General features: G+C 38.1%; 6 protein-coding genes across 7 annotated transcripts in view; 3 read left to right on the top strand and 3 right to left on the bottom strand.

The window, feature by feature from the left end:
- The window catches only part of LOC131693077 (bromodomain-containing protein DDB_G0270170), a 505,027-nt gene extending 484,438 nt beyond the window's left edge, over positions 1-20,589 (bottom strand). Inside the window, exon 1 of the mRNA XM_058980586.1 lies at positions 19,380-20,589. The gene's annotated coding sequence lies outside the window, so the exon portion shown is untranslated. The remainder of the gene's footprint in view (positions 1-19,379) is intronic.
- Positions 20,590-30,635: 10,046 nt separating this feature from the next.
- On the top strand, positions 30,636-32,977 carry LOC131692635 (uncharacterized). The gene is made up of 5 exons (XM_058979790.1): positions 30,636-30,892; positions 30,958-31,210; positions 31,328-31,425; positions 31,481-31,606; positions 32,170-32,977. The coding sequence occupies exons 1-5, from the start codon at positions 30,743-30,745 to the stop codon at positions 32,908-32,910; spliced, it is 1,368 nt and encodes a 455-aa protein (XP_058835773.1). The 5' UTR covers positions 30,636-30,742; the 3' UTR covers positions 32,911-32,977.
- On the bottom strand, positions 32,978-34,984 carry LOC131688051 (sialin-like). The gene is made up of 6 exons (XM_058972196.1): positions 34,851-34,984; positions 34,630-34,795; positions 34,393-34,567; positions 34,218-34,337; positions 33,621-34,167; positions 32,978-33,561 (listed from the first exon to the last, which is right to left on the bottom strand). Exons 2-6 carry the CDS (start codon positions 34,656-34,658, stop codon positions 32,978-32,980), a joined length of 1,455 nt encoding a protein of 484 aa, XP_058828179.1. The 5' UTR covers positions 34,659-34,795; positions 34,851-34,984.
- Positions 34,985-44,051: 9,067 nt separating this feature from the next.
- Positions 44,052-46,445, top strand: LOC131690244 (vesicular glutamate transporter 2-like). Of its 2 annotated transcripts, XM_058975842.1 has the most exons (6): positions 44,052-44,160; positions 44,231-44,405; positions 44,477-44,596; positions 44,650-45,196; positions 45,253-45,846; positions 46,318-46,445. In XM_058975842.1, exons 1-5 carry the CDS (start codon positions 44,132-44,134, stop codon positions 45,834-45,836), a joined length of 1,455 nt encoding a protein of 484 aa, XP_058831825.1. In that variant the 5' UTR covers positions 44,052-44,131; the 3' UTR covers positions 45,837-45,846; positions 46,318-46,445. The 2 variants fall into 2 exon arrangements, with proteins under 2 accessions (XP_058831825.1, XP_058831826.1); XM_058975843.1 differs by lacking the exon at positions 44,052-44,160 and having other exon boundaries at positions 44,304-44,405; positions 44,463-44,596.
- A 31,385-nt stretch (positions 46,446-77,830) lies between these two features.
- On the top strand, positions 77,831-116,033 carry LOC131690723 (sialin). Its single transcript, XM_058976681.1, has 6 exons — positions 77,831-78,612; positions 100,101-100,275; positions 114,308-114,427; positions 114,645-115,191; positions 115,255-115,388; positions 115,457-116,033. The coding sequence occupies exons 1-6, from the start codon at positions 78,584-78,586 to the stop codon at positions 115,919-115,921; spliced, it is 1,470 nt and encodes a 489-aa protein (XP_058832664.1). The 5' UTR covers positions 77,831-78,583; the 3' UTR covers positions 115,922-116,033.
- An 11,876-nt stretch (positions 116,034-127,909) lies between these two features.
- On the bottom strand, positions 127,910-141,464 carry LOC131688050 (uncharacterized protein K02A2.6-like). Its single transcript, XM_058972194.1, has 3 exons — positions 141,317-141,464; positions 128,433-128,881; positions 127,910-128,380 (listed from the first exon to the last, which is right to left on the bottom strand). Exons 1-3 carry the CDS (start codon positions 141,462-141,464, stop codon positions 127,910-127,912), a joined length of 1,068 nt encoding a protein of 355 aa, XP_058828177.1.
- Positions 141,465-144,179: the final 2,715 nt, after the last annotated feature.

Genomic DNA, 144,179 nt, shown 5'->3' with positions numbered 1-144,179 from the left:
TGGCTGATGGCGGTTGGTTGCACCTGCTGATACACGTTTCAGTATAGCGTTTGTTTTCGGGTTACAAATGTCGAACGTGATCTACGGTCAACGATCGGCCGTGGAGGCAAACCTTGAACGGTTGGAGTTCGAAGGGAGTGAGTTTGGTACCAGTGGCAACCAGACCGTTTCCGAGTAATGACATTGATTATCGTGTTTCGCATAATTGTTTGAACTCTGTTTGTTGTTATGGGTTGGTTTGAACGATTATTACTTGATAACTTGGTTCGTAAGTTGGAATAGACGAAAATAGACACTTTAGTGTAGCGTTATTTTTTGTCTTCAACCAATCATTATTGCCAGAACGTAAATAAATTCCGGATTTTGAGATAGTTTTCGCTTAAAAACAATTCTAATTTTAAAGAGACTTTTAATCCATTTAAATTAACTAATTTTTGTATGTCTTCTAAATTATAAATTATAGATTGTATCATTGCTCAGCTCTGTTAAAGTTTCCGTACGTTACAGTTAACTGTAAAAGTAGTACTTAAAACTAAAAATCTGCTATTATAACTGAAACTAATTCTACCTTAAAAATCCCTTGATGAAAGCCTACACTATCTCGCCTTCTGTTTAAATAAATTTCGCAGCCAATACTCAGCGTACACAAAAATTGCAGCGTACGTTTTACTGAGAATCCTTTCTGGATTGGGCAGGAACATACGACGACTGAATTGGACACCAGAAACATCGATCAAGATCTATGTAATTCGCATTTTAGAGAATGTGGTTAATCTGACAGATTTTAAAGATTTTGGAAAAATTTAATAGAGAATCTGATGTTTTTTTTCGAGAGTTGTCCTGCTGGAGCTGTAGCGCTAGGTTCTCGGAAAAGCTCCCCGTCAGAATCACATACTACAATTTGCAGACGAGACAGGCAATGGCGCCCAATAAAACCCTTTAGGCTTTAGGCCAATTGTAGCGGACCGTGATTCTGAATGTGATACTCATTGTACCGTTCAGGTATGTGCGGGCGTAGCGACTCGCGATAGCGTGTATCATCGCGAAGGGCTCGAGCATTTGTACGTTAACGTGTTCGATCGCGTGTGCGTTTATATGTCGCGTGTGCTAACGAGTATGTAACTTCGCGTGTATAAATTCTATTCTATAACCGTGTGCCTTTCGCATATTCGCGTGTGTTCTAGAATGATTGCGCGCGGACCGTGAATCTGATAGTTTATTTTTTCGTGTAGGTTCAGATTCTAGAAGAGTTCTTCCATATCACTAGAGTTCCCAGTCATGTCGCAGTAGAATGTGTGGTCTAGTGGATAAGAGTTTTATTTTTTGATTCGTCCAACTGGATGTATGGACCTAAGTTGCTAGAATGAAGAGTAAAGATTTCCGGACGTGACCGATTCATGATCTCGCGCGTTTGCAGGTTCGCGTTTGAGACCGCGTTTGTATTAAAGCGTTCATATAATTACCGGAGTGTTTTCAAGTATGCGCGATCGCGGGCATAGGTGTGCGTGGATGATCGCGAAGGGCTTAAGCGTCCGTATGTCGACGTGTTTGTCGCGTGTGCTCGCGTTTTTGTGACTTCGCTTATATAAATTCGATTTTGAAACCCTGCGGCCATTCACATATTCGCGGACCGTCATTCATTTAGTTTTCGGTGTACGGATCACATTCTGACAGGCAGTGAGTTACCCCATATCACTAGAGTTCCCGGTCATGTCGCCATGGAACGTTTTGTCTAGTGGATATTGGAGGTATTTTTTCTTATCTTTTCAATTTCATTTATTTATTGATTAATATAAACCTAGACTGTTGGTGCCGAGGATAGATCCCAACTCATGATGGCGCGAGCGCCGGAGTTTGTAGGTTGACGCTTGAGATCGCGTTTGTAAGTTTATGAGTGCTGAGACGTTCACCTTATCACCGGGGAGTAATCATGTTTGCGAGTTCGTGCGCATAGGTTGCTTGAAAAAACGCGAGGGGCTCTAACGTTTGTACGCTGACGTGATTTTGTAACATATTTACGTGTGTTCCTGAATGGTCGCGCGAACCGTGAGTCTGATATCAAATTTTCGGTGTGCGGTTAAAACTCTGGCAGAGATTGGGATCCCTTATATCGATAGAGTTCTCGGTCATGTCGCCATGGGTATGAGCGTATTTTCTTAATTAGTCCAGCTGAAGGCATGATCCCAGGCTTCTAGGATCAAGGACAGACTTCCGGACGTGACCGATTCGTAATCGCCTGAGCGAGAGCATTTTTGTAGATTCCCGCTTGAGACCGTGTTTAAGAATGTGTAAGTGTTAAGACGTTCACTATTACCATCTTTGCTGACCCAGCAGAAGGCGGGTGTAGAATGGCAGTATAGGACTCGAAAAGAAGAAATAAAAGACGTTATAGATTAGACAGGTACAAGATACAGCTGAAGTTATGATCATCACATGAAATTAGTGCTTCTAACACTACTAATACTTGAATAGACAACCACCACTTATAGCACATCCTTTCTGAATTATCTATTTGTTACTGGCAGATTGTTGGTTATGGGCGGGTAAATAGAGGAAAGGTATTGAACAGAAAAAAGGCTTATATCAGCCCTTCCGGCCTCTTCGATACACCACTATCGAGGCGTATTGTAATCAACATCTTGAAGCGGGCTTCTTATATAAATCATATGCATTGGATCGGAGTCTCAAAGGTTGCAGGTTCGAATCCTGCCTCTGGGGGGAGATTTTTTATTCATATAATTGATTTCGCTTCACACACAGTCTCGAGTTGTTTTCCGTTGGATACCACCAAAATGTCTTTAATTAAACTATTGGCACTTTCGTTAAAAATCATGAATTATTTGTTTATGACAACAATTCGTATCGGCCGATTGTCATGCTGTTCTGTATCCCGCAATGGTTTGAAAAATGATCCTATTCCGCTTCGGCATTTATGATAAAGCTACTGGATTGCTGGTACATAATTTAGCTTCCGCTTGGGCCTTGCATTACGTTCAACAAAAATCAGAGACCCTGCTAGGAAAGAGCCAACGGCATCAGAGTTCCTGAATAGTAGGAGTACCCTCAAATCAATACATACAACGATCTGTTAGAGGAGCTGCATCATCTTGGACTTTCACCGATTTTCGTTGAATTTGTTGTTTAAATATCACGATTTAGGTACATATGGCTTCATCAGAGATCAGTGTAGGTCCTATTATATACGATTTTTATGTTAATGACTTCTAGCAATCTCTTGACAATTCCAACTTGCAGACGACAGGATGGTCTCTGCTACAAGGCCCAAAACTGTCGATCAGCAAGGACTATTGCAAGATACCATGGACAGTTTATCTATTTGTCTGTTTTGGATCGCAATCCTTCATGGAGAAAACTAAGCTAGTCATTTTTTAATAGGCGTGCGCTGGTGGCTGAGAAACAGCTGATGGCCGATAGTTCCTTTTTGGACAACTTTAACCTCTTGATTTATTGACCGGAATTAATTCGTGTGGACAACATGAACTAATTCTATAATTAGAATGAATTAGTTTCTACCTAAATACTATATATCTTACAATACACCAGCACTTGGAATAGTGCAGGGTCATATTTCGAAACACGGTCCTATCTTTCGTCAACCGGAAAAGAGTCAAACTCATCACCTCCAGCTGAGCAATGTTTTATAGCGAATGGCACCGTACCGCGTTGAGCTACCTGAAGACTACACCGTACTAACAAAAACAAAAGATTTCAACAAAGCCGGAGCAACTCCAAACACTTTCGTACGTCTATCATTCGGTTGCAAACAGCTTACCTCCCCCATCATTCCTATACACCTACTGCAGTTCTTACTCAATCGAGCAATTAACACACAATCGATCGTTAGCGATGAACTTCACAGCAAACTGCATGCTCGTCTTCCCGCAGAGCTTCTGTATGTGAGGCCACCTCTTTCGCAGAAGTAACTATCGTTTAAGATGAAAGCAACGGGTGAAACATTTTCCTCCACTGGTTATTTGTCACTATGTATTGTGCACCAGCGGGGCTTTTCGCAAGCTAATCACTCGCGTCAAGGCTGAGTTACACTACAGTGATTCTCAAAACAACACCTCATCTGATCACTGTAACTGCACCGAAAACGTTTCACAACTTTCGTTTTTCAATCTTTTTTCCCCGGGCAGATGCAGCGCTACCACGCAAGAGCATACACGTTGTATGTACTTCAGAACAACATCCGTCTTTACGAAGGCATAATTTATTGACTTGCCGATTCTCATTAGCATATTCCATGCGGAGGCTGGCCGCGAAGCGTCTTCAGCTTGGAGTTGCTTGGAGTGAGCGCCGGTGAGTAGGCTTATCCGTGCCTGGCCTCCCGTTTCCACTAACGTTAGCAACCACAGCAACAACAACAACAAACAACAGCTCAAATAACCACAATCCTCATTTTTACTTGCCCACCATGGCTCTTCATCAATTGAACCCAAAAAAACTACAGTTCACTTCACATAATGACGAAACTTGTTTTTTATCTTCCTGAACCTTCTTCACCGTGTTTCGGCCCAACTTCGGTTGCGTCGGTGAAGGCGAAAAAAAAAACCATCAGCAAAATCAAAACCGACCCACCTCGTAGGATAGAATCAACACAACCAATATCAAGTCTGATCAAACAGCACAGCACGCACTGATTTCTGCAGACCCAGCCGTATGTTTAAAGGAAATTTACACCTTCAGGGGTCACTTACTTCAAGTCAAAATATTTCTTTCGGTTCGCTCTCTGTCAGCCCGTTCGTTTCTTCTTCGTCAGCTTGATGGAGCCGGCCGATACGGTCACTGCGCGTATGGGAGTCACGTTACGTAAGCCATGTGACTTAAGGCTCCCGTCGCGTGTATCACAGAAGGAAAAAAACTGGATCAACACTGTGAGCTCCCCAACCGCACTTCTAGGTTATCTGAGAACTGCAGCTTAGAAGGCGTTCGGGTCACTCTACTAACGGTGGTGCCGGTCAGATTAAAAACTGATCAAAACGTCAAACGTTTTTTTATGGGTTTAATTTAGATATCCTTTTTCTGAAAATTATTATATTGGTTATAATGTTTGAGTAGCTCTCAAAATTTGAAATGGGAAATTCGCAATCACAGCGGAAATTTTATTTTTAGCTGATACATTCAATTTGCAAATTTTCAAAGCTACCACTGGTAATAAATTAGAATGGAAGTAGATAACCCAACATTTATTTTAACATTTAATAACATATTGGTGCGAGTAGGATAATAGCATTTGCCTTATACATTTAATCAACGCTGAGAATCGACTGTGGAATATGTTATAAAAGAAGAGTAAAGGACCGCTATGGATGTATGTCATTCTAAAAATACAATACGCACTTTCATTGCTAAACCAAACCAAACTTTAATTTCTAATATTATCATCAGCTTAATCAGAACTCCTTTTTTGCGGGACATCATGCAGGTTTAGAGGTTTGCTCAGAAACACAAATAGTGCTAGCTTGGTTCTATCACTATGTTAGTATCGGGTTATGATGAGACGAAGTCGAAACGCACATTCCATAATTAATTTAGTTATAGGTTTTGTGATCATCACGTGCAAATCTAGTTTTAAACAATTTCCTTAATTGTTAAAAAAAATAGCTTTTACTTAAATCACAACTGGTAGCAGTGTAACTAGTGTCTGCCGGAATTAATTTTTATAGTAAGACCCAGAGCCTGTGCTCTTTAAGAGTCAAGTACAGAGGAATGCGCTACACTGCGTAATAAGACTAGTTCTGGAGAAAATTTTCAATAGAACCTTAGTAACATTGCGAGCCTCTTTATCTTTGTATTATTACGACGTCAACACAAAACTTGGCACTAAATTTTCAGTACATATCGAAAGCTGACCATGGTGCTTCCCAAAGCCGTATTTAGGAATACAAAACTGATGGCCCCCAAATAGTTTGGTTTGCTTTATAATGTCTTTGGCTAATTTGTTAGTTTTTTGGCGAGTTTTTCAAATGAATGGAATTAGGGTGGTCCTTGTTTTTAGGCGGTGTGTACAGTATGTAAAATAATTAAAGACATCCTCGTTCTTTTTTCACAATTTAATAACACAAATGAGTTGAAGCAAGTTTGCTGAATAAACAAGGCTATCTATAATGGTTCATTTGTTATGATTTGTTTTAAGATTTAAGGTAGCGTGGCTCTTGAAAAATAGGGTTGCTTATATTATCTTTTGATGTATTAATTTCTGCAATGCATTGTTCTGGAGATTTTTGAACTTTTATTGGAGCACATTTTCACCGCAGCACTGATGTTTTAATCCCTTTAATTTGGACAGTTGCAAGTGATTTTTACAGGTTTTCTTCAAACCTATCTTCAAACACTGCAATTTGATTTTCAATCAATCAATGCCATCTGAAAGATCGACGATTGGTAGTTATAGAGGACAAAATTTATTTATTTTTTAAAAGAGCTATGTTTTTTAAACAAAATTTAATTAATTTTAATTAATATTAATATTCACGAAAGAAAAGATAACAATCCCAGGAGCGAATGTCATGATAACACACTTTGAAACTTTTTTCGAAGATGTAGAAATAAAACATTTATTATTTTTAAAAAAAATGTTAAAATTCATTTTCTCGAGTATTTTTTTTAAAATGTCATGTAGTGCCATCTACATAAGTTATAAAGTATAACTGTCTTCAGTACATACGTTAAAAATATCAAACGAACAACTTTGCCGAGGAAAGTTTTTTGATAGAACACCTCTGTCAAAAGATAGAACTAATCTAGATAAGTTTCTACTTATCTAGATCAAAACCTAAATTGTCAAAATAATTATCATTTTCATCTAAGATATTTTGCTAAAGACACCAATCCTCCACGATATATACCCAGGGCGCTAGAGGTTTTGAGCGTCGAAAGGAGCATTCTGCCCCACCATACGACGTCTGAATTTGATAAAAACATGAATAAAATTGAATTTTCTTATATTTTTCTTTCATTTCATTCCATTTCACATATGATTAAAAATCCTTGAAACATTTTTGAAATCGTAAATTGAAAATGTAAACTTCAAAAATAAGGTTCCATTTTTGGCACGATTCCGGTTTTGGCAACTGAAAAAAATAAAATTGTTGCCAAAAACGGAATCCTACTGTATAGTAGAATTTCGCGCTAAATCGTATTCAGAGTTGGTAGCACCCTCTCAGATTTAAATGAAACTTTCTGTTCTTCCAAAAATGATGAGACTGCACAGTGGTCCAGCAAGCGAAATTAGCGGGAAACAATTGTTAACGCATTCATCTTTAGGTTTAGAGATTTAGTGTCTTAGAAACATTTATTGTGCGTGACAAACTGCATCTTTTGGCTGAAACGGTTTTAGGGTGGCCCTTAAAATGTCTAAGTTGTGGACATTATTTCAAATTATAGTTCAGAGAGAATGATACTTTCTTCTGCAATATTGTAGAACAATCAATTCTGAGCAATTTTGTTGAAGATACTAACTTTGTATCTCAAACCGTTTTCATTTTATAGTGAGTTCCATATCATAACTTAGGCTGTCTCTCAAAAAAGCAGTTTTCTCCGTACAGTTTTTTAATATGATTTTTCTCACAAAAGTGTCATTCAGTGTACTTTTAGAGCATGATTAGAGGCAACTTATGCTGAAGAAAGAAAAATTTTTTTCTTGTCTGGTTCAAAAGTTATACCTAATTTTCAATTTAAAATACGCCCTTTTCAAATGTCGATATCTCAAAAGGGGGCAAACGAAAATTGATAATTTTGATTGCATTTGAAAGGCTGTGCTTTTGCCTACAATATATTGAAAAATTGGAGAACGCTTTTTTGTCTTTCTCAAATAAATCAAATTTAAGTAAAAGCATTTTTGCGTATAATCCTACAGCGCTCATATTAAAAAATATTTGTTTTACGCTGATTCTATGAATTCTTGTCAAGACTTTTCAAGGATCACATACATTTGCAGGCTTTTCATATTGCAAATAGGATGAGGACCCTATTTTGGGCTCACTCGTTAGGGTGACGCACTCTATCATTAAGTACTCGACCTATGTACAATAGTTGAAATGCATATAAATTATGATCAATGCGTTAGGGTCAATATATTTGCTTTATTCCTGAGAACCAGTATATTAAATAACTTGTATACGAGTGCAATAGAAACTAGAATCGCTTTCCTCTTACTTCCACCCTACCATACTACCAACAAACATAATGGAGCTATCGAAAATGCAAATTTACACTGAAGTTTTTAGGCGGTGTGTACAGTATGTAAAATAATTAAAGACATCCTCGTTCTTTTCTATTTAATCCCATTACCACTACTAGACTGCCACACTTTATTACGACGACTAACTTATTCAGTTTTTTATTTGTTGGCTGTGAAACAGTAAATCAAAAATGTTAAAAGAATGCTCATCGTACAATACAACAAACCTTTCCTATGACCAAAACTACTGAAACGATAAAGGGGTGTCTTCAATTTTTTACATACTGTATATAGGAATTGTTGCATTCGCTCAATTCTCTGTTTTTATCTTCGTCGATGAATCTTTGATCATTTGATGATTTAAAAACCACAATAAGCGCGTCTTTTAAAGATTACTGTTAGTGTGTGAAATCGTTACCAAACATCTTAGCTGCAATGAGTCGAACTCTCATCAGTTCCCCATTTGATAATCAAAATCATGCTTAGTTTATGGGTTTCAGTATTGCACTTGATGTACTCAATTAAGCGCTTTGCAGAGTGGTCTACCAAATCTACGAGAGTCGTTTTAAAGTACTTGAATGATTCTCTTATTTCATTTAAAAATATTAAAAACTATGTTGAATAATTTTTTGCATTTATATAACAGAAGGTTATCAGATTTTTTTTTACTTGAACAATACTGTTATATGAAGGTCAATTTTGTTTTTTGGTTTGAGGTTAGTAGATTGCAGATCTTGATACTGCTACCTGCTAAAACCGTTCCTGCAAATGAACGAAATCGATTGTAAATTTGTGTAGATTTTGGGAAATCTTGGCAATAATTGGAAGCAAATTATAGGTCGTCATTGGTGATCGGTAGTCTTTCTGCATTATGAAAAGCCTGCAAATGTATGTGATCCTTGAAAAAACTTTATAAGAATTCATAGAATCAGCGTAAAACAAATATTTTTTAATATGAGCGCTGTAGAATTATACGCAAAAATGCTTTTACTTAAATTTGATTTATTTGAGAAAGACAAAAAGCGTTCTCCAATTTTTCAATATATTGTAGGCAAAAGCACAGCCTTTCAAATGCAATCAAAATTATCAATTTTCGTTTGCCCCCTTTTGAGATATCGACATTTGAAAAGGGCGTATTTTTAAGTGAAAATTAAGTATAACTTTTGAACCAGACAAGATAAAATTTTTCTTTCTTCAGCAAAAGTTGCCTCTAATCATGCTCTAAAAGTATACTGAAGGAAACTTTTGTGAGAAAAATCATATTAAAAAACTGTACGGAGAAAACTGCTTTTTTGAGAGACACCCTAAGTTATGATATGGAACTCACTATAAAATGAAAACGGTTTGAGATACAAAGTTAGTATCTTCAACAAAATTGCTCAGAATTGATTGTTCTACAATATTGCAGAAGAAAGTATCATTCTCTCTGAACTATAATTTGAAATAATGTCCACAACTTAGACATTTTAAGGGCCACCCTAAAACCGTTTCAGCCAAAAGATGCAGTTTGTCACGCACAATAAATTTTTCTAAGACACCAAATCTCTAAACCTAAAGATGAATGCGTTAATAATTGTTTCCCGCTAATCTCGCTTCCTGGACCACTGTGGACTGTCTTTTGAAAAGGGTCAAACTTTTTTAACCAATATTTTTCAAATCGTTATAGTCCAAAAATGACAAATCCTACAAAAAATGTTGTAGGAGTGATTTTCACAAAATTAGTAAAATTTTTGAACAAAAATTTAAAAAAAAATTCTTCATCGACTACTACACTGAAAAAAATCGATTTTAAAAATTTAAAGTCGATTTACAAAAAAACCATCTTTGATTTGGATGAAATTTTAAGATAGGTCGGTATGTTTCATACCTACCGTCAAAAATTCAAGTTGGACACTTTTAAGATAAAAAGTTATTTAAACTTTAAACTTTTCTGAATTTATTTTTTAGCGTATTTTTATCGAAAACTAAAACAATGATACTTATAATCATCTCAGAATCCAATTTCCCAACTTCTAGTTGCCTGATACATGCAAAAACTATCAGTAACGAATTTGGTAGAAATTCATAACAAACTTGAATGAGGGCAAAGATAAGCCATTTAACATCATCGATATATGCGAGATTTAACTAAATACCACTTGGCCGTGTACTAAGAAGTAGCTTATCTATGTACCCGCCCAGGAAGTAGAGATTGATGGTGTAGTCTCCAACGGGGGCCTTAATTGCGAAGTATAGGGTTCGCTTGTTTCAGCCAGTGAAAATTCTCGTTCGCAAGCAATTGCGTTCAGGAAAAAATCAAAGAGTATTTAAAAACAACTTATTTTCCATCAGCCTCGTTTCGAGCCTTACGCCGAATCTGCTCTTCCAAACTTGGATCTTTTGGGCGGGGCTAGTCTACCTGTTCGCCTTTTTGTGCCGCGAGGCATGAACTTCCGTTGTTGCAAACAATTATGCAAACAATATAGCGACTTATTGTAGAAACAAGGCATGCTGTGGAAAATACATACATATAAATTATGTTGGGACAAAATGAAATATTATTTTAAGGAACGCTCCGATAATGCAAAAGAGCGCTACGCCACCGACAACGACTAATTTCTACGTTTCCTTGTACACTAAAGAACGAGAGTCTGTCCAACCCATTGTGGTAACATCTTCGAATGTGCCTATAAATTTCCGAAAGATGAAAATCAGTTTTCTCTCCTAAGCTTCCTCGTAATGGTATGAGAGTGTCCCTTGAAGGGTGCTGTTACAACACCGAAGTAAGTGGTTCCTGGTCTCGGAAATCTTAGAAACTAGCAGGAATTTCCACATGGGACATCAAAAACCCGAAGTGTCCTTATACTTCAGTCCCTACATTTTCCCCCAGGTTTTACACAATGCATTTGCATTACGATTAACCCATTATAACCCAGCTATGTTAAAACTTTTGATAATTTATAAAATACTTCGTGATCCTTCAAATTATACCGAATTAAGTATGGGAAAAATAAAATAACCTCTTTGAAACGTTTTGGTGCGCAAAAAACGCTGGGCTGATAGGGTATCAAAAAATCATTACAGGGAAATTTCGGCTAATATTCTTATATTTAACATAAAATCGAATAAAAACTTCAACCTGGTGAGATCATTAATTTAGCAGTTTTTTTAATGATTTTAACACTTCTCTCCTCTTTTGTGCCGTTTCGTCGCATGATTGGTTCGCTGCATCAAACCATCTTTCCCTCAATCTTTGCAATTATTTTAAGAAAAAGAACATTTACATAAAAAATATTCTGGCTAAAACAGGGCATGATTTGCAGTGTATTACGCATTTGTTAACCTTGAATGCACTGATTCAACGTTGAAATCAGCGAGAAAGTTGTGAATTCCCTCCGGGTCCTAAAGAGAAAATATTTTCGCCTTAGGAAAAAAAAGATGCCGGCTCAGCCTAGCGTATGAAATTTCATACCTTGAACTGCCAGCAGAATTTTCGCAATTGTTTCACCAATTTTTTCCATTTTTTCGCACTGAACTAAATCATTCACGCCTCTCATGGCCATTCGTTCTCAATCCGAAACAAGAATTAGTGAGTTAGAAGAGTATTTAATAATATATATTGTTCATATTTTGGTTTGAATTTTGTCCAACTTTGACATTCGAAAACACAATGGAATTTTATAAAAAAAAAATTATTGAGCATACACATTATAAATTATAGGGTATTAATTAACGTTCACAGAAGACCAGAAGTTTGAAAACGCCTTCATTGTATAACAAGTATGATCCAGAAATGTGTTGTTTTTGCGTATGAAATTTCATACACTAGGACATAATGGGTTAAAGGTGAGACGAAACGAGTACCCGACGCGAACTACCGTAAACAGTCTCCTACCCCGGGGTGGGCAGAGATTGTTTAGAATTATACGTGGAAGGGGCTTTTGAACGTCAGATCGCCCGAATTTTTTGCGACGCTGCAAATGCAAATGAAAAACGCGATTATTGGCACCGGTTTGTCGACTGATTAACGGACAGATCATCAGAGAAACAATGTTTCGCCTGGTGGCTAGGGCCTGCGTTGTGTATTCAATTCATCCTGTGATTGGAATAGACGGAACGTTCGTCATATGATGACAGCTATGCATCGCTTTTATGCTAATTATTGTGACAGTGGTGGTGAGTGCAATCATCCCACAAAATTGATGGTTGTATATTTACCTATAAACGACCATACCCACATCGTTACAGTTACAGGAGGCTCTCCTTTTGATGGAGAATGGAAAGCACTCATTGTATTTCCTGGGGAAAACATGAGAGTTTTTGAGTACTTTGAAAAATCTTAGCAGATAACCTTAGTTTGAATTTTTTCGCGGTGCTCTATTCCGGGTAATGAGAAGGCGAACATTTGGATTAGAATGATAATTAGAAGGTGGACATTTTTGCATTAGAAGTTTTTAAATATTTCTTCTCAGAGGACGCTCGAAAATTGGCAAATGTCGTGGAGCGATGGAAGTGTAGGAATCCCAAAGGTATCAACAAACCTTGGTCCAGGAGAATGGATGAGAGTCGTGACTTCATTCGGGTGATATCTCGGGTCATGTACAACCATTATATGTAGAAGCCTATTGAGCGCGGTCTCTACGCTGGCGGTGGCGATTATCGCGATATTAAACATGTTGTCTGGTCGTGCGCTAAGTATTCTAGTACAACACGGAAAACCGATTCATCACAATTTCAACTAAAAAATTAGTTGAGTTTTTGGTTTCGTCTAGTTAATATTTGGGCGAACTAAATTTTGGTTGAAAACAATAATCCAACGCTGTTGGTTTGATACTGTCAGTTTCAGTCTGGACACGAACGTTTCAGCCTAGCACAAAACTTTAAAAGCCTACCTGAGCTAAAGCTTGTTTTAGTCCAGACACAATTGCATATGCCGTTACACTACCTTTTCAGCCAAGACACAAACGACTGGAATTCAACTAATCACATTGTTGAATTTAACTGCTTCATCGTAAAATACAACATAGGATATTTCAAATGTTTTGTTTCACCGATCGACGGATGAATGTATGGAATTAAATTGTTGAAATACACCGTATGCCAGTAATTCACACGTAAATATAATATAGAGTTATGTTTCTCATAATGTTATCTTTATATAAACCGCACTCATAAATGAGACGAAATAGCCAAAGGTACTTAAGGATTGTTGGTAATTGATTGATGATTTCAATTTTAGATGAAAGGTATAATTTTTTTCTATTTAGTCAGCCAGCACTACAAAAAAACTTCATACTTATTCCACATCTAGTTTGGAATCTCAAAAGATGAAAAATAAATATCATATCATATTTGTTAATAATTGAAATTTTACTATATAATCGACTAAATCTGAAATAGAATGATTTTGACAATTTTCGACAATACTTTCAACTTTCAGTATACATGTATTGAAAAAAATGTCCCTTTATTGAAATGTTTTTAAAGAAAAGCTAGGTAAAACCAAAATGAGGTCAGTTGAATTTCTGTTTTTTGTGTACTGGTTCAGGTAGTTACGTCCAGGCTAAAACAAGCTTTCCAAGCTGATACAACTACCTACTGGCATAACTGTTATGCCCATCGTGTATGAACATAGTTGCTGTCGCTACCTTGATGTATTTCAGTAAGGTGTGCATCTTGGCTACTTTGCTGTCATTTCGTATGAAATGCGTCTTGAATCAAAATCAATAATATTTTCAATAACTATTATTTGAGAATTTCGCAAAATTAAGAGAAAATTTAGTTTCGTTTTTCATTTTTCTGTTGAAATCAACTAATTAGGAAAGCAAGAATTTGTTTTGTTATTTTTTTCATCGAATGGTTTTCAGTGCAGATCTCCGTTAAACGAATCCCTTCGGCTTCGTTTCAGTCCTTTTTTCTTCAAAAGTGCCCAACTTGAATTTTTGACGGTAGGTAGGGAACATAATCACCTATCTTGGAACAAAATTTCATCCAAATCAAAGATGGGTTTTTTTTTGTAAAGCGACTTTAGATTTTTAAAATTGATTTTTTCAGTGTAGAAGTCGATGAAGAATTTTTTCAATATTTTTATTCAAAAATTTGACTAATTTTGTGAAAATCACTTCTACTACATTTTTTGTAGGATTTGTCATTTTTGGACTATAGCCATTTGAAAAAAATTGGTAAAAAAAAGTTTGACCCTTTTCAAAAAGCATTCTAGATCATTTTTGGAAAAAACAAAGTATGCAAAGTGGCTTTTTGTGACAAAGTTCTCAAGTATAGAAAGTTTCATAAAAATGCCAATATTTGTTCGAGTTGGCGCGAAATTCGTCTATAGAGCTTTGACAGCTTGGAGTTTTCCAATGAAACTAAGAAGATTATCGTTTTATGTCTAAAACGAACAGCTTTTAATTGGCGGACTTCGGGGGATCTGAAAGATACGACTATTTTTAGGAGGAATGAATATTATCCAAAACCCGGGAGATAATCGAATAAGAGTCATTTGAGTAAATTCGCGCTTTCGTTACCATTAACCGGGTTGTGTTTTTGAAGTTGTTAGCGTTGTGGCACGTGGAATGTATCCATCATTTTTGTGTCTCATTTGCCGGTGTATATCTTATTCTAATTTTAACTATTATGCTATGCATAAAAGGAGTTGTTAAAAAGTCAGAGATTCGCCAACGTAGACATTAAAAATGATGCAGCAATTTCAGGATCGAAATGATTTTGTACAAACTCTTTAGTCCTGAAATAGGATAATAATTTTGATAGATAAATATTTATTCGCGCTAATACTTTCAGTTTTGATGTCACCGTGATCGTGTCTTGCACACATCCCTTCAAATTCTATTCAAACGCGTCTATTCAATATTTCTGCAATTCATAATTTCACCGTTGCTTTTGGTTACGAAAAAATAGGCAAATTGTCCGTTTCGTCCAATAGGAACACAACTCAAATTTATCATTTGTGACAATCTAGTGGCAATTAATAGCAGTGCAAAGATTTACCCCATACGCGTTTTGAAATTCATTCGAAAACTCGTGTTAAAATTCTTTACTTTAGAAAGCTACTTAGTCCAATGGATTGCAGTGATGTTTAGATAATGCCAAAATAGAAATGGCTAAGAGCAAAGACAAGTTTTTCTGTTCTAGGAAGACAAGTGATACAATCCCAAGACAGTAGAATACGCTTAGCAGTATTTTTCGAATTTTATTCGCATATGTTACGGACGATACAAATTACAGATTTTTGTGGAAAAGAACCGATTGGTATAGTCTTTGTGGAAGCAGAAGAAAGAAGTTTGAAAAACGCATTTTTTTCTATAGCTATTAACTATTCATAGCCATTCCACGGGGCGGTGTTTTCAACGCAAAAATATATTCGCTCGCCGGTCGAATAGTCCGTCCAATCACGGCGTAGACAGTGATTACATTCACAAAATCTGTTTTGATTCGTTTTTATGATGATAGTCCATTCTACGGAACTAGTAGCACCATTCTTGTGAATATTTTTGATCAGATGGTACAAAAATGTAGTTATTTGGTAAACAATTACAGTACAAAATTTAGAAATAGGGCCGCTCTATTGAAACATTTAGAAAATTTTTACTTCAAAATACGTTCAACGATCATGCCGTAATTGCAAAAATGTAGAAAAAACTAGCTTTTTTGGTTGTCTCTCACGAGGAATGAGTTTAACGACTATTTTGAACTTTTCATATTCCCCATTTAATGATTGAAGCCTGAACAGGGTTATTAATGACCAAATTTGCAAAGATTATATAGTGATTATAATTGCTTTGGTATTCGTTGGCAAGGAATTGTTGAGGTATAGTCTTCTTTAGTGTTCATATCAGTCTGATATGAGCACTGAAGGGGACTGTACGCCGTAGTCAAAAAGTAGTATTTAGGTACATTTTTACTATTGTAATAGTGGAATTAAACGGAAGACATCTGTTTTAAGTTGATTAATTGTATCCGCATATTATTATTCGCCATTAACAATGTACTAACAGAATTACCACGTCGTAATCTGACTTCATAGTTACACTCCGTTGTTTGAGAAATATTCATGTCTTAGACACAAATGAGGAAGGACGGTGTAGGGCCTATTAAACGCATATTTACCATTTGAAACTCGTTGTCCACGTCTGAAAGAAATTCTTCGTTGATTGCGCTCTGTTAATTACAAGTTTTTAAATATTTCAGTAGATATCAAACTTCGTTCATAGATGGGCGCATATTGATACTTTAAAAGTCAATCACCGAAGAGCTTGTTAACCGACACAACGCGAACAAAATTTGGAAACATTTATTTGAGCTGCAAGCGTTCATAAGGTACTAACCCTCGTTTTCTATTCTTTACAGAAACTGAAAAACGGGACATCAGGTCGTACTGGAGTTACTTGGAAGGTCCAGTTTATGCAATATTTATTCCCGAAAGGGTATAATTGGATTAAACTAATTTGTGAATGAAAGTTGAATTTTTGTGTTTTGAATTCATCTCGTCAGTAACTAGCACCAACTTAGGCCAAGTTAGACGATATATATAAACTAGTACCCTAAATATAACTGTTGATGCTAGTTACTGAGGTAAAGTTTGATTATTATTGGCAACAAAAAAACAAAAGAAAGAAATAAATCTTTTTTTCAAATAACACTACACATGGAAGACTTTAAACATTAAAAAAGCAAAAAAGTCAGTTTGAAAAAAAATGCGAACTAGCCCTTTTTCGATGCAAGCCATCCATTTGTAATCAATTTTGACGAATGGTTATTTGAATTTTTATTTAATTTTTATAAACCACTACAATACCGCTCGTTTTGTTGTGTTTTGCTTCGGAACGAGATAGATGAAATTGAAAGTGCGTGTTTCAAGGGTTTGTTTGACAATTTCATTTGACCATTTGTGTGTTTGTGTACGTATGTATTTGTGTGGCTTGTATATTTGTGTCACATAATTTTCTCGGAGATTGCTGAATCGATTTGCGCAAACTTAGTTTCAAAAGAACAGCATATCGCTACCATAAGCTGGTATTGAATTTTTGTTGATCGGACATCCGATTCCGGAGTTACGGGTTGAAGAGTGCGGTCACACAGTAAATTCTCATATAAAATGGTACCACTATGATGTCCAAATCAAGTAATTCAAACTCAATTTGGTGAAATATTACTTGGATTTGCGGGTCCAGATCACTAATGAGTAAATAAAATGGCCACCCATGACGGTTCTTGATGCCCTTCGCCGTGTTCATAAGTTAATATCAAACCTATTTCTTAGCAGATTCTTAAGCGATTCTGTTCAACTTGTTTTTAAATGAAAGATACAATACTCCCATTGACTGCTATTGAAACCTGAAACATTTAGTAAAAAAGTTCTGATGTCAGATTCTAGATTAAAACCGACAAACTTCTATTCGGTAAAAAAACATCTCTTTACTACCCGTACCATGACGACACACTGGTGAAGTAGTAAAATGGCATATATAACCTTCACGCTAGTGATGAGTGAGATAATATCGTTTGACAGGAGTGACATTAACCTTCTTAGCCAAGTCACTCCCAACGATATATCCCATTCCCCTATAAACTGAAACGGTCGGTACGGTTGTTCTCGTTTCTTCCTCATTCAAGATTCAAAACGATTCGTTAGTTAAATTATTCATTAAATGAATAAGTTAATTGCCGAATAGTTTTGAAACACCTTTTATCCCAACTCTGCACAGTAGGCTTGGCCGTTTTGATATTTGCGACATATTACACATAATATGCTTCAAATATTATTGTTGATAAGAAAAACACTAAAGAATAACTGCGGTGTTTTCCAGGATGCTTTTCAATACTGGCTGTGTAAGGGTTAGAATAGAATAGAATAGAAAAAATAAAATTGTTGAAACAAAACAAAATTTGTTAGATCGAACTTAACTGATTGTTAAAAACCAACAGAATATTTGTTTGATTTCAATTAAATTTGAGTTGTTCTCTCGTTTGGTTAATATTAAGGATTTTTGTTTGTTTCTTCGAACTTCGGTGTTCGGTTAAACTTATTATGATTTTGTTGTTTCAAACGAAATATTTGATGAAATTATTGAAAACCCAACAAATGAAGTTGTTGGTAATTTCAAGCAACAGCATTGATTGAATCATGTTTATCACTATATTTTTTTTTTCCTTTTTTTTCCTTTTTTATTTCGACTATGTTAGTCACATTTTCTTTTTTACGTTTTAATGACATTCAATTAGCTAGAGATTACTGGGTAGGGAAAGTTATGAAACTTAGAGCCATAGTACTCAAGTGAGAGCAAGGATGTGAAGTAAAAAGATCGGAAAACTAGATGTGGCAGGGTCATTAGAACAGGCTTAATACCGTGCGGGCTTAATTTTTGCCTTCTGATAATGAGGGTCGAGCTTAGGCAGAATAACTACGAATCACCCGAGTTCACTATCATGTGTCCTTGATAAAGGTAGACGTATCTATCTTTACCGTGACAACCACCATCACCCTGAAGATGATGCCCGACTGCATCGAAACGTCAGACAAATATTAGAATGCGTTCCACTTATTAAAAAATATTTCAAATATCCTAACATAATATTGAGTGATAACTTTTGAGAGCTAAACCAGCTTTGCATTTATTTATTTATTTGTATCTCTGTCGTAGCGTAGAATAAACCAACCTTAATGAATTTAAACGGAATCACCACTTTGAAGCCGCGGTAAAAAGTGTTACGGACCAAATGTAACGAAATGATACGTTACGACACGGTAATCAAAAAGGTGCTAATTGTGGTGGCTTATTACCAGAATCTGCGACGTTCAAAAAGGGATTTTATTCTTAACGAAATAAACAAAACGAAACGGGACTCCAACGCCAATGAAGTTGCTCTCATCCGTTGCCCTAAATCCAAATGCGTTGCCAAATTCATAACAGACCAGCTTAAGCTACAACACAATCTTGTATGGATTGATTCGAAACAGCGTGTTTATATATCTTCTCGGTTAACTCACTCAGGATAGAATTTCGATAAGAAACTCAAACTTTCAGAAAAACGATACACGTACTGTCGTTAATGAGAGTTCATCAACTAGCATTCCAATTCTTGGATCCGAAAACGGGAAGTATATTTTCGCTTTGATTTTAATTGTGTACCTATTATCTTAGCACAAATTCCTTAAATAGATAGATGCTCTGACCTGTTTTATTTGTAGTTGCTGGCAACCCGGATAGACGATTGCATCATGAATCTAGAAGGCTACTGCTGCTTAAAAAAGTGCTGATACTGCGCCAAAGCATAAATTTAACCGTCCCACAATCACTTATCTGCTGGTCGGCGTGCTTGCTGTTTATCACCAGTAGTGCGGTCTTCAATTAAATTGTTTTGCTACTACTTATTCTTCACCACAGTGAGGGACACCGGTTGCTTCTGTTGTTCGATACCGGTTACACGCTAATAAGGCACCGGTTACTTTTCGCTATTCATTACTGTTGCGGAAGTGAGGCTGGAACGGGTTCCTGCGGTTCAATACTAGCGATATTTCCCGAAAATGGTTCGACACTGACCGTCGATCACACTAGTAAAGATCACTGGTCGACGACGATGAAACGTGGGACCTGTTTCACAGGAAGAATTCAGAAGATGAAATGAAGCTGTTCAGGATTACCAGCCGTGCGATAAGCTCGAAGAGCGAGCTATAAGAAGCCAACGCGGGAGTCGATAAAAGGTTTTTTCAACCTTCAATTAAATCCTTTTAACGTGTATTTTCGCCTTCAAACGTTGTTCTATTTTATATAAAACCATACTTGAGTAGTACGTGATCACAACGCTCTTCTAAACTTACAATGATTCGAAGAATGCATTTATCACTTGGGTTAATTTTGATAATTGGTAAGTTAGGGTTTTCCAAATCACTAACATTTCACTTAGGATTCGTCATGAACTCGCCGACGCAGTAGCTTCACTAGCGAAAATTGATTTTTCGTTTTAACAATTCGCACTTTAAAAAAAAAAAACACTTGCCCTCAGGCTTCACTTTATTCCAATTTTTGAATTGTGGCCAACTGAAAACCTCAAGAAGGTGTGCCAAGTATCTCCGATAACAATAAGTATTTGTAACTGATTTACGGACAATGTAAGATCTCATCCAATGAGATAAAATAAGCAGCACATTTTATTAATCACAACAACTCTTCACGATTTTGGTTGTGGTCCGGTCAAGATAATCCTTGTACTAAACCGCAACGTTTGATTGTTAACGCATACATTCAAATTAGCTGGTATCACGAAAATACACTGTGGACACTGTTACACAACTTACTTCAGACGCGCGGAAACGGAGCGCAGTTCGAACGTGAACCACTCGCTCAAAAGTCACCAGACGGACTGTCAGGTTTCGCTTTCGCTTGCAATCTTCTGCTCTCGAGCGTGGTGCGGTATCCACGGGAACGACACGGCAACCGACCCGTCGTTGTAGCAGCTCCATGAGTGTAAGCGGAACCGCCCAGGTGGCGGATTTTGTGCGGCTCTTCTGGCGTCTGTCAGCAAGCCGAATCATGTTTTTGCGGGGAAACAGCATCATTGCTTATTCTCTTGTTGTGAACGGCGCTCCGTGGTGAGCAGTGAGCATAAAGCATTTTCTTCTCTCATGCAACATTCTATTATTCGCGTCGTGTTTATTTACCTCCCACTGCTTGGTGCGCTTGATCACAGCATGATGGGTTGGAGATTTCTATGCTTCTATTTATACTGTATGGAACGCTTTGCTCTAGTCAATCCGTGGTGTATTAGGGCAGATGTACCAACACCCGCTGAGAATTGGTCAGGATTGTCAGATCTATATCGCTCAGAACATGGGTTGATGTAAGACAAGTTTATCGATATCTTTTTGTCACGACTACGACTTACCTGTCAATATAAGGGCCCCTTTCACAGGTAGCTGTGGGATATACAGATAATACAGATAACCAAGTAATCCACCTAGTTGTGAAAGAATAGCTTTCTCATATAATTTATATTCATAATATACGCGTGTTCCCTGTTCTGTCAAAAAATGTTAGTTTAGCCTTTACATTCCATATGAGAAGAAGGGCCGTTTCGCCGTTTTATTTTCTTTAATTATAAATCGATCTATAAACAATTTTAACTAATTTTCACCTCAATCTTGTAGTATTTTATCGCATAATGCCACAATAGCGAAAACGCAGTTTGTACATTTGCGATTTAAGCCCTAACGAAAAATCTATGTCGATATGTGGCGTGAATTGTCTTTTCATCATATTCCTGGTACAATGGATTGAGGTGGAGGTAAGGTAAGAAAAATAACGACGCAGAGAGCATAGACAATGCAAGAGTATTTTTCACTCCCAAGGGGCCGAAGTATTGTTCGAGAGAGCACCTCTGCGATTGAGCTCCTTTTATTGTTATTTTTACCGGTTTTTAAAAGGTTATAAAGAGCACGCATCTTGTAATTGTCAGCAGTTACACCAAATTATTTGAAATTGAATTATTACGCAACCGCAAAATGGTGCTACATCCAGACGGTCAAACGATCAAAGTCGATGTACTTATGATCAGATAACGGGACGAGCTCGTCGGGTACGAGCCAATTTTCCAGCTCATGTGTAATACTGTCAGAGCAGAGAATTACATCTAACACCTCTTCTCTGCCAGATTGTGCAAATGTTGGATGGTTTCCTAATCAAGCCTATGCAGATTTGATTTTAACTAGCTTTCTGACATATAAGTTTCCGTTATAGACATACTATCTTGAGGTAATGGAAGTTTTTCTTTCCTGCACGAGGCTGGTTGAATTCATAGATACTGTACGCTGCAAATGTCCACTGTATCAGAGATTGGCTTAACATGGCCTTACCCTTGCCATGACACTCCGTGCGCTACTGGCATATTTTAATCCTACCAACCATTCAGTCCTTGACTTGAGGACCACTGTTGTCACACACCTTCTACGACATGGGAGCAGAAACCCAGTGGATTACTTCTTGACAGATATACCTCAACCCAAAGATGTCATACGGTCTCTAGGCTTGTTTTGTTCGGAAAAATAATAAACTTTTATCAATTTCCTAGTTGACCACAGCTACATCTGTTATTAGTCGCCTCTTGCGACATGGGAACAGAAACCCAGTGGGTGAATTCTTAGCTGAAATACTTCGAGAGATTTTAGCACGCCGGATACGACGGAAAACAAAATATCTCTAGTTGCGGGAAAATTTTCAAATTATTTGTATTATGAAAAAATTATATCTAATTAATGTTCAAACTCTAATTTTCCTTAAAGAAGATGGGATGTTTCTTCGAAACGATGTACTATGGGAAGGCATGTGGCCAAATAGGGATATGTCGTTAGGTTTGGACCATTGTTAAGTTTCTTTCTGAAACTATGGTTCTAAAATTCGTACAGCTTTCTTTGAGCATCTTGGTGGGATGCTGAAAAAAAAATAAAAATAGAAGAATGCTTTTCCTTTTATTTCCACCAGCTATTTATTAAATTGAACATATACGAATTTCGTCGACGTCTTGCCGACTTCTTCAGTGTTTGTACAGTTCAGTACTGCACAAACACTGAAGAAGTCGGCAAGACGTTGACGAAATACGCATATGTTCAATTTAATAAATAGCTGGTGGAATTATAAGGAAAAGCATCTCTTCTTTTATTTTTATTTTCGTACAACTTGTTTTATTTATTTACTTTATTTAAGCCATTTTTTTAATTTCATTTGTAATACTCATTTATTTCAAGTTATACATTTTATGGTCTTTATTCGTTTTGTTTTGTTTATGAAACTTGACTGGTTTTAAAGACATGATCATTCCATTTCAATTATTTATTCAATTCAGCATTTTTTGTATTCATTTTAGTTAGTTTGGTTCATTTTATCTATTTTGTTCGTTTCATTCTTTAGATTCATTCTGATCAAGTATTTTTTTCATATCTCTCACTCAACTTATTTTATGCAATGTGTTCATTTAATGCATTCTAATAGTGACGGCGCCGGTGGTTGAGTGGTAAGCATGACCGCCGCTCATTCCAGTTGGTCTGGGTTTAATCCCAGCCGAAATTTTTCTGAGGTGAAAAAATCTGAGGTCACGTAAATATCCTCCTCCCGTGATATTTGTGGAATGCGTTGTAGTATATACGACCTCTAGAAAAAGCAAGTATCGGACTAACATTCCTTCCGTGATCTACGTTCGGGCTTGGCCGGCGCCGGTATTGATCAATAAAACAATTTAGGATTACCAGGAGTTGCACATTGAAAGATGTTTCGCTGCTCCCAATTATTCACTGATTCCCTGTGCAACTTCAGCTAGTCCAGATCGATAACGGAGTAGCAGCCAGCGGTGGTCGCACAAGCTCTGGCTAAAGCTCAAGTATTTCATTCATATCTCTCATTCAACTTATTATGTCCAATGTGTTCATTTATTGCATTCTAATAATTTTATAACTTATTAAATGTCGTTTTATTTTCATTTATAAATTTTCATTATTTTATTCATATTATTTTGTTTATTTTTTCTTCATTTTATTAATTCTATTCATTCTGTGTATTATATTCATTTTATTTATTTTATTGATTTTGTTAATTTTACCCATACTATTATTTTATTTATTTTATTGATTTTTACTATAAAGGCTCATTTGCAACACTCCATGGCAGCGCTAGGTAGATTAAGTCAGTTTTTGATAGAAAATAACGCTATTCCACGAAAAATCAAAATATCTAAAAACCCTACGTACTACGCTTGCTATTGCTATATAAAGAAGCGAAAAACGTCTGTTTTGAGCCCTAGATTAAAAATGACGAGAGATAAATTTCCGGCTGTGGATCCTTTAAAAAAAAATCTTAAATTTAAAAAATCTTATCTTAAAAAATCTTGCGATAAAAATATTTTTTGTGCTTCGAAACTAGTATTATAAATCCCATTTTATAAGATCTCGACTGACCTCTCAATTGTGTCAACAATTATTTAAAAAAAATGCCTATGTTTTTCGTGTTCCGCAGTAGTGTAACCTCTTACATGGAGTTCAGTGACGCTGCCCCATTTGAAAATGATTGTTTTCTGTTTCAAACGGTGGGATGATTATTCCGGTATTAATAAACCTATTGCATTATGTGGGGGAATGACGTGGAGAAGGAGAACAAAACATTATTTCTTCGTTTTGTAATAACTTTCTTTGCACGGGTTCTAGGAGTGTTTCCGGAAAAAAGACATAGCTAAATAGTATGTATTGAATATATATTGTTTGTAATTTGAATGATATGTATTTAGAATTGGTGAACAAGTTAACATCTCGGTTAAATGCAATATTTCTGTTAATTCGGAACAACGCAGTCACCAATTTCGGTCCAACATCATCACGCATTCATTATAATTAGCACTATCTCCGTCAATTTATCATGCATCCATTCATAGTGTTCCATTATTACCTGCGAAAGATTTATGAAGCTAATCTCGTTCAATTTTATGTTTGTGTGAAGCATAAACATCGCACATCACGCGGCGGCCGCTTACTTCCGCACGCTCAGCATAACAACAATTTCTCTCAACCCACTCTCTTTCTATACAAACGTATGACGTGCGTGTTGACTCGGTCGCGAAGCAGGCGGAAAAACAATCTCCCCTCCGCAACGATACTTCGCCATTATTGGTGAGAGTGGGTTCGGTTAATGTGTAGCGCAACATGTCGCATACTGCTTTTCAGCAACAGCTGCACAAGCGCACGCAAGTATCACTGGGCAGCGTTGATTGAATGCCAGTATGGAATGAATTCGAAAGACTTGTACGCGATGTTAGATGTTAGGGGATGGGAAATATGTAGATTTTTTGAGATTACGAACTCTGTTTCCGATCGGTGTCATTATTTGTACAACAGTTTCAGATTATTATACTGAAACTTTGTTAAGCAAATAAACTTAGGTGTATTCAAGTAATCATACTGGTGCATTGCATTCTATTGGCTTGATAGAACGGTAGACGCCGTAGTGCATATTAATTAATAACCTTATCAAATGAAGGGATTTATTGAAGCAACATTTATGGTCGTTTGTGCAGCATGATTTAGATTTCAGTTTAGATTAGATTAAAATTTACATTATAACTTTACAACTATAGTGGTTATCAGAATTATATTTTTGAATGAAATAAAACGCCTAGCATTTTGTATGGAAAAATAAAGCCGGTTCACATCTTTGAATCGAAACAATCAATATCAAATCGAATTTGGGATGTTAAGATTACTAAGCCGCATCAAACTTGTTGACTTTATACATACACTCCGGAAATAATTGACGTCACATTTACTATACAGCGTTTAATTGCAACTGGTTCTATGAATCTATTTAGTGTAAAACCAGTGATGCTGTAAAACAAATACATAATTGTTCCCCGACGAGATCCAAGAGGTAATAAATTAATTACATATCACATCGATAATAAGTATGTGTAAAACATGCGTTTATGAAGGGTGCTCAGGTGACATGTATTTTCCTGATGCGTTTATCAACATTGGTCAGGGATGTAATGTTTTTCTTTTGCTAACGCGGGCTCCTATAATTAATTTAATAACTAAATTGATCTCTGAGTAGGTAAGTATTGCCCGTTTAGCAACTGTACCGGAAGATAAAAATCTTTTCCGCCTACAGAGATTTTAGAAAAGGTAGTACAAGCATGCTTACCATTGATGTGCTCTAATATTTTACGCGTATAAGTTTTATGTAAATTATAGTATTTGGCAGGCACGTAGCCAGAAAATTGCCCAAGTAATATTTAAATCATGCTACAAATACGAAAAGGATTTCTTACGTTTGAGCGTTGTCTCGGCCTTATTCCAACTTTACTACACTGCCCATGCATATTGATCCACTATTGAAAACAGAAAGCCGAGAAATTCTACTATTCAAGACTTACATGTTTTTGGATTTTTTTGATATTTTCTAGCAAGTAGTAGATACGTGCGCCAGTGTATTTTTGATGGGCGGCGGGGTCAGTGAAATTTTTGACCGGTAGCGGTGTTGATGGTGTGACGCCATGTGAGTGAAGTTTTTTTATGATTTTAGTTCATAATACGGGGATACACTCCTTTGTATTGAATTGAGCGACTACAAGAGCCGAGAATGAAAGATGTTTATTATTTTGGGAGGTTAGTAACGATTTTCGTAATTTTTACAAACTTAAGCATAATTTTTTTTAGTTAGGCTGACTATTGGATTTTTTATGCGGAGTAACGTGACAACTTGAACTGAATCATAAAAGCGCAAGCGATCGGCAGTATCTTATGGTTTCGTGAATGATTTAGCGAACACAAATTGTGGCTCTGTAATGTATTTTTAGAGCTCAGTGCAGTTTTCGCTTTCTTTCCTGTAAAGTCCGGTATCAAGTAAATAACAATAGTTCTAATAGTTCTAATAGTTTTCTACTGCTTCAACTCAACAAAAATTAAAATTTTATCAGTCATGTAGTTAAAAAATATTTATTTTGTTCAATGTATTCAGCACATTTTATTAAAAACATTTAAGACGAATTTCGCTCCAACTCGAACAAATGTTGGCAGGACCCTCTCAGATTTTAATGAAACTTTCTGTACATGAAGACTTTGTAGCAGAAAGCCACTTTGCATACTTTGTTTTTCCAAAAATGATTTACACTGTCTCTTGAAAAGGGTCAAACTGTTTTTACCATTTTTTTTTCAAATGGCTATAGTCTAAAAATGGCAAATCCTACAAAAAATTCCAGTCTTCCAGTCTTCCCATCTTCCAGTTTGCCAGTCTTCCAGTCTTCCAGTTTTCCAGTCTTCCAGTCTTCCAGTCTTCCAGTCTACCAGTCTTCCAGTCTTCCAGTTTTTTTAAGTCTTCCAGTCTTCCAGTCTTCCAGTCTTCCAGTCTTCCAGTCTTCCAGTCTTCCAGTCTTCCAGTCTTCCAGTCTTCCAGTCTTCCAGTCTTCCAGTCTTCCAGTCTTCCAGTCTTCCAGTCTTCCAGTCTTCCAGTCTTCCAGTCTTCCAGTCTTCCAGTCTTCCAGTCTTCCAGTCTTCCAGTCTTCCAGTCTTCCAGTCTTCCAGTCTTCCAGTCTTCCAGTCTTCCAGTCTTCCAGTCTTCCAGTCTTCCAGTCTTCCAGTCTTCCAGTCTTCCAGTCTTCCAGTCTTCCAGTCTTCCAGTCTTCCAGTCTTCCAGTCTTCCAGTCTTCCAGTCTTCCAGTCTTCCAGTCTTCCAGTCTTCCAGTCTTCCAGTCTTCCAGTCTTCCAGTCTTCCAGTCTTCCAGTCTTCCAGTCTTCCAGTCTTCCAGTCTTCCAGTCTTCCAGTCTTCCAGTCTTCCAGTCTTCCAGTCTTCCAGTCTTCCAGTCTTCCAGTCTTCCAGTCTTCCAGTCTTCCAGTCTTCCAGTCTTCCAGTCTTCCAGTCTTCCAGTCTTCCAGTCTTCCAGTCTTCCAGTCTTCCAGTCTGCCAGTCTTCCAGTCTGCCAGTCTTCCAGTCTTCCAGTCTTCCAGTCTTCCAGTCTTCCAGTCTTCCAGTCTTCCGGTCTTCCAGTCTTCCAGTCTTCCAGTCCTCCAGTCCTCCAGTCCTCCAGTCCTCGAGTCCTCCAGTCTTCCAGTCTTCCATTGACATTACTCACACCTCGTGTAAGGACCCTTTTACTCTAAAACGAGGCGTTATGTCATTACTGAGCAGTTTCAATGATCGTGTAAGAAGAGTAATGGCGTAATTTCCATACAATTCTAGGAATGTCATTACTTAGGCGGTGGTCAGCTATTTTCGTCCGCGTCCTTCATCACTTATTTTTATAAAGTGATTTTATTTTTTTATTTTGATTATATAGGTTTTATAACCTTAGGGTCATTTGCCTCTTTTTGAGTTAGAGAAATATCTTTTAGGAAGACCGTATGTGCGGGGTTGGGAATCGAACCCATGTGAACTGCGTATAAGGCAATCGATTTACCAACTACGCTATGCCCGCCCCCTTATAAAGTGATTGATCAGCAGTGCTATATTTGAAAATGAACCACCTCGGTTATGCAAGTAACTTTTTGATGTTTTTTAATGCAAATAAAAATCACGCTGCTGCTTGTCTTCATTTCGTTATATTCTGAATTGACAGTATTTTTTCGTATGTTATTTCAAATGTTCTTTGATTGAATGGCATTGTAAGGGAGCACGTATCTGCTGGTTTATGCCTATCGAGCTGACATTTCTTTTGAATGAGCATTCTAATTTCTTTGTTTGTTTAGTATTATTTCGATCAACTAGGAAACTAATCCACTGGGTAATGCGCGTGGGGAATACGCATGGTCTTGTGTTAGTGGATGATGACTTTTGAATTGTGTATGAGGATTGAGAATTAACAATTTGTCATATCTGCATGAAGAATAAACGGTTTATTGTGATATTTATCCGATTATTTTTAGTCCATTAAATCATCAATAAATTATATTAACCCTAAAAAAGCAAGGGGTCTTAGAGGCCCAGCTAGTTACAGTTCTCTAGTTTCAATGAACTTGTAATTTCAAATACAAGTAATCGAGCGTTTTCGGGCTTTCGATTCCCTCACTGATAAACGACTTTTGTTATCATTGGGTCTTAGGAGTGATGCTTCTTGAAGTCACAATTTTAGCTTACCTTTTTGAGGATTAATAGTTCTCATTATATTGAGTACTTGCATATATGCTTTGGAGTAGTACATGCACTATATTATTGTCATCACATTTATTTTATTCCGTTTAAAATGTGCCTTAAATAATATAATAACGGGCGCGAATAATTATAACATAAGAATCAATTTTCCGCGGAGAAAGAAACCAATACTTAATTGTCTTTAATAATAAAAACAAATTTTATACACGATGAATAATGCGTATATATTACGAAACCTTTAAATTTATTGATAAATCGACAAATGTGAAAGTAGTCGATTTTCATTATATTGTATTATTTTTGGAATGTCGTGTTTCACAGAAATGAAGGACCAAGGAATAATAATGACGTTTACCTGCCATTTGATGCAATTAAGCATAAACTACACTCCCAAATGTCGGTTATCCGGAGTTGATTTTTTTTAAACCAAGCATTTCAAAATTAATTCAACAAACGATAAATCTATCATAAACTCTCGGCAGCCGGCTGCCCAGAGCAATAAACACGTGATAACATTATTGAGAGTTGCATAGATCATATAACTCAGCATAGTGAATGCAGACTTGTGTAACTCTACCCCTTCCTACTAACAAAAACTCCTTCCCGTGGTAAATGTGGAGAAGCAGAGGTGTACACGGTTTCCATAATAACTTTTGCTACATTAACATTCCTTCCCTTCCCCGATGACTGTAAGGACGTGGCCGGCACCGTTATTGGCATTTCAAAGCATAGAACTCTCGAAACGTGCACATTAAGAATGGATAGCTACTCCCACCCCTCATTCGTTGATTCTCTGTGCAATTTTGCTTGTTCTGGTCAATCACGGAGTAGCAATCACGAATTGCACGATCATCATGATCATACTCCTGCTCATGCTCATGCTGAGACTCACGCTCATGCTCAATTCTAGGAATGTCATTACTTAATGTAATGACACTTTAGTTGCACGTGTAAGGGCCCCTTTTCATTCACTTTCTCATGCATTCAAAAATTAATAGATTTTTTTAATTGATTAATAAATATTTAATTTTATAGATTCTCAAACAAACGATGTTCTGACGAAGAATGATAATTTATTTCCCCTAAAAAAGGCTATAACAAATAGCCGAACCGTCGGGCAGTACACCACAGCCATTCTTTTTTTTTATTTCGATTATAGAGGTTTTAACCTTAAGGTCATTCGCCTCTTCGGGTTAGAAAAATCTCTTATGAAAAATTTCTAACCCTATGTGCGGGGTCGGGACTCGAACCCAGGTGCGCTGCGTACAAGGCAATCGATTTACCAACTACGCTACGCCCACCCCAGCCATTCTTATTTTTAGACAGTAAAAGCTTAAAATCCACCAAAAATTAATAATTCAATTAATTATTTATTGCATCAATTGATTAATAACGTTCATTAATAATTTCATTGTTATACGACAAATTGTTTGGAAGTATTTGCCAATTCTACTTGATTTTTTCACTGGTTTAAGAAGGAAGAATTTTATGAATTCTATTCAATAATTTAATAAACAGACTTTCTGTGCAATGTGAAATCAGACAAGTGACTGTCCATGAATTTTTAAGAATATTGCGATTGTAGTTTCATTTTTTAAACTTCTGAAAATATTCAAAACAAACCGTAAAATCTAGACAAAAATCCTATTCCTTCCTTAAAATGCTACTACTTCGAGTTAGACCCCTGCAAGTAAATAAATAGTGCTGCCCTTTTAATACTCACATAAAATTTAATGGTTTTAATTAAACAGTGCGGATTCATCAAAACCAAACAAAGCAACCTTTGACTGAATCCGAAGTGTTTAGAGAGAAACTTCAAACCGGGGCGTGTACGGAAGCGGCTCATTAGTGATCAGGTTATGTAAGCTGGGCGGTGCAAGAAATCCACACGGACGGAGCTTGACACGCGATCAGTCAATCATGGCCCTGGCTGGTCTGGATCTGGATTTCGAACCAGAACGCACCGAAGAGTCGCCACCAAAGCCGATCAACATGCGAAAGCTTCGGATGCTCGAGAAACGGAAGGCCCGGAAAGAGGCCGCTGAAGAAAGGAAGAGGAAAGTGGTTAGGGTGTGTATGCTTTTGTGGTTCAAGCTGTACCGGGTACAGATTGTTATCGAGGAAAGTATTTACAGGATCAACTGATAAGAGAGCAGAAATATACGCTGGGAACGGAAAAACGTGCGTTCGCGAATTGGGAGCAGATGTGTTCGGATGTACGATTTCAGGATATATGGGAGGAAATGCTACAAGTCAAGCAGAATGTGCAAATGCTTTTCGACCGAAAGAATGCATACATTGACCGGCTGTTTAATGATCGCTTCGAAATTGAAGATATTTATTCGAAGAATTTGCAGCGACTGAAACGATTGATCAGATGTTATTCAGGTAAACAGCCGTATAGGGTGGTTCGGAGCAGTTATAATTTTTTATAGAATTGTAATTAAGATTACATGTATTTGAGAGTGAAATTTTGTATTTTTCTACGCGATCCGTATTTTTTAGAAATACATCAGTACTTCAATGAAAGTTTGTCGGCTCAATATCAAGAAGAATGCAAACATCGGTTAACAGAGTTCCGGCGTGAGACTGTTTCGAAAGAGGTATTGCTAACAGTTTAATCATTTCCTCGCTGGTTCTAATCTGTTTTTCTTTTAGGGTCACGGCAACGAGTGCACTGAACAAATGGAAGGCGCTTTGATTTCACTCGAAGAGGCAATGGCGCAGGGGCTGGTAGATGATCGGGTAGATTTCATCAAAAAGAATGATGACACCATCAATGCAGTAAGTATATTACTTATTATATTTTTTTTATTCGATTATAGAGGTTTTAACCTTAAGGTCATTCGCCTCTTCGGGTTAGAAAAATCTCTTATGGAAAATTTCTAACCCTATGTGCGGGGTCGGGACTCGAACCCAGGTGCACTGCGTACAATTGATTTACCAACTACGCTACACACACCCCTGTCTTATATTATATTATATTATATTATATTATATTATATTATATTATATTATATTATATTATATTATATTATATTATATTATATTATATTATATTATATTATATTATATTATATTATATAATATTATATTATATTATATTATATTATATTATATTATATTATATTATATTATATTATATTATATTATATTATATTATATTATATTATATTATATTATATTATATTATATTATATTATATTATATTATATTATATTATATTATATTATATTATATTATATTATATTATGTTATATTATATTATATTATATTATATTATATTATATTATATTATATTATATTATATCATATTATATTACATTATTTCCACTTATATTTTTAAGCACATCGAGAAACGTGATAAACTTCGGGACAGGAAAGTTAACCAGCTGGGACAATTGCATGGTGAAATTAAATCGGTTGTGAACGACTATTTCGCCACTATTCTACATCCGGAGAAAGAAAAGGCCTATTACGAAATGTTCGATAGGGACCAAACTTCCAGGAAAGTTATTGCCGATAATCGAGTAAAAATCAAAGAACTGAACTCAACTATAAAACGGTTGAACAAGAAGTTAGTGGATGTGGAAATCGCTGGAACGAGGAAGGTTATCACCAAACGATTCGCCAAACGCAATACTGAGCAGGATCTGGATACTTTGAAGCGAAAGTTGATAAAAATGGACGAAGATCAAATGGAACGGATGAAAGAGCTGTCATATGATGCATTCCATGTTTATAAATACGTTAACGAGCTGGCGGAAAGAGGGAGGTTAATTCTAAGCTTGGCACAAAACTGTACAAAATTTGAGACGGCTGACGACGTGAAGTATTTCAAGAAACGGATAGATCAAGGACCCGGCAGTACTGATTGTCCATCTGAGTTTGAGTTTTTCTTCGACAAAATTAATCGCGCCAAGGCAATAAATGTGCTGAAGTTGGCAGAAAGAGACCAGTTGCTTCAGACCAACCGCGAATTGCAGCGAAAATTTCAAGAATATTGCAAACTGAACAGCCCCAAAGCAGACATGTCCGGTTTTAAATTGATCGTTAAAGGTATAGAATCAAGTGAGGGCCAGAAATAATGGTATGTATTTAACGAATCATGACAGTTAAATGTTTGGTTGGAAATGAAACAAATTTTGAATTTTATTATGTCACTTTGTATATTTCGGACATAACTGTCCCGTCATTTTGGTTCATTGATTGTTTACTTTGTTCGCTTACCTCTACGGACCACGGTTGCAACTGACCAGATCCCCACACCCAGTAGATCAATGTGCCGATCACATAAATTCCAGCCGTTATATAGAACACCAATCTCCACTCGTTCTCGCTATTATTGGTCGTTATGTATCCACTAACAATGGGACTAATCACTCCAGCGATCGTCGCAAACCCATTAGCTATTCCCATCAGCACTCCGGCACTTTTAGGTGACAGATCAAGTGGGTTCACCAGGTAACCATTCCAGGCAACACCTCCCATTCCAACGGCTATCGTCACACAAATGATAGTTGGAATGGGGCTTAAAACCCACGCCCCAACCATCATGCAGACAAGTTGGGCAAGAAAGCCTCCACAGGTGAAATATTTGCGAACTTGAGTCGTCGTAAGATGGCCTCGAATCTGTAACCAATCGGCCAGATAGCCAGCGTAACTCAACAGGATACCCATCAGTAGATACGGCAGAGCAGAAATAAATCCGGATGCTTGCAGGTCAAAACCAAGCACGGCTGAAACGATAGTCGGGATTAGGGATAGTTGATTTCCCGAATTGTTTAAAATACTGTACTTTTCAAGAATGTTGGTAATCCTGTGAGAAGAGTGTAATAACCCCAATCCTCCGTGAAACTAGCGATCGACATGGATATAACTGCCTTTGAGGTTAGCATCTTCTTCCATGGATGCCGCGTATTCTCCGGTTCACCTTCGCTTCTTTTTAGTGTCTGAACAATAAATGCTTTTTCCCTAGCGGATATGTGCTCATCATCTTCCGGAGATCTTCTCACAATGAAGAGCCACGCAATATACCAAACGCAAGCAACCAGCCCGAAGAAGTAGAACACACTTTCCCAACCGGAGGCGTTGACCAATAACCCACTGACGGGCATCGTTACAACAGTCCCGGCAAACGCACCCGTGCTTGCTATCGACGCCATCCGCGAGCGTTCACTGGGAGGTGCCCAGCGGGACCAGATGGCATGACTGCAGGGAAAGGTTACACCTTCAAAAAATCCCTCAAGAACTCGAACCGCTATCAAATATCCTACTCCTGCCTGAGCTGCTATCGGAGTCAACAGGGTTAACAATGCCGTTGCCCCGATTCCCACTCCGAAAACCTATAAGGAACTAGAGGTTTGATTGAACGATCAATAAATAAGATACTTACATTTGTGCCACCGAATTTATTCGACATATAACCTCCCAGCACCTGGGTAAACACATATCCGTAGAAGAACGAACTCAATACGTAACCCTGTATACTTGAGCTCCAATCGAAGTTTTGTTCCTGGAAAATATTAACATTGGAATTCAGTCGACCAATTGTCACAACATTTGTTTACATATCCTAAAGTTCTATTCTCAGACATAACTTCCCGAAGTTCGGTCATGGCAACGATGGCCACGCTCAGATTTACTCGCATCGAGTAGACATTGAAGAAGCCAAAAAAGGCCATAAACACCACTACGTAGCGCCGCCGCTTCCAGAACATCCATAGCGGAGCTTCGATACCGTCGCTGCAAACGAAATCTAACAATTTAGTCTGACAACTGATAAACAATAAACCTGGCAATCATACCTCAGCTTACTACACTCGGACGCATCCATGTTATCTTGTTGTAATTTACTGCAGAACACAGCCAGATACAGCACACATCTCGGGTAAAGGGTAGACGGACGTGCTACGAACGCCACCACACAGCTTCAACGAATAAACTTGGCTGGACCACTACAGGTGCACAGTGCTACAGGTTAGTTTACTAATTGTTATCTATTGAATGTTACGTATTATCAGCTTACCGGGAGAAGATTTGAACCGATGACAAAATTTTGTCAGCTCGGTGCAGCCAGCCGGAGAATCTTGTGCTATCTGACTATAATTGAATGTTGTTACAGCGTGAAATGTCTAGCTTTAACAGCTACCGTACAATGGGTGGATTGACGGCGAGGGGTGCACATTTTATGGTCGTTTATCTTTCGAGTAGGTGCGGATCCCGATCAAATGAAACTGCCAGAATTATAACCGAATGAACTAATCGCAACAAGTTTTGCTATGAACAAAATCCCGTGGACTTGTGGACGGTGAGCTTCAGTCTACAATTTTTATGTTTAGAGATTTGTAGAGTGAAGTTCCATGATTATAACTTATTTATTTATTTCGTCTTCGGCATATGCCGTATAGATTACTCTTAATACTATTGTTAATGCCAATAATAAAAAAAATATTGCTAACTTATAATTAGATTTAGTGGTATGGATGTCATAAACTAAAGCAGTTTCGTTGAATTTGCTACAGCATTTGTCCACCGGATTATTCTGGCCATAAGCTGTACGGTGTCTAGGAATCCACAGAGGGGAAAGATTCCTTATACTACGAGGAAGAACAAACAAATTAATCATAGAAAGAATGTTGCGACAACATTGTTCGACGGCGCTGTATGGCGCCCATACTTGTACAGCATACTCTAAGATGCTCAGGATTAGTGCGCAGTATTTTGATTTCAGTGCGTAGAAATCCACAAAATCAACTCTGTTCCGTTTCAGAAAGAGAGAACGGAGACAAAGAGTCGTTTTTGCGGTGGTATGATCACCGATACGAAGTTTTCTGCCGAATAACACTCCCAAGTCACGGAGAGAATCCACCCCTTTCGATGGCACACGATCGAAGGGTATATCTGCATGCCGTTTAGTAAGCACCATTCCTCTATATTGTCCACATCATCTTGAAGCACAGCAGAGTCGAGTCCTGAGGAATTGAACGAAAGATTTTCATATCATCAGCGTAGAGTAGTTTTACAGACTTGATGTGGGTGCAAAGATCGTTGATGAATAAGAGAAAGATAAGTGGCCCTAGGTGACTTCCTGGAGGCACACCGGTTGGCGTTTCGAACGTGCTTAACGTGTGGTACCGATTCTAATGAAAGCGGATCGCTCGGAGAGGTAGAAATGCAGTCATCTAGTTACCCATCCAGGAAACCTTAATCGCTCCAGATTCAAAACAGCAATGTTACGGTGGGGCATCTTGTCGAATGCTTTCGCGAAATCAAAATATATTGCGTCCACTTGTTGATGCTTCTCGACAGCTGGAACCAGAAAATTTGTGCACGGTATCATGTTTGAAGTGGCATAACGTCAAGACTGTCGAGGGATTATTTCGAAGGCTGTGTTGGACTTGGTTCAGATGTTAACCGAATGCACTGTTACGGGTTGTTTCATATTGCAGTTCTATTTGACGAAGAATAGTTTTGTTGCCGTCGGTCCTACGACGTTAATATCGCTTTCGTTGTTTCCGGAGTAATCAAAATCGCCACTACCATCAGAACGCTTATCAAATCTACCGTATCTCAATCAGTTCAAACACGTCCGCGTCGTTGACGAAGGCCAAATCAAGGGTCCGTCCATTAACACTACTAAGGGAGCTGATTTGATTCAAACCACCAGCAACCAGTGCTTTTGTGATATATGTAACACTGGAGATCGTCATCGAAAATCCACTGAGGATGACGGAGATTGTAATCGCCTACAAGTACATTGTACTGTCGGTTGGTATTCTTTAGAACAGTGGTTTTCAACCTATTCTATGTTCCCCTTTCCGAATATTGATCCTTATGATGTACCCCTTTCTGAAAATTGTTTACCATCATTACTCTCACAAAAAATGATTTTCAATTGAATAAAAATAATAATTTTCCAATTAGAAATCTGATACTGTTCCACTCTCAGTAATCAGCTCAATTCTTGACGCACTGAAACAATATATAAAGACAAAATTCAGACGGCAATGTTAGGATAACAAGTTAAAATGTACCCCGCATAATTCACCCCCTATAATAGTCTAATTTACCCCTTGGGGGTGAATTCGCCCCCGGTTGAAAATCACTGCTTTAGAATATTGTGGACCGCTGAGGAGTGAAAGTTGTACATGTCAAGATCGTCAACATATAATGATCGGCCTAGCAGTGAAACGCCTGCGACAACTTGTTCCAAATTTTCACATCTCGGCAACTATAGTACAGTTACAGTTAGATTTTTTTTATCGCTATAAGAACACCACCTCCGTGGCTTAAATGATTGGTAGAAGAATTGCGATCGCATCGGTAGATTGAGCCAGGTTTCAGTGAGAACGATAATATCGTAGTCGCCGGAAGTGAGGGCAAGCAAGAAGGCTTGCGTTTTAGTTCTTATTCCGGGAATGTTCTGGTAGTAGACGGAGAGGAAATCATGTTCTGTATGCGACGGTGTGCTGTGAACCAAAAGATTGCCAGAGAGCGGATTATCATTTACAGCAACATACTTGCCTAAGGAGATAGTTCCAGGGCCAGGGCGAGTGAGATGGTCGCTGGCTGGTAGCGCGACTGCGTCGTAGCGCACGAAAGGTTTCCGTAGTTCTGTATAACGTGCGTCCCGATGATGGCAGCGCAGCGTGAGTTTGTAGATGTAGTCTCGACGATGGCATGGATTTTATGCTTCGTTCAAGAAACGACGGAATGCACGAACGTACTGTACCCGATGGCACGCTAGAAACCGAGTGGTTTTCAGAAAGCGAACTGTCATGTAAAGCAAAATCATCGTCTAAGAAGGGAGTTCGGAAGAGCCTCTCACGACCTTCGAACGCAGGGCTAGGATGACTGAGCTGGTCGCTGGCTGGTATAACTTGATGTCCCGCTGACGGTGGTCCCTAGAATCTGGCGCGAGCTTCTGACAGCGGATAGTTGTTAAGGGATACCCTGACGACTGAGAGATTGAATTATTTTTGCTTTCAATATTCAACTATATTCGTGGGCGAATGAAGAACAGCGAGTCTAGTTATGTAAGATATGCAAATTAGGTTGGATGGAACTATCCAAGTCAGTCTTGGATCACATTTCGAGCAATACCAGATGTTGGTTCAAGCTGTTCTCAACTCCCATTCGACAGTTTTCACGTCGCCACTCGCGTTATGGCTTGGTAATGTCAAACTGTTGTAAAATGGAGCCAATTAAGGTTGTCTGACGTATTCTTGATGGTTACATCAAAAGCGTTTTTGCATTAGAATCGGCAGACAGCCTTTATTGCAGTGATTTTCAACCTTTTTCGCTACATGTACCCCTGTCCGAATATTGGTCCTTATCATGCACCCCTTTGGTAAAAATTGCTAACCACCTTGTCAGAAAAGAAAAAATGATTTTCACTTGAATTAACGCCATAGTATTTCAAACTCTGTTCCTGAACTCTCTCAGGTAGTATTTTTATTCTTGACTCACTGAATCAATATGTAAAGGTTTGCTACAGGAATGTCAAATTAACATGTTAAAATTTACCCCGCATAATTCACCCCCTACATTAGTCTAATTCACCCCTGGGAGTGAATTCACCCACGGTTGAAAATCACTAAGTTAAATACCTTCACCCGTTACTCAAAATAATGATAATAGAAAAAAATGTGGATTTGCCTGATCCATATAACCATATCATAATAACTACCGATATTGACTAGTACAGGGATAATGAAATCTGATGAATGTGAAACAGCACATTTTTTGCCATTTTTTTGTTAACGACCTATTGAGTCAATTTTTAAACAGTTGTTGCGGTATTAAATTAGCGGGGGGTCTGGAAAGTGAAATATATTTTTTTTTCAATGTAAAGAGCCACCGTGACCATGCTATGGATGGACCTTCGTGTCCCTTCGGTAAGGCCAATAAGCAGAAGCCGTGAACGTCACAAAGCTAAAGCTTAACCATTGTGCAGCTGCCCAACAGCTGTTGTGGCAGTCGGTCTCGGAGTCGCTTTAGGATCAACTATGGTGTGCAGCATCCGAAGGCGGGAGATCCCTGTCAGGTACGCGGGTGGAAGTCCAATCACTTCCACATCGAAGCTTTCACCGCGGCCCTGGGACTGGAGGCCAACACCGACTGTCTAAGCGGGGATGCGCAGGTAACCGTCCTATCACGCTCGTGCGACGCCACTATGCCGAGGAAAACCCTGCTAAGAAACGGTAGACGCCCGGTATACTGGTGGAGTGCCAAGTTTGCAGATCTACGATCAGCCTGCCTCAGAGCTAGACGTAGGATGCAAAGAGCCCGCACCGAGGATGCAAGAGAGAACCGCCGTGATGTGTTTCGAGCTGCGAAATTGGCCCTTAACAAGGCCATTAAAAGCAGCAAGAGAGCGTGTTTCGACAACCTGTGTGAGAGTGCCAACGCGAATCCGTGGGGTGACGCCTACAGGATTGTGATGCCCAAGACCAAAGGCGGCTCTCCACCCCCAGAACAGTATCCGGACCGGTTGGCGACGATTATCGAAGTACTCTTCCCGTCTCGAGCCACAAGCCCCTGGCCACCTGCACCACGAGACAAAGCTCCAGGGCCGGATGGAGTTCCAAACAGCGCTCTCAAGGCAGCGATCATAGCGAACCCGAACATGTTCAGGCTAGCTATGCAGAGATGCCTTGACGAGTGCCGTTTCCCCGATAGATGGAAAAGGCAGAAATTGGTGCTGTTGCCGAAGCACGGGAAGCCGCCAGGCGACCCATCGGCGCACAGACCAATCTGTCTGATCGACACGACTGGCAAATTGCTTGATAGGATTATCCTCAACAGGCTAACCCTGTACGCAGCAGGTACGGACGGCCTGTCAAGCAATCAGTTTGGCTTTCGGAAGGGTAAGTCCACAGTGGACGCTATCAACTCAGTGATAAATACTGCCGAGATAGCAATCCAACGAAAAAGGCGAGGCATTGGATATTGTGCATTAGTGACACTTGACGTGAAGAACGCATTCAACAGCGCAAGCTGAGATGCCATCGCGCTCTCGTTACACCGGCTTAGCCTACCGGTGGGTCTGTACCAGATCCTGGAAAGCTACTTCCAGAACCGCGTACTGCTATACGAGACCGATGCCGGTCAGAAAAGGGTTCCGATTACCGCCGGAGTCCCGCAGGGCTCGATCTTAGGCCCGGTGTTATGGAACCTCATGTATGACAGGGTTCTGAGACTGAAGTTCCCTTCTGGGGTTAAGATCGTCGGCTTGGCCGACGACGTAACCTTGGAGGTTTGTGGGGAGTCAGGTAGAACTAACCGCAAAACACGCGATCAACACGGTGGAGGAATGGATGAGCGCGAGAGGTCTGGAGCTCGCTCAGCATAAGACGGTGGTAGTTATCGTCAACAACCGCAAGTCGGCACAACATGCAGTTATCCATGTGGGAGAGGTCGTGATCACCTCACAGCGGAGTCTGAAGTCTTTCGGAGTCATTATAGACGACAAGCTGACCTTCGGCAGCCACGTCGACTATACATGCAAGATAGCTTCGACTGCTGTTGCGGCATTATCGAGGATGATGTCCAACAGCTCAAATGTGTGCGCCAGTAGACGTAGGTTACTGGCAGGCGTTGCCGTATCTGTCCTCAGGTACGGCGGCCTGTCATGGTCAAGAACACTGAGGGTAACCAGTTACCTACAGAAACTGGAGAGCACTTAACGCGTGATGTGCCTCAGAGTGATATCTGCCTACCGCACGATATCACACGATGTATCCTGCGTGATAGCGAGCATGATGCCAGTCGGGCTGGTCATCCGGGAAGATGAGGAGTGCTTTGAGCTACGTGGAAATAGGGGAGCCCGCGAGCGCACCAGGATGGCTTCGGTCGCCCGATGGCAGCGTGAGTGGGATAACTCCTAGAAAGGTAGGTGGACCCACCGACTGATACCTAACATATCGAGCTGGATGGGCAGACCCCATGGGGAAGTTCACTTCCATCTAACACAATTCCTGTCAGGCCATGGCTGCTTCCGACAGTACCACCGCAGGTTCGGGTACGCGGAGGTCCCCGTCTGCTCTGACTGTCCAGGTGTCGACGAAACTGCCGAGCACATACTGTTTGTATGTCCTCGCTTCGACGTCGAAAGAAGAGCAATGCTTGACGTCTGTGGCTGGGACACAACCCCTGATATCCTTATTCAGCGGATGTGTCAATCGGTGGAGAAGTGGAACGCAGTTTCGACTGCAACCACCCGGATTGTCTGTAGGCTACAGGGAATTTGGCGCACCGAGCAACAGACGACGGGCACGACTAACTAGTGATTGGTTAGTTGGAGCGAAAAAGGCCCAGCGCAGAAAAGTGAGTGAATGGTCTGTTCATGCTGAGACAGGTTTGGCGCAGTGACTGGCAACCGCGCAAGGGGTAAACCCAACCACCCCGAAGCAAGGCAGAAGAGCGAGTGTATAGGCGTACATGTGGACTGCCTCATGCCAAGATGGGAGGGTCGTAGCGTAGAATGTTGGGACTTAGCTATTGATACCTCGTGGCGTGGCAGAGGAGTGAAGGGTGAGCATCCAAGTCACATGGTATGTTAGAGGTGAGCACAAAAGTAAACCTCGCAAGGTACGAAAAAGGTGAGCACACAAGTAAGCCTCGCATGGCGTGATAGAGGTGAGCACAAAAGTATGCCTCATGTGGTGTGTTTGAGAGTGAATTAGTACACCCCGTAAGGTAGCTTGGCATCTACTAATAGCACGTGTACTGGGTTAGTGCGTGAATTTCATTCTCCATTAAAAAAAGCCTTCCCACAAACGCTATACTAACGAAGAGTGCATACTTGAACACAACATTTGTACGTGGTGATTGCAGTGGTGGATCCAGGGGGAGAATCCTAGAGGTATGGATCCCCTCCGAAATATTTTACTTGTTGAGAAATTTTAAATCAATTTCAACTTTATATTAGTTTCAAACTCAAATTCATTCCAAACCAAATTTGACCAACAAAACTGATATTCATTAAGGGGGGCGTCTGGTGTAAAGTGCTCAAACCGAAGGGTATTTTAGTTGACGATTTTGAAGGCAAGGTAACAATGGGTCTTTTTTTGTAATATTAAGATTTATTTATACATTCAGTGCGTACGAAAAAAAAATATTTTCAATCACGCGGAGCCACACATACGATCGTTCCAAGAATAAACGTCCAACCAATTCCACGTAGAGGAGCGTCGGGGCGAACACGATAACTCTCGATAAAATTGTCTGATACGGGAAATTCAATAAGTTTTGTAACGCTTAGACTTGTAGTTACTCGATGAACCAATAAAAATAGAAAAAAGTTCGAGTTTCGGAAAATGGTTTCAGGAAAACCGTAAAATATCATATTTTACTGCAAAATTCGTTCACTTTTCTTCAAAATAATAGGGAGAAAAAAAATTATTCAGTTTTCTGTGGTTCATCGACAGGCTGTGTATTCTCATAAAAAAATCAAGTCAATTCGTTGATTAGTTTTTGAGTTATCGTGTTCACCAATTTGAAAAAGGAGGTTTCGAGAAAAGACGCTATTAAAAGGTGTCCCACAGCAAAATGCATCACGGAAGAAACGCTGTAGAAAACAACCCATGGGTATTTTCTCTTGAAAATTTGGAAAGAAGTAGTTTCGAATGTATTGTTCACACTGCATTTTTATCGCTGTCAGTTTTTCGAAAATTGTTGCGTATAGGTTGAAATCTGCGTGTGGTACAGCAAATACGCGCTAGGAATGCATGGCAATTTAAAACAAAAGAAGTTCAGCATGGCCACCGAGATTGCGGGATACTATTCTGGAGGTTCAATACTAACAATTAAGCGGATAAAAAAGAAGTCGATTTGTTTTGCCCACTATACCAAACGCCCCCGCCCCCCTTAAGATCAGTTCAGCAATTGTTCGTATAAATATAATATAACATTAATGCACATACAAATAGACACATGCACAAACGAGAGAAATTTCGCTGCCGGGGAACTCTCAATCGAAGTAGGGTAGTTCACCGCCGGATAATATCCGAGTAGATCTCGATAATGCTGAATAGCTCAATGAAGTGGGTATCGGTGTTGGGACAAATTCCTGCATCGGGGAACTATCAATCGGAGTAGGGTGAGTTCACCGTTGGGGGCTATCTGAGTAAATCGTGATAAGGCCGGAAGCCGGACTCACGGAAACAGGAGCTAAATGGCTCATGGATTCAGTATCTAAACGGCTCACGGATACCAGAGCTAAAAAGGTTACGTAATAGATGGAGAGAAGAAGCAAGATAAGAGTCGAGAGATGTATTAAAGCTCAAAGCTCGAGCCATTTCATGCACCAAGTGAGGCTCCGAGATAGAGTAAAAGAAAGAGGTGCGACGAAAGCATTACGAGCCCCCTCCCTCCTTAACGAAGCAATAATGTAGTTCTAAGGAGGAGTGGGGGGTGCGAAAAAAAGCAAGGAGTATTTTTAGAGGTTAGGCACCAAAGTAAGTCGTGAGTCCCACACAGTACCAATACACCAATATGCTACAGGCCAGGCTTTTGAAGCTTTTTAAACCTTACTATAAAAAACCCGCACAAATTTACTCACACATACAAACATTGTACCAATTCGTTGAGCTGAGTAGATTCGTGTATAATTCGTGCATATTCTAATCCCGAAAAAGTTTTCAAAGTTTTCGCGAATCCTATTCACTTCTTTTCTAAGATATGGAAAGCGGCCCCAATTCTTCCAGCTACCAAGGACACCACATTTTATTAACTACGGAGAATTTGCTAAAAGTAACATCTCTTTCTGCTTCAAAATAGTAATTAGACTCTATGATTAGACTTGCATCGTAAATTTAGTAAACGGATGTTTATTTCCGAGCATCTGCTTTGAGAACACTAATTTTTTCCTAAATTGTCTATGAGACAAAACAACAGGAGCTCAAATTTTGCCTTCCATGATATGGTTCAAATTCGACAATCAATGATTATTATTAATTTTCAACAAAACAGACTACAATATGCTTCCACTCCACCAAAGATAGGTAGCCGTTTCAAACCAACTCACTAATCAGCTTTACCTACAACAGATATCATTTTACTTGTACGTTTCAAATTGTTGCCCATTCCAAAATTCCTCGACACAGACTTTCCCATCAGAGGCGGTGCACCAAGACAAACGTTATACAATGCAGTATTGAACAAGTCGCCAGATTTGCGTATGGAAAACTCGTTTAGATAACGGCAATTCGCGGGTTCCCGTGCGCAGTTGAGCGTGGGAGATTCCCGAGTTTGGTTCGATTTCGTGCGCGGTTCGGTGCCAGTCAAACGACTCGCTTTGCAATCATGGACGCCGCTAAGAGCAGTCAATTAAGGTGGCACATTTTAGATTATAGTACATTTCGTCAAATAAGCTAACTATGACGCATCTTCCAAATCCTCTAGTGATGGAATCGACGCTCCCGTGTGGATGTTCTGGAAGCGGCGTCGGTACATTGTGGTGTTGATGGCATTTCTAGGCTTTCTGAATCTCTACACAATGCGAGTGAACTTGAGTGTGGCCATTGTAGCCATGACGGAAAATCGAACTGTGCTGCAGGATGACGGAAGCGTGGTACATGTACGTATTGAACTCGTCAGATGAATCGAGACTGAAGCATAAAAAACGAACGTATAGTTTTCTGGTTATAGGAACAATATTTCGATTGGAGTTCAAGTGAACAGGGATACGTGTTGAGCTCGTTTTTCTATGGATACATGATAACTCAGATTCCAGGAGGGTATCTCTCCAACAGGCTAGGCGGTAATAACGTGAGTAACATAAACTTTTTTAATATTCTTTGAACTACAACTTCTATTTATAGGTGTATGGAGCGGGAATAGGATTGACAGCCATTCTAACCCTACTGACACCATTGGCAGCTCACGGAGGCGTCGGGTGGTTGATCGGCGTTCGGGTTTTGGAAGGAATGTTCCAGGGTGTTGCCTTTCCTTGTATGCACGCCGTTTGGGCTAAATGGGCTCCACCGAATGAACGATCACGCATGGTAATGTTTTCGTTTGCTGGTGTATTTGTTGGTACGATTCTCGCAATGCCAGTAAGTGGCATTCTTGCCGAATCTTGGACTTGGGAAAGCGTATTCTACGTCTTTGGTGGCGTTGGGATTATTTGGTGTATCGCGTGGTTTCTTATCGTGAAGCGTTCTCCAGAGCGAGATCGTTTTATCACACTCTCTGAGAAGGAATTTATTCTGAAGAGTCTTGGACAAGTTGAAGGAGAAACAGAAAAGATCCAACATCCTTGGAAAGCTATCTTTACGTCTAAGGCTGTAATTGCGACAGCCGTCGCAAATTTCTGCGAAAACTATGGTTTCTATTTCCTACTCACGCAGCTTCCAACGTTTTTAAAAGGTTCTTTCGTGTTCAGAAGATCCATATATAATATTCTAATTCTCTTTAATTTGCAGACACCATGCACTTCGAAGTCCATACGACCGGCTTCGTAGCTGCGCTTCCATATATGGCGATGGGACTCAGCCTAAGTATCGCAGGATACCTGGCAGATTGGTTCCAAATCAAGGGAATTTTGACTACTACACAAGTTCGACGAAATTTCAACTGTGCTGCCTTTGTAGTTCAAACTATCTTCATGATTTTGGGAGTACTCATACTGGAACCGATCCCTACCATCAGTTGCATTACAGTAGCAGTGGCGATGGGAGCATTCGCGTGGTGCGGCTACGCTGTCAACCATCTGGACCTATCCCCTAAAAGTGCCGGGGTGCTGATGGGAATTTCGAATTCGATAGGCACCATAGCGGGAATCGTTTCGCCAATCGTTACCGGTTACATAACGGTCAACAAAACCGATGACCAGTGGAGGTTGGTGTTCTACATTGCCGCCGGAATCTACATGATTGGATTCGTGGTGTACTGGTTTTGGGCCTCCGGGGAACTGCAACCATGGTCCATTGAAATGCAGATAATTGCTGAGAAGAAAAGGAATGCTAATCAAATGAGCTTTGATAATAAACTTGAAATCGATGAATAGAACCCAAGAGGTAATTGTATACTCATTTAATTTCCGATGCTTTTTAGGGTGAAATTGCTTACCAGATTGTGTGAATATACATAATGTGATCAAATTTTAGTCCCACCGGTGAGTGTAACTAAACATATTAATGGACTTTAATCACCGACGAACCGATATGACAGATAACAGAGGCATTCGAAAAGTGTTCCATACAAAACAACGATTGTTTTGAAATGAAGCGATCACTACTGTCAAACTACGACAGATCGTTCCGCCATGTTGAATCTGTGCAGGTTTCTCGATAAGTATATTGATAATACAGAAGGTGTGCAATTCCCTCAGCTGCGTATGTAGTGTTAATATGAATCAAAAAAATATTCAGAACTCATTGAAAATGCATGTATTCTGTTACTTTTTTGCTTGTAGCGGACAGTTTTGATTAATAGTACATACATAGGATAATAAAAAGCTGGAATAAAAGAAAGTTTTTTCGTTCTAGCATACCTGGTACAACGTCGATACACCATAGCTTTTGCTTACTGTTGTGTTATCGATGAAGACTACCACGCGAACCAATATACAGATGGCGCTAGTGTAACAATGTATTTTAATTTAAACAGTTGAGACAATATCTGACGCATTTTTTGTTCCATGTTGCACGTCGGTTCGTCGGTGCTTTAATCACTTTTGTCCATAATGTATATTTAGAGGTTTAATATGCAAAGTTTAATCAGTATGTAATCACAGATAAATGGTTGTATTCGGACAAAAAACTTGGACTCGTCCCTTTATTATTTCTCTTTATCCGTTATGTGTCCAACAAAAAAAAACTCTAACAGGCCGACGAAGGTACCCGGGTACACACAAATGGAAATGCTCATAACTATGGTTTTCTTCAACCGATTTGAACACTTTTAAATGTTTTGGATTTCAAGAATTCGTCCACTGAACCGGATGAATGAATCTGGTTCTTGATAATCCGAATATTCCGGAGTAATGTTCCAGTACTAAGGTAAAATTTAATAATGTTATTGGGTCTGTACCAAGTTCACTTCCGGAAGCATTCTATCTAGCAAGTTATTCGTTTGATAGTACAGCTGTGATGAATGATGGCAGGTAGAAAAAGAACACAATTTTAGTAAGGATCTGAATATGAGAAAAAACCAAAAAAGCATAACTAAATCTAGATATTTATAGTTTTTAAAAATCTGTAGATGATGAACAAATAGGTGAAATCGAGAACATCTCGAATCAAAACATTGGGTGATCTTCCTCGGACCCGAAGGAACTCGTTTCGCTGAAATTTTGCACAACCAGATGACATATACGATGTCGCGATAACCATCCCCACAAGCGCAAAGACCGCTTTTCACGATCCCAATACGCTGGAGATACACATCCAACCCATTGAAGCTAGCTGGTCTTTCATGAATATCACTTTCAGTTAACGTGCTAAAGTGAAATTCCGTAAAATAGGGGGAACATTGTTCACTTTTTAAACAGTTTTTCGATAAACTAAAGACTTCAAGTATATGAAACAGTTTACATTTTTGAAACAAGTACTGCTACCTATAGATTCAAAATATTAAAGTTTTTGGGTATAGGGTAAGGTGGAGCAAATACGACCGTGTGGGTAAATCGGACCCCCCTCTGTTATCAAAGATCGGAAGCACTACGCAAACATATAGCATTGTTGTCGTGTAGAGCATCGAAAACAATCGTAATGGTAGCATAGCAGCTTTTATTAGTCTACATTGAGATACTCAAACGACAACAAGTGTGTTTTTATGATTTTGGATTTGACAGTATCTAGTGTTCGCAGTACCGATCCATTGTAGTCAGAACCGGTTCTACGGTACCGAAACCTTCAATATCGGTAATACCGGTAAAATACCGGTACTCGAAGATTTTTTCTCATAATAGTGAGAAACGCGTAAAACTATTGTGGCTAAAAAACCACGTTGAACCTCACATTTCGTTGAATTTTTTTTATCCTGCTCCTTTGTGCCATAGAGTTCTCTTTTGGGATCATTTATTCTGTTATGCGACTTTCTCCGTTTTCTATAGCTGCTACAACAAATCAAAGCTGGAAGGTTAGAAAAACGCAAGCAAATTTCATTCAGTGACAAATTATATCGAATTGATTTGTTGTGAATTTGTGTTTCGCGTATACCCCAACCGAATACAATACAGCACAACCTATTCCCAAAAGGCTTTAAATAGCAGCACGGTTCGGCGAGCTCCTCTCTTTTGCAATAATTCTAAAAAGTGTTTTTCAAAATATTCCTTTATACATTGGCTTATCGATGGTTGCTGCCTTTTCCGCTTGTCAGCTAATAACGATGTAATTCCACTCTATGCGGTTCATACACCTGCCAATTCCAAAATGGCGAGCTAGTAAATCGGTGTTCGTTCTTTTATAGAGAAACACATAACAGCAAATAAAATAAAGACGTAACTTGCCCCACACAATGAAAACGGAAATTATTTAAGGCGTTACTTTTAAAAAATTTTGCTATTAAACATTCAGCTATCCGTAAATTATTTTCCATTAAACAGTGAAACAAATAATAATTTTTCGTTTCGTTCTTTATAGTACAACGATCCGTTGTAATACAGAATAAGGCTGGAATTCCCCATCAATGCTTTTGTATAGTACTGAAAATACCGGTACTTATCTTTATTCAGTACCGGTATTTCGGTAACAAAAATGGGTCGGTATTCCCGGGATTTTTGGTACCGGTATTACAGGTACCACAACCCTAACAGCACTGCAATCAAAAATGACGCGGTGGGGCAAATCCGACCTCTAAATAGTGGAGCACGCACATACATACACAAACATACACACATACATATACATAAACACTTTAGGTAATATCTGTACTAAATCAATCAAAAACATAGGCTTTTTCGTAAGACGCTTACGTTTCGAAATTTTTCAAAGGTATGAAAAAAATAATATATAGAAAGTTGCGCAGATGCATAACCTTTAATTTGGTAAATATAATGATTTTATCCGATGTAAAATGAGCTTTTTACAGCCAAAACCACTTACTAGGTGGGGTTACCCCACCTTACCCTATTTTTTCGTTCGACTATAAGAAATAAAATTATTATTTTCTAAATTTTCATTCGTTGTTTTCGCGGTGCGCATCAAAATATGTGTATCGAAATGAGTGATACCGCTCGAAATGTTGTGTAAGTTGCATATCTGCCGGCATTTTCATGGCTCGTTTTTGTGACGTTTCGAAAAAGAACAAAATTGCCAAGAAGGATGCAGCTGAATTTTATCGAACCTTTTTAAGAAAAATAATTAAATAGTTAACAACAATAATTAACAACAATGATCTCGGAAATTAAATAGTTAACAACAATAATCTCGGATTTTTTAAATGAATTATTGGACAAAAATAATTACAGTTTCCAAAAAAGTGATCAGTTCAGTTTAAGTTGATTGATTTTATTAATATACAAGGAATTGTTTGAACAGATTAAAACGCATGAAAGTTGTATCGTTTTCAATTTGAATTTGTGTTCATAAAAGGTACATTAAATGTCGAAATAATTATTGTTGATAGATGCTGAACATGTTTAGTTTGTTTTTTTTTTGTTTCTAAGATTATGTTAGAGTGAATCAGAGTCGATTTTTTCAGCAGATTTTTCAGCTCTCTGCAAAATCTCTTAAATCTTGACGATTGAATTTGTTATGGGCCACCTGATAAACTCAAACTACAGGAAGTTAATTATTCCGTCATTATTCCCATCCCCGCATTGCCTTTGCGGAAATTTCCCCGTTGGATTTCGACGCGAGTGACATACAGATATTGATACTCAAAATCAGACACAAGACGGTGAGAAGTGAAAATCCTTTTCCCAGCATTACAGGCCGTCGTCCCTATGCGGCGCCTTTCTTTCAACGTCTCTAACAAAACCGAAAGAATAGTGCAACAAAAATAACCCAGTTTGAAGAAAAAGGCGTGAGTTTTTCAGCACTTTCGAGAATTCGTATTTCGAAGAAAGCGAACGGGTGGAACAAGCAAACATTTGGGATATGGTTCTTTATTTCTCACTCGCAAATATGTTTGGGTTTGCTTCTAGGGTCTATACGTGGACTCAGGGTCACCGATGGATCATGGGCGATCTACAGTCAGTGCCGCCAGCACCATAACGGGAGCAGCAGTGACGGATGTGTCAGGTTCTGTATCAGCTTTGGTGGATATTCATTACCGGTGAGTTCGTTCTAGTATTATTTATAATATTGTATATTGTTATATCATTCTACTGAATTGGAATAGGATTTATCTTGATTCATCCGCTAAAACTAATTAACCGATTTCGCCAATTTTTCTCTCATTTTTTGTGAACGAGCAAAGGCGCTATAACCTAGGCTTATTAGTCAGGACAGGACTAAACACCTCTGTCCCATCCCAGGACCAAACCCTTTTGGATAAGTCACTCCCAACGATTTATCAAACCCCTATCAAATTGAAACGGTCGGTACGGTTGTCCACGTTTATTCCTAATTCAAGGTTCAAAATAATTCGTTGATTAAATTCTTCAATTAATGAATAATTTGGTTGCCGTATAATTTTGAATCATCTTCATTTTGTACGTTGCATAGTTTGCCTGGCCGCTTTAATTATTGTGTTACATACCATATGTGCCATAAATATTAATATTGACAAGAAAAATTTTAGGCGAACGTCTGCAATTAATACGATGATCGGAGTCGTAGCCCTCTTTAGTAATGCTGAAGAGGGGCGCTCTACCCTTCATGTATATTCTCCCCACAGACAGTAGGAATACTGTTCTGCAATCCCTCTGCAAGAATGGTTCCCTCAAAGAGCTTAAAGACTTTGAAAATGTCAATCCCGTGCTCCAGCGGATCGAAACGGAGCCCGCGTTTGTTATCTCAACTTTATGTGCGGGTACGTGGACACGGTAATTGTAGCAAAGGATTTTGTCTCCAGCAATATAATTTGCTTGTTTTGGACTGAAAACCATAACTCTGAGCTGGCGGACTTTACAAATTTCGGTCACGGAAGAACATCTTTTTTCAGGCCCATCGAAGTTTTCAGCGAAATTAGCGCTTTTTTTCTGGACGGAAAAAGTTCGCAAAAGATTCGACCTAGTTCAATGAGCAGAGCTTTAAACGGAGAATAAGTTTTTGACGACGAATATTGTTCGACATCTGTTTCACGATCAGGTGGGTTTTTTTTCGAAAGAGGTGATTCATGCACTGGTCTCGAGCCTCTAGTCTGTATCGCTGGTTAACCCACGAAATATTTACAATACTCCCTCTTGTACAGTAGCTTTGTCAACTGTACGATGGCATGCGGATTCAGTCACATGAAGAACCTCGTTCTTCTACAGGAGTATCTCAAGGGCCCTGCGATGGAATATGTACGTTGCCGACTATTACTACCGAAATCGGTTCTGTAGGAAATTCAGACACTTCGCATGCTCTACGGTAAGTCTGAGCAGCAGATTGAGGTATTGCTGACAAAAGTCAGAAAAATAGACGCGCCCAAAACCTGAACGCCTTGAAGCCGTGATAACCGGCTTCCCAGAAAAAATGGGGCAAACAGTAGAAATCCGTCAGGACTCCAGCAGCTGTCAAAATTAACAAAATGGCGCTACCATAATTCAGCTAAACTCCTGCTAGTTATGACAGGACGATTCGCCTCACCGGTTCTCTTTTGTTTATCGTTGTTTAATTTTTGACATATTTACATTTTTAATATCATATTCCCCAAAAAAAATATTAAAACCAATGAAAAAAATATGGAGAAATATACATTTTGTTTTAAACAAGGTAGGTAATATGGATTTCATGCCTCCAATTACTAAAAACATGTTTTATTATAAATATACATAAAACAAAAAATACAAGTAAAACCAGAAGCGGTACAAAACCGGTTCTGCTGATGCGTGCTTGGCAGAAATCTGGCCGAAAAAACTGTTAATAACCGTAAGGCGAAAAATTCTGCCAGAAACGGTTGGGGAAAATTCTCATAGGCACACTCGAGTGGGTTTCTTCACTGAAAGATAAGTATTGGTACATTCATGATTCGTTGGTTGGCTCACAGTCTCTGTACAACTAACAAATTAACCATTGCAAAAAAAACCTTAAACCTCACAAATTTTACAAATGCTGGTTCTTATGTCTACATAAGACTTAGCAAATTTGGATTGCATTAAAATTAGCTTAGTACTATCAATTCCAAGAAATTTAACCGCAACACTGCTTACCAATTCTAAGATCACTAAAAGTAATTGACAAACATTCACCTATTAGTTCTTTCATATCTTGCGTGTTTTTTGAGAAGGGCCAATAAGCATGCTTTCGAAATTCACTTTGAGAGAAAATTCCGGACAAACCGTAATTCGTTAACTGGATGGTAACATTTTATGAAAGAGAAGTTTTCTCTTTCGGCTGCTGCTGTGATTTATAATCGGCGATTAATGGTTTGTCCGGAATTTCCTATCAAAGTGAATTTTGGCAGTATGCTTATTGGTTCTTCCAAAAACCCGCGAGTTGTATAATTTCCTAGAGTAGGGAAACAGCACAATTTAATTGAAAAGCGTTTCAGAACACATTTATACAAAAACATGACTCCCAATATATTTCAAATACTTACGAAAAATCTCTAAGTTCAAAATGTAAACAAAAGAACCGCCACCTGTCACATTTAATACATGTCGTCACTGTGCAGCGATCAATTTGATTCACTAGTGTTCAAACGACAAAAACTTGAAAAAGGGGTATCAGTAGTTTTAATACATCTGCACACATCTGTAACTTTTGCCAGTTCAAGGAGGTCAAATTAAAAAGCAGTCCAGTTAAAAAGAGTTCAACCCGCGAATCGCAAGTGTACTTGTTTTGTTTATTTTCTTAAATAATTAAAAACAAGACACCTGAAATGCGACAACCCCAGCGGTTATATTCAAAAGAATTTAATGCCATTTCGGAAATTGTGCAGAAATAATGGACTTGGCGAACGCGATCATTAAACTGACATTACTGCATTACTAACGTCTCGTGTAAGGGTAACTATTGGAATGGATAAGAATAACTACACAAAAGTATTTCCGAACATTTACCTTTGGCTGCCTTCGTTTGAATTGATATAGAATGACAGATAATTTAAAATTTCAAATAGAACATGCCGTCTTTTTGTTATTATTGTCTCTGCCTTTTATAGTCACTTTACTGAAACCTACGAATAATTTTACAGGTGCGTCTGTCTTATTACAACTTCGTGTCTATCTACTAGTTATTAAATAGCATTCCATGGGAAATCTAAATACGTATCAGTCGCAACAGGTAAACTGTGAGCAGTTGCAAATGCCAAAAATTTTAAATTTCTTGGCGATGACACCGAAAAACTACTGGTGTTGCTGTCTGGTGACAAAAAAGCCAAGATTCGACAAAGATGAGCAGCGATATCTGGTTCAGAAACTTCTTTCGGATGTGCAAAAGTTAGGCAGGAGAAGCCGTCAAAATCCAAGCCAACGTCGTTCGGGTTAGATTATATGGTCACCCGCTATCCAGTTACCTGAAAGCATTGTTTCCAAATTTCATACCAACTACAACCAACATTGAAATGGCAATAGTTGAGAGCGCTAGTGGTGTTGCAAAAGAATTAGGTTATGTTGACTCTGACAGCGATACCTCGGAGAACAATACTGTTGATTGTACCGAAAAAGTTGGTTGCTCATCCGATGCTCTTATTGGTAAGTTTTACAATAAGTCAATAATACTTTTCAAGACAACAATTCGATACAATTGTGTGCAGCAAATATTTGGATGATTGATGTTTTTAGAACGATTCCGATCATAACTATCAAATAAATGGACTGATTTCCTTCTTACATTTCTTTACTATTTATTTTTGATTAGGGTGCTCTATGATTTTAACACAATATGATTAGAGCACGATACGAGCACGTAAATTAATAAACAGAAACATTAGATTTTTAAAATTGTTAATTCAGCGATTACTTACACGAGCAACCAACAAGTATAAACCTTGACAAAACAAAGTGCATCAATGAAGGCAAGTAACAAACGCTTGAAGGACACGTACTAGCAAGCTATAAACCGAGTTTTAGTCTAACGGATCTACTAAATGCGAAGGCATTCGACGAACCAAGTAAACATGTTTTTACTGAACTTCAGGGATTTCCGAGTCGTTTCACTTTTAAGAAATTTTCGGAGAACAGTCGGAAGAGCGACTTTGTTTTATTAAACTTTTAATGTGGGAGCTTTGGCCCGAGGGATTAAAGAATCGCTCGGTAATCGACCGCACTTCGAACAACTCTCATGGGCAACGCCAAAGAAAAAGGCCTCTAACTCTAGGAAACTAATGGACAGCGGCATATCCTGAGAGCTTTTAGAACCTGATAAAGTGCAATACGTTACAGGTATTAGTGTTTTTATTGACTTCGAACAATATTCAGTTCAATTTTTTTCTGCATTTCAGGGCAGCTAGCTAACTGAGCATCGTATCTACTGCGGATATCCCCCAGCTGGTGTGAGAAGGCGAACGGGTGAATGCGGTCTCCTAATGGCGCATGTTGTAGCTTACTACAGAGGAAATAATTAATATGAACTCACAATCAACAACTTTAATACCTGCTAAGCGAGTGCAACGAATGCGCAAATTGTTAAATTTCATGAAATTAAATTAGTTATGGAATTTGTGTTTCGACTTCGTCTGTTCAGAATCCGACACTAACCTGGTTAAGAGACTGACGGATTGACGCTAACTCGAAAAAAAAACCGATACACAATTTGTGTCCCTGAGCAAAGCACTAGTCAAGCGTGATGTTCCGCAAGAAAAGAAGCTTATTTCAAGCTGATGAGAAGTAATGAAATCGAAATACACCCAAGTTTTTTAACGTTTTTTTATTGCGCGGTTTTTTACGAGGTTTTTTTACGCGGATTTTCCAATTACCGCGTTTTTATACGCGGATTTTCCAATTAACGCGGTTTTTTACGCGGAATGCAAAAGACGTAGACTTTTTTCTGAAAAAAATTTCTAAGTCCTTTTAAATGCAAAGAACTTCGGCAGTTTTTATTTTGCGCGGAGTTCGCCATTAACACGGTTTTTGCAAAAAATAAATCCTTTTGAATACAAAAGACTTAGAAGATTTTCGGAAAGATGGAAGAGACGGGTCTGGAAGATTCCTTATGGCCCGTACCCCAACAATATGGGTATTTTCGGAATGGTCTTGAAGAGTAGGTGCCAGAAATTGATTTTTGACGCCATTTTCAAATCATTGATGGTGACTTCCGGTTTAGCGAAATTCGCTATAACCCATTCAATGTGGATGTTTTCGGAATGGACTTGAAGGGTAGGTGCCAGAAATTTATTTTTGGCGTCATTTTGAAATCCAAGATGGCGACTTCCGGTTCAGTGAAATTCGCTATAACCCAATCAATATGGGTATTTTCGGAATGGACTTGAAGAGTAGGTGCCAGAAATTGATTTTTGACGCCATATTGAAATCAAAGATGGCGACTTCCGGTTTAGCGAAATTCGCTATAACTCAATCAATATGGGTGTTTTCGGAATGGTCTTGAAGAGTAGGCGTCAGAAGTTGATTTTGGACGCCATTTTCAAATCAAAGATGGCGACTTCCGATTTAGCGAAATTCGCTATAACTCAATCAATATGGGTATTTTCGGTATGAACTTCAAGAGTAGGTGCCAGAAATTGATGATTTGACGCCATTTTGAAATCAAAGATGGCGACTTCCGGTTTAGTGAAATGAGCTATAACCCAATCAATATGGGTATTTTCGGAATGGTCTTGAAGAGTAGGTGCCAGAAATTGACTTTTGACGCCATTTTAAAATCATAGATGGTGATTTCCGGTTTAGCGATATTCGCTATAACCCATTCAATGTGGGTGTTTTCGGAATGGACTTGAAGAGAAGGTGCCAGAAATTGATTTTTGACGCCATATTCAAATCAAAGATGGCGACTTCCGGTTTAGCGAAATTCGCTATAACCCAATCAATATGGGTATTTTCGGAATGGTCTTGAAGAGTAGGTACTAGAAATTGATTTTTGACGCGATTTTGAAATAAAAAATGGCGACTTCCGGTTTAGCGAAATTCGCTATAACCCAATTAATATGGGTATTTTCGGAATGGTATTGACAAGTAGGTGCTAGAAATCTATGTTTGACGCCATTTTAAAATCCAAGATGGCGACATCCGGTTTAGCGGAAATTCCCCATGCAATATGGGTATTGTCGGAATGGTCTTGAAGAGTAGGTACCATAAATTTATGTATGGCGCCATTTTGAAATCCAAAGTAACGACTTCCGGTTTAGCGAAATTCGCTATAACCCAATCAATATGAGTGTTTTTGGAATGATCTTAACGAGCAGGTTTCAAAAATTGATTTTTGACGCCATTTTCAAATCCAAGATGGCGATTTCCGATTTCGCAAAATTCGCTATAACCCAATCAATATTGGTATTTTTGGAAGTTGAAGTTGTAGTACAAATAGTTTTAATTAAACAGTTGAATTTACTTAATTTTAAGCAATATGTTTAATTTGAATAAATTCAAACCCCCAACTCACACCACATACGTCTCTTTCTTCCCTCTCTTCCATTCTCACCGCACTTTCCTGGATGAACACAGAAAAATATTTTGCATTTTGCTGGTTTATGATTAGATCTTATATTTGAGGGTGATTTAGATGATTGCCCAAATTTTTCATGTGAGAATTTCGGTAAACCGGAAGTCGCCATCTAGAATTTTAAAATGATGGCAAACATCGACATTTGTCTGCTACTCGTCAAAACCATTCCGAAAATACTCATGTTGATTGAGTTGTAGAGAATCTCGCGAAACCGGAAGCCGCCATTTGGGATTTGAAAATTGCGCCAAAAATCAATTTTCATGGAAAACCTTGCGGGGAAGGTGCAGAATTATTTATTTCTGGCACCTACTCGTCAAGACCATTCCGAAAATACCCATATTAAGACCATTCCGAAAATTCCCATATTGTTGGGGTGCGTGTCTTCCAGACCCGTCTCTTCCATCTTTCCGAAAATCTTCTAAGTCTTTTGCATTCAAAAGGACTTAGAATATTTTTTGCAAAAATTGTGTTAATTACGAAATCCGCGCAAGAAAAAACTTCCAAAAATATTCTAGGTCTTTTTTGCGCGGATTTTCGAATCAACGCGATTTTTTTACGCGGATTTTCCAATTAACGTGGTTTTTTACGCGGATTTTCCAATCAACGCGGTTTTTTTTACGCAGATTTTCCAATTAACGCGGTTTTTTACGCGGTACGTATCCCCCGCGTAAAAAACCTGGGTGTATAGTGCATCTTGCATTGGCCTTCTAAGCCAAACCAAATGTTTCGATTTAATTAGTTCTCATTGGGTTTGCTTAGGAACACAAATCACAAATAGTCCGTCAACTAAGTTAGTGTCGAATTCTGATGAGACGAAGTCGAAACGCAAATTCCATAGCTAATTTAGTTATAGGTTTTGTGCTCTTCACGGGCAAAAGTGGTTTTGAACAATTTTATCCTTAATGGAAAAAAATAGTTTTTTACCAAAATTGTTCTCCACTAAGGAAAAATATAGCATAGTTCATGAAATTGCTTTTTATTGTTTATTTTGGATTTTGAGTTTCTTCCTTTGAATTAAAATAAAATTGTTTTGAGCTTCGTGTTTCATTTATTCATTTTAATGAAAATATGACCAAGGTGAAACGATTCGTTTTTGGTGTATAACAAAATATATCAACATAATAACGACAGTTATTTAATTTTGTATATCACAAGATGTTACGATTTTGTTTGATATCTAATAGATTGAGATAAAAATGTAGATATTTAGTTTGGAACATTTTTAGTTAGATTTTTTGTCATTTTAATATTTAACAGCTTCTGCTTTATAATAGAGTTTGTTAGCGCATATTTTCGTAACAAATTAACTAAGCCTGTTATAATTTTACTTATAATTTCCAAAAGCAGTGTTCAGATAAGTCGCTAGTTTTCTAGTAGCTTCTTTTCATGATTCGAATTAAGATTGTCAAATGGATCGAGTTCTTCCTTCGCTGTAATAAAAAGTTTTTTTTATATGAATTAGATGAAGGCGAAAATGAGCACAATTTTTCTACATGCATACCAACGAAGCTTTTAATCTCATACACGCTCGACCAAGTAAACCAACCCAAATTCCACGATTTGCATTAATACAGCCCTTAACATAAAATCGCTGGCAACAAGAACAAAGCCTCTCATATTGAATTTGTTTCTTTTCACAGAGTATTTTATGGCATTATTAAAATATTTTTCGAAATTTGGTGCTACGACAAATCGTCGGTTTTATCCCCTTGTACAAAAGTAACAATTCCAAATTGAAATCACTTAAAGCAAACCTGGACTAATATTTATCAACATTACATCTTATACTATCTCTGCTGCATTTTAAAATTGAATTGTGTACATGGTAGTAATTGCAACAACCTGTAAAACATACAAACAATTTGTAATTCAATTAGTTTAAAACAGTAACATCTCCAAAACCGAACATTTACGACAACATTCCATCAATTTTATCTCTCCTGGTATTACATCTGCACAGGCTAAACCGAAACATCGACGCCGAAGGCTCTATCTTCACCCTAACCTAACTCAAGCTAACATGCAACTCGTCATACGGTTACTGACGGATAATTTCCCGGGTGCTATCACGCGACTCTGCACCGAACAGTACCCGAACAGGTGAACAGGTTTTCTGGTTTTCTATTGGTTGAAAGTAAAAGTTTACCCTTTCCGATTCAATCACGTTGAGACTTGATTAACTCAAACATGCGTTTGTGGATGCAGTCGTTGCATCAGAAAGTAATTGTGAACTTGAAATGATCCAAGGTCTCCGGACAGACGGTTGGAAATGAGTGGCGACAGCAAAACGTTCACTTCCATCACTTCGACGATGTAATTCCGCAGACACAGGAGATCGGTGGTTGCATCAAAATATGCGCATTGCAAATGACCTATTATCGCAGTTTACTTTTTTGTGTGCAGACATGCTAGACTCTATTACCAACCTGGTGTGGCTACAGTTTTAGATTTGTCATTGCCGTCTTGGTTAGCATTAAATCGTTCAAGTTAATTATTTTTAAATTTACCATGGATCAGTTGATTGCATGTTTGAGGTAGGAAAAGGTTAAGTAAATGCCTCCGGTTTAGGTTTAACTTTTTCCTGCATTTGGAAGTGTGCGATTAGAAAAAATGGACAGCGATGCAAACATTATCTTTCGGATTTAGTTGTAGCAAGGTTCAGTGGTAGTATCATAAGCCGAAGGCACAAATCTCCGATCAACATGGGGAACGTGCCATTTGAGCCAGACGCTACTGATTCCTGATCATAAGCCGTATACTTCGAACGAAATTTTAGAATCAGAAAAATCGGCAAACTAGCCCTGAAATTGTCCTGCTATACACATTTCTTTTTACTAAAAATCAGTTCGATTTCGTATTACTCCGATCTACAATTGTGTTAAAATAAACTTTCATGCTGTTTGGAAAGGTCATTGAATTGCACCCTATCGTGTAGTTGAATAACTGTTCTACGTCAACTAGTCCGGTGAAGGTGTAGTAATTTTTTTATCTATTTGCCAAGCAAATTCTAAAATTTTATTACAAATATTCCCGACAGACACCATATCAGCAACGAATCTCTCAGTAAGATACATATATCACATCAGTTCGACAACTTGACGGCGTTATGCAGGAATTTGTTTGTAAACAGTTGCCGTGACAATTCAGTAGAAAATTGTTAGCTCATTGTTTATGGCATCTATGATTGTAAGTAATAAAGTAACAAGCGCGTGACTTGAGCTGTTCGAGGTTTTACGAACCCCTACAGCGAGAGAGGACTCGGTGGTTAGTATAAAGATAACGTCTCAGAGATGAGCATGCTCTTGTGTCGAACTTTGATTATGACCTTCAAGTGAGATAATGGCTGGCTCATATCGGTAATGCGATAACGAATGTGTATGATAATTAGTTTTGAAGTTGAACCGTTAGTTCCGCAAATGTGTTTCATTTCCTTGATAAACAAGCAGACCAGCAACCACCCGATTTCTCTTTAAGTTGTTTTCTCGTTTTTATAATCTCTTCGAGCTACCCCACCTAGTCCGGAACAAAGAATTTAATAAAATATTTGCGTCAGTCTAATGAGCTTTGCAATGTCACGCGATACGTAAATGTTCCTTGAATACGAAAACAACACGCGACAACCTCGTTGTCAACCTATCACATGTTTATTGAAATTGAAATAGTCAAATCACGATGGACGAGTCAATTAGTGGAATCACGGCATTTCTTTTTCGTCTTCTTTTCTACCTATGAAAAACACGACCTAAATCGATGGGTTTCCGCGGAAGACATACATAATTTTTAATCAAAACATTGCTGTTGAATGATATTTTCCAATTTCCATCATGCCTGAGACGAGAATCGATGGACGTTCCTTCTCTATCAAGGTCAAATGAATGAAACCTGTTTGAAATTGGCTGGGAGAATGAAGAGTCTTCACTTGTATTAATTATGTACGATTCACTGAATTATACAGGATGAAATGCAATAACTTTATCAAAATCAGTACAAAGCCGTACATATATCGAAAACCTTGTGCTACTCTAAGTCTCCTGAACGTGACATATACGAGCGTATAAATGATAGTGTTACGTTTTTGTGTAATATACACGAGAAGTCACATTGATATATAGTTTTCATCACGATTGACTGTCTAATTAAATGAATTTTATATTACCGTCCCCTTAAAAGATCACGCGAACAAGGTTCTAGTTTGGAAACAAATGATTAACTCTGCCACTTTTCAACCTATTTTTTTCACCAAATTTTTATTAAAACAAAGACACTTCTTAATAAAATAATCGAATATTTTTCATATTTTTCATGAAAAATTGCAAAAGAAAACCATTCATATTGTTGTCCCAAAACCGCATAGTGTTTTTAACAAAAGAACATAACATAGCATACCGTTGGAAAGATGATTTCTCCTTCTTTCCAGAACACTCAAAAATGGGAAACGGTTGAAAAATTACCGCGCAGAAAATTTTTTAGTGCAGAAAGCCCTGAAAATAGTTATTCTGCCATAATTCAAGATTTTAAGAGAATTATATTATTGTGACCAAACGTGGTTTTATATTGTATTTGACCGGACCTACAACCTTTAATAGATCACTTGAAAAGTATATATTTTTTTATTTTTTTATATGCTTTATCAATATTTAAAAACATTTACCTGGATAATTAGCTGAATGAATATTATTGTAACGATATTCAACTAAATATAACATGGATTTTTGAATGAATATTTTTTCTGCACCATGAGTTGCATCAGGTTCCGTTTCAGCCGCCAAAAAAGAGCTTCGATTATTTTTAACTCTGATTGTGCCAATTTGGATTTATCATGTAACTGGCCCCAAGTTGGTTCTTGTTACTGATGAGATGTATTCGAAAAAAAAAAGATGGGTGGGTAATGTCTAGGACATAACCGGAGTGTCGTGACTACTCGTTTGACTTGTAATTCAAATCAAATGATACTCAATGAAATATGTGCGAATGTTTCAAGTTATTCTTTATAATAATTATGGTGGTTCTGGAAAGAACCTTTGTTGTTGGTGTCTGCGTTGATAGGGGATGCGCTGGATTCTAAGCTCGTTGAGACATTCATTCATGAAATGAACAAATTTCATATTTTCTGGCTTTGAAATATCAATGTTAAAATCTCTCAACCATCGGAATCTTTTTCCTAGTGTACAGAAATGAACACGCTTAGCGAAAAACTAGGGGCGGGTAATGTCCGGGACATAACCGCGATGATCATATTCTTAAAATCTGCTTGTATCTCTTTCAAATGGCTAAATTTTACGCATTAAGTTCGATTCACCGGGTTCAGCGAAATTTTCCTGGAGATCCCGTTCGTTAGTATATTCAGTAAACCACTTTTATTACCGAGTTCTCCGCATTGAATACTGGTCAATAATTTCATATAATGATTTCAACAAGCAGACAATGTACATGTATGACAGGTGGTAGTGTTCTGAAGTGGTTTTAGTAGAGGTAACAACATAAAATCATGTATTGGACATTTTACAATGATTCTTCTTAACCCTGCAAAACCACGGAGTTGGCAGCAGAGGGTTAAGTTGTTTGGAAGAGATGACAGTTAATATATGATAACTAAAAATATAAAATTGTTCTATAAATTGCAAAGTTATTGCCGCGTTGACCTTGTCATTTCATTCATATAGGAACAATCATTGAAATTATGTCAATTTATGCTTTGCAAGATTTGAAATAACTTCGAAGTGTGGTCACGACACCCCTGTTATGTCATATACATTACCAACCCATCTTTTCATCATTCGTTTTGGTGTAGCTTTCGCTTAGTGGCAGAGTTGCCACATTCACTGATTTTCTTGGAAGGATTTGCAAAAACCTTCGGGTTTGTAGATTAGAAAAACATTTTCTTATGATTCACTGGTAAAAGTACAGAATTACCAAGCGCAAACTTAATACTAGTTAATAAAAGAAACTTTCTAATTAAATTCTTTTTCCATTTTGCATTCGTCCTAATAAGGACGGTTTGTAGATAACTATGTTGATACAAGAAGAGAATCTTTTGAAACAATTCAAACCTTTCCGACGATTGTTTTTACTGCATACATACATATGATCTTTCCCCTTTCGCAGCTCACACCGAATGAGTACGCTTTGCAGCCTTCGATGTTTTGGTGGCATTTTCTTCTCTCCGGTGGTAGCCGATTTGATTGGTCGTCCGATGCAGCTTATCACGACCACGCACGTCTGTTATGCACTGCGTCTTACACACGTCTGGCTAAGAGAAAAGCTGTGACACCCCTATTTATAGGTTTTATCATTAATGTTGATTCTCATTTAAAGTAGTTTTTTGAACTATTTAAACATATTTTATATAGCAAACAACGTATCGGTAGCAAGCATTGAACGTTTTCCTTCCGATTTATGAAACAAGATTTGCAATCCGTTTAGTAGAAGAAAAGTTATTAAGGTTCAAAATGTACGTAACGCTTTCGCTAATATGCACTACTATCGCTTTCTCGCTCGTTCTCGTGGCGTGTATTAGCCTTTCCTTTCCGTCCGGCTTCTAATGGCATAACCAAAACTAATATGCCGGCTTTCCCTCACCAACTGCTCTCGTCAAGCAACCCAATACGAATAATCATAGGAACAAACATGTAGGGAACCTATATATAAACTTTTCATTATTTTATTGTTCGGTTGCTGCACTATATTGACGGCTCTGTGCGGGATGGGCTGAAAATTTTCACTTTTCCGAGTCGTTTTCGAAAGATTTTTGAAAACACTATTTTTCCGTTGATAATGAATGTCCTACATATTCCAAAATTTAATACAACATTGGTACAAATATTTCAAAATCGTTCAAAATCTTACATCATTTTTCTTCCGAAATTTTGAAAAGGGGCCTCTATATTGAAAGGTAAGTCGTTAGTCACGACAAAAAAATCAACTTTATTTTAGTTTATGTTGTGCACCTTATGCACAAATTGATTCTATTAATTTTTTTTCTTTTTTGAGAGCAAATTTTGCATAGTGCCAGGTATTTGGTTCCCAAGCCAAAAACAAGGTTCAATGCCGGTTTTCTTGTCAGCAATCCAGAGCTTCTGTACCTCCATTCTGAGACATCACCCGAGATTAACCAGTTTATTTAGGCATTCTTTCAAGTTGTGTGACAGTGTAGATTTATCGCCCAACTGGTCCTAAGTTAGGTGCTAATTACTGCCAGAGAAGAGAAGGGCCACTCGAATTGAAAACTTCTCACAATTCATTTTAAAATCACTAGCGACACGTGGTGTCGAAGTCCTGCAAAGTACATTGTTAATCAACACATTAGTTTATAATTATAGGACGTTGCTGGTATAAAATATTTAGCAAAATTATCTCCGATAATGCGACAATTATCTCCGATAATGCGATATTCTTTCATATAAAAACTTATGCAATAAACAACCCAAATTTCAAATATTGACCGCATTTTTGGGTCACAAACTGATATTTTACTTTAAGTATCATCCTATCATTTACCGCTGAAGAGCGGATTTTGGCGCGTTCCAGCTTTTAATACTATATTAACTGAACTGTTAACTTTGATGTATTTGTTATGTTTGTAAGCTAACTTAATGTTAACTTAAATGTTATCTTTTATGCCTGCAAGCTTAGGCATTACATTTACAAAATTGAAATTTTTGACTTCAAAGTCGATTATTAGCATACAGAACAATTAAGATTTTTACTTAATATCTTTGAAAATGTGTTAGCCTGTTCTTTCTTTTGAGAATCACCTCGTTTGGGTGTTGAAAATAAACGACAAGGGTTAGGATATAAGTGTTTTTGTCTTTATAAATTAGTTTATAATTAACACTAGAATAACTTTAATTTCTATCGAAAATGTTCAACTTTTCTTTAATTTATATCAAATATGGATTGAAATCTATCAGTATTGTTAAGATTGGGCAGGAGATCTCTTATCTGTCTCACTGACAATTTCAAAATGGCCGACATCGTTATGTATCTAGTTGGGATAGGCTGGTATGGCAGTGATCGGGTCTTTTTCGTTCAAATTTTAACACAAGTATTATTAACTTATTTGTTCGAATATGGATGTTTGTTCTTTGTGTTAATGTTTAGCCAAAAAACTTACTGCGACTGTGACTACGTTTACAAAATCCAATTCGGTCGATTCAATTTTGGCCATTTTTCGAGAGCAAATGGAGAAATTTCGCGAATAGCGTGTTCAACGTTGGTAGGGGAAGACGGGGTAAAACGCACCCCATAAGGAAATATGATCATAACTCAGCTATAGAACATCAATTGGGAGAATTTAATTAATGATATCGTTTACCCAACATTTTCCTCTGTAATCACAATCATAACACTTTGAAATTTAAAAAAAAAACATGAAAAATATTAAATTCTGTAAAATCATTCAAAATTTCCTTTTGAAAAATAAGCGGGGCAAAATGCACCTGTGTGGGGGTAAAATGGACCACAACAACGGGGCATAATGCACTACAACAACGGGGCAGGATGCACCACAACAACGCACAGTGGCATCTGTTCATACAAAGTTGTGACAAAATTATAAAAAGTGGTCTATGTGGCTAAAACTTAGGGTTTTAACTAATTTTGGGTCGCTGAATCCATTTTTGCTATCAGTTTTGAAATTCCATATTTCATATTTCATTTTTTCGACTACTTTTATATAAACCCATTTGAATGCGTTGGTCGTTAAAGGGTTAATATAAATATTAATCATAGTAGCCAATCTCATCGGATAGCAGAAATGGTTGACAGAACTAGTAAAAATCACTAATTTTCCAGTAATAGTATGTTGTTTAGGCAATTAATTTGTAAGGAGATTTATGAGCTACAGGGCGTCTCCATATGGGTATTTTCAAAAACATAGATATACCAACTTCGGCGCAAAAATGCGCAAGATGAGCCCTATATATCTTGAAACTAAATTTTGAGTCAGATTCATGATAAGTGATCTATGGGAGACCATCTCAAAAATTGGAAGACGTATAAAGATAAATTACTGATATGAACTTTTTAATTGGATTTTTTTGATGCAGAACAGACGTAAATCAGCTTTGCATAAAAATCTCCCATCAATATTTTAGCATATTCATTCTTCTTTTCAATGATCCTAAAATTGCTCCAATCGGCTGTGTAGTTCTTGAGATATCGCTATTTGAAACACTAAGGTACTAAAAATTCTAATGAATTGAATTGAACAGAAATCCTTGACATCACTTGCTTCAACGACATGTTAAAAATTCATTTTTCATCCGATTGTAGTAAAATTTTGAAATATCTGAATTCAAACTGAGAGAAAAATAAAATAAATATTTACAAAAGAATTACAAGAAATTGATTTTTGGGGTTTTGTCACTTATCGTGCCACTGTGCAACGGGGCAGAATGCTCGGTGAACAAGCAAATAGTTTTGTTTTCTGACGGGCTTTCACAAAAGTGGGCCATTAAATAGCCTTAGGTTATGCAAGTAGTAGGTTTTCAGAATGATTTTTCTATTTTCGATTAAAAAATCAGCCAAATCAAAGAGTTGGACATTTTGCCCCGATGGAGCAGAGGTATAAATTTAGCACAAAGAGAATTATTTTAGTTTTTTATATATAGTGCGACAGAGTAATGAGCTACGGTATAAATAGAACTGAATTGCACTGATATAATAGTAAAACAGCAATTATAGGAGCTGAAATTCTTACTGCACGAGCCAGAACAATTACATGAGAAGAGCACGTTATTGTTTATTGTTTATTTCTCGAGCTGCTAATGATGTGCGGTTATCAAACTTTGGCAGTGTTTGTTTACTATGGCGGACTTCCGACTGGTGTTACCATTTTCTAGAAATTTTCAGCAGTTTTCGATATAAACAAGGGGTGCATTTTTCCCCGGGGTGCGTTTTACCCCATCTTCCCCTGCCTAGTGCATCAGTTGTTTGAGGTTTGATAATGTAGTCGAGAGAGCACCATAAAAATCCATGGACATCAAATCGTAAGAACGAGGTAGCCAACCGACATTGCCCATTGCCCTTACAAATGAATAGATTATCATTTATTACTTATTCTTGAACACACCAGGCAACCCGACGAGCATGGAGGATTTGTTACTGTTTCATCAGGTAAAGCCAAGGGAGGTATATGTCCTCTCGAAGCTATGCGAGGTACTGCGCACCCTCAAAGTGTGTCCCAGTTTCAGACATTCGGCGGATGTAACATTCCCGACAGCAACGTTTTTCTTCTGCCCACCAGTCAACTGAGAAAGAACGTTCCTGTTTCATCAGATGGCTGCCGACATCAACAACTTAAGATATACTACCAGAATGTTAAAGGACTGCGTACAAAAATTGACGAATTCATCGCTGTTTCAGATGGTGAACATGATGTTATTGTTCTTACTGAAACGTGGCTGAACGATGAAATCAATTCGCTTCAACTGTTCGGTCCAATGTATACAGTTCATCGCAACGATCTTGACACGACCAGTGCTAGACAAAAAAACGGGGTGGAGATGTGCTCATCACTGTGTCCAATCGATTGTCGTCCGAACGAAAAACCGGTATTGTCTGCAATCTCGAACGACTTTGGGTAAACATACGTGTACGTGGTACTAGAATATGTGTGGGTGTTGTTTATCTTTCTGCCGACTCAGCCGACGCCATAAGCGTTATTCAGAAGCACCTTGACTCCGCACTCCACATCGCAAGCTCTCTTGACCCCCAGGCTGTTCGTTTACTATTTGGAGACTACAATCAACCTGGCCTTGTTTGGAGAGACACTCACTTAGGGTTTGCTGCCCCCGACCCTTCTGAATCGACCTTCTCGAGGTCTAACGTAGCCTTACTGGACGGGATGTCTTTGTTAAACATACAACAAATGTCAACTGTTACTATGCATCCTAATCGAACACTGGATCTTCTGTTTGTTAACGAGGAAGTTTCACCAATCTGCACTGTTTTGGAAGCACACGAACCACTAGTTGGCATTGATTCACATCATCCTCCGCTACTAGTTTCGTAGACATGTCTACCGCAGGTTCGATTTGACGCATTGACTGAAGACAGAGAGTTTAACTTTTCGAAACCTGACTTCACTGGGCTTCTAGCTCATTGCAGACAATTGACTGGAAGTCCATGTTAAATCATGCAACTGATATTGCATATTCTGAGGCAAATTTTCGAAATTCTTCTGGCGAGACTGAAAGCTATAAATAATAATATAATCATTCGGGAAATAGATTGAAAATCACCTTAAACAACACAAAATTTTTAGAACTAAGAAAATTTGCATAGTATGCTCGAAAATCACTCACAACTTCTACAAAACAAAATGGTTTGCATCAAAAACACATTGGAAAATGTGTCAAACTAAGATTTACCACCTAATCGATTATTGATTTTAATCGATTACCTTGGCCGATTAATCGAGTCAATTAATCAAGCTCTCAAAAATTATTCGATTAACGGATAATAGATTATTTGCAAAATCGGACATCACTAATAGCGCCAACTTACCCCAACCGCCAACTAGCCAGCTGTTTCGTCTATCTACTTTCATGAAACAATATCAACGTCATCGTCTCAAAATTGGAATATTTGATAAATTATTGCCTTCTATATGTTTCGGTTCACTCGCGAGATTAGCATTGCCATAATTTGAGTTAATGTTTACTGTAACATTTTGGTGCACACACTTAAGACTCGCACGTTCCGAGATGAACCAATTTTCTATTTTTTTTTAATTCGTTTATTTGGCACGGTTCAAGGCGCTAGCTTCACGGAGCCGTGGGTTGTTTATATATTTACATGATGTAAAAATAAAAATAATAACAACTATTACTAAGAGTCTATCCCATCCCGCACGGGCAACTTGCCATTCCGCGCGGTGATCTGTTTTCGTGTAGGGGAAATATTTTCATCCACTTCAACTGTATTATGGGGGTCATTCATATCTATGTCGTCGTCGCACATATTCGGGTCATCATCGAGGTTACTGCTTTGTCGTTCGCGATCAGGTGTTGTTCCTAACTTCATTGCTAGTAGCTCCCTCATTGATGGTATTAGCTGTTGAGTTTGTGGTACTTGACGCGATTTTCGCAGTTATCATTATTGCTTGAACAGCAGCCACAAATTTGGCAACCGTTTGCGGCTCAGGGAATGATATTGGAGACTGAGTGTTGGCATTTTTTTCTGTAGATGAGCTTTTCTTAGCGGTTTCTGGACAGGGTTGTCCGTAATGTACCGTTTGTTCACAGAACTGGCACGTGTTAGTTTGTGTTAGAGATCGCTGTATAATGGTGTCACCCCCTTCTGTTCTGTACTGCAGGGTAAGGTAGGAGGGAATGGGTTGGTCTACCCGCATTCTCACCACAAATACCTTGCAATACCTAGAAAGTAGTTCCTCCACGTGTGCTCCGTAATGGATTCCACTTCCCCAAAATAAGACATGCATCTTTTAATGGCCACTTTGCAAGTACGTGGTGCCAAATCATGTAATTTGACTTCCACGTTTCCGTTATCCATATACACAGGGTTCTTGATTTTAGCGGTGTCACAATTCAGCACGTGTTTCAAGTTGTTTTGCGAGATGAATCTTTTCGCCTGGGCGAATTTGGTGAATGTTATCAGCACCGCGTGCCTAACGTGCTACAACTGGATGAAGCTGACTTTCGAAAACCGAAGCTGCATTTTCACCTTCAGCAAATGTTCCACATCACCAATACTCGGTTTTATGCGGAAAGACCGGAAGTCAATGGCCACCGTGTTAACCCGAAGAATCAGTTTTTGTTGATGAGACTCAGTCATCTTGATAGATCATCACACAATAATAATAGTAACTGTTTGCGCTGGTTGGGTAGCAGCAGAGAGCAAACTGGTATTATGACTGATGCCTTTGGTGGTTGAGAATAGACTGGACCATTTCTATTCATAATACAGTGAAGACTCGTTTTTATCAGTCCCTTGGTGAATTTTTGGCTGATAAAATGGAGACATTGACAAAATCGAGACATATATTTTTATTTTTTTTAATAAACCGAAGCTCTTAAAAAAATTCACAACTTTTTCTGATTGTTTACTTCACATTCCTGAGTGCAAGATTAAAACAAAAATACAATTTTTATTTTTTGCACAAATCGGATTCCTAAGATAAGTAAAATAGATATGCTGAAAAAGGATTTACTCGAATTCAACTTAGTTCGTCTGCTAAAGGCCATCAAACTACCAACTATCAATTTTCATATGAGGCTGACAAAATCGGATCAAAAAGCTGATAAAATCGGATGCTAATAAAATCGGGTCTTCACTGTATTCAGCGATGCCAGATTTACAGACATGTCTGTATTTTACAGACTTTTGATGGACTCCTACAGACGTAATAAGAAATCTACAGACTTTTAAAAGAATAATTGTATTTAACAAAATTGCACTTGAATAATTTTATCCGAATACGTGATTCCTTCACAATAGTTTACAAATTTCAAGCTACTTTTAAAGTAATAACGTAGTGTAAATAAAGTTTAAACAACCGTCTACAGACTTTTACAGATATTTTCATTATTCTTCTACAGACATTTCACAAAAACATGTGGCATCGCTGACTGTATCACTAGTAAAAATGTAATGAAATACACAGTCTATTAAGGAGGGCACCACACTAATTTATTAATTAATCGGCCTACAATCGATGGAAGTTGCATAAATTGGCATCAACAGCTCTGCTTTGTTACGAACCAATATAATAACACAAGTTTCCTGAAAACGATGAAATGCTCGTGTTTTAGCGCAACGAAATCTTGAATTGAGTGCCCCAATTGTCGCCCAGGCAATTGAGCTTATGCGTTAAACAAAGCTGGCAGATACTGCTCTAACTAACGAACTAAAATGGGTAGGGTGATAATAGAAACATAGCGAAAATAGGCTCATCACCCTATTCTTAGTTAGTTTAACTACTCATATTACAAATAATAACAATTCCATTTCTTCGATCTTGTACAGCAATGTCTGAGAAAATCACTTTCCCCGTTGCATCGGCACAGCTGCACTGTTCGTAGTGTCATGTTCATTATCGCTGTGTCCATCCAATAATTCGCGTACGCGTGTAGCTAATCAAAATGATTGATGTATTGTCACAAGCGAAGCGACACTTTTCTCAATGAATTAAAAATTATTGAACCGAGCTCGGTGGTTATTGGCGCTGTTAGTACGGGATAACAGCTGTTATATACATTAGTGTGATAAGAATAATGATGGAGATGGATTAATATCTTCGAAGGACTCTAGCTGATCGGTAAAAGAACGCTATGGTGGCAACCTCTCCTATCGGCGCCAACTGACTCTGTTAGGTTTTATAGGACTTTTCCTGTCTCTGCTTAATCAGCTGACTATTATGATATGATATGATAGGCAAAGCACTGGGTATATTCTTCATAGCTTTAATCATCATACGTTTAGCGGTTTGCAACCTTAATTGTGGTCCGACGGGTTATGCAATACCAACTGCCGATTCGCACTAGCATCTGTTCAAAATAGACCCAAAAGCTAGCATAAAAAAACAACCAGTCCTAATTCGCATCATTGAATGGAACCTGCGAAAGTTAATATTTTTTCAACTTCTCGGTAACACTGTGCTACAAAAACGGAATGTGCCGATGGTGAGATGGTTCACACTAGATGGTTTTGTCTGGTTCATGTGACTGTGCTAATTAGCGGATCGGCGCATAAAGTGTTAGAGGTGTAATTTATTATATAATTTTTTTTTATAAAACTGCCATCATCCCTGGTGGAGGATCAATTTTTTACTCGGTTGTGGTCCTCATTGACAAATCAGCTCAGAAGTAAAAAAAACAGTCAATACAACTCCGAGCACGTCTTGTGACCCCAATTCTTCTCGAGTTGTTTGCTTTGCTTTGGAGTTAATTCAAATCGGGCCATTGTAAGCGGGCATACCGAAAAAGTTGTAAAACGTGATAGAAAGCCCTTGGAGCAGTGTATTTTGGCTTTTCATGAAAATATTGTCGATTTGATACCGAGAAAGGCAGTAATAGAGAAAATGCAAAATAAAAATAAAAGATTGTATGCGAGATACGACAACTGTGACATTAAAAAATACAATATTTTTAAACAGAAAGTGAAATATTTACCAATAAAGACTATATAGGGAAAACCGGGAAAGTCGATATACTTTTTATCAAAAACTAAATGTAGTACATTGAAGCTTAAACTTGACTGTAAATATACACTAAAAATTCTTTCTAACTATTTTTTTCTTTTAAGAAATCATGAGGAAATAATTCACTTTCATATTTGATCAATTTATTCCAGGCCCAGAGTAGATTGATACGTTACTTGATACGAAAATAAAGGTCACGGTCGTTGGTAACAATATATTATGCATATGGGGTTTTCGATTGATTAACACCGGTGAGGTGGAGTGCACTGAAACTGCACCGTTTTTGCACTTTCTAGCAGAAGTGCAGACAACTGGGTATGTTCCATTGACACATCTGCTAGAAAGTGCAAAACCAGTGCAATCCACTACACCGGTGTCAATCAATCGAAAATCACAATAGACTTTCTTTTCGGAGTTATACTTAATTTCAACTAGACTCCACATTAGAGCGGCAACAATTTTGACAAATGGTGATTGGTTCCACAAATCACATGCAAAATATTAGCTTTCTCCGATGGCTCTAGTTTACTCACAAGATTTTTCAAGTTTCTTTAGTAATATATAAGCAAATAAATATAAATATAAATCGGACATAAAAACATGAAATTTAATTAAAAAAATCCATATAGACTCAAACTACACTACAAACAGCTTTGTTGAAAGTTATACCATGTTCACACTACAGAGTTAAAACATGTTATAATAATTAGCAACAAGAAAAATGTCATCAAGATAGCGTTAAAACACGTTTTAACTCGTAGTGTGAACGTAGTATTACATATTGATTGGAGGTTACTGGACAAAATAATTTAATTTTGAAGGTCAGCATAATTTTTGAAAATTTCCTCTTCTCAGCATGAGCGAGAAAGAGAGGCAACATGTATTCAGGGGTGGAATGCACCTCAGAGAAAATAAGGAAAAGAATAAGAACGCTCTTTACACTTTTAATGCAAACCACCGCCCTTCTCTTTCACAATAAACCTCTTCTCTCCGATGTGTGTTGCTCCCATGTGTGAATTCTACTCCATGGCTGCACACCTCAAAGAGTGGCGTCAAATATGACAATGTTGAAACCAAGACCCTGTATATACGGATGACGATACAAATGAAGTCCGGCTACACGACCTAGCACCGCGAATTAGACCTGAATACATAAGATTCAAAATACGGAGAAGTGGAATCCGTTACAAACGATACTGGAGGAAAATTGTTCAGTCGCATTTCCATTGGCGTCGTGTTCTTAAAATGTCCGGCAAATAACGCTGTGCACTAGAGTGACAGGAAAAAATGACCCCTATTGGCCCACCCCTGATTCGATTCCTAGTCCCACCAGGAGTACTTGCTCCAAATTTGAAGCAAATCAGACAAGTCTAGTTACCGGACCAACGTGCTTGAAGTTTTTATGGGATTTTTCGACAATTTGCATAGAGAAACTCACTAACTCGCATTAAAAGTTTAATAACTTCTTTTAACGAAGCCGGATTCACTAGCAGTCTTGAACAAAGTTGTAGATAATTAAATTATCTTTCTCATTTTCACTTACAGTGATAATACGACACATACAGTACCACGGCAAAAATGTGAGTTAGTGAGTTTTCTCCATGCAAATTGCCGAAAAATCCCACAAAAACATCAGGCACGTTGGTCTGGTAGCTAGACTAGTCCGATTTGCTTCAAATTTGGAGCAAGTACTCCTGGTGGGACTAGGAATCGAATTAGGGGTGGGCCGATTGAGTTTTCAAAATGTCATTATTTATCTGGGCAGTCTACTGTGCAATGGTCAGATTCCTACATACCAGTTCTGCAACTATACGGCACATTACGGAAAGCAATGATCCGAAGTCGCTGAGAAAAATCAACCTACTACAACCAATACCAAACATCAGCTCTCAACAGTTGATTTTTAGTAGTTCATAAAACATCACTGTACTCATAATAAAATAACAACGTTAAGTATCTCCAAACCCACGACTAGCACAATAAGTGACGATAAAAATGGAATAACAACAGCGATCCGTACGATCAAAAAACAAATTATAACTTCCGACTTCGAACATCATGAAAGCTGTTTTGATGAAGACATGGAGGTGAACGATAACGCGAGAGAAAGCAAATGGGCTAACTCCCAAATTGTGATGGACAACACAGATAATGTACCAACGACAAAAAAGGTTCTCAACCCGCAATAGTAAGCTGGATCCACAAGACCTTCCTGTCCGCAGTAACTTTGTGTTATTCTTTTATTGTCACATAATGTGAAACCTGAAAGTTTCACGGTTCAGTTATGCTAATGCATTGAGTCGTGTCAAATACAACAAAAATAAATACAAAAATCGATGTTAAATCATGGGGTGCCGTAAAAACCCAGGGTGATTTCGGAGGGGTCCATGATATAAAAAAGGTTGAGAACCGCTACTCTAACCCAATCTTCCCTTGCTAGTTTTTCGTTCTTGTTAGAAAAAAAGAAATTGTAGTATTTACCTAGTTGGAACGCGAATCTCTGCACACTTTTTTTAAGCAAAATGCCAGCAGTAACAGAAAGTTCTTCGTTTTACTGGCAACACAAATCACATATTAGCATAGTCAATGCGGTGAAACAAACAACATTTGGCCGACTTAGCTTTATTTATATATCGTTTCAACTTGCACTTATTTAGTTCAAAGATTTTCTTAGCATTTCTAATCGAATGGTTGATTTTTAACAAAACTTTACACTGATTGTGTGAATAAATTTTCATATTGGCGCATCGGTTCGTTTTCCACATTCTTCATTTAGCTGACGTGAAAAGGATTCTAGCATGCGGTAACCCACTGATGAGACGCATTTCAGCGAACCCAGACAAGTCCGCCCGTGCTTAAGAAATACTTACAGAAGCATGTTGCCAGATTACTTAAACCCGAGAAATCAAAGCTGTGTGCCAATAAGTACTCAATCCTAACCTACAGAAACCCAGTAGAGGAAGAGTCTCGAAGACGTAAGATGGACTCAGAGTTGCTTTTAAATAATTAACACGATACAGTATAGTTACTAACAGTAAAAAAAACTTTCTGAACCAAGCATCGCATACCTTGTTACGACGAACGAGTTCAAACGCATTGAGTTTTGAGAACAGGTTAAACTATGTTGTTTTTGATTTCGTATCAAAAAGCTTCAATTGTGTGAATTATTAGGATGAGTATAATTGAATGTATAATACATTCATATTCCACTTACAAGTTTGAGTAGTTGACTACACTCTTCGTTTTGGTCTCGTGCCAATAATAATTTCACATGATTCGGCCAACTCCTACTTTTTATTGTGTATTTACAATAAAATTTTACATATCAAAAACAACTTTTCATTTTACAATTTGAAATTAAGAAAAAGCAGATATGAATTACTTCGAATTCATTTCTAGTGCTAAAATCGATAAGAAATAGGTGTTCCAAATTGGACCGGAGTTGGGATAATTTGAACAATAATTTAAGGAATTTTTACTTTTTGAATAATAATTTCAAGTTATTTTTATGAAAAATAAAAGAATTATGATTTCATTGTGATAAAGGTACTTAAGATTGCCTAAAAAATGTGGAAAAGGGTAACCAACCTTAAGGTGTCCGTCTTAGGCATAGTTCCCCTACATATCAAATTATCGAGTGTACATCCCATGCCCCACTCGAACACATCACATTTTGACACACTCGCATAGCAGAGGAAAGAGAGTACGATAAGCGGGGAAACTGGCGCATGTGGAAATAGTATCCGAGAAATATGCACTCTGTTCAGCTATGTACGGGTTCATACTGTCTTTCTCTTCCTGCACTGTTTGCATGTTTCAGTCCACATGTTGCTCGTTCGATTATCAAACAACGAATAGTACTGGGGGTGGGCGTAGCGTAGTTGGTAAATCGATTGCCTAGTACGCGGCGCACCTGGGTTCGAGTCCCGACCACGCACATAGGGTTAGAATTTTCTCATAAGAGATGTTTCTAACCCGAAGAGTTAAGTTCAAATCCTCTATAATCGAAATAAAAAAAGAACGAATAGTACTAGACGGAGATGCGGTACTTACATATATAATCTATCAGTACTTGAATGGGTCTTTCAGGTGCTCCATATTGCCGGCTTTCTTTTTAAATTTTCCGAGTTCAAACAAAAATTATTGTTTAGAAAATATTCAAGATGGCTAATATTTAAGTTCATCCATAAATTGTTATAACCGGGCGAACCTTACATAGTTTCAAATTATTCAAATTTTAGAATGATACTTAGTCCTAGATAGCGAAGTAAGACATTTTTATTGTTAAACCACCAAAGAAAACGGCAGGTCTATCGTTTGTAACACATGTTAATGGTCAGTGCGTGTGAAATGTGCCAAAATGCGAAACAGTTATTTCCAAATTTCTGATAGTTAGAGCCTCACAAAAATAGTATAGATCCTTACACTGGGAAAGCGCCATGCATTGGTTTCTTTTCATACATTTACCATTTTTGTGGATATTTCTAGATGTTCCAAACTCGGAGACAAAAATTTTTGGACGAACAAACGGCTCCTCAGAAAATTGTTCATAAATATTTTGTTTTAAACTGAATCAATTTACTTTCTTCGGCGGAAAGTTAAGTATTTGTCACCCATTTCGAACGTCATATGGGACTTAGCACACAAATGATCGAAATGGATTATATGTGTACAAAACCAAAACCCGATCCATAACCGGGGACACTCTCCTATAGCTTTGTAAAAGCTGAAATATATTTTATTCATTTTCAAATCGAGAATTAGAAAAAAATGCGTGCTTTATTTCGAGTAATTTAATTTACAAGTTTTAAGTGCCTATTTGATAAATGCACAGTGATTAACTACGCCTAAATCGTTAAATTTGGGTCAATGACGTTTGTAGGCATTACAAGCCCTTTCATATGGTGTTGTTATTTTAATGATTAATCTCCCTAAACGTGAGATATATTTACCAACATTCTTGCAAAGGTATATCTTAAAAGCAAAGTTGTTGAGCAAACTTAAGACAACAACTTTGCTGAAGACACAAGGTCTTTAACTTTAATATCTTCAACATTATTGCAGGTTGTTTGTGAATGATCCCTTAAAAGCCAATTCATTATTATATCTTTTCAAATATCGTACTGACAAGTTCGGTATGTTCCGTAAAAACGATTGAATTGTCAAAATGGATAACTTTCCATAATACAACAATGGCTTATCTCATGTATTTCCAAAGTAATTCGACAATTTTGAAAAATACATTGATTCAAATGATGCTTGACACATGTGCGATATAAAGTTTTGTTAGTTTCACCTAAATGCATCATTAGTTGACGTTCAAACCCAAGTATAAACGAAAAAAAAATTTACGTAATGTTTATTAGACACGACATTTGCAAGAAAATTTTTGCGCTGAACTTTCGTTTTTTGTGGAGTTAAATCACAGACTAACAGACATAACACTATGAGGGAATTCCCTAAAAAAACATCGATCCGACAATTTTCCCAGAACACTAGCTCTACCTTTTATTCACAGTCCCAAACACTCATTTACTGGTGGGTTACCCCTCAGGTTTGGGAACAATTTTTCACTAGTGGTCTATCCCCCATATGCTTGTTCATATGTCAGTGGCGCCATAATTTCAAATGTGGCCACAGTCCCAACTACAAATATATTTAAAATGACCGTTAAAGCGGGTGAAGCTTTGTTTTTGAGTGTTATGTCTGTTAGTCTGTGGTTAAATTTTCTCAAGACTATCACGTTATTTTTAAAAATATCTTCCAACATTTCTTAACTGAAAAAGTTAAATTATGTTCAGGAAAAATTAAAGCAGCTAGATTTTCAGAATCTTTCAATCATACGTAAAAAATTAACCCAATTTGCCTAAATGAATTAAAGAAAGTAACTATACTAACAGAAAGATAACACAACAATTGAGAAATGACCATATCTCTTATTAGGAGCTATAAATCGACCATCCATCCTGACCCGGCTTGTGCGAGCGAATTTGTCGATGCTGAATTTGATGAACGGTGTAATATTTGACGATTCGATTATCGAGCACCGCATCACTTCGCTGGGTGGTTTCGTGGCTCATACCTAGCTACATTTGGCGGCGACGCAAGTTCTCCTGGACCTATTGGGGCTGTATGTAACTAGCAAACGAGTGGGCTGATATTAAACGCGGTCAAACAGCCCAACTTCAGTCGGCTGCACGCGCTCAACACAATCGGTTCGGTTCTCGTGAGTTACTTGCTTACCGGAAACGAGTGTGAAAGTGAGAATAATTGACTGGATGCTAATAGTCGATTGTTTTGGGGCAACAGTACTGTCCTGATGGTTATTATTGGCGAACGCCTTGCTTGGTTGGTTAGTTTTCCACGAGACTCGGCGCGAATTCAGTAACGAACCCCGGCATCCAACTGCGTGTTGTTTAGTTTTTACGACAGTTGAAATACATATCGCATACATCTGCCACCGGTGAGAGTAAGAGTGAGACAAAGTGCAATAACCATATTTCTAAATTGAACCTGCTGTTATTCGACCCGTCGAGTGATTTGAACGGGACGATCAAGACAAGCGCCGAATTTTTAAACCAATAAATCTAGTTTTCGCGCCGACCTTCGGACAGCAGCACAGCAGTTGGTTCAGTGAAGTCGATTTGGACAGGTGCCCCAGGCGTGTGAAATTGCACTAACAATGAGAAGTAGCAGTGTGATGCCAATTATTATCCGATGCTAGACCGGTCTGTCGGAACGACTGTGTCAACTACGAGTGCTTCGAGGGGGGTGGTAAAAGCGATTCGTCCGACGGACGGTTTAAATTTACACCCTCAATAGCAACAAGTCTTGGAAAGTGTTTCCCGCGTGTTCCCGACAGCTGCAGCTGATTGCATTTTCCCGTTCACTGCAGATTTAGAAACAAAACAATCGACGTACCGACTGTGAAACAACATGGACGTTGTAGAGAGTAGCAAATTGAGGTAATGATTAGACCGCAAACTGATGGTTGTTGTTTGTTTGTAGAATTGCTAATAGTCCTAATAAACGGTAATGCGTGGTAATGAAGGTGAACCCCATGCACGAGTACAATAAAAAACGAACCTTGTTGATGAGTGCGATAAGCACTCAAGAGAAGCATTTTTCGAATCGTTTTTATGAACTGCGTTTAGATTAGATGCTTTTAGATACTAATGTTAATTATAGTCTTCATTGGAACTGACTAGATTTGAATAAAAGATATCAAGCGGGTACCTTGCTTGGTAATCTTGAAGTTTGACCTCTTAATGTGACGCCCAAATTAAAATCGGATGGCATGGAAATCACAAATCTACAATACTAGCCTAACATAAAATTGTTAACGTTATGTGCAGACCTCTGTGGATTTTCTCAAGAATTAATTTTTTTCTTAAATTATTTCGCTTCGGTGAAGTGGTCAAACTCATAAAACCCGTAAAAATGGCGCAATGATATATACTAAATGTTGAAAGTTAAACTAATTTTTCGATATAAAGTTTTTGTTAGTTTGACATACATACATTATTGTTTGAAGACCTAAGTAGGAATAAACGAAAAAAAAAAGTTTTTTTGAATCATTTATTTGACATCACATTTGCGAAAGAATTTTATCGCTGAAGTTTCGATTTTTTGGTGTTAAATTTTCTCAAGACTTTCACGTTATTTGAAAAAATATCTTAACTAACTAATTATCATTTTAAACATTTTTATTTATTGACTAATTGCTTCATATTGTAATCTTAACAATATTTTTCCTAGTGTCTTTATTTATTTTCTTTGCTTCATTTATAGGGTTTGAGCTAATGGTTGACTTACTTTAAAGGGTTATTGCTTTTATTTGAAGTACATATCCTCAATAGCGCTTACTAAGTAGAACTGAAAATGTTTGATTTTTATAGCACCTTTTACTATACAGTTTCGACTTAGGTACTAGGTAAAATGTAGGGTAGTTCAGCATATTTTGGTCCAATTTGAAATAATTGATGAACTAAAATAATATTTTTACATGCATTTTCAAAAAAAAATCAAATCAAGGTTTTCATGATAAACTAACACACTTTGTTATACAATCCGTGGAAAACCTAACAATTGGAAGAACTTATTCGTTTTATAGAAATATCCCAATTAGGTTGTTCTGCTGCCGTTGAAAATTTTAATAAAAATGGTTTTTGAAAAACTACGACATAATTACGACAATATACAGATATCGAATAATGAGTGGTTCTCCAAAAAAATATCCATAAATCAAATCAAATAATGAGTGGTTAATAACTGATCATTATTTGATTTGATTTATGAATCCTTAAAAAAAATTCAATATCTCTTCATCCATGTTTATACTTTTTGTGCTTGACAAAGGGTCGACAAAGTTTTGTCTTTTCATGATCTTCGAGATCTCCGAGCAAAAAACAACTATTTCGTAACGCCGTCGCCCTTACCACTACGCCTGCATAGAGGAAACTGAAGCGAGAGCGACTCGAGGTCCGATGAATTGAAGGATTCCCCGCGGGTCCGAAGAATACCATCTGCCAATCCGGTACTCGACGACTTACCAGACTGAGGCGCAAATTTGTTTCGTTGATTACCCCCCCCCCCCCCCACCCCCCGTGTGAGCGAAAGTTGCAAGTTTTGCTCTTCTTTCCCTGTCACCATACGCCTTCTCTCCCCTGTCCTTAATACAACTGCTGCTACACTGATGTGGAAATAAGCCACCCTCTGAATATCTTGACCAAGCATAAGTTTTCGTTAAAAAAAAAATCTAATTAATATTCTGTATTCCTAGTTTTAAGAAAGCTATAATTTTTACTCTTTATTGAAACTCTTGTCTTCCATCTTGTAAATAGAATTGAATCCCTAGTTTTAAGATTTCTGTGAAATTTCTCATAAATATTTGTTCCCCCTTTTGTGTACTAAACTATATTGTTAGTTTTAAGATAACCGTAAAATATTTCGTAAAATACTATTACTCCCCCTCTTGTATATCAAAGTGAATCCCTTGTTTTAAATTTTTTCATAAAAAAATCTTTTGGTCCTCTCTTGTATATTGAATCTTATTTCTAGTCTTAAGATAGCTGTAAACTTTCTTTTCCTTTGTAAAAAAAAATATTTCAACATTGAAACCTCCTAGTTTTAAGATATCAAAAATGTAAAAACAAAAGCATTTGGCACCGCCAAGCTAACGCATTTGTGCCTATAAATAAACGAAATGTATAAAAAAAAACTATTTCGTAAAACATTAAGTCTCTACTTATTTTCGAAAAATAATCTCTTTTGAAGTAGAATACTTCTAACGTTTCATTATGGGGGCCCGTTTCAAAATATCGGCTGTGGCAGTCGCGTCAGATTTTGAACGTTAATAACTTCCATCATACTTAATAGAATGATTTGAGGTTTAGGGCAATTTTATCGAAAATATGTTCCGCAATGTTGTATTAAAATTTGGAGCATGTATAACATGCATTAATACCGAAAATACTGTGTTTTAAAAAATCTATCAAAAACAACCGAAAATGGTGAAAATTTTCAACTCATCTCGGCCAGAGCCGTCAATATCGTGCACCAACCGAACACTTAAATGATGAAAAGTTGTAAATATAGGTCCGCTACAGATTTGTTTCTATCAACATTCGTATTTGGTTGCTTGGCGCGAACGGATGACTGTACAATACCGAGAAATATTTGTGAGCTGTACACGACTGGTGGATGAATCAGTTTGTGTCGAAACATGCAACTAGCAGAAGCCATCATTTTCATTTCTGATGGATGTAAGATAGCATACAAACACCCAGCTGCAGTGAGGCTACTTGACAGCTATAGCTCAGCCACGTTACTACAAATCAATTCTATTGCCAATGAAAATAGCCGCCATCTCGATCTTTGTTTTGCCAGCGATCAGGTTTCCGCCACATCAATAGTGATGGCGCCCTCTCCTCTAGTAAAACCGGTGATGCATCATCCTCCATTGATCGCTACGATTGATGCCACTGTGGTGCATGATTTCGATATAGCACCACGTTCTGTTACCTACGATTTCCGTAAAGCCGACCATCGCAGTATCGCAGACCTTTTTTCCACCATCGATTGGGAAAATATTTTGGACCTCGAGGATGGCGAATCCGCAGTCCAAACCTTTTCCAACGTTCTGGCGTACGTTATTGACAGGTACGTTCCGAAGAAAGTTCACCATCGACAAACCGGCCCTCCATGGCAAACGAGTACATTGCGACGGTTGAAGTCTATTAAGAGAGCTGCCCTGCGGAGGTTTACCAAGTATCGTACAATATCACTCAGAGACTATTACGTCAGTCTCAACCATGCGTACAAACGAGCCAGAAATCGATATCAGCAAAATATTCAGCGTAATCTCAAGTCGCATCCTAAACGTTTCTGGAAATATGTAAACGAGCAGCGCAAGGAATCAGGACTGCCGTCGTCTATGACTTTCAATGGTAACACAGCTTCCACATCACGAGATATATGTGCACTTTTCTCGGAAAAATTCGCGAACGTGTTCACAGATGAGGAATTAACTATTGAGCAAATCGAACTCGCTGCTAGCAGAGCTCCACTTGTGGGTCAAACTCTGAGTGCTATCGATGTCAACGCAACGATGATTACCAGAGCTTCCTCTCGACTTAAGTCATCCTTCAATCCGGGACCCGACGGGTTCCCCTCCGCTTTTCTGATAAGGCACATTGAAGTTTTGGTTAATCCGCTTCTTCACATCTTTCGAACATCTATTGACAGAGGTATTTTTCCATCTTGCTGGAAATCAGCGAACATGTTCCCAGTACATAAAAAGGGAAATAAGCGAGACGTCAATAACTACCTTGGAATAACTTCATTGAGTGCTGTCTCGAAGTTGTTCGAGCTTGTGATTATGGAACCTCTTCAGGCTCACTGTTAGCAGTACCTAAGTGACGATCAACACGGCTTCACGTCTGGACGGTCAACTGCGTCTAACCTATTATGTTTAACATCCTTCATAACAGAGAGTATGGAACATCGCGCTCAAACCGACGTTGTTTACACCGACTTATCTGCCGCTTTTGACAAGATAAACCACGATATCTCAATAGCAAAAATGGTGAGATTTGGAATTAATGGTAGTATTTTGCAATGGTTTCGATCCTACCTCACTGACCGAGAGATAACGGTTGTCATAGGAGAATGCCAGGCCCCTGCATTCTCTTCTACATCTGGAATACCTCAACGAAGCCACTTGGGACCGTTGATGTTTCTGATATACTTCAATGATGTACATCTAATTTTGAAGACTCCACGATTATCGTTCGCAGATGACCTCAAGATTTTTCGCCTAATTCGTTCAATTGAAGATTGCAGAGTTCTCCAACAGCAGCTTCAAGTCCTTGCTGATTGGTGCAATACGAACCGCATGTATGTAAACCCGAAGAAGTGCTCGGTAACATCTTTTTCACGGAAGAAGGATTCGATTTATTTTAACTACCGTCTACTAGAGACAGAAATCGAACGTGTCAGTCACGTGAAGGATCTGGGAGTGATTCTGGATTCTCAACTTACGTTTAAACAACACGTATCCTATGCAGTAGGTAAAGCGTCTCGAGCACTGGGATGCATATTCAGGATAGCCAAAAACTTTACGGATGTTTATTGTCTCAAATCGCTGTACTGCTCTTTATCCGATCAATTCTAGAATATTGCCCTGAAGTGTGGAGCCCGAACTATAATAATGGCGTTGAAAGAATTGAAAGTGTGTAGCGACGCTTTTTACGTTTCGCGCTCCGTAGATTGCCGTGGAGAGATCCTGTCCGACTACCTAGCTATGAAAACCGATGTCAGCTGATTCAACTAGAGCCTCTACATGTTCGAAGGAATACCGCAAGAGCTTTGTTCATCGCTGACACTCTGCAAGGCCGTATAGATGCCCCAGCTATTTTGGAACAAATCAACATAAACGTCGCACCTCGAGCACTACGTAACAACAATATGTTCCGGTTGCCATTCCGACGCACAAATTATAGTATGTATGGAGCCATCACTGGTCTGCAACGAATTTTCAACCAGGTAGCTTCAGCATTTGATTTCAACGTTTCTCGACATACTCTGCGTGTACGTTTCTCTAGATTGTTTAATCATTTCGTTAACAACACTTGACCTTTTAATTCTTTGTTTATAATTATTGTATGATTATTGTTTTTTTGTGCGACTTGAGTATTAGAAATAAGATTAGTATTTAGGCTAACATCATTGGGGCTTTGATATGCCTGTTGATGTATTAAACAAAATAAACAAATAAACAAACACACACACACACACACACACACACACAAACACACACGAAAAATCCGATTTCAAATCATCTGACTGAAGCTCGTTCCTGATTGGTTCCCGCTAATTTCATGAACCAAGCCGCAAATCTGGTCAGAAAGAATTATCATTTCAGTCGGTTTCAGCAAGTCCACTTGTCAGATGTCAACACCGCCCACCCGGAGAATAGTTTCTTTGGCAAAAAAATTAGCCCTTATCAACGCTATCATTCCATTAGAAAGAATTAAATTTGAAAATATTTTCTTTCGCCAACTATTAATGTAACTACGACTAACGTTTCCAAATGGAAGCCCCATTTCAAAATTTCGGAAAAAAACCGAAGATCGCGTTTTGAAAGTTTGTAACTTTCATTGTACTTAACCAAAATACACAATGTTTAAACCAATCAGTCAGAAAAATAATCAGGAATCTTGTACAAGATTTGTACGTTTGTATAACTTGCATGAATAAAGAAAAAATTAAAGGGATGTGTACAAGACACGACCACGATGACATTAAAAATGCGACCATTTTTGTGAGCCAGTCATATTATTCGTGGATATATCCTGTAATGCCATCGACTTATTTAGGACTACACACAAAAGGTAACAAATCGTATCCTCTACGGAATCTACTACACAATTGTTTTGATTATTTCCCAACAAATCGCGCAAAAATCTGTTTGTTCTGTACAGCACCGCGCAAATAATTGACGTTGGAAAACAAATCGGCAACTTCAGTTGCCAACCACTTAGAAACGATCGAAGCATTTTTCCGTCAATGTTACTTATCTGATTCAAATTTTTGTAGGTATTTTCTTGTTTCCGTCCAATTGTTTTATCGCACATTTTTCGGATATTATTATTGAAAATGACTAACCCGGTAAGGGGAAGTTATTTTCCAAAGCACGAAATGGAAATTTCATTTGTAATTCTTCTGAGAACGATTTTGTGATCCTAATAAGGACCGTTTGTTGCGATTGTTTCGCCGATTCCTTGCAAAAACAATGCGACTTCTGTACACGTCTAGTGATGGAGGCAATTTTGAGAGCGCATTTGTTTGCTCCTGCTAACTGGAGTATTCCTTCCAGGAACTAACGAAGCGGGTCGCCGGTAACAAGCGAACTGATTTCAACGATAACCAAATGCAAACTGAAAATATTTTCCTATAGATAATTCGATTTACCTATCTCAGATGTGGTTCATCGTCAAAAAGGCGGCGCTATGAAGTTTCAATTAAAAATTCTTGCAATATAATTAATTTGGGCCTGAAAAGGACCATTGGTTTGTTCTATCGTGGGAGGAAAATTTCGTTTATTTCCGATAGCGGCGAATTTCTCACAGGGTGACAATTCCTGTTCCGTAGAATTTGGCTCCTCAACGTCACCACACGGAAAATCGATTCATCACAATTTTAACTAAAAAAATAGTTGAGTTTTTGGTTTTGTTGAAAACAATAATCCAACGTTGTTGGTTTGATGCTGTCAGTTTCAGTCTGGACATGAACGTTTCAGCCTAGCACAAAACTTAAAAAGCCTACCTGAGCTTGAGCTTGAAAAGCTTGTCTCAGCTTGTAACGCTTGTTTTAGTTCAGACACAATCGCATATGTGTAACGGACACTACCTTTTCAGCCAAGACACAAACGACTGGAATTCAACAAATCCCATTGATGAATTAAACTACTTCATCGTAAAATACAACATAAGATATTTCAAACGTTTTGTTTCACCGACCGACGGATGAAGGTATGGAATTAAATTGTTGAAATACTCCGTATGCAAGTAATTCACACGTAAATATAATTTAGAGTTATGTTTCTCATAATGTTATGTTTTAATAAACTGTACTCCTAAATGAGACGAAATAGCTAAAGCTATTTAAGGATTGTTGGTAATTGATTGATAATTTCAATTTTAGATGAAAGGAATAATTTTTATTTCTTTTCTATTTAGTAAGCTATTTCTTTTCTATTTAGTAACTTCATACTTATTTCAGATCTAGTTTGGAATCTCAAGAGATGAAAAATAATTATCATATTGCATATTACATTTGTTAATAACTGAAATTTTGCTATATAATCGACAAAATCCGAAATTGAATGATTTTGACAATTTTCGACAATACTTTGAACTTTCAGTATACATATATTGAAAAAATGTCAATCAAAATCATTCCTTTATTGAAATGTTTTTAAAGAAAAACTAGGTAAAACCAAAACGAGGTCAGTTGAATTTCTGATTTTTGTGTACTGGTTCAGGTAGTTGCGTCCAGGCTAAAACAAGCTTTCCAAGCTGAGACAACTACCTAGCTGCATAACCGTTATGCCAAGCGTGTATGAAAATAGTTGCTGTCGCTACCTTGATGTATTTCAGTAAGGTGTGCATCTTGGCTACTTTGCTGTCATTTCGTACGATGTGCGTCTTGAATCAAAATCAATAATAATTTTCAATAACAATAACGTTTTTCACTTTTCTGTTAAAATCAACTAATTAGGAAAACAGGAATTTGTTTTTTTATTTTCTTCATCGAATGGTTTTCAGTGCAGGGGTTGAGGTACTTTCGCGGAAGGTTTTCGTTGCTGACTGCTTGCGGATGGTCTGTTTGGTACGGGCTATGGCGCGAAAATTTCTGCTATTCTGGTGTACAACGAATGATAAGAAAACCGACCGACCAATATTTAGTATAGTAGCGCGAATTCGCACTACCATTACTCTCTTGCTCGCACGTTTTCATTCCTTTCTGTTACTAATACTAGCATAACCTAAACGAATACGCGTCTTTCCCCCCACCATCCATTTAGTGAGCAGTGTTGTCAAACGCATTTTCAGCTTTTCATCAATAAAATTTCAACAATATTTTCAAAGAATATTGCAGATTGGAAAAGAAGAAAAATAGTTGACGATGGAAATATTAATTTTTAATTTTGTTGCCGCGCAAGCGAGATTGTTATTCATTGCCAGCCTTGTGTAAGAAATTCATCGCGTAGGGAAGGTTGATGTTGATCTTAAAATCCCGAAAATGGAATGAAAAGAACACAGGAAAAGGGATCACTCTGTCTACTTACCAACCTCCCGCACCTAATTTACATAAGCATGCAATATGCAGTCCGACTAGCTAGCTTTGGGGTTTCCTTCTCACTTTCTCTGCGGTTAGGATAGTAATAAAATCGTAGAAAGCGGTACAAATGTAACCGCATACTTTGTGAGCCCTTACGGGACTGGACTAGGATTGTATAGCAGGACTCCGTATTGTGGTTAAATAAGTCAGTCTTGAAGAGGTAGGACCAAATATATAAGTAAACAAATAGAAATTGCGCCTTTTTAAGGCCGAAGGGAATCTACGCCTTATAACAGGAGAATAGGGAAAAACTTAAGAATACAAAGGGACAAATTTTGTAATTTTGTATTTTTCGACGAGGTAAGCAGCATCACTACCTTTGGAAAGTAAGTACACACGGATCTACGTTGGCATCACCGTTTCATCATCACTGTGGCAGCGCTGGACTTGCTGTCTCGAAATCTGATAGAAAAAGCTTTCTCTCCTCGTCGTTTCAAATTTCTTGACCATAATTATCATAACGAATTATTTGAAATTTTTTCCATTCAAACGTGATTACGTTCAATAGCATTAGATTTGAATTAACGCCCCGAAATGTAGTCACGACACTCTGGTTATGTCGCAGACATTACCCACCCATATTTTTTAACTAACTCGAAAAATAATTTCAAATTTCACTACTCTACACATCACTAGCAGACTGAGCAATGAGTGATGTGTGCGGGGACCGTCTGAGGTAGATCAGTGCGTTGCGTCTTCCGTTGAAATGTTCAAACAAACTTGACAAAGATAATATTGATAGTGTTTTTTGCCCTGGAAATAAAGACCTTCGAAACGCTGGTGGTATACGCAATACAATATTGTTGTAAGAAACCCGTGACCAAACGCGATCTTTCTTTAATTGATCCAGCAATTTAATATTTTCATTATACGATACAGAAAGAAACCATAAACGGTTTATGACGCTACAGTTACACCAATCATGTCAGTATCGCATCCGGAAATAGAGAGCAGAAGCCAGCATCCCAAGTGTATTCTACTTCACTCCGGTTATGTCTCTGACATTATCCACTCATCTTTTTTAATCATTTACTTAGCTACTCGGATGAACTATGAGTGGTTCGAGCGAATGTAATCATTTAAAGTTTATTTGAATCAAAGTATGGTTTTTCGTAAATTCAAAAGCCGAATAACTTTAAATCAATTAGAGATATCTTATATAGTATTGTAGCTATAGTAATATTATATTTTTATTATATTTTATTTCGCACCAAATTGCAAACGAAATTTAAACCGAAGTTTTTTTTTTTGTGGGCTGATAGTGCCTTTTGTTAAATGGATCTCGGCCGCTAGACAAGCTAAATTGGATGCTGTGGTGAGTGCTTGAAAAAAATTTGCGCATCGTTGTCTCTGAGAGTGTGATGTCTGTCCTCTAGTTTGTCTTCTCTGATAGAACGATCTCCTGCCAGCGCGTTTGAGTCATCACTAAATAAAATTCACTTGTAAATATGAACACTCTTCCTCCAATCAGTCCGTACCAACGAGAATAGACCATGACCAGAGTTAAAAATAATCGAAGCTCTTTGTTGACGGCTGAACATGAACCTGTTGCGACTCGCGCTGAATAGAAAAAATATTCATTCAAGTATCCATCTTATTCATTCAGTTGAATATCGTACAATATATTCATTACACTAATTATCTAGGAAATTGTTTTCAAATGTCGATAAACCATATGAAACAACAATCATCATCGCTTACATTGTGCCAGGGCCTATTTTGATGCGTTGCTGCACGGTCGCTTCGTCTAATAATCGGAGCCGAATGAAAATCTGGATGGATGAATGGGCGGTTTGTTCGTTTGACATTTTCAGCTGCGTCACTGAATATTGAAAATGAATGCAGCTGAATATGGTCAATTTTCATTCAATGAATTTGAATATTTTTAGCTCTGACCATGACAGTCGAAAGCCACAGACACAGGCCAACCCTTCCCCCTCTCTATATAAATGAAAAAGTGTGTTGTCAAATTCTTTGAAAGCTGTTATGGAAAATTATTTGATGACAAAAAGTCCTAGAAAATATAAAATCTGGTTGTCCTATTGTTGAAATTTGACGCATAATTGTCCCACTAGTAAAGTAACCAAAAAGTACGTATTAAGTTTGTGGAAAGAAAAAGATTTATTAACAAGGAGATGAGTTCGATATTAATAACTACATTAGTGAGATCAATCCTGTAAAACTATCACTGCCATCACTTACAAATACTTAAAACATGGCGAACGCATCAATTTACGATTTTACTAAAACCAAAAATCTTCCGCTTAACAAGCAAGCTCTTGATGCCCCTTTTTCGTAAACAAAATAAATAAACAAGTTTAACCATTAAACTTCAATGAGAGAATAAATTGTTCATAATGAGTCTATCTGAAAAATTTCAGATCGATCCCGTGCTTGGAAGTTAGGTGATCAGTTATCGGTCAGCATTAGGTTGAATTCAACCAAAAATTTTCGGTTGGTTGATAAAAAACGGGTCATAACTGTACTGCCCATAAAAACATGAGAGTCCCATATTGAAAAACAGCAAGCCGAGAAAAACGCTGTTCAAGATTTACATTTTCATTGAGTCTTGTGGATGGGACAACCATGTTTTGGTATTGTTTTTCGATATTTTCTAAACAAACCTGATTATCTTAATCATGCTTCGTGATTTAGTGGTGATACAGAATACAAACCAACAGATAACTCATTTTGGACAAAAATCCATATGGGACTCTTATGCTTTTATGGACAGTTTACTTCCACTATGCTACTTCTGAAGTGCATTGCTGCACCACTCGCCTTCGGTTCAAGGTTCCGTTTCCTTGCAGCACTAGTCATGATGTATTTCCGGATCCCTGTTTTAATTTTTTACACCCAACACTAGGCCATAATACCTTTACGGTTAAAAAAGATGAGTGGATAATGTCAGAGACATAACCGGAGTGAAGTAGAATACACTTGGGATGCTGGCTTCTGCTCTCTATTTCCGGATGCGATACTGACATGATTGGTGTAACTGTAGCGTCATAAACCGTTTATGGTTTCTTTCTGTATCGTATAATGAAAATATTAAATTGCTGGATCAATTAAAGAAAGATCGCGTTTGGTCACGGGTTTCTTACAACAATATTGTATTGCGTATACCACCAGCGTTTCGAAGGTCTTTATTTCCAGGGCAAAAAACACTATCAATATTATCTTTGTCAAGTTTGTTTGAACATTTCAACGGAAGACGCAACGCACTGATCTACCTCAGACGGTCCCCGCACACATCACTCATTGCTCAGTCTGCTAGTGATGTGTAGAGTAGTGAAATTTGAAATTATTTTTCGAGTTAGTTAAAAAATATGGGTGGGTAATGTCTGCGACATAACCAGAGTGTCGTGACTACATTTCGGGGCGTTAATTCAAATCTAATGCTATTGAACGTAATCACGTTTGAATGGAAAAAATTTCAAATAATTCGTTATGATAATTATGGTCAAGAAATTTGAAACGACGAGGAGAGAAAGCTTTTTCTATCAGATTTCGAGACAGCAAGTCCAGCGCTGCCACAGTGATGATGAAACGGTGATGCCAACGTAGATCCGTGTGTACTTACTTTCCAAAGGTAGTGATGCTGCTTACCTCGTCGAAAAATACAAAATTACAAAATTTGTCCCTTTGTATTCTTAAGTTTTTCCCTATTCTCCTGTTATAAGGCGTAGATTCCCTTCGGCCTTAAAAAGGCGCAATTTCTATTTGTTTACTTATATATTTGGTCCTACCTCTTCAAGACTGACTTATTTAACCACAATACGGAGTCCTGCTATACAATCCTAGTCCAGTCCCGTAAGGGCTCACAAAGTATGCGGTTACATTTGTACCGCTTTCTACGATTTTATTACTATCCTAACCGCAGAGAAAGTGAGAAGGAAACCCCAAAGCTAGCTAGTCGGACTGCATATTGCATGCTTATGTAAATTAGGTGCGGGAGGTTGGTAAGTAGACAGAGTGATCCCTTTTCCTGTGTTCTTTTCATTCCATTTTCGGGATTTTAAGATCAACATCAACCTTCCCTACGCGATGAATTTCTTACACAAGGCTGGCAATGAATAACAATCTCGCTTGCGCGGCAACAAAATTAAAAATTAATATTTCCATCGTCAACTATTTTTCTTCTTTTCCAATCTGCAATATTCTTTGAAAATATTGTTGAAATTTTATTGATGAAAAGCTGAAAATGCGTTTGACAACACTGCTCACTAAATGGATGGTGGGGGGAAAGACGCGTATTCGTTTAGGTTATGCTAGTATTAGTAACAGAAAGGAATGAAAACGTGCGAGCAAGAGAGTAATGGTAGTGCGAATTCGCGCTACTATACTAAATATTGGTCGGTCGGTTTTCTTATCATTCGTTGTACACCAGAATAGCAGAAATTTTCGCGCCATAGCCCGTACCAAACAGACCATCCGCAAGCAGTCAGCAACGAAAACCTTCCGCGAAAGTACCTCAACCCCTGCACTGAAAACCATTCGATGAAGAAAATAAAAAAACAAATTCCTGTTTTCCTAATTAGTTGATTTTAACAGAAAAGTGAAAAACGTTATTGTTATTGAAAATTATTATTGATTTTGATTCAAGACGCACATCGTACGAAATGACAGCAAAGTAGCCAAGATGCACACCTTACTGAAATACATCAAGGTAGCGACAGCAACTATTTTCATACACGCTTGGCATAACGGTTATGCAGCTAGGTAGTTGTCTCAGCTTGGAAAGCTTGTTTTAGCCTGGACGCAACTACCTGAACCAGTACACAAAAATCAGAAATTCAACTGACCTCGTTTTGGTTTTACCTAGTTTTTCTTTAAAAACATTTCAATAAAGGAATGATTTTGATTGACATTTTTTCAATATATGTATACTGAAAGTTCAAAGTATTGTCGAAAATTGTCAAAATCATTCAATTTCGGATTTTGTCGATTATATAGCAAAATTTCAGTTATTAACAAATGTAATATGCAATATGATAATTATTTTTCATCTCTTGAGATTCCAAACTAGATCTGAAATAAGTATGAAGTTACTAAATAGAAAAGAAATAGCTTACTAAATAGAAAAGAAATAAAAATTATTCCTTTCATCTAAAATTGAAATTATCAATCAATTACCAACAATCCTTAAATAGCTTTAGCTATTTCGTCTCATTTAGGAGTACAGTTTATTAAAACATAACATTATGAGAAACATAACTCTAAATTATATTTACGTGTGAATTACTTGCATACGGAGTATTTCAACAATTTAATTCCATACCTTCATCCGTCGGTCGGTGAAACAAAACGTTTGAAATATCTTATGTTGTATTTTACGATGAAGTAGTTTAATTCATCAATGGGATTTGTTGAATTCCAGTCGTTTGTGTCTTGGCTGAAAAGGTAGTGTCCGTTACACATATGCGATTGTGTCTGAACTAAAACAAGCGTTACAAGCTGAGACAAGCTTTTCAAGCTCAAGCTCAGGTAGGCTTTTTAAGTTTTGTGCTAGGCTGAAACGTTCATGTCCAGACTGAAACTGACAGCATCAAACCAACAACGTTGGATTATTGTTTTCAACAAAACCAAAAACTCAACTATTTTTTTAGTTAAAATTGTGATGAATCGATTTTCCGTGTGGTGACGTTGAGGAGCCAAATTCTACGGAACAGGAATTGTCACCCTGTGAGAAATTCGCCGCTATCGGAAATAAACGAAATTTTCCTCCCACGATAGAACAAACCAATGGTCCTTTTCAGGCCCAAATTAATTATATTGCAAGAATTTTTAATTGAAACTTCATAGCGCCGCCTTTTTGACGATGAACCACATCTGAGATAGGTAAATCGAATTATCTATAGGAAAATATTTTCAGTTTGCATTTGGTTATCGTTGAAATCAGTTCGCTTGTTACCGGCGACCCGCTTCGTTAGTTCCTGGAAGGAATACTCCAGTTAGCAGGAGCAAACAAATGCGCTCTCAAAATTGCCTCCATCACTAGACGTGTACAGAAGTCGCATTGTTTTTGCAAGGAATCGGCGAAACAATCGCAACAAACGGTCCTTATTAGGATCACAAAATCGTTCTCAGAAGAATTACAAATGAAATTTCCATTTCGTGCTTTGGAAAATAACTTCCCCTTACCGGGTTAGTCATTTTCAATAATAATATCCGAAAAATGTGCGATAAAACAATTGGACGGAAACAAGAAAATACCTACAAAAATTTGAATCAGATAAGTAACATTGACGGAAAAATGCTTCGATCGTTTCTAAGTGGTTGGCAACTGAAGTTGCCGATTTGTTTTCCAACGTCAATTATTTGCGCGGTGCTGTACAGAACAAACAGATTTTTGCGCGATTTGTTGGGAAATAATCAAAACAATTGTGTAGTAGATTCCGTAGAGGATACGATTTGTTACCTTTTGTGTGTAGTCCTAAATAAGTCGATGGCATTACAGGATATATCCACGAATAATATGACTGGCTCACAAAAATGGTCGCATTTTTAATGTCATCGTGGTCGTGTCTTGTACACATCCCTTTAATTTTTTCTTTATTCATGCAAGTTATACAAACGTACAAATCTTGTACAAGATTCCTGATTATTTTTCTGACTGATTGGTTTAAACATTGTGTATTTTGGTTAAGTACAATGAAAGTTACCAACTTTCAAAACGCGATCTTCGGTTTTTTTTCCGAAATTTTGAAATGGGGCTTCCATTTGGAAACGTTAGTCGTAGTTACATTAATAGTTGGCGAAAGAAAATATTTTCAAATTTAATTCTTTCTAATGGAATGATAGCGTTGATAAGGGCTAATTTTTTTGCCAAAGAAACTATTCTCCGGGTGGGCGGTGTTGACATCTGACAAGTGGACTTGCTGAAACCGACTGAAATGATAATTCTTTCTGACCAGATTTGCGGCTTGGTTCATGAAATTAGCGGGAACCAATCAGGAACGAGCTTCAGTCAGATGATTTGAAATCGGATTTTTCGTGTGTGTTTGTGTGTGTGTGTGTGTGTGTGTGTTTGTTTATTTGTTTATTTTGTTTAATACATCAACAGGCATATCAAAGCCCCAATGATGTTAGCCTAAATACTAATCTTATTTCTAATACTCAAGTCGCACAAAAAAACAATAATCATACAATAATTATAAACAAAGAATTAAAAGGTCAAGTGTTGTTAACGAAATGATTAAACAATCTAGAGAAACGTACACGCAGAGTATGTCGAGAAACGTTGAAATCAAATGCTGAAGCTACCTGGTTGAAAATTCGTTGCAGACCAGTGATGGCTCCATACATACTATAATTTGTGCGTCGGAATGGCAACCGGAACATATTGTTGTTACGTAGTGCTCGAGGTGCGACGTTTATGTTGATTTGTTCCAAAATAGCTGGGGCATCTATACGGCCTTGCAGAGTGTCAGCGATGAACAAAGCTCTTGCGGTATTCCTTCGAACATGTAGAGGCTCTAGTTGAATCAGCTGACATCGGTTTTCATAGCTAGGTAGTCGGACAGGATCTCTCCACGGCAATCTACGGAGCGCGAAACGTAAAAAGCGTCGCTACACACTTTCAATTCTTTCAACGCCATTATTATAGTTCGGGCTCCACACTTCAGGGCAATATTCTAGAATTGATCGGATAAAGAGCAGTACAGCGATTTGAGACAATAAACATCCGTAAAGTTTTTGGCTATCCTGAATATGCATCCCAGTGCTCGAGACGCTTTACCTACTGCATAGGATACGTGTTGTTTAAACGTAAGTTGAGAATCCAGAATCACTCCCAGATCCTTCACGTGACTGACACGTTCGATTTCTGTCTCTAGTAGACGGTAGTTAAAATAAATCGAATCCTTCTTCCGTGAAAAAGATGTTACCGAGCACTTCTTCGGGTTTACATACATGCGGTTCGTATTGCACCAATCAGCAAGGACTTGAAGCTGCTGTTGGAGAACTCTGCAATCTTCAATTGAACGAATTAGGCGAAAAATCTTGAGGTCATCTGCGAACGATAATCGTGGAGTCTTCAAAATTAGATGTACATCATTGAAGTATATCAGAAACATCAACGGTCCCAAGTGGCTTCGTTGAGGTATTCCAGATGTAGAAGAGAATGCAGGGGCCTGGCATTCTCCTATGACAACCGTTATCTCTCGGTCAGTGAGGTAGGATCGAAACCATTGCAAAATACTACCATTAATTCCAAATCTCACCATTTTTGCTATTGAGATATCGTGGTTTATCTTGTCAAAAGCGGCAGATAAGTCGGTGTAAACAACGTCGGTTTGAGCGCGATGTTCCATACTCTCTGTTATGAAGGATGTTAAACATAATAGGTTAGACGCAGTTGACCGTCCAGACGTGAAGCCGTGTTGATCGTCACTTAGGTACTGCTAACAGTGAGCCTGAAGAGGTTCCATAATCACAAGCTCGAACAACTTCGAGACAGCACTCAATGAAGTTATTCCAAGGTAGTTATTGACGTCTCGCTTATTTCCCTTTTTATGTACTGGGAACATGTTCGCTGATTTCCAGCAAGATGGAAAAATACCTCTGTCAATAGATGTTCGAAAGATGTGAAGAAGCGGATTAACCAAAACTTCAATGTGCCTTATCAGAAAAGCGGAGGGGAACCCGTCGGGTCCCGGATTGAAGGATGACTTAAGTCGAGAGGAAGCTCTGGTAATCATCGTTGCGTTGACATCGATAGCACTCAGAGTTTGACCCACAAGTGGAGCTCTGCTAGCAGCGAGTTCGATTTGCTCAATAGTTAATTCCTCATCTGTGAACACGTTCGCGAATTTTTCCGAGAAAAGTGCACATATATCTCGTGATGTGGAAGCTGTGTTACCATTGAAAGTCATAGACGACGGCAGTCCTGATTCCTTGCGCTGCTCGTTTACATATTTCCAGAAACGTTTAGGATGCGACTTGAGATTACGCTGAATATTTTGCTGATATCGATTTCTGGCTCGTTTGTACGCATGGTTGAGACTGACGTAATAGTCTCTGAGTGATATTGTACGATACTTGGTAAACCTCCGCAGGGCAGCTCTCTTAATAGACTTCAACCGTCGCAATGTACTCGTTTGCCATGGAGGGCCGGTTTGTCGATGGTGAACTTTCTTCGGAACGTACCTGTCAATAACGTACGCCAGAACGTTGGAAAAGGTTTGGACTGCGGATTCGCCATCCTCGAGGTCCAAAATATTTTCCCAATCGATGGTGGAAAAAAGGTCTGCGATACTGCGATGGTCGGCTTTACGGAAATCGTAGGTAACAGAACGTGGTGCAATATCGAAATCATGCACCACAGTGGCATCAATCGTAGCGATCAATGGAGGATGATGCATCACCGGTTTTACTAGAGGAGAGGGCGCCATCACTATTGATGTGGCGGAAACCTGATCGCTGGCAAAACAAAGATCGAGATGGCGGCTATTTTCATTGGCAATAGAATTGATTTGTAGTAACGTGGCTGAGCTATAGCTGTCAAGTAGCCTCACTGCAGCTGGGTGTTTGTATGCTATCTTACATCCATCAGAAATGAAAATGATGGCTTCTGCTAGTTGCATGTTTCGACACAAACTGATTCATCCACCAGTCGTGTACAGCTCACAAATATTTCTCGGTATTGTACAGTCATCCGTTCGCGCCAAGCAACCAAATACGAATGTTGATAGAAACAAATCTGTAGCGGACCTATATTTACAACTTTTCATCATTTAAGTGTTCGGTTGGTGCACGATATTGACGGCTCTGGCCGAGATGAGTTGAAAATTTTCACCATTTTCGGTTGTTTTTGATAGATTTTTTAAAACACAGTATTTTCGGTATTAATGCATGTTATACATGCTCCAAATTTTAATACAACATTGCGGAACATATTTTCGATAAAATTGCCCTAAACCTCAAATCATTCTATTAAGTATGATGGAAGTTATTAACGTTCAAAATCTGACGCGACTGCCACAGCCGATATTTTGAAACGGGCCCCCATAATGAAACGTTAGAAGTATTCTACTTCAAAAAACAACGGCAGCAGGAGGATCAACGCAACTGGTAAGATAACCAAAATAAATCTCCTTCTCTGTCCTTGTCGTTTCAATAGTCCCAAATGAAAGCAACGGCATTAATATTGACTGCTATTAAATTCCTTTGGAGCCGGAGTTCTGGTTCCTGTGTAACGGGTTGAACTATGCGGTCACATACGAAATTCCCGTATAAACCGGTATAATGATTATATCTGAATAATGCAAAACTAATCGAAATGAGTTTTAAACTGCTTAAAATTGTTTTGTCCAAATCACGAATTGCAAAGCAAAGTCTCCTCGATCACACTGAGAACTGTTGAGGATTCCTGAAATTCGAGGAAATGATCAAGTTCCGAAATCAGATTCACGTCTGTTTTTCTTATATTACTGTGAGAATCTTAGTCCTTAATAAAGGGTACAGTATTTGCATAGATTATTACCGAATTTAGTTTGAACGGAGTATTGGTTCCGGATTTATGAGTAAAAAAAACTGATCACATGTGAATATCCTATATAAACATCTTTGCCTTTCTCCTATAGAAAGGTTATGCAATCATCCTGAAAATCGATTGGTGAACAGAGGCGCAGAGGGCCGAAACTCTTTTACCTTTCGATTCACTTCGTCGAGTTCAGCAAATGTGTGTTTATATGTATGTGACAAACAATGGCACGTTGGTTACTCGGAGATGATCCTACCGATTTTCTCAAACTTAATTTCAAACGAAAGGCATAGGTTGCTGTTGAATTTACTGGTTGATAATTGAATACTTTACGCTGACGCTGATGCTATTTTAGAACTTTCTATTAAAAATACCAGTTTTGTAACTTAAATTTAAAAAAAATATTTAAGTGTTAAAAATCGTGTTCTCATCCAATAATCGTATTAAATAAAATATCAATCATTAAACCACAACTTTTTGAGGTTGTGTTCAGCCTCCGGCAGTATACGTCGTTTGGATAAAGTGATATCAATATAATGTACAATTCCTGACAACGCTTTGCAAACTCCATTGCTTTGTGACCCATTCGTTTGAGAACCTTTACTGCTGCTTTCTTACAGCTTGAACCAACAGCCATATTTTTACCATTGGAAGCAATACGGTTGGACTGAGATAGTAGACGCAACTCAAACGGACAGAACAATATTCGTAAATGTAGTGAAAATAGACTTGAAAATCCGATATCCACCATGAATAGTCATATTTCGATCCGTGTTGTATATTTAGCAATGAAATTTCCCCGCTTTATTGTTTGACGTCTTATCCGGAAAGCTTGCGTCACGGAAATCGAACTGATTAATCGCCAAACACGGAGAAATGTCATTGCAGAATCGATACTATATATACACAGCTGTCACTTGCTACCCTTTGGACTGATTGTACTCGCGCAAATTCTTATCTTTTGTAAGATTTCAATTCTGAGTAAAAAGAAACGCCTAAACAATTCCAGCCCCCAAAAACAACGCCCACGTATAATCTTGACCTATTCATAAATTCAAGTTCATTCATCGGTTTTCAACGATCAGGTCCACCTAAAATCAATGTTCATTGAATTCAATCAATTACCTTTTTGACAAGTACCGTTCTCTATAGCAGAGTATTGGCAATCGTTTCATACTCCCCGCTAGCTCAATTAGGATCCGGTAGGTACTCCAGCAATGGAACGCCAAATCCGTTAAGTCGCATGTGCCCTATTGCCTTCTAAATGAAGTTCGGACTTTATCAGTCAAATTCCAGCTGATAAGCCCAGCCTGCTTTTAGTACGCGCACAGTGAGCTTTCACATATTTTCGAAAATCCCAAGTGGTCAATCGAGTGGCACCACCAACATCGGGCGATTGATTGGCCTTTTATTGTCGCGTGGAACCGGATTATGGTGATAAGAAAAGTCTGTCTCAACAATGTGTAGCGTACGGTAGGGTAAAAGTTCGAACGTTAGGAGGAAAATATGTAATTAAGCCAACTGAAAGGGTTTCGTTATGTTGATTCACCTAATTATTTGGACTAGTAGATCGAGTGGTGATATTCGGAATTTTATATGTGATATATGTGCTCTCATTTGCTTATATTTAGTTCCGTGAACATCGAATCTATTTTCCCTGGTGAACCTACCCACGTGCGCCTTCACCCCAATCTCTTTTCGGCTCTAATAGCCATTTCAGCACTTTATTGATACAGGTGATAAGGAAATAAATAAGACCTGTCAGCAAATATGACATGGATAGCAGAAGCTTTGCTCGAGCAAATCCTAGATTAATACGGCTTATGAACAATAAATTGGTTGTCTGGGTCAATTATTTTGCGTTCACTGTTCAACCTAATTTTTTTTGTTAAATTTGCGTTCTGGTGCGCCAAACTATTTTTTCTAGATCGTGGGAAAACTTCTATATTTCGAATAATTGGCTAAGACAACAAAAAAAAATTTTCGACAGGAAGTGAGTCAATGAGAATTTTTGAATGTACGGCCAGTGATCGATAATCCTACTACCATAAATCTCTGGGTACTTTACCGCTTTTCGAGTACATTGTCAAATTGGACTGCCTCAATCAATACGATAAAGGATTTGCAGCAAATCGATTGACTTATCATATATTAGAGGCGTGATAATTTAGAAACGACAATCAATCTTTGCCATCTGTCGATGTGGACTAGTCCTTTGTTGCCTCGCGCCTCACAGCGTTGGTAGGAGATAGTGGATGGGGTTTACTTTATTTCGTGAGTTATGAAAGAGAATCAATTTGTAATGTGGAAGAATATTTCAGACCTACTACATTTACTAAATAGCAGAATTGTATTGCGAAAGCCATCTCCTATTAACTAATTTCTATCTTTATTAAATATTTCATTTAGCTTCGAAAATAAATCTGTAATCCTTGCACTGACCATGATCGCTTATTTGTCCCATTTTCTATGGGATTTCCCATCTTTATGGGATTGATTATTATGATTTTGAATGTGGCTCTGATTTGAGTGGAAACATATATTGTCTTTCTGTTTTTCTAGCGATGGAATCTCCTCGCCCCTGTGGATGTTTTGGAAACGCCGACGGTACATGGTGGTGTTTATGGCCTTCCTTGGCTTCTTTAATGTTTACGCTCTGCGAGTGAATCTCAGCGTGGCCATCGTGGCCATGACCGAATGCCGTCAGGTAGACTACGGAAATGGAACTATTGGACAGGTAAGTTCAGAATATCTAGATAGTAGTAAATAATTTTCTTGTGTTATTAAGTGAAGTAGTCAGAAATTTGGTGTAGGGGGGATGGGTTGATGAAAATGGTTGATTTTGATGCTTAAATTTAATGTAAGTGTGGTAAATTATTGAAAGTTCATAAACAGATCAGTCAAACAGATGTCATTCTAGTCTACAAACAAGAAGAATCAATATAGAACAGCTTTCCAACCATCTTAGGCTTAATGGTTGTGCTCCACTAGGAGGTTGACAACAGTCTATTATCTTTCTTCGGACAAAACCAGCCTAGAGGCCGTATGGCATCCGGCGGGTTGAAATATCTCAACCAAGAATTGATCTACTGGGTTCCCGTTCCCATGTCGTAAGAGGCGACTGAAAACAGGAGTCCTCAAGCAAAGGCGTTTCTCCGTACCGAGGACTGAATGGCTGGCAGGACTAAAATATGCCAGTCGCACACGGAGTGTCGTGGGTCTTACCGTTGCTGTGTTAAGCGAATCTCTGACACAGTGGACGTTTGTTTCTTCGCAAATCGTTGGATTCAAATGATGGTCGTGTCCCTAATGCGCATTTCGGGGTTCGCTATAGGCCAACGTGTTTGTTATCTTCTAGTTGCTGTACAACAAGTGCTGATGATGAAATGTGTAGTGCTATGATCGAGTATGGTTAGAATAGCACAAATTAATATTCAGCATAAACGAACAGTAACTACGAATCTATCCTGCCTTGTGCAGGAAGGAAAAACTTCTATAGTTTTGGTCCAAGAACCGTATTTACACAAAGGAAACTTCTATGTTGGAAACATACTTAACCCCGTCTTCGTAGCTTTCAACAAAAATGGCATGACAAATTCACGTCAAATGCGTCATGCAAATAGTGCTTTTGACGCATGTCTTATATCCGACCTCACAACTCGCGATATTTGTGGTGTTTCGGTAAATATACAAGAAATACGTATATAGTCCGGCATATTTGCCGCATAATGAACCATCACCATCTGATGATTGTAAAAGGGTTGTATCATACTGTGGCAGAAATGAATTACCTCTCATAATCGGCTGTGATGCAAATGCCCACCGCTTAATTTGGGGCAGCTCAAATATCAATTTGAGAGGCACCGAATTAATGGAATACTTAAGTAGTACAAATCTGCATATTCTTAATGCAGAAAACCGCCCAAGATTTGCACGAGCTGGCAGAGAAGAGGTGTTGGATGTAACTCTCTGCTCTGACGGTATTACGCATGAGTTGGCAAACTGGCTCGTACCAAACGAGCTGGAACCGTCGTTATCTGATCATAAGTATATCATCTTTGATCATTTAAACGCCTCACTAGATATCGTCACATATCTTAATCCCAAATTTACGAACTGGGACCTCTACGAAGAGGGCTTGGCGACTAAGTTTCATGGGTATCTTTCGAACTTGTTCGACTCAAAAAGTTATGCAGAAGAGATTGGAATTGCATACGCAGGGACGTATCGGAGGTATTTAAGTTGGCTCGCAAAGTATACAGAAATGCCCTTCGATCCTCTGAGCGAAGTAGTTGGAAAAACCTCTGTACAAATGTATCAAGTCTAGTAGATTAAATAAGTCTTTTTGATTCACACTTTCCAGGCTGTACGAAACCATCACCGACGACTGCCCCTGAGTTCTTTTCAGGTAGTTCTGATTCTTGGGCATTTGCTCGTAGAATTGTGACAACCGAATCGATTAAATGGGCGATTGAAAGTTTTGCTTCGTATAAGTCTCTGTTCCAGTTCCACTACAAAAACGATATGATCACTTCAAGCATATTTTGAAAAAGGTTCTTACTTGTAGTCTTTCAACAGGATACATTCCATTACTGTGGCGGGAAACAAAGGTTGCCGCGTCACTTTTGAGGAGGCAAAGAGCTTTATACCGATCAGTCTGACCTCCTTCCTTCTCAAATCAGTGTAACGTTTAATTGACCACTACATTCGGGATGTTAGCTTGGGAGAGCACACGCTGCATGCAATGAAACATGCATATCAGTGGGGGAAGTCTACTACCACCCTGTTACACAATGTTACAACAACATTGAAAAACCTTTTTCACAAAAGCAATCTAATTTAGGAGTTTTTCTCGATATTGAAGGTGCTTTTGGCAACGTGTCCTTCGAATCCATATTAGAAGCAGCACGAGGTCATGGAGTACCTTCGTATATCACGAACTGGATACACGCAATGCTTAGCAACCGACATCTGTGCTCGTCGTTAAGACAAGTAGAGATAAGGAAACTGAGTGTCTGCGGATGTGCTGTCACCATTTCGATGGAACCTTGTCACCAATGGTTTGTTGAGGAAACTTATTGAGCTTGGGTTTCCGACGTATGGTTTCGCCGATGATTATCACATAATGATAACCGGTATTTACATTAACACACTAAATTTTAAGAGATAATTTTCACTTCTGTTTAACTCTCTGCTGCCCAAATTTTTGTTTTGCTCAAAAGAGCTATTGTATACTGTTTATGTAATGAGAAAGCTGATAAACATATTGCCAGTTCACGAAAGCTAAGGATGTTTCATTTAAACCTAAAAAATGTCCAACTTGACCATTTTACAAGTTAAGATTTTATTGTTAATAGCTTTTATGTCTGCATCACCCACAACATAATTTTTACAGCTACAGAGCTGCCCTTTTATGCAATTCTGACGTTAGCGCCAATAGGAATATTTTTCAGGAAACCAATTTTTGTGTTTTGAGATGTTTTCGAAAGCACGAATAATGTTTCAACTATCTGTTCTGTAACCCATGTGTACAATCCATCGTAGATAATAGCCAATTGCTTAAAGTTTCACTTTTTTGCAAAAGCCTTGTAAATTTTAGCTAACATCACTTTTGCAAAAAATAGCGATTTCATTTCACTGTTTTTATGCAATTCTGATGTACGTATGCAAACCAATAGTACCGGGTAAAGCGTGCCGTATATTACCAACCGTTTAAACTGAATTATTATGATTATGAATTCATTCAAGTTTCTGAGGCTATATGTAGTGATCTAGTCAGATGGTCGGTTTGGGATCTATACGGATGTTCCGTGGGTTATATCCGAGGGCCATTCAGTACATTTTCATTAATATTCCAAAGTTTAGCTGCAAGCCAGGTATTATTATAAAATGTATTGTATATGTTATCCTACATTTCAACACTATGACTTCATTTCGGTATCATGTAGGCCTTATATCAGGCAACGTGGAAGCGGTTCTGGGATGGAAGTCCTAGTGAATTCGGAATGCGCTACCCATGTTTGTGAAACATTTATACTTGAAGATACCTGCCATGCGGCACATTAACGATGATCTGCAGACATGTAAAATCATCCGGAAACACGGAGAAACATTACAACACATTCGGTGATTCCAGATTCCTTTTCAACGGATGAATTTTTGAGTGAATATTCCTGTCACGCGGCACATCAAGGTGCACCAGCTCGGTTTTATACGAACAATGCTATCACATGTAAAGTAGGGTGTCCCAAAATGACATCATGTTAAAAAAGTCATCGGGCCCTTTTCTTAAATGAAAGGTTAAGGTATTTGGAGCACTTTTTTCTTCGGAGTGAATTTGCCAAAATGCTTTCTACTGGCGGCGAATTTTGATTTTTTGAAAAATGGGCCGATTTTGGATAAAATTTCAAATGCCTCTTGAAGTGCTCCTGAACGACCTTAGATTTTTTTCAGCATTTTTTTATTTGCTGAAGGTTCTAATGGAGAAGTTTGGATAGTTAGTTTTTTCAAATTTTGAATTATAAGAGCGGCAGAGTCATTAGAACTTAGTAAAAAGTGAATTTTTTAGTGTTTTTCAGTAGTTTTTCTTCAAAACTGGGTATCTACAAAATTTTAAAAGTATAGAGAAAACTTTGCATAGTTGAGCCGAATACCGGGGCGTAATTTTGCTGAAAAAAGTGTATAGTTACGGCCAATGGGGTATGAGTTATTAAAGTTTTTGTTAAATAACTTTTGATATTTTATGATATTTATCAAAAATAACACAGTTCTACAAAATAAATCAACTTAAGTGTGCTTAGTCCGCATATTATTTTTCGGAAAACAGAAGGAAAATGATGAAAAATTGCGTTTTTTGCTTGTCTCTAGTACATCAGAATCGGTTTTTATGAGCATTTGACGATTTTTTAAAAATTATTTTGTATACTAATGGCCACCTAGCGGGTTTGAAAATCACTAAAATTATACAAATATGTCGAGTTAATGGCAAGTTATGGCGTATATTTGACGGCTGAACTGAGAGGCGTATTCACATTTTGTATATAAGGTCTTATTTCTATGTTAGGAACTTTAAAGTGGAGAAAAATGCAGAAGAGTGAGGTGAGTGTTGAAAACCTGATATTTACTGTTTAGATCACATAATTCCGAAATAGTCAAATTTGAGGCAAATATCCTCGAAAAAGTTTTACAACAAAATACAGCGCATCTTCTGACTGAACGGATTTACTTTTTGGTACAGCATTATTTTTGATGAATTGCTAAAAATATCAAAGGTTTTCTAACAAAAAAACATATATAACTCATACCATATTAGCCGTAGCTATACACTTTCTTCAGCAAAATTACGCCCCTGTATACGGTTCAACTATATAAAATGTTTTCTATACTTTTAAAATTTTGTAGATACCCAGTTTTGAAGAAAAAATACTGAAAAACACCAAAAATTTCACTTTTAGCTAAGTTTAAATGGCTCTGCCGCTGTTATAATTTAAAATCTGTACAAACTAACTAACCAAACTTCTCCATTTGGATCTTCAGAAAAATAAAAAAATGCTGAAAAAAATCTAAGACAGTTCAGGATCACTTCAACAGGTATAAATTTGAAATTTTATCCAAAATCGGCCCATTTTTCTAAAAATCTAAATTCGCCACCAGTAGGAAGCGTTTTAAAAAATTCACTCCGAAGAAGAAAGTAATCCTAACACCCTAACCTTTTATTTAAGAAGTGAACCCGATGACTTTTTTAATATGATGTCATTTTGGGACACCCTAATGTAAAGTCATCCGGGATGAAACGTTTCTGTTAAACATTTCTGTCATACGACATATCAAATAATATAAACCCTATAATTTATGAACAATGCAAATTCAATGTCAAATAGGGACACTTTATTAACATTTCTGGAATATGGTAGTTCAAACCAAACAATTCTAGTAATTTTTTCTGTCATGCGGCACATCAAAATCTGTGAAAAATACAATCATATTTGAAGACGTTTGGATACAGTGTTCCACTTAACTACTGGTCCCGGTAATTTCGGTTTCCCGCTTCTTTGGTAACTTTTTAGTGAATATTCCTGTTACACGGCACATCAATATACATCATATAGGTTGTCTATAAACTATTCAAGCACATTTGAAGTCTTCCTAGTATACGGTTATTCTGGAGTTGGTCTTAATCCGATTGCATTTTTAGTAGATCAACCCGATCAGAAAGAAATAACAAAATTATTACAGACTGAGTTACTTTGTTATAATAACAAGTTATGTTAAAACTTTGGTCTCGTTAGTTGGTAAAATAACAGAAAACATAACAGAAATTCTTCTAGTATATATCAAAAATATGACAACCTGCGATAGGCTTCTATCAGAATTATAACAAATTTTGTTAGGTTCCCCTACGGCCAATATAGCTTTTATTACCTATTGTATAGTATCAACGAATTTAGCGTGCAGGTCTAAAAATAGAATAAAATAGAAAAATATTGCATACATTAAGGTGCTTTTGGTTTTGAAGCAAAAAGCTTCATGTAGCAAAAGCTTTCTATAGTTTTGTCAAATGATTGCATACATGCTGGCTGATTGTTATTATAAATATATGACACGCTGATTGTTATTAGTGGATATAGCGATTTGAACCTGGGTATTCTGAGTTTTATGGGGATGTTTCCTGCATGAACCAACGACGTTGCTTTCGACCGATGTTTAATGTTAGCATAATATTCTACGCATTCGTCAAGGGCGAAACGATTATAGATGCAGAAGATGATTCCAGAACGCACACATTGAACTTTGCCAAAGCCAAAGAACTGTTTGTTTTCTTTGTATAATACGATTTGTTTTCATACAGTTTTGCTCACTACTACAGCTGCCTATATTACGATAGACTGAATAGCTTTATAATATCTGTTCAGATTTGGAAAGTGGGGCTATTTTTAGATTCTGAGTAGTGTGCTTCGGTGCTTCTCTTGTACGTTAACATGATTTACACGAGTTTTAGGAATAATGTCGATGCGATATGGTATCATTTAGCGGATAATTTACCTGCATTATTTTACGGGGAACACGACAAATGTTACTTATGATTCCTAATAGATTCAAAGAAACAAATACCAACGTTTTGAGGCTTGCATTTTGACATTTCAAGTAAAGTCGCTTTTGGGATTTTGTTATTAGCATTTTTAAAATGGGGAAGATTAAGCAAACCAGTACAATTATCTCACATCTAATAAATTCGCAGAAATACAATTTTTTACAATAGTTCAATCTATCAACTGCGAATATTATAACAGATAATCATAAAATTCGAGAAATTGTTGAGGATTCTTCGGTGTGACGAATTTTAGAATACTTCATGTTTTCCTTTCTAAATTTTATTTAGTTTTAAGGAGGAATTTATTCAATATTTTTAAATCAAAGTTTTTAGCTATTTCAAGCACTATCTAAAACACATATTTAAATTGTAACAGCAAACAATAATACCAGCTGGGATGTGTATTTATTCAGAGATTTCTAGGCCATTTTGAAATATTGATATTTAGCTTTATGCAGTATACTCACAAATATTAATCTTTCAACAATTTGAACAGGTCGCATTATTCCTTTTTTAAGTTTCTTCAAAATGAATCAAGTATCTTGTTTATTACGAAAATTTGTTAGTTCGATGTTTTTTAAGACGAACGAAGCACCATCGAATACAACGGAAATATTAGTACATATGCGCATTCAAAGTAATTGTCAGTTCATTGTAAATGTCAAACTGTCTTAGGCGGAATGAAAAGATACAACAATCTCAAACTTAAACATTTTTATGCGGGGGTTGAAATAAAAAAATTACAATGCTTTGGTAATTCGGAGAACGCACAAAATCAGATACCCACAAACTGGACAAGTTTCGGTTGTTTATGAAAAACCCGCATAAATTTGAAAAATCGGACTGAAGATCCTACAAAATTCATAACAGTATTGTGGAAATCAGTATATATGAAACAGTTTTTCCGTTATCCGTTCTGAAAATTCGTTTTCGCAATATGCACAATTAATTAAAAGAAAATTATATATAGAATCATTTGACTAAACCATAACACATAGTTTAAAAATGCTTTTTTATTTGAATCCGCGTTTCTTTATTTCATCTGGAGTGCTTGATACTTCCTACATCTTCTTTAAAATAAGCTTTATATGAAAATTATATTCTTTAGAATAGCTTGTTGATAACATTGCGATTCCAAAACTTTTTGAATAAAGGCTTCAACATTGAAATCATAAGCCACATATTCGAAATTGCGTGTCAGACGAGTGTCTAAATACCTTATTTTCAAGTTTTCCGACCTCTTGCATCTAAAACTTATCTATTCTCAAAATCGTGGAACTCTGAATATCCTTATAGAAAACGCAAATATAAGGAAATCAATAAAAACTTAGAAAATTTGCTTTAAAAGTTGAATAAATACGCATAAAAAGAGACTTCAGCGTATTAGCAAATAGATGGTCATTTGTGTAATATAACAATCATTAACAGTTGATTGATTGATTTGTTTATTGGGGCTTTAACCAACTGGTCATTTGCCCGCTTTACAGTTTACAGTTAGCGTTCAAAGATAATTGTGAAAGAATATGTAATATATTAAAACATCATCGTTACATGCGTACATTAAAAACATATTAGCAGTTCAATGATATCACCAGAAGATATAATCTTGATATAAGTTTGCTTGCCTTGCTGATTGGGATATCACAAAAATAACACAGTGAGTAATAAATATCAACATGACATATAAATTTGATAGCTTTCTGTTATGTCGTTCTGATCGGGAAGCGTGTCGAATGACAGGTGTATTCAGGTACAAACGTTTCACTGGTATGGGTTACTAATTTTTAATCCACAAAGTCTCTCAGATGGTTTCAAAATTAATTTAGAGCCTTTATATATACAGTTTATTAATGTTCGTGTTATATTAATACCAGTTTTCATGCTATACTTTGAAAAATTAATGAAACTGGCTTAACATTGCCGCGGACTGACCTCATGAAATTTTCGTATAAATTTGGAGCTGGATATGTGAATAGTTCAACTCACGGTTTATTACACTTGAATAAATTCCATTTCATTTGCAGGTGTTTTGGTTGGAATTGGTTTTGAAATTAATTGGTTGGGTACCAATTGCGCACTAAAATGATGAAATATAGAACAACAGCGGTCAAGGTTTCGAACAAAATTTTTCACCAAGATACATTCGTACATTATTGTGGTATGAAAAATCCATGTTGAAAAAGACTAAGCTTGCTGCTTTCGAGCTTGCACAGGAAACTTCTTTATAAAATATAAATGGTTAAAAAAAATTATCGTGCTAAAAAACTAATTTGAATGCCATCCTAGCCACATTATAACATCACCCTAGCCATTTACATCACAAAATGGTGCTTATCTCGCTTCCAACATTACTTATGATACAACAGCTTAAGAATAAACTGTTTTACCTTGTCAAATATACCTTCTATTCTATATTGCACCGGTACGTCACTTTGGTAAACATTGGCGTCGACGTCACTTTGTTTTTCTCGTTTTAAATGGCCATTTTGCATAATTTTTTAAAGTCAATTACACTGAAAGACGTGGATTTTTGTGGAGAACTCATAAATATTAAAAAAATGAAATTTGACCAAAGTGACGCTTACGTCGCTTTTGCATACGAGGGCAGAGAGGAGTACTATAAGCTAACAACTTAACAATATTTTTTCATTTTATCCAATAATTTTTTCTCTCGTTTTCCTAAACTTTCAACGTTGAATGTATTCAACATAGTGATTTTAAAACGCAAACAATGTATTTGTATGAGTTATGGGAACGTTATGAAGAGGTTTTCATAGTAGTGACAACATAAAATCGTGTTTTGAATATTCTATAGCGACGTTCCCGTAACCCACCAATAGAACAGGGTTAAGGAGCACCAGTAAAACTATTATTCTATCGTGATAAAGATACGAAATATAGCTTAAAACAATTGGAAAACCGATCCAAGCCTTAAAGAGGCCGTTTCCGCTACGTCAAATCGAAATAAAACAACGGTTGTTTCAAAAACGGCAAAAGCCACTTTTAGGAGGCACTCAGTTCTGTAAATCTCACCATTCACTGTGCTTTTGGTCACTACGTGCACATGGCGGAATCAGGTCTGATGTCTTGACGACATCTTCAACGTGGCCGACAGCCGAATCCTCAATAGCATTTATCTAGATAGCCTCGGCAACATCTGTACTCTTGTAAATATTTGGATCGAATGGCACGATATCCGTTGCAAAAAAAACAGACTTGATTATATTGGGTGTCAATGCTAGATCAAGCGTTTTGCATATCAAACGAGTAAGATGACGTATCTCCCGGGCGCGTATGACGCAAATGAGAACGAGAATTAATTAATTAAATGAGGAATTCCACGAGAAACCGACCGACCGCCAAATATGACCATCGTCGATTCGAACGAAACTTTGCAGTTGTGCACGATTTATGAATCTCCATGATTTTCTCTGCCAATTGCAATATTTTGATACAAATGCGATTTGTCAAAAGGGCGTAAACGTTTCTACGTGCATTTTTTTCATTTTTTTTTGTTCAGTTACTATATTTTATACAGCAAAACTATCTGAGAACGAGTTACAGGAAATGAATACTTCTGCATGAAAAAAATACACACTGAAAAAATGTTGTATCGTTTTTCACAAAAACAAATATTCAACGAATTGTCAACAAAAATCTAAAGAGAAAAGAAATATTTTGAATGTGATTGCACCATGAAAAACCCGGCAGTAAATTTTTTTCCAGCTATAACTTTGGACATGTTTTAAAATCTCATACTAATTGACATACAAAACTGTAATTTTATTACAAAGCAATCGATTTACGCACTAAGCTATGCCCGTCCCCTTATGGGGCTTTTGAAAAATCTATTGTTGGTGATGAAGAAATGCGAGTAACGTATGAGAAGGTCGTAATAAAATAAAATAATTATGTTGTTAAAACAAAATTTAAAATATCTCGAGAACTACTACATTTCATAAAAAACATGTTGGGAGCATTTTGATTTGAAATTGCGTTTAGTATCATATTCAAAAGGAGAATTGTATTTTTGACTGCAAATAGTATGAATTATCAAAATATGTCAAAAGTTCTTAGGAAAACTTTTTTATTGAAAGCTCTTCTATGATCCAAACAAACCGTAAAAACTTCTTTTATATCTTAAAACAATGAACATTAGATTGTTGACAATTTAAACTTTTTAAAAATTGCATAATCACGAATTAATTGCTTCTATATATTCATTAATTCAATGTCGTAGTTTTTTTCGGTAGGTTTGGACCCCTCCTTCCCTTTCGTAGCATTTTGTCACAGAATTCAAATCTATTCCTTTTAAATAACGTAGCTACTACCAACCTCCCCGTGCAAAGTGGCCGGAGATTATAACAATATAAATATGTGTCACAATTCTTTCAAATGCATGTCCCTACAAAATATTTGACGGCTTTTATCAACATTACCAAATTGCTTTCTGACCTTACACTCCTCCTCGTTCCATTTCATCACAAATTTAGTATGCCCCTCCCCCCCTATCACCCTAAATGATACGTCATTTATGCATGGTCCCTTTCTGATCTAAATTATTAAAGGCAATTTGTTACTTTTGATTAATTGGTTATAGTTCACCTTTGCTCTAGCACATCCATTCAAAATCATAAAATTGGTATTTTCCAAGAAATTAGGGGTAGGACAGGATATTTCCGGAGTGTTGACGTAGACAATTATTTTGGGTACAAGTTTTCTACATAACGTTAAAAATCCTAACTAAAACATGCTACTTTTACTGGTCATTCGTTAAATTAAATTTTCGAATTACTGATCTAGTTAGCATCGGCAGAAATTTACCGAAAACTATGTAGAGGAGAGAGGGTAACAGTGGATCAGAAAGAAATATGAAACATTCGCAATAAAATCATACTGCACGATCAGAATCGTCTCATTCACTCATATTTCACTATTTCTGACGAATTTCGCGCCAACTCGAACAAATGTTGGCAGCACCCCCTCAGATTATTCTGTACATGAGAACTTTGTCACAAAAAGCCACTTTGCATACGTCTGTCTTTTGAAAAGGGTCAAACTTTTTTTAACAATTTTTTTCAAATAGCTAAAAATAACAAATCCTACAAAAAAATGTTGTAGGAGTGATTTTCACAAAATTAGTTAAATTTAAAAAAAATATTGAAAAAATTCTTTTTCGAAAAAATCGCTTTCAAAAAATTTAAGTCGATTTACAAAAAAACCACCTTTGATTTGGATGAAATTTTGTTCTAAGATAGGTAATTATGTTCCCTACCTACCGTCAAAAATTAAAGTTGGGCACTTTTAAGGAAAAAAAAGTTATTTGAAAAAAAAACTTTTCCGTGTCCAAACTGAATTTTTTTTCATCGTATTTTTACCGAAAACTGAACTAATGAAAGTCATAATCATCTCAGAATCCAATTTCCCAACTGATAGTTGCTTGATACCTGCAAAAAGTATCAGTAATGAATTTGGTATAGACTGGACTGGAACGAGGCCGAAGGGATTCGTTTAACGGATATCTGGTACCAGAATACTTAGCGCACGACCAGACAACATGTTTAATATCGCGATAACCGCCACCACAAGTGCAGAGACCGCTCTCCACGATCTCAATACGTCGGAGATGGGCCTTCTACGAATATTGATTGTACATGACCCGAGATATGACCCGAATGAAGTCATGATCCTCATGCATTCTCTTGGACCAAGGTTTTTTGATACCTTTGGAATTTTTAAACTTTCATCGCTCCACGAAATTTGCCAAATTTCGAGTTTCTTCTGAGAAGAAATATTTAGAAACTCGTTGAAGCTGCGTGATCTTTCATAAATATCACCTTCTAATGCCTAAATGTCCACGCTCTCATTATCATTCTAATCCAAGTGTCCACCTTCTCATTACTCGGAATGGAGCACTGCGAAAGAATTCAAACTAAGGTAATCTGCTATGATTTTTTAGAAAAAGTACTCGAAAACTTCCATGTTTTCCCCAAGAGATACAGAGCGCTTTTCATGCTCCATCAAATGGAGAGCCTTCTGTAACTGTATCGATGTGGGCATGGTCGTTGGTAGGTAAATATAAAACTATCAATTTTGTGGGGAGAATTTGGGCAGCACAGCCGCTTGTATGATTGCACTCAACACTATTGTCGTAATAATTAGCATAAAAGCGATGTATAGCTGTCATCATATGACGAACGTTCCGTGTATTCCAATCACATGATGAATCGAATACACAACGTAGGCCCTAGCCACCAAACAAAACATCTCTGATTATCTGTCCGTTAATCCGTTGACGGACCGGTGCCAATAATCGCGTTTTTCAGCTTTCATCAAGTTTTTCATTTGCATTTGTAGCGTCGTGTATATTGGGAAAAAAAATCAGGCGATCCGACGTTCAAAAGTCCCTTTCGCGTATAATTCTAAGCAATCTCTGCCCACCACAAAGATTGTTCACGGTGGTTCGCGTCGGGTACTTGTTTCGTCTGACCTCTCATCGTAGAGCAAAAGCATTGAGTAAAACCTGGGGGAAGATGTAGGGACTGAAACATATGGACACTTGGGGTTTTGATATACCATGTCGAAATTCCTGCGAGTTTCTAAGATTAGCGAGACCAGGAACCACTTACTTCGGTTTTATAACAGCACCCTTCAAAGGACACTCAGGGGTTCTTGAAGGAGCGAACCCTATACTTCGCAATCGCCTCTACGCCATCAATCTCTACTTCCCAGGCGGGTACATAGACAGGATACTTCTTCGTACACGGCCAAGTGGAATTTAGTTAAATCTCGCATATATCGATGATGTTAAATGGGTTATCTTTGCCCTCATTCAAGTTTGTTATGAATATATACCAAATTCGTTACTGATACTTTTATCAGGCACCTAGTAGTTCAGAAATTGGTTTCATTGGTTTAGTTTTCGATAAAAACACACTGAAAGAACGAATTCAGTTTGGACAAGGAATTTTTTTATTAATATAACTTTTTTCCTGCCCAAGTTGAATTTTTGACGGTAGGTAGGGAACATAATTACCTATCATAGAACAAAATTTCATCCAAATCAAAGATGGTTTTTTTTTGTAAATCGACATTAAATTTTTTAAAGCGATTTTTTCAATAATTTTTTTTCAAAAATTTAACTAATTTTATGAAAATCACTCCTTCAACATTTTTTTGTAGGATTTGTCTTTTTTAGACTATAGCCGTTTGAATTAAATTGGTATAAAAAAAGTTTGACCCTTTTCAAAAGACAGTCTAGATCATTTTTGGAAAACCAAATTATGCAAAGTGGCTTTTTGTGACAAAGTTCTCATGTATAGAAAGTTTCATTAAAATCTGAAAAAATAGTGCGATTTTGTAGGTTACAGCGCCCGAGAATGTTATCTTCTTTTTGGCGGACAAAACCCGAAGTTGATTGGTTGAGTGGTTCAAAAACGAGAATGACCGCAGGTTCAAAAATCTTGTTCCGAGAAACCCGCCATATTGGACACCTTACGCTCGAAAATTTGTATTTTATAGATGAAACCTTAATAAACATTTTGCAGAATAGCGTGCATGTCTAAGTCAATTTACTGCTCAAAAAAAAAAAATTAAACATTAGGTACTTTTTGTCACAATTATATAAGAGGACCCCCTTAATATTAAAACTATCTGAAAAACGATTACTTTATTGCAGGAACAATACTTCGACTGGAGCTCACAGATGCAGGGATACGTGCTAAGTTCTTTCTTCTATGGCTATATTCTCACCCCCTTCCTTGGCGGATTCATATCCAATCGATTCGGCGGAAACTATGTAAGATATTTCCTTTATTTTCAACTTATAGGTTTGTTTTGTAGGAAATAGTTTTAAGTACACGCAGATCACTGATGCGTATTATCGATACTAACACGTGTTAGCAAATACTTATTAGCAGAATTAGTAGCAAAAATAAACATCATCATGTAGCGAAAATCACATCCAATTAAATTGTTTCTTCCATTTCTTTATTTGTTTATTTCTTTGCAATCAGGTTTTCGGTGTAGGAATTGGAGCGACGGCCGTTTTAACACTTTTAACGCCTCTTGCAGCGAAGGCAGGTGTGGGAATGCTAATTGCCGTGCGCATTATCGAGGGTATCTTCGAAGGTGTCACCTTCCCCTGTATTCACGCCGTCTGGTCTAGGTGGGCTCCACCTGGTGAACGGTCCCGGATGGCGTCGATTGCGTTCGCTGGGAACTACGCCGGAACCGTGGTGTCGATGCCACTGAGTGGTGTATTTGCCAATGCTTTCGGATGGGAAAGCGTTTTCTACATTTTCGGCGCAGTTGGATGCGTTTGGGTCCTAGCGTGGACCTTCATGATAAGAACATCCCCCGATGTGGATCCTTGGATTAAGCCAAAGGAGAAGGAATTTATTCTTGCGAGTCTGGGCCGGACCGAAGGAGCTAAGGATAAGGTTAAGCATCCCTGGAAAGGAATTATTACATCGTTGGCTGTTTGGGCTTTGATAGCTTCGCATTTCTCCGAGAATTGGGGATTCTATACGCTGCTGACGCAGCTGCCAACCTTCTTGAAGGGTGAGTATTAGAATAATGCTGGCATTGGAAACTGAATCAAATTACCATTTTCCCCATCCACAGACACCATGCACTTTGAACTAGAGAAAACTGGATTTGTTTCTGCCATTCCCTACCTGGTCATGGGAATCTTATTATTTGTGGCCGGATACTTAGCCGATACTTGTCAGCTTAAAGGTTGGCTCACAACGACTCAGGTATTGTTCTGTCTTTGATCGATCTGCTCTTGAATTCATCTTATTTTAATGGCTATGTTCGAATTCAGGTCCGTCGGTACTTTAACTGCGGCGCGTTCCTAGGCCAGACAGTGTTCATGATCATTGGAGCTATGATCCTACAGCCGGGTCCCACGATCACGTGCATTACAATCGCCGTCGGATTGGGCGCTTTCGCCTGGTCTGGTTTCGCTGTCAACCATCTGGATCTTTCGCCGAAAAGCGCCGGCGTTATGATGGGTATCTCGAACACTTTTGCGACTGTGCCGGGTATTGTCAGTCCGATCATAACCGGACACATTACTTCGAACAAAACGGACGATGAGTGGCGGGTGGTGTTCTATATTGCTGCTGGCATATACCTGGTCGGATGTATCATCTACTGGTTCTGGGCCTCGGGAGAATTGCAACCGTGGTCGATTGAGGCACAGGAGAAGTTGGCCAAGGAAGCGAACGGCCGGATAAGCGGCGATGGTGGTTATGTTAATAAAATTAAAATTGAAGACGAAAAGTGATTGATGTGTCATATTTGATAGATGTGTAGGTTCGAAACTAACGTAATACGTTCATGTTTAATATGAATGTTCAGTATAGATGTCTTGATAAGTATTTAGTAAAATGTTATCCGTTCAAGTGTAGATTGATTAGTTTTTTGAAAGAAAATTCCTCGAAATGTTCAACGCAACATCTTATGCTAAGTTGTACGCAAGATAATATTTTGTTGGAGGGTTGCCTAAGAAAAGGCGCAATCAGCTTATTTGCTATAAAAAGCAATGCTACCAAAAAGTACAAACGAAATCAAACCCATGAAAGTAACACCCAGTTTTTCACACCACTTTGGGCGTTATACGGTATGTAAAATTTTATATTCAAGCGTGATTGTTGAAAACATCAACAACTAATCAAGTAAACAAACTGTGATTATTATTTATCTGCATTCTACTCCGCAAAGTACTTACTGACCTTCTTTCATTGCAATATTCCATTTCACCGTTGATAAAATTACACTCACACTTAACAACGAATAATTCACTGACAAACAACACATCTATGCAGTTTTGTCATATTGTATCAATTTTAACGAAACTCTCAGTTAGCGTCGACCCGACTATTGTTGACACTCGTCATTTTTCTTGCGAGTTTTGAAGTGTTTTTATTGGTTTTGCATATTTCAATTTAGGTTGTACTGTTGTCGCGTGCAAAATCGATTATTTGTTGATATCCGAAATGAGTTTCGGGTCAGATTTCTTGGAATTTCGAATGCTAATAGAAGCAGCTATGAAGCTCATGGATTCCATTGATTCCAACGGGTAGTTCTTGCCAGTGGAAGTGGAAACAGAAGTGAAAGGTAGTTATAAAACTTTTTTTATATTTTACCTACCATTATTGCATGTTGCAGTGCCGTATGAAAGGGATAATCAGAACATTACTCAATCGATTTTATTGGCATTTCAAACAATTCGTTAGTTATTCCAGAAAAAGTTGTGTTGAATAATGAAGCTATGTGTTCTTCTTTTGCGAATGTATTATTTAAAAGAGTTGTCACCGCCACGCCAATTCTGCTTAACTTATCAAAATATGAAACGTTCCTTGCTGGTTCTGATGAACCACTCGATTTGTCAACATTTGCATTGGATATGCGTGTCTCTAAAAAGGAAACATCGGTCGACATTGTTTCTAAGCCATGTTCGAGTTATCTAAAATGCGATATGCTCAAACGCATAATTCTGAAAAACGCAACAAGATAGTAAAGAGTCTGAAGTAAGTTGCATTTACGAGGCAGATGCATCTGATCGTCGAGATGCAGATTGGAATCCTGATGAATGTGATGGTAACCTTGATAAGCTTGATGGAGATTCAACCTGGCTTAATGACTTAACAATATATGAATACTTCGAAAAATAGCAGAATATCAGCGATAGTGATGATTCGGATGACGAAGTGGAAACGGACAGTTGCTAAACGTGCTAGAAGTTCAAACGAAATTTTCTCTTCTGTTAAACATAAACGCATAGAAACCGGCAACTATTCTTTTTGCTTTATTAATATTTATATTTATTACAATATAATGTAAATTCCAGAAGGATCACACCATATTAACGGCACTAAACATGATGCAGATTATAATGATAGTTGCACGGATGAGATTGCAAAGGAAACACTTCCAACCAACGAATCTAAAGGCCAAATAAAGCTGCTGAATATGGCGACGAAAGGAAAAAGGACTCGATTACATGAATTAGAACGGGATACCAAAACCTGCAAGACGGGAGAGATCCGCATGCAAAGGAAAATTACGTTGCGTTGGAAAAAGAGGAAGCCACTCGTGTTATGCTTTTGAAAAACCTCCTGAAATTACGATTATCCGGTCAAAGTCAGGTTTTGTTCAACCATATAATTGTTACTAAGGCCGCCTGTCCCCAAGTATTATATAATTTATAGCTATACTGGTAGTGGCAAGGGTGATTATTTATTGCATTTTTATAGATTATTAGTTCCAGGCGCTTTTATTTCCGTACATACAACTTACTGGGAGTTGGCAGCAAGATCAAAGTATGCAAGCCCATGTATATGGAAAACTTTCAAGTGCATGATCAGAAAACACGGTCCTTAGCGCGAAAGACAGTTGCTGGTGGTGGCATTGCTTGCGAGTTGCGACGATGGGAGAATAAACAACAAGTCACCTCAAACGGTGAGCGATGGGCAAAAGCAATATCCATAATATATCTCAAGTGATCTCAGGTGTGGCAAAAATGCATTTTCTGATACATCAGAAAAAATGTGAGCGGGGCCGGGGGATAACTTTTATTTTTATTTTATTTATTTCTTATCTTCGGTATACACCGTACAGACACTTTTAAAACTATATATTTCTTATTAATAACTCAAATCTATGCTTGGAAATGTTAAAATCCAACACTGAAGAAATTTCGTTAAATCTGCGGCAACATCTTTCCAGTGGATTATTTTGTCCATATGAAGTACGGTGTCTAGGAATCCACAACCGAGTGGGGTTACGAAGAATATGGGGAGGTGCATACAAATTAACGCCCGAGAGAAGATCTGGACTGTCGATATTACCTGACAGCAAGTCGAAAGCAAACACTCTGCAGAAAGATACAGCGAGTCGCCAGAGTCTGCAGACCGAGTAGCATACATCTATCGGCACAAGGATATAACACAACTGGATCATTCCATGGAAGTTTCCTGAGAGCGAATTGCGCAAAACATCTTTGTATACTTTTACTGCATACTCCAGAACACTTCTGATCAAGGTACAGTAGAGTGCTTTTAGTGCGTAGAAATCATCGAAGTCCGCCGTGTTCCGCTTTAGGAAGCCCAGCATTCCGAAGCCCTTAGCAGTTGTCGCGGTGATATGGTAGGAAAAGCTCAACTTCCTATCGAAGAGCACTCCCATGTCACGGATCGAGTCGACGCTTTCAATACAGATATCTTCTTGAAGCACTACGGCGTCAAGTGCCGAAGCGGTAGTTTCGGAAATTTTGAGATCATCCGCGTATAGCAATTTCCCAGACTTGATCCGACTACAGATATCGTTAACAAACGAAATAAAAATAAGCGGGCCCAGATGACTGCCTTGCGAGACACCTGTGGGTGTTCTGAATGTGCTTGAGCACGTGTTTTTATACTCACGAATGCCGAGCGATCGGAAAGATAAGACTGCAACCAGTTCGTCAGCCAGGTGGGAAATCCTAATCGCTTTTATTTCAGGATTGCGATGTTGTGCGGTACTTTGTTGAAAGCTTTTGAAAAATCGATATAAATTGCGTCCACCTGATGACGCTTCTCGACGGCGGGAAATAACTTAGAAGTGTAAGCTATCAGGTTAGAAGTTGTCGATCGTTTCGTGACAAACCCGTGTTGATACTCCGAGATAATATGGGATGCAGCTGCATACGTGCCGTTGTAGACCAGGTGGACGCTATCAACTCAGTGATAAAGACTGCCGAGATAGCGATCCAACGGAAAAGGCGAGGCATTCGATACTGTGCGTTAGTGACACTTGACGTGAAGAACGCATTCAACAGCGCAAGCTGGGATGCCATCGCGCTCTCGTTACACCGGCTTACCCTACCGGTGCGTCTGTACCGGATCCTGGAAAGCTACTTCCAGAACCGCGTACTGCTATACGAGACCGATGCCGGTCAAAAAAGGATTCCGATTACAGCCGGAGTCCCGCAGGACTCGATCCTAGGCCCGGTGCTATGGAACCTCATGTATGACGGGGTTCTGAGACTGTAGTTCCCTCCTGGGGTCAAGATAGTCGGCTTTGCCGACGACGCAACCTTAGAGGTCGCTCAACATAAGACATAAGGTAGAGGTATCATCAACAACCGCAAGTCGGCACAACATGCAGTTATCCATGTGGTAGAAGTCGTGATCACCTCACAGCGAAGTCTGAAGTCTCGGAGTCATTATACACGACAAGCTGACCTTCGGCAGCCACGTCGACTATACGTGCAAGAGAGCGTCGACTGCTGTTGCGCCACTATCGAGGATGATGTCCAACAGCTCAAAGGTGTGCGCCAGTAGCCGTAGGCTACTGGCAGGCGTTGCCGTATCTATCCTCAGGTACGGCGGCCCGTCATGGTCAAGAGCACTGAGGGTAACCAGTTACCTACAGAAACTGGAGAGCACCTACCGCGTGATGTGCCTCAGAGTGATATCTGCCTACCGCACGGTATCACACGATGCATCCGGCGTGGTAGCGAGCATGATGCCAGTCGGGCATGTCATCCGGGAAAATCAAGAGTGCTTTGAGCTACGTGGAAATAGAGGAGCCCACGAGCGCACCAGGGTGACCTCGGTCGCCAGATGGCAGCATGAGTGGGATAACTCCTCGAAAGGTAGGTGGCTTTTCTAGAACTTTGGAGAGACAGTTTAATAATGAGATACCAATTTTTGACGTTGTGAATATTTTCAGCTTCATGGATGGGAACGATTGCAGCTTTTTTCCAGAGCGATCAGCGAGAGAGCGATTGAAAATGAAGCACACTGGAAGAGACGGCATGTAGGCACAGCATTTTAAAAAATGGAGCGAGAGATGATCGCGGTCAGGCCCTTTCGACGAATCAACAGTTGTCAGAGCCTTCAAGACGTCAGCTCGACTTACAACGGGACGAGGGAGATTTATGTTGTACGATGGCAATGTTCCCAAATACTCTTCCGAAGGTACGGTATAGTCACTTCCAAACACTCCGCGAAAGAAATCAGCGCACAAATTTACGGCATCAGCTGGAGATTGCGCACTTGCGTTTCCAAGGAAAACGTCAGTGGGAGTATTATCGGATCGTTTTCTGCTACTAATGAATTTCCATAATGTTGCAGGGTGATTATGATTCAAATACTCACGAAAAGGGGAATTCCGGGCAGTTTCGTATTACAGTTCTGTCCGTCGAAGAGTAACTTTGTTTTTGTCTGATTTATGGTGAATTTGAAATCCATCCTCCTGTTGACTCGTTTCAGTGGAACCTTTTGGAGGAACATATCATATACTTAGCCATAAAACAGTGTGACTACTTTGTCAAGCTCATTACAACACATTAAGTCGGTCTAGTAGACAATGGCAATCAGTGCGGAGATTTCGTCAAAGTTGCAACGGTTAAAGTCGAGATCAAGGTTTTCAATCGAATGAAATTAATAATCTTCAGTGTTGGTACGTACATCTAGCCGCAGGACGGTTTGCCGAGGAGATCGACTTTGAGAATAGCAGTCGGAGGTTCAAGCAGCTTTGCGATATCCGTGTTGTTTACGAATGCAAAATCGAGGATCCTCCCGTTCACATTCGTCAGTGAAAAGACCGCATGCAACCATAGACTCCGTCACAGCTATTTCTTGTTCCGAAGAGGCATTAATAACATTTTAGATCGTTGTCGAGCGACCATTGTAGGCGTGGAAGATTATAGTCTCCTAGAACAAGAACAGTGTCGGTGCTGCCAGCACTGTCTAGAATTGTTTGAGCGGCATTAGCGTGCGTACAAATCCAGATCATTATTTGGCAATATATACAGATTGATTTGGGATGGCGATACGCACGGCGATTTGCTCCAAGCGTTCAATTCCTGACAAGCTTAGCTGCGAACCTGCGAGGTTGTTCTTTACCGTTATTTGGATGCCACCGCCTCGGCACAGATGACTGGTTGTTGAGTTGCGGTCGCAGCGGTATTTTACAAAGTTCGACAAGAGTTCAGCGTTTAATATGTCCTTGCACAACCAGGATTGCGTTAGCACAATGACGTCGTAATCGCTAGAAGAAAGCGCTTGAGGGAATTCTTGTGTTTTCGTTCTCATTCCTCTCGCGTTCTGGTAGTAAGCGGAAATAAACTGCTCAGAATGTGCAACAACTTCAGGAACAGGCAATACAGGAAGGAAAGCGCTTGAGGGAATTCTTGTGTTTTCGTTCTCATTCCTCTCGCGTTCTGGTAGTAAGCGGAAATAAACTGCTCAGAATGTGCAACAACTTCAGGAACAGGCAATACAGGAAGTAAAACAGGTTATGTAACTAGTGGGGAGGGGGCGAAGACTTCTCTTCAAACTCACGATAAGCAATGCCAACTGGCCATGTAGACGCCGTCATAGCCTTTTCTTTGAGATCCGTGGGCATGCCAACTTTGTAGGAGACAAAATTCAGCGTTCTAGGATCTCTGCCACGAGGGACCAACTTGACGACAGTGATGTTCGAATTTCCGAGTTTATCCGCAGCTAGCTTGGTGAAATTCCTGACAGGTACAACCAAAACTTTTTATCTTCACGATTCACAGCGATGGATGGTGTCAATGAACCGGCGGCATCAGTACCACGTAGCAGCTTAGAAGGATTGGGGCCTGTATCGTCGTTGTCTCTCTTTCTTTTAGCAGAATTAAAGGAAAATTGCCGTGGTCCAGGAACCGGCGTTTTTGGTATAGAGTCGATCAACGTTTTGAAGTTAGTCCGAATTTCCACATTTAATTCCTCCAATATGTCGTTGGGAATTGTATTTTTAAGCTCCTCGATCACCGTTTGGTTTGCGGTCTCAATGGACACTAATGTGTTACGAAAACGTGCTTTGTCCATGATATTTTTGCAGGTGTTACACACCCAAAATAAGCTAGACTTGGGGGTAAGCGGCATTTTATGATATGCGGTAGTATAAAGGTTACTAGTTGGAGTGCTCAGTAACAGATGGCGGCACTTACACCTCATAACCTGATGGCAGGTATATTTTTGGATACGAAATTCACGTAGGTACAAGATCGAAGGAGCGCAAAAAAGAATTGATCAAAACAAACACTCACAACTTCTCACCTTTCTCGTTCTGGCACACGGAGACCAGGAAGGCGTGCGACAACTGATAGATGTAGATGTTTCTGGCTTGGTGGTTCTTTCGGTTGGCAGAAATAAAACACAGCAGCGGCGAGTATATTTATTTCTACTGAGTGATGAACAATTATGTTGTGAAACAGCTATCGGTGTTTATTAAACTGATAGACGGTATGTGATATTTCTATAGGGGAACCCGGGGCTATTCCGACCTACTTAAGCAAATCGGCCTTTTAGGTGGATAGATGTGAAAAAGTTACCGGTCAAACCTTAGCTACATTTTGGTGCCATTAAAGGTTCATTTACACGACCCAATGGCAGCACTAGGCGACGATTTGCAAACCTCTAAGTTTTTCCATCCTTTTGCAATGTAGGGGTAATTCGGACCTCCCGGACGGGGCAATTCAGACCGTCATTTTGCTTTGATTTTTTTACAATGGAATTATGTTTACCTATGAATTAGTTACAAGAGACACTCCTTAAGAAGCAAAAAAATGCTTTACAAAAACTTAATCTGGTATGTCACAGCTGCCGATTGGCGGCCCAAGTATTTTCTTTGCTGCGTCGTGTGCAATGGTGTGCGCAGCCGCAAGCCGCTGAACGGTGGTTGACGGAATTGGGGGTCCGAATAGCCCCGTACGCTCATATAGCACAAAAGTGGTGAGCGTCTCGAAAATATCTTGTTTGTTTGTTTTCACCCAAACAAAAATCGTTCCATAAAATAGGAGTCTCAAGCTTTCCAAAACACTTACCTTTTATTTTTTCACTTTTATTTGTTGCTTTAAGTCGGTTTAGTTGACAGTGGCAATCAGTGCTGAGATTTCGTCAAAGTTGCAACGGTTAAAGTCGAAATCAAGGTCGTCAATCGAATGAAATGAATCATCTCCAGTGTTGGTACGTACATCTAGCTGCAAGACAAACGGTTTGCGGTAGAGATCGACTTTAAGAACAGCAGTCGGAGGTTCAAGCAGCTCTGCTATATCCGTGTTGTCTACGAATGCAATATCGAGGATCCTCCCGTTAACATTCGTCAGTGAAGAGATCTGGTATAGACCGCCTGCAACCATAGACTCCGTCACAGATATTTCCTGTTCCGAAGAGGCATTAATAGGTAGGTAACATTTTAGATCGTTGCCGCGCGACCATTGTAGGCGTGGAAGATTGTAGTCTCCCAGAACGAGAGCAGTGTCGGTGCTGCCAGCATTGTCTAGAATTGTTTGAACGGCATTAGCGTGCGCAAATCTGAATTACTATTTGGCCTTAGATAAACACAGCTAGTATATACAGATTTATTAGGGAGGGCGATACGCACGGCGATGTGCTCCGAACGTTCAGTTCCTGACAAGCTTAGCTGCGAACCTGCGAGGTTGTTCTTTACCGTTATTAGGACGCCATCGCCTCGGCACAGATGACTGGTTGTTGAGTTGCGGTCACAGCGTTATTTTACGTAGTTCGACGAGAGTTCAGCGTTTAATATGTCCTCGCGCAGCCAGGTTTCCGTTAGGACAATGACGTCGTAATCGCTAGATGGAATTCTTGTGTTTTCGTTCTCATTCCTCTCATGTTCTGGTAGTAAGCGGAAAGAGACTTGTCAGAATGTGCAACAACTTCGTGAACAGGCAATATAGGAAGTAAAATAGGCTATGCAACTATTGGGGAGGGGGCGAAGAGCAGTGGAGGTCTGGAGCGTTTCTGAGTCGGGCGCATTCGGTTTTCAAAAAACCTTTCTGGAATCCGACTTCTCTTTGAACTCACGATAGGCAAACCCAACTGGCCATGTAGACGCCGTCATAGCCTTATCTTTGAGATCCGTGGGCATGCCAACTTTGTAGGAGACAAAACTCAGCGTTCTAGGATCTCTGCCACGAGGGACCAACTTGACGACAGTGATGTCCGAATTTCCGAGTTTATCCGCCGCTAGCTTGGTGACACTTTCATCGGAAACATCGGGCGAAACTCCTGACAGACACAACCAAAACTTTTTAGCTTCACGATTCACAGCGATGGATGATATCAATGAACTGGCGGCATCAGTACCACGTAGCAGTTTAGAACGATTGGGGCCTGTATCGTCGTTGTCTCTCTTTCTTTTAGCAGAATTAAAGGAAAATTGCCGTGGTTCAGGAACCGGCGCTTTTGATACAGCGTCGATCAACGTTTTGAAGTTAGTCCGAATTTCCACATTCAATTCCTCCAATATGTCGTTGGGAATTTTATTTTTAAACTCCTCGATCACCGTTTGGATTGCGGACCCAATGGACACTAATGTGTTACGAAAACGTGCTTTGTCCATGATATTTTTGCAGGTGTTACACACCCAAAATAAGTTAGATTTGGGGGCAAGCGCCATTTCAGGGCCGGCAGAAAGCGTGGGTAGTATGGGTAGTACTACCCACTCGAAAATAACCGAGTGGGTAATTACCCACACGAAATTTTGAACCATTTTAAAAAATATAGATGTGCAACGCATGTATCTCGCACTACACACATTTGAAAACATCGATGTACCATAATTCCATTTGCATAAACGAACGTGACTTAATGTAAATGTAATGTAAGCGTGTGCATTGCGAAAAGGGAAAAAATCATTACTAATGGACCCCTCACCCTATGCTTTCTACCCACTCGGGCGTAAAGTGTTTCGCCGCCCCTGCGCCATTTTATGATATGCGGAAGTGTAAAGGTTACTAGTTGGAGTGCTCAGTAACAGATGGCGGCACTTACACCTCATAAGCTGATGGCAGGTATATTTTTGGATACGAAATTCACGTAGGTACAAGATCGAAGGAGCGCAAAAAAGAACTTCTCACCTTTCTCGTTCTGGCACACGGAGACCAGGAAGGCGTGCGACAACTGATAGATGTAGATGTTTATGGCTTGGTGGCTCTTTCGGTTGGCAGAAATAAAACACAGCAGCGGCGAGTATGTTTATTTCTACTGAGTGATGAACAATTATGTTGTGAAACAGCTATCGGTGCTTACTAAACTGATAGACGGTATGTGATATTTCTATAGGGGAACCCGAGGCTATTCGGGCCTACTTAAGCAAATCGCCCTTTTAGGTGGATAGATGTGAAAAAAGTTACCGGTCAAAACCTCAGCTACATTTTGGTGCCATAAAAGGTTCATTTACACCACTCAATGGCAGCGCTAGGCGACGATTTGCAAACCTCTAAGTTTTTCCATCCTTTTAGGGGTAATGTAGGGGTAATTCGGGCTTCCCTACGGGGAAATTCAGACCGTCATTTTTCTTTAATTTTTTACAATGGTATTATGTTTACCTATGAATTAGTTACAAGAGACACTCCTTAAGAAGCAAAAAAATGCTTTATAAAAACTTAATCTGGTATGTCACAGCTGCCGATTGGCGACCCAAGTATTTTCTTTGCTGTGTCGTGTGCAATGGTGTGCGCAGCCGCAAGCCGCTGAACGGTGGTTGACGGAATTGGGGGTCCGAATAGCCCCGTACGCTCGTATAGCACAATAGTGGTGAGCGTCTCGAAAATATCTCTGTTTTCACCCAAACAAAAATCATTCCATAAAATAGGAGTCTCAAGCTTTCCAAAACACTTATATTTTTTCACTTTTATTTGTTGCTTTAATCCCGGTTTTTTCATTATAATGATTTTTGTTTTGAGAATGGCAAAACAACGAAATACCTTGCATCTCCTTTCTACAAAGAACAAAGAATCAACTTCAGCTCTCAAAATGAATGGTTCAGAATAGCTGTTCCACGAATATATACGATAGTCAGAAAGTCTTAATAGCTCCGGGTTCCCCTATACTGCGAGTAGAAGCAATGGTTGCGGAGTGGTAAGGTGGCGAGGCGGCGGTGCAGCGGTAATATGGCGATTGCGGCAAATCAGCAAACTGCCTCAGCTTGTCCAGATTACTATTAGATGTTGTGGTCCTGCCTGGCGTGCGAATAAAATACTCTCTTTCGGTAAGCGAACACGGTGATTGGCTAACAAGTCCGGACGGTCCTGCACGTGGAATTTCGCGTGAAACTTAACGCGGAATTAACGCAAAGTTTCACTAAGGAAATCAAATTGTGTTCAACATCAACGACTAACTTTGGAATACTACGTCATTTTCCTTTCACCAAATTTCAATTATTCGGAACCACCCTTATCAAATCGTAACTAAAAACTACCCTAAGTAATTAAATAGTAAATTCACATACAAAGTATCTGCACTATAAATTGAACGGCAATTGAAAAACATATCGATTTTACGCCTTAATCGCCTTCCAATCGAACATGTAAATTAGAACAAAAAAAAAAATCTTCAAAATGAAAAGCTTTAACGTGGAAACTTTTTTTAAACCATTCAGTATGATTTCAACCGTTTGTATGTTAATGCGTTGCGTTGCGTTGCGAAGCACGGTGCTATTCGTAGATTCCATACTAACGATTATCATGTTGCCTATAGGTAGTTCAACTCATCTTGCTTGTAAGATAAATGATCGGGAATGAACTTTATCTCTTTCGAGTTAAGTAAACCAATAACATGAGAATCGTTACTGCCGGCCACTACCATCTTCACCGATACTTAGGATAGGGTAGGAAATGTTGATGTAAGACCTATTTAAGGAAGGCCACCGACTCAGCGACGCTTCCATAGGTATTACGGAGTTGGATTAAAGGACTGGTATAGGTCTAGGATTCGCCACAAGCAGGCAATGGTCGCATTAATATATTCGAAATTAATATATTTTTATGCGGTGGGATGGTTAGTCTCGGAGTGCACGTATACTCAGAGGAAAGAGATATTTAGCTATGTTTTTCTTGTGTTTAAACTCTGAATGGCCGGCCATCGAGAGTGGTAGTCCCTAAACTGCTGCAATTTGAACTCCAAAACAGCCGGCCGTTGAAGTATTGCTACAACTCTAAGCTAGTCTGATTTTTTTCGAAATTATCTAGTGTTAATTGTGAAGTGAAGTAACAAAGTGAAATTAGGGCTTGAAGAGCTGGTCAACGGGTTTTGGAACCTTCTCTGGAGTTTTAAGTGAAGAAGCTGCACCACGTATGTGTTTTGTGAATCAGTGCTAATCAATGTATGGGGATGCCTATCAGTTTTGGTGTGATTGCACGGGTGTGGAGAATTACTACTCCCGAGGATTCTTGGTAACGCTTTGTCATTGGCGTTTGTCGGAGGGAAAAAGATGGGCTATCGACGGACGATCAACTCGCGGAACTGTTCGGATCTGGAAACACCAGTGAGCAATGTAGTTCGTCAGCAGTAATGGTGATTGAAAAATCTTTCGAGAGCGGTCGAACGATCTTTGACACGCAGGAGACGAGATATGACCGAAGCGTCGATATGTCATGCGGCGGCGGCATGCTAATGATAGAAGCGATTTTGTCCGGATCCGGTCTAATGCCGTTGCCATCAAGTACTTGTCCTATGTATTTCATCTGTTGCCTTCCAAAGTTGCAATTTTCGATGCTAACAGTAAACCCGTGCTCTCTCAGACGTTCTAGTACAAGATAAATATTTCGCTTGTGATCTTCTTCTGACCGACCACCTACGTGGATGTCATCCAAGTAACCAACTGTGCAGTCGATACCAGCTAGCATTGTACCCATCAACTGTTGAAATGAACCCGGGGCTGGTTTTATTGCCTGGTGACAACCGGGTAAACTGGAATAAACCTTTGTGGGTGTTGATGGTGAGGAGTGGTTGGATAGCCTCATCGACAACAACCTGCAGATAGGCATCGGACAAATCAATGTGGCTGAATATTCGATAATTGGCCATTTTGGCGAATATAACCTCTGGTAACGGTAACGGATATTGAGTTGGTTCGAGACCGTTGTTGTGACCTGTTGAAAAATCGGCCCAGATTCGAACAGATCCATTCGGCTTCCGAACAACGACGATAGGGGCAGCCCAATCTGCAAAATCAACATGCTTTATGATGCTCAAACTTTGAAGATGGCTGAGTTCATCCTCCACTACGCTTTTGATGCTGTATGCAACCGGTCGCTTTGGCCTAAACACCAGCACCAGCTGAACCACAGTCTTCGGTGTAAACACCTCGGGGAAACGTACTTGAAGTGGTGCTACGTTTTGTGGCTGCTGGCTCCTGATTTGATTGCAGAACGGAATGATCGGGTGGTTACACAGTTCGAACAAATCCAACCAGTCAATGTCTAAAATGTACAGATTGACATTAGGATTAGCTACGAAACACTTACACTGTAGCTCAGAAGATAGTTTTAGAGGTTCTCCTGACGATGCTTTGACATTGCACTCCGCTGTTTTCGGTTTTGAGTCGGCCAAGCTTGATCCTCGATTGATGTGAAATGAAGGAAATGTCTGACCCTGTGTCCAAGGTTACTGTTTTTGCTGTTGTTTCTCGCTTTTTCCTCTTCTGCTCTCTGATGGTCGTGGTGCTCGTAAAGCCTTTTCTAGTCTAGTCTATACATACAAAACCAATACATGTAGGGATCTTGGAAAATTGCAGATGCTCGCCTGCAATGTTTCTTGTCAATATTAATGATTATGGTGCATATACTATGTGACACAATTATTAAAGCGGCCAGGCCAACTGTGCAGCGTACAGAATGAAGATGATTCAAAAATATACGGCAATTTAATTATTCATTTAATGAAGAATTTATTCAACGAACCATTTTGAACCTTGAATAAGGAAGAAACGTGGACAACCGTACCGACCGTTTCAATTTGATGGGGATTTAATAAATCGTTGGTAGTGACTTGGTTAAGAGGGTCAATATCACTCCTTTGGTTCCTGGGATGGGACAGAGGTATTTAGCCCTGCCCTGGCTCATTAGCATAGGTTATAGCGCCTTTACTCGCTTGGTGTCGTGGTGCTCATAGAGCCTTTTGAAGGAAAACACGAGCAGTACCCTTCCTTGTGTCCATGCTTGCCACATTCATAGCACCTGTGATCCCGAAACCGGCAGTCCTTGTTGTAATGTATACCCCCGCACGACCAGCAGGGTGTCCTGGGCTGTTCTCGATTGGTGCTACTGCTTCCCGAAAATTGACTTTGATGTTTGGGCTGGATGTGTTTGTGTGCGACTATGTTCACTGCAGACGATAGATTTTTAAGTCCTGTTTTAGGTTAACCAAATTGTTGCACTGTTCTACCACTTGCTGGAGTGTCAATTCTGCCGCTTCATTGAGCTTGTTGATAAGGTCGATTTGAGACCACAGACATAAATCAGGCACTTGAACTGTTCTTCTATCAATTCTGACAGCTTAAAATCGACGCAAGCTTTATTGACTTTACATAAATAAGCAAGTTAACCCATTATATCCCAGGGGTTTTGAAAAGTGAGCCAAATGCAGTGATATCTTCAATTCCATTAAAAAATGTATCAAAGATTATGGGAAAAATAAAATCGCCGCTTAAAATGGTTTTGAAAATGAAAATATTTCGTGCAAAAAATTTCGTACGATTACATAAAAACAAGTTGTTTCACATATTTCTTCGGATTTTCTGATAGACAACACTTCTTTTATACCTGTGGGAACGTTTTGTCACACAATGGAATTATTAGAACGAATTCCAACAATAAATTCTAACTAAATGTATTGCTTACTTTTCAGCTGCCATTTGCCCGTACTATGAACGGTTCAAAAATGTAAATAAAATTACAAAAAATGGCAGCAGTCTTTTTTAACAATGAAATATGAGGTGTAAAGATCCCGTTAGTGCAATAATAAAGCAGTTAGATGCCAAAATTCTACAGTAAATACTCGTTAAACGATGGATAGTTCTGCGTATGAAATCTCATACGCTAGGATATAATGGGTTAATCATCACTGTCCTCTTTGATTGTTTGGAGACAGTTGTACCATCTGCGAAAAACAGACACCGTAACACCGAACAGACTTTAATTTTTCGACGGTTTCTTTAAACGAAAATTCTCGAGAAAGCATTGGCAAAATGAAGCTATTATAGCGCTCGTGATCCGGTGGCCTCAGTTTTCTCAGTAGAAGTCTCGATTTCAACCGTTTGTATGTTAATCCCCATTAAGTATGATTCTCACGTTAAAAAGTCTCCCTCTCTCCCCATCCCCATTTGAGTAAAGAACCTATTAGAGTGAATACCGAATTAGCCAAGACTATTGATGACATTTGGTCCTTGGACTGCATACGACTGGGTGGGTGTCCAAAAGTTTTGGACGCTAGCTATTCTCAGGGTTACTCCCTCCCTACTTATTATGAAAATGCACGGTAAATAAACTACCAATAAAAGAAGAATTTTTACAATACAAAATCTTTGTTTCTCACAAAAAATGTGATTTATCCACCAGTTATTCAAATGTTCAAATCCATTTTTATTTAATCGTTATATAATCTAATGGGCTGCAGTTTTTTTCCCTTTAGATTGCCAAACATTTGTTTGGTATCAGTCGAAATGCACAGTTGTAAACCATATTCTCAACACCAATCTCTGTCAGAGATTCTCGTATCCTACAGGCAGGGAAAAAATGGTCAAGTTCAAGAAAATCAACAAATCACGAAAAAAATAGATCGTCAGTCACTGCCATAGTTGTTGACTTGTTTGTTTTGCTGCTGTTTCGTAACGATTTTTTTTTCTTGGCACACTTTCACAACCAATTATTTCACGAAAACAAATTCACCAATCTGCCGACCAGCTGGTACCTTTCCGGCCCAGCTGAACACGAAATTTTTCTCTGTCAGCAGAGTCAAGGCAACTTGCCACGTTTTGCATCGGATACCAAACGTTAGGGGGAAGAAAATCTGATCTTTGAACAAACGCAAATAATTTTGGCGAATTTACGTGCTAATTTCCACATCGAATTGATCCGTCTGTTCGGACGTGAGAATGTTTGATTGACCTTGAACTCAAGTGGTTCTTTTCGGGCAATGTGTCATGCACGTATGTACCTACATTTGATGGTCAGGTTCATTCTCCCCGACCGGGTGAACTCTCTGACCGGGCAGTAACCAAGGATATGCAACACAAATAAACTACATAAACTTAATTAATTGCCCAGTGGCTATTCTGTGCGACGAGCGTGTGTTTATGCTCGGCCTTGAGTCAATTGTGTGCAGATGCTTAGAATAGCCGATAGACTTCCTTCATGTTTACTTTCTCGAGCCAAGAGTATCAATGAGAGCGTCCTACAACCTTGCAGAGAGATTGAACATTCAGTTTCCCGAATACTTGCTTTAGCATGACAATACTTGATAGATAGGAAAAGCTAATCAATCCAATTCAACATATTGTTCATTATTATGAAGCTATTGTTTTTAGCAGCCTCGAAACGAGGGTTGATGAACAAAGACTGAATTTACTATAACTTTTTGCTATTATTTTTAGATTCGGAACTGAATCGCCCAACTAGTCAGATTATTAGGTTTTGAATCATTTCATTCTCACTTCATTTTTCCATACGATTCACGGGTGTCAAGATATTTGCATATTTAGACTGTCCGGCTCTTATGCCGTATATTGTTGTGCATGCCCGTTGCTGGAGTGAACGTGCTGGGTCTCGGTTTAAATTGTGTCGAAGAGGCTGGCATCCTTTATGAAGTTTAGGAAAATTTTCTCCCTAACTGGATCGTACGTCGTGAATTGAAGGTGAGATGTCGTGCCTTATCCGGAGGTACAGGAGCTCCAAGCAGTGGGAGAGATGTTCCACTGCTTTTAGGGTCCCGCATGTGATACAGGTGGGGCTGGTACGTTGGATAATGTATGCGCGTGCGAAATTGTAGTAGCCGGTCTTCCCATTTGATGGGAAGTCCCACAATTTTCTTCAGGCGTCTCCGGTACGCCCGCCAATGACCAATGAAGATGTTGTTGAGGATATCTGCGAAATGCCGGATGATGTCCTCGGCTGGCACTTCCTTGGTGAGGGTTCTTCTGGCTCTGCGACCGTACTGTATCTAAACTGTATATATATGTGTCTTCGGCAATGTTGTTCTGGTGACCAAAACCTACGAGATGGTATGCGAAATAGTAAGATAATCTGCCATTAAGTGGCGCTAGTGTACATGCCATTTTTGGTCTACTGTATCTCGAATTCCTGATTTGTTAGCAGGACGGTGTCTTCGATATAGTTTTACAAGAGATAAAAACCTACAAAGTGATACACTGAATACCTTAGGATTCTGCAACTTGGTAGCGCTAGTGAACATGCATATTCATGATTTCTGAGTTTTACGACTTTCAAATCTTAATTTCTCTGCGTACATATCCAAAATCATGAATGAAAAATTTAGTTTAGTTGAGTAAGAGGAACGTCATCTGACAATTTAGAGAACCTATTTTCGGAATATGATCAATTTATTATTTATTCACCATTTTCGGTTTTGGTTCGAAGAAAAAAGAGAACAACAACCCTCCAAAAAGGCAGCAAACTAAGATATAATAGGTAGAAAAAATAGATGCTCAAGTTAACTAGCGCCTCCTAGTGGAAGAATCCCATACTATTCGATATACCACCTCAATGTTTTTGATCCCGTGAGCAACTTTGCCGAATACACTGACTCGCTAAAAAGTCAGGAAATTGAGATACATTAGGTTAAAAAATTGACATGCTCACTAGCGCTACCTAATGGTAGTTTTCTGAAGGAGCCGTTATAGCACCTTATAGGTTTTGATTTGCTTAGAAACTTCGTCGAATATACTGACTTTTACAGTTTCTGCTGCTCAGTTCCGCCACTTCTCGCAACTCGAAACCAAAAGAAAACAAAGTGCATTTGACAAGTAGTGAGAGCAGACTTGCCTGAACTTCGATCGAAATGAATTCATTTCCCATGGTTGTCAGAATCACATTTTGTACACTGTATTCAACATATGTCGTAGTATACATGGGGGTGTGGGAATTATTGCCTTTCTCATATAAAGAAAGGCTATGCAAACACTCCCAAAAACGATTTTTCAACCGAGGCCCAGAGGGCCGAGTGTCATATCTCATTCGATTTAATTCGTCGAGATCGCAAAATGTCTGTGTGTGTATGTATGTGTGTATGTATGTGTGTGTCAAATAAATTCACTAAATTTACTCAAAGATGGCTGAACCGATTTGCACAAACTCAGTTTCAAATTAACGGTATAACGCTTCCATAAAACGCTATTGAATTTTTAGTTGATCGGATTTCCGGTTCCGGAGTTACGGGTTGAAGAGCGTGGTCACACTGAAAATTCCCATATAAACTGGTAACCCTATGATTTCCGAATGATGTAATATATATTCAAATACGTTCAACATTGCTTGGATTTGCGGGTCTAGATCACTAATGACCAATTAAAGTAATTTTGACCACATTGGTCACCTATGACGGATCTTGATGCCCACTGGGAACTCATCAAGTTCCCGAGCTAATGTCACACCTATTTTCCAGCAAACCCTTAACCGATGTTTACAAGCGCTGATTTCAAATGAAATATATAATACTCCCATTGACTGCTATTAAATTTAATTCATTTCTGACTTTTGGTTCCGGAGTTACAGGTTGGTTATTGCGGTCTCAAAGGAATTTCTCATATAAACCGGTACAATCGTTATACCTCATAGATTTAAAATCTATTGAAATGAACATCAAATTACTTCGATTCGCAGGCCTAGATTACTGATGGCGAAGCTAAAATTATTGGAATGTATTGTACACTATCGATAATTTCGGAAGTCCCGGGGTTCCGGGCAAATTCCAGATCTAAAGCCACTTCGGTGACGACTGATCCAAATTTCACTAACCTAGTCTCAAATGGAAGGTATAATTTTTTGTTTGTTTCAAGTGTGTCAGTACCGACATGTTGCTTATCAGGTTCGTGACAGTCGTGCACTTATATATGCTCATCAAGTGTAATAATAATGAAATAGACATTTCCACAATGTTATTGAACATAACCAGCCATTAAAGCATAGTTTGGATAAATGAGAAAGGCACAATTGCATCACTACACAGTGGTCAAAATGAGCAATTTTATGCCTTTAATTATTTTGCGGCTAAACCATAAGGTTTTGAGTTTTGGTGACTTAGGACAAGTTTTTGGAGTTATTAAGACAGATTTTCAGAAGTAGAAGACCATGTTCCAAAATGAAATGTAAAGACATTTTTGAAATGTAACTTTTTACTGAAAGGAGATACAGTTTGAGTCTTCAACAAAGTTGCAGACAATGTTATTTTAGTAATTTAAGTGAAGATACTAACTCTCTATCTACAGCCGTTTCGTTGTTATGAAAAATTTTCCAATGAACCCCATAAAAATCAGTTTATTTAAAATAACTTTTGTCGTATTCATTTCTCTAGAACAATGTTCTCTGCAATGTTTTAGATACTGTAAAATGCCACAACTTTGTTGAACATTTTAAGACGCTATGATGCTTATATAAAGAGTTAGAGATGTTTCTTTGATTAAAATGTCATATTTCTTAGCCAGTTTTCTAAAAAAGTTGCAAAAATATGCAAATGAAATAATGTTATCTTGAAAGTACTAACAATCTACTACAAAATCCTAAAGGAGTGGTTATTATCTGTTAGTATCTAAGAATGTTATAAAAGAATGAAACAGCGAGCTTTTGAGTTTTTTCTTCAGCGCTATCTGGCTTCATTATATTCACCCATTTTTAATGTACTGTATTCAAAATTATTTCAGTTATTAGAATCACTTAACGAGTTATTGTAAAAGTAATACCATAATTTAACAAAAATCTCTCGTAGTTCCATTGGAAATTGTGTGAAGAAGTACTGTACAAAATTTTGAAATAATTGGTCCAGTAGATTCTGAGTTATGATGCACACCTATTTCCTTAAAGTCTCCTCCACAGATTCACTCTCAATTATTTTCAATATTTTGCCACGAAAATTAGAGAAATTAAGTTCAAATGTTGCATTATTATATGGAAATTGACTAACGCTTTTGTGTATCATCAAAATCTATTAAAAGCAATTTTCACCGAATGAACCTAATCTTGTCCTCCCCTCGTCGGTATTTACATGAATATTTGCCTGGTATATTGTAAACCCTGTGTAATTGCAAAATTGAAATAAAGCAACTACGATATTCATTGTTCACCGGATGCTTCTATTCTATTTCTATATATTGCTGACAATAAATTTTATGTTAGGCATTCCAGTATGCTTTCAGTATTTCAAGCTTTTTCGTGTAGCCGAGTATTAGCGATTTTGTTTGTCGTCGAAATTGATAAACGTAAGTTGTTGCAGTTTTCGAGTAAAACCGAGGACGATCCAAATAAAAATTTACATAACAACGCAGACAGCAGTCCATCGAAAGAGTATAAGATAACTAGATCATCAAGATTCTATTGTAGACCTTTGCTACTTTCCCATTATTTAAGATTGAATAGAATATAAACGCCATTAGAACTCAAATACTCGCCGTTTCATTTGTACGCAATTCTCGGATATCAACGGATACCAACCATTCCTTCGTGACTTTGCAGTAGATTGATAGTACTTTCAAGATAATATAATATCACCAGCATGTTTTTGCAACTTTTTTAGAAAACTGGCTAAGAAATATGACATTTTAATCAAAGAAACATCTCTAACTCTTTATATAAGCATCGTAGCGTCTTAAAATGTTCAACAAAGTTGTGGCATTTTACAGTATCTAAAACATTGCAGAGAACATTGTTGTAGAGAAATGAATACGACAAAAGTTATTTCCAAAAAACGAATTATTAAAAGATGCTAACGAAAACTTCTCATAACAACGAATCGGCTGTAGAGAGAGAATTAGTATCTTCTGTTTAATTACTTAAAATAACATTCTCGACAACTTTGCTGAAGACTCAAACCGCCTATCTCCTTTCAGTAATAAGTTATATTTCAGAAATTCCTTTACACTTCATTTTGGAACATGACCGTCTACTTCAAAAAATCCGCCTTAATAACTGAAATCACCAAAACTCAAAACCCTATAGTTTAGCCACAAAATAATTAAAGGCATGAATTTGCTCATTTTGACCACTGCACACTAGGTGGATTAAAACAGGTTTTTTTTTAAATTTTACTTACTGTTTGTATTTATGAAACGACAGAAAAACGAAAAATTCCATCAGACTGTTGACATAGATTACATTGGAATGCTAAGAAGGATTCTATCAGAATCTTGAAAAATATTTAAATATATTCCTGGGAATGATTTTATTAGAATTCCTTACAGGATTCCGACAGAATCTGGAGAAGTATATTATCAGTATTATAAAAGGGTACATACTAGAAACAAACTTTAGGGTGACCGAACCTAATCAAATTTCTCTGATCAGAGGAAACTTTCAAAAGGAGTTAAAGCTTCACGTTATTCATGAGCCATCGACCCGTCGTCGAACTTGCAATCCATTCGTTTGTTCGGTTAAGGTTCGATTGAGTGATAGCAAAGTAGCACAGCATGGTAATTTTTGGATAAGTAAAACATAGTAACATAACATTGTATCGGTTCATTCAAACAAATAGTAGTGAGCCACATTGCGAGATGAATCTTTTGCAAAATATATCGCTAATCTCTCTTATATCGTTGCTGTTGTGCTATCTTATGACAAGCGCCATTTAGCACATTTCGATAAAAACGATTTTTAAAGTATGAGATTGAATATCTTGAAACTTATAAATGGAACAAACAATTCAAAGAAGACAATTGACGCTTCTATCTATTCTATATTAATCTCTCAAATATACGAAGATCCGTTGACTATGTTGCGAGTTTTTACTATAGGGGAAGATGGGGTAAAACGCACCCCCGGGGCAAAATGCACCCCTTGCTTATATCGAAAACTACTGAAAATTTATAGAAAAAGGTAACACCAGTCGGAAGTCCGCCAAAGTAAACATACTTTGTCAAAGTTTGATAACCGTACATCAATAGCAGCTCTAGAAATAAACAAAAGACAATAACGTGCTCTTCTCATGTCATTATCGTGGCTCGTGCAACAAGGATTTTCAGCTCTTATAAATGCAATTTGTACTATGATATCAGTGCATTCCAGTTCTATTTATGCCGTTGTTTATTATTCTGTCGCACTATATATGAAAAATCTACTAAAAAAAATCACTTTTTGCTAAATTTATATCTCTGCTCCATCGGGGGCAAAATGCCCTCTTCTTTGATTCGGCTGATTTTTTAATCGAAAACAGAAAAATTGTTCTGAAAACCTACTAATTGCATAACCTAAGGCTATTTAATGGCACACTTTTGTGAAATCTCGTTAGAAAACAAAACTACTTGCTTGTTCACCGAGCATTCTGCCACGTTGTTGCGGTGCATTCTGCCCTGTTGTTGTGGTGCACTTTACCCCCGAACAGGTGCGTTTTGCCCCGCTTATTTTTCGAAAGGCAAATTTGAATGATTTTGAATAATCGAATATTTTTCATGTTCTTGATTAGTTTTCAAAGTGTTATGATTGTGATTACAGAGGAAAATGTTGGCAAAACGATATCATTAATTAAATTCTCCCGATTTATGTTCTATAGCTGAGTTATGAACATATTTCCTTAGGGGGTGCGTTTTACCCCATCTTCCCCTAAATGTAAACAAAAGTCGCACTCACACGTGTCATAGGTGTGTATTGATGACAAAATTTGTATGGCGTGTCATAATCGTGCATGGAAAATTTTCCATAGAAAAAATATCATGAATTCGATCGAGAACCGATAAATGTGCCTAAATAACAAATGTACACGAACGGAGATTCGAATAATATCTTAAAGAGGAGTGAAAATACTTCATAATAAATATAAAAACTCATTTATAAATGTTTCACACTTCATGAATAAAAATCAATAAAAATCAAAACGGTGAATCCGACTTTCAACTGTAAAAAAACCGCCAGGCGAGTTACGCCTCTGCATTTCTAAGGTAGTGTAAACGGGCGAAATTGACAGCATCATTGTTTACAAGGTTCGTAAACAGAATCGCCCTAAACAAAAACCAAATGCTTGTTACGCTCCGGGGGAATAACAAATTTTCCCTCGGGCGAGCAACCACATTTGATATTGTTTTCTGGCGACACTGCAGAGCGAAATTGAGAGTCGTCAAAACAAGAGGGCGACACGAAAATGGCTTAACCCTTAAAGGCGCAAAACAATTTTTTTCAAATTTTCTGAAAATTGTCTCACAGTTTTAATACGTCACTATGATAATTTTGAGATGGTTTTCTTAATGTTGTTTTAAAACAACATTGCGCATTTAGGGGTTAATCAACATTTCATAACAACACTCGGCGAAATATTTTTTTCCTTCAATTTTATCAATGAAAACGTTATTATATAAAACATTTTAGTTATGCTTCCGAAAACTGGTATTGTTTTAAAGTGTTTCAACACATTTGAAAGCGCAGTATGCAAACACTGTTAAAATACGATTTAATTTTCTGAAGCGAATTTTCAAAGCTATTTTTCTCGATTCGATATCATTGCGACTTCTTTGGTCGATTCATGATCGAATTATTAATTTTTATGCATATCTTTGGCTTCATTTGGTCTATAAACAATCGATGAGATGCATTTTGAAGGAAATGAGTCAGGGAATCTAGAAAAAATAGGTATTTTTGGTTACAGTGTTGCCAAATATGCTATATTTCCAGTTAAAAACTTAAACTGCATTTTTCTCACAATTCATGCATTTTTGTTTTGAAAATGATTATGCCATCGTGTTCCTTAGATGGTTTCACACATAAAAACATCTTATACATGAAGATAACTTGAGCCAATCCTACGACACAGTCATTTGAAGCAAAAACTTAAAAATTTCTCAGCACGTTTTTCGCTATATCTCAGTAACCAAGTAGAATGTCAAAATTCTGAAAACGCCACTTTGCAGAGATTTTTTAAGCAAGTAATGTGGCAACAGTGACGGATATGACTACGGTAAAGAATATGTTTTCGTCCTGTTTGTATTATAGCCCTACTTATTTGAAGCCGTTAGTGTGAGTAGCGTCTGTCATCTTTGTTCAACACATTAGCTCAAATGGCAGTGCGACAAATGGGGCATACGATTAGATTTTTTGTTGCACTCAAACAGAAGTATTTAATTATTCTCAAAATAGTTTTGTTATTAAATTTATTCTTAAGAACGCAGCAAAGATGCTGATGCCATATTATACGCATTTAATCGATTGTAGGCCGCGTAATTAATAAACTGGTGCTGCACTTGTCCTAAAAGGGACAAAATTACTTGTTTACCCTACCATGAAGCCGAACATTTGAATAACTAGTATGTAATGGCGTATCTAGTAATAAACCTAACAGTGCGTTGTATCGCTAGGACGCACGCGCGGTGAAAGTGAAAATAATAATCAAAACATGTTTTGGTTGCTCGTGATCGACGAATTCCGCTCGATGCGAAAATGTGGCAGGCGGAAAATGTTACGATAAACAACCAACGCATCCACGGACAACAGCCAACGGAGATCAGTTGGTGGCATAATAAACATACGACTTTTGGTAGAGCAGCTACGGTAATGACGATCGTTTTCTATAATGTTGGTACGTGGCGTACCAATCTGTGAATGGTGGAAAGCATCCCGCTCGCTTCAATGACGAAATAAACAACAGAACTTGTTGTTTGTGTTTTGTGAAAGACAACCGACAGCAAACCGGGTCATGCGAAATCTGAATCAGCACCACGCATTTCGCTTGCTTTCGCGGATAGAATATCAACAAAGTAGTTACTATTTTTGGTAGGAAGAGAGGTAGTAAATTAATCCTAAGGAAAATATGCGCCGATTATTTCGGGATCATGCGGTATTATTCAGGGCGTGGATCTTGCACCATATTAAAATTCTTAGCTGTTCCATTGAGACCTGTCCGGATTATATTTTGAGTTGAAAATATGATGTGCTAACCATCGGTGTACACTCATTCATTTATTTTTTGAGCAGAAAACATGTGGACTTGCAAAACAAGTATATCACCGATGACGCAGAAAGCCCAGTAAATGAAAGAATTTTTTCTGCTGGTACAGTATGTGGACAAACACTCGATACTGCAAGAGGTTCATTCGGCAAAATTAAATAGTATAAAATGATGCCATTGACTAGTCTGACATAGTGTTTGTCAAGACTTACTGTATATGCACTTACTTGTTCACAACAATCTTGGAAATCAGTGCGCAATGTATAATTTATACTACTTTATAATATCATAAAGGATGCGGTTTTTTTTTAATTTTTGACTGTCATTTAAATTAATAATTTCAGTACATAGTAAGTTTGGCCTTTCAATGCCTATCTTTGCAAACGACATATCTCGATTTTTGGACTACAGCGTGGCTTTTTCTTGTTACTTTTGAGAAATAGATCCCATCATCGTACGACAACTAAAAATGTATATCTATTGAAAATAGTGCTTCGTAAGAAATTTGTTTGCTCATAATTCTTCACCACACTGTACTTGTCAAACGTGAGCTATACAATGGAGCCAAAACAATGAGTAATTCGTATTTGCGCTTCAGAAAGTGTAAAAAATAGGTAAACTGCTTCTTGACAGTGTAACACACCCGGTTGGAACAGAAACTAATTATATTTCGATGTGCTTCCGGTGCAAACAAATAATTTTGCAATGTCTATTTAAAACTTGCTTGTTAGAGTTGTTGGCAAGCATGGGAAAAAATCCCATACCGTTGTCCAACACGTGTTTAGGCAAGCATGAGGGGCTCACGCTGCTAGAAGTTAAGAACTGATCAACTCTAGGCTTAACATTCTCCCTCGTTGATTTATCTTCTTTTTGCGATGAGTTCGATGCAAGCAACTTGTTCAGGTTCGTCATTGCGTCACCAACCTCATGGTCATGTTTGTTTTGCGCTTTGGACCAGTTCCCTTTCAAAGCAGCACTGTATGAACCGCTTTGATTTACTCGAAGTTTCTCATTAACTGACCGACAAATTTGCATTGTGCCATATTTAATCAAATTAGTCAGCTTTAAGTTTTTTTAAATCCAAATATTTTGTTTGAGGGGGGGGGGGATTTTAACCCCAACCCCCCCCATGGCTACGCCACTGCTCTTGTGCGTACTAGCCATGCAAGCATACAAATTCTCGGAAAGGATAGGTGGCAAGGTACTCTTTATCAATTCTACCACTAAACAACTTCGAGCATTCCTTAAGATCCCCCCCACCATATTAACACTGCCCAAGTAGCACGTCGCAACTAGTTTTATTTGTATAAGTCCAAACTTTGTTGCAACGAAAGAACAATAAAGTTATTTTTGTTGCACTGGTTGAACATAGAGAACATCACGGTTATTTAATAACATCTTTTGTCAATAGTCATTTATGTTGCCAGCTAGAACATGTTCATTAACCCATTATATCCTAGCGTATGAAATTTCACACGCAGAACTATCCATCGTTCAACGCGTATTTACTGCAGAATTTTGGTAGTTAACTGCTTTATTATTGCACTAATGGGATCATTACACCTCATATTTCATTGTGAAACAAGACAACTGCCATTTTTTATAATTTTGTTTACATTTTTGAACCGTGTATAATTGGGGCAAATGGCGGCTGAAAAGTAAGCAATATTGGAATTCGCGCCAATAATTCCATTATGTGACAAAACGTTCCTACAGGTAGGGTTCGTCGCGGTGCGGATGTGGGCGGTAAATGGATTGTCCGCACCGCAACCGCAAACAAATAATAAAACCGCACCGCTTACCCCAACCGCACTTTATTTGCCGCACCGCACCGCGCGGTAATGCGGTACCCGACCAGGAGAAAATAACTGGGCAATAACCCGAGCATACTATTTTTTGGTATTCATACCAAAACTTGGTATTAATTGATTATTATACCTCATTGAGGTATTAAGCAGGTATTGAAGAAACATTTTTCAATACCTGCTTAATACCTCAATGAAGTATAATACTTTATTTTAGTATTATTTGTGTATTCCAGTGAATTTTACAAATACCAAATCAATACCTTATTGAATACATCTATAGAGTGAATTTTGTTACTGGAAGATTTAAAAATGTTTTATTATTATTCAGGTATTATAATAACTCGTTTTATTATCAAATAGTTATTTGTAGAACATATCTGTATTATTTTTTTGTGGTATTTTACCTCTTATGTAGAGCTCATTAATACCATATTGTGGTAAACAGTCGTTGGTATTGATACCTAAATTTAGTATTCCGCAGTTATTTTCTTCTGCTCGGGTAAATGCGGTAAAATTTTTATATTTTTAAAAATAGTGTTGAAAAATTGTACATTTGTGTAACCATATATAATAAAATGTTATTTTTATTCACACGAAATTTAACTTTAAGAGACTCCTCAGAATGTAATGTTTATGAAAAAAATCAACTTTTGCATTTTCTATTAATAAAATTCCGTACATTTTAAGGCAAACATTATACATTCAAAAACGTTCTACTGCAGTAATAGGAAAACTTTTATTTTAGCAACCATTCAGTTAATTGAAAAACGTGGAATAAAAATGTAAAAAGAAACGAAGTTGCATATTTTTTTCTTAAAATTTTCATATTTCCAATGTTTTTGACATATGAAAATGAAATGGATGATTTTCGCATTTACGTAGTAAACCACCTTTCATTCTTAAAGGAATTTCACAAAAAATAATTTAAAGTCGAAATACCAGTACTTCTATATAGTAGCGCATGTATTCCAATACAGTGAAATAAAAACATTGTATTTCATCAATAAGAACGACGCCATATTTGACAAAAAAAATTCTCTATGCATTACATCAAATCAGGAGTCCGGTCTCAACCAGTACAGAATTATGGAACATTAGAAAAACTGCAAAAATGTATGATTGTACATACAGCAGAAATGATTTTTAAAAATAGGGGGTTTTACGGACAAAATATCCCAAAACTCTAACTTCCGCATTCTTCAAGAAACAGATGCATTCTCATTCAAAAACTAAGATTGCTCCCTTTAAAAATGTATGAAGTGTAATTTTCTAAAGGCTAGTTCGAAAGTTCCAGCATTTAATGTATTTTCCTCTAATATTTTCCCAAAGAGCCAATGGCAAAAACTTGAACGGGAGTCAAACTATGTGGTATTTGGCAAAAAAATTTACAAAATAGTCTTAACTGAAAAATATTAGGACTTAATTTGGTAGAAAATAATAGTAAATTTGAATGGAAGTACGCGAAAAATAGTTATATAGCATATTTTTTGAGAAAGAGTCCAATTAAATTGACTGCAGAAAAATTCACATTGAAATTACTCAGCAATCAAAGAAGATAGAAACACAATGTTGATGAACGAATAATAGAATAATCATCCTAATTTGGACCCCTCCTTATTTTGGACGCATTTGTATCCTTTACTGCCAATTACTCCAAATTCGTTTGGTTTGATGTGGATAATTATATTCTTTAGGTTGTGTTTAAGTCCCAGCATAATTAGTTCATCTCTAATTCCTTTAAAATAATCAAAATTCACAGTTGAAAATTGATATCGAAAACGATTCATAATTCCACGATTTCCAACAGGAATCGGTAGAA

The sequence above is a fragment of the Topomyia yanbarensis genome, chromosome 3 (assembly GCF_030247195.1).
Source record: "Topomyia yanbarensis strain Yona2022 chromosome 3, ASM3024719v1, whole genome shotgun sequence".
Classification (NCBI taxonomy): Eukaryota; Metazoa; Arthropoda; class Insecta; order Diptera; family Culicidae; genus Topomyia; species Topomyia yanbarensis.
Note: the sequence above shows the minus strand (reverse complement) of the source record. Positions and strands in the feature narration are given on the sequence as shown.

Excerpts from the sequence above, each read along its gene's own strand:
- LOC131692635 (XM_058979790.1), top strand. The coding sequence starts at position 30,743 with ATGGCCCTGGCTGGTCTGGATCTGGATTTCGAACCAGAACGCACCGAA. Across the intron at positions 31,211-31,327 it reads ATTGATCAGATGTTATTCAG|AAATACATCAGTACTTCAAT; the intron begins GTAAACAGCCGT and ends CGTATTTTTTAG. Across the intron at positions 31,607-32,169 it reads ATGATGACACCATCAATGCA|CACATCGAGAAACGTGATAA; the intron begins GTAAGTATATTA and ends TATATTTTTAAG.
- LOC131688051 (XM_058972196.1), bottom strand. The coding sequence starts at position 34,658 with ATGGATGCGTCCGAGTGTAGTAAGCTGAG. Across the intron at positions 34,568-34,629 it reads TCCGAGTGTAGTAAGCTGAG|CGACGGTATCGAAGCTCCGC; the intron begins GTATGATTGCCA and ends TTTCGTTTGCAG. Across the intron at positions 34,168-34,217 it reads ATAAATTCGGTGGCACAAAT|GTTTTCGGAGTGGGAATCGG; the intron begins GTAAGTATCTTA and ends AGTTCCTTATAG.
- LOC131690244 (XM_058975842.1), top strand. The coding sequence starts at position 44,132 with ATGGACGCCGCTAAGAGCAGTCAATTAAG. Across the intron at positions 44,161-44,230 it reads GCTAAGAGCAGTCAATTAAG|TGATGGAATCGACGCTCCCG; the intron begins GTGGCACATTTT and ends CAAATCCTCTAG. Across the intron at positions 44,597-44,649 it reads ACAGGCTAGGCGGTAATAAC|GTGTATGGAGCGGGAATAGG; the intron begins GTGAGTAACATA and ends TTCTATTTATAG.
- LOC131690723 (XM_058976681.1), top strand. The coding sequence starts at position 78,584 with ATGGACGTTGTAGAGAGTAGCAAATTGAG. Across the intron at positions 100,276-114,307 it reads GAAATGGAACTATTGGACAG|GAACAATACTTCGACTGGAG; the intron begins GTAAGTTCAGAA and ends ACTTTATTGCAG. Across the intron at positions 115,192-115,254 it reads GCTGCCAACCTTCTTGAAGG|ACACCATGCACTTTGAACTA; the intron begins GTGAGTATTAGA and ends CCCCATCCACAG.
- LOC131688050 (XM_058972194.1), bottom strand. The coding sequence starts at position 141,464 with ATGACGAACCTGAACAAGTTGCTTGCATCGAACTCATCGCAAAAAGAA. Across the intron at positions 128,882-141,316 it reads TAAACACGTGTTGGACAACG|ACATTGACTGGTTGGATTTG; the intron begins GTATGGGATTTT and ends TGTACATTTTAG. Across the intron at positions 128,381-128,432 it reads TGTCCGATGCCTATCTGCAG|GTTTATTCCAGTTTACCCGG; the intron begins GTTGTTGTCGAT and ends ACACCCACAAAG.